At 42.5% G+C, this 144,179-nt stretch overlaps 1 protein-coding gene across 1 annotated transcript; it reads left to right on the forward strand.

Annotated features, from left to right (window-relative positions):
- The first annotated feature begins 4,649 nt into the window (after positions 1 to 4,649).
- On the forward strand, positions 4,650 to 104,272 carry LOC137619535 (small ribosomal subunit protein mS39). Its single transcript, XM_068349623.1, has 14 exons — positions 4,650 to 4,807; positions 6,294 to 6,390; positions 35,987 to 36,184; positions 36,758 to 36,887; positions 38,722 to 38,863; positions 43,008 to 43,104; positions 53,077 to 53,211; positions 55,898 to 56,099; positions 61,677 to 61,804; positions 62,240 to 62,331; positions 74,376 to 74,484; positions 75,097 to 75,330; positions 76,655 to 76,846; positions 103,353 to 104,272. Exons 1-14 carry the CDS (start codon positions 4,746 to 4,748, stop codon positions 103,488 to 103,490), a joined length of 1,956 nt encoding a protein of 651 aa, XP_068205724.1. The 5' UTR covers positions 4,650 to 4,745; the 3' UTR covers positions 103,491 to 104,272.
- Positions 104,273 to 144,179: the final 39,907 nt, after the last annotated feature.

A 144,179-nucleotide genomic window follows, 5' to 3' on the forward strand; every position in this document is an offset into this window, starting at 1 on the left:
CCATTGTGGTCCGTCGACGAGTCGGCAAAGAGGTGGGAAGTTGATATGTCGGTTAAGCTCATCCCACTGCCTTACAAATGCACCGAGGTGTGGGAGCACCAAAGGTCGAAGCTCACGCCTAAGGTAACGGAGTAAAAGAAGGTAGCACGGCCGTAATAAGTCCGTTAATGGCAAAGCCAAAACCGCTGATGCTACTTCAACTCCGGGGTCACCAGTTGTAAGGACAGTGAGACGAGCTATCACCAACATGTGCGAGAATATAATACAAGGTGCGGACGGAAAAGTAGCATGCGCGCAGGCGCCAATCTGGCTTGAACTATCCGCCACAATATGTGTGTTTTTCCACACGTACAAATGCTTGAAATACAAGTCAATAGAAATAGGTAGCGAAATGATAAATACATAAAATTGTAGCTCTGAGGGAGCGGAATAAATATATACAGTGAACCACAGTGTGGCGAAAAGAGAATTTAAATGAAATGGAGAATTCGATGAGAATGCTGGACGACGGAGGGAGCGATGTCCTTACAGATCCTTTCTGGAAGACGGAAGAGCTGGAATCTGGTGTTAAGCATCCTAATTCAAGTTTATTCATGAATTCCTTGTCTCACTGCTCCCTCTGACCGTACCTTTCTTGATCCTGAAAGAGGTTTGCTGAACAAACTTGTTCAGGGAGGAGAAGTCGAATACCAGAGTCCAGGTTATCAGCGTCTTCCTATACTGTACGATAGTTGACTGTAGAAGCTCGGAGACTCTTTAATGAAAGACCGTAATCATGCATTGATGACATAGAGCCTGAATCCGGATGTCCGTACGGATGTTCAGACGCATGAAGATTACAGAAAGACCCGCCATCGCACCTACAGAGGTGGATGGTTCTGTGATATTGCATGTCTTTGTGGCCGAACTGTGAATATTTTGCCCCTGTAGTCCATATTGGTCACTTGGTGGTGTTCGTAAATGATTTGTTCGCGTAAGTCCTCACAGGAGAAAAACTCTTCATTCAACTTGGATCACCTGTTCAAGAGCTGGAGTCCCGTGAACGTTGATCCATACTCCCGCTGGAGTTTGGCAAGAGGTCCTGCGTGATCCAGGTTTAGGATATGCTACAGGCACTAAAGGAGTCCTGCGGGTTTGATGAGTCATGGTTGAAGAAGCGATGAGTATTCCGAACTCATAGGAGAGGTATCGCAGTCCCCTAGAAGTAAACCTGACTCGCAGACGAGAAAGGTGTAATCCCTAAAGACAAATGACTGAAGCTCCGGATTTCCCATTCCATCCGCTGAGCTAAACTCAGGTTGAGGGAGAGTAACAGTAACAGTATTCAAACCAATGGGGCAGGCGTGACTATTAGAATCAATTACAAGGAGATGATCTAATTTTAACATAAGACACTAAGAGAGAGATGCTAAAAGTATTTAACCCTCATTTCTTTCCCGTTGTAATACACCACGTTTCAGTATTTGAAAACATTGTAGGTACTACTACGTACTGTACTGTTTCATATATTTTTAATCTCACCAGCAATGACAATTCGCCTACTCTGTTAAAGTATCCATATTTCATAACTTTATAATTTTCTTCTCATTTTCCCATATTCGGTATATATATATATATATATATATATATATATATATATATATATATATATATAAATATATATATATATATATATATATATATATATATATATATATATATATATATATGTATATATATATTTATATATATATTTCATGTTCCTTCCACCTTAAAGGAATATTTCCTGTTATTTTCTGTTTTTTTTTAATTGTAAAGCTGCTGCCAATTTTTCAGTTATATTTTTTTTTTGCATCTCTACTTTACTCATGTAATCAATTTCTGTGATTTCCTTTCCCCCTTTCCCTATTATATATATATATATATATATATATATATATATATATATATATATATATATATATATATATATATACATATATATATATATATATATATATATATATATATATATATATATATATATATATATATATATATATATTATCAAAAGAAATGCAATTCAAATAATGAAAAATGGTTTAGACACGTGGTCTACAATAATTAGTAATCAAAATGGGGTCGGACACGTGGCCCATGTGACCCAGAGACTGTGCTAGTCTCCAAGCAAGAAATGATAACGGAAAAATATTTACACACAATCCCACCACACTCAGTCCGAATAGTGTAAAAGCCATGTTTCCTATAAAGTTAAAATTAGTCTAAGCTAAAAAAAAAAAAATGGGGGAAAACTAAATGGCTATTGTTGTAGTACCTGCACTCCTTTGAAGATTAGTCCTATGCCCGTGATGGCTGTTGACCTTGTTGCACTTTGTACTCTTTTCTGGCCCACCCCAAGAATCCTTCTTTGTGGTAATATGGTTCCCAGGTTCCACTCCTTCACTGTCTCCAGCCGGCAGCCACAGGACTCCTTGGTAAGTCACGTTTTGGGAGAGGGGGTGAGCCAGAGGTGCACAGATTCACTGACCAGGCAGGTCAGTAGGCCAGGGCGGCTTTAGAACGAATGGGGCCGACACTAAGGTCGAGGAGATCACCTGGCTTCACCTTGCCAAACAAGTGACAGTCATGATGCGCGCGGTAATTCATTGGGGGTGCCATATCGGGACTTCAGGACAGGGCAATATATTGTTGCAAGGAGTGCAGAGGAGGAGGGTTTTGTACTAAATACTTTAGAGAAATCTTGCTGCTCTAAGGGAGTTTATATATACAATAATCCTACTTATTCTGGCTTGCTAAAAATTAATAGTTTAAATGATTAATTAGCAATAGACTGGTGCGATGGGCATACATCTTAAAATTAACAAACCTTAATTGGTATTGAGAAATAAAAGATGTATTAGTTCAGTAGTATTGAAAATTATACCAAAATTCAATCTCAATTCAATTTAATCTCGACCCGCGTACTTTAAGGAAAGAACCAACATACGGCGGGGTTACTAAGGCCCTTTGTTGTGCGTATCTACGCTGTGACGTCACGAGCATGGCGTGTGCCACTATCAACAAGTTTTAGTTTAGAATAGTCCTCCCTATGTTTCGTTAAAAAAAATTGAATGTTGGAGAGGACGTTTAAGGGGCTGCTATAGTATTAGTAGAAGAGAGCTAAAAATACGAATGAAAGAAGAAGAGTGAAGAAAATTCTTCATATATATATATATATATATATATATATATATGTATATATATATATATATATATATATATATATATATATATATATATATATATATATATATATATATATATATATATATATATATATATATATATATATATTCCATCCTCCTTAAATAGATCATCTATGATTTTTTCCCCTCTTCATATAGCTGCTGCATTTCTTTGATCTTTCTTCTCTTTTCGCTGTCTTATTTTCTTCAATAGTTTCTACTATCTTTTCCATAATTCTTTCCTTAATTTATTTTTTTAGTGTCCCTTTTTCCAATTTCTTATTCATTTTTCTTATAGCTTCTTTTTTTCGGTATTTTTGTAGTGAATTACATGGCAATGTAACCTAGGAAAAAAACTACTGCTTCTTTGGGGGACCCCCAGTGGGAACTCGGGGTTTTGGGTGGGGAAAACATACTGGGGAAACGTAATATAATTGTTTTCCTGTAGTAAATAACGTGAATTAAGCGAATTTGATATTCATTTCAATCGGAAACCAACAAATCAACCAATTCGGATAACTTTGAGATGCACGGTGTCACTTCTCTTACGAACGAACGATAACATTAGCAACGTTACCAATAATACAGTGTTACCAACGTTGACGTATGGTACACAGAGTTACCAACGGCACGTTGACATTACTAAAGATAGTAATGATAGATATTTCCATATATTAAATAATTTCTCCATATAAGTTTTACTCAATATATAAAAAGTACAAAAAGGGCACAGAACCTAACAAACCCACCTAACCTAGCCTAGTAGTATGACAGGTCACAAAATAACATTTGATCTACATCGGACGTTGGCAGCACTGGTTACTGTATTTTTTCATGACAATCTTTGTAAAGGCGCCTCCAAAGTTTATCCAGATATACTGTTTTGTATTTTCCTCCGGTTATTATAATTTCAAGAAGGTAATGTATAGAGAAGAAAAGGCTTGTTTTACGTTTATATATCGATTCCCTAGTATGTTTTCCCCATCCAAAACCCCAAGTTCCCACTGGGGTCCCCCATTATTGGAGGATATAGATGTATATATATTTCTGAAACTATTAATTTGCAACGGGAACGAGTGTCATTTTCGAAGAGAGCGTAATTTTTTCTATTAGAAACAGTAGTTTTTTTCCTAGGTTACATTGCCATGTAATTCACTACAATGAAACCAAAACGGTAGAGACTTTCCTCCACAGGTTTATGTTTATTCTTCTTCTTGTGTAATACGTGCTTGAGTTGGCCTGTGGAAATTTAGAACCACCAACTATAGAGGTTGCTCGTAATATTTGAAAGGTTCTAGAAGTTATTAGTAAAAGTATGCAAGCTGTTAAGCTCTCTGTTTAGGATGTAACCAATAATAATGATTTTTTTTCTGCAGATTTCAGCACTTTTCACCTACTATGCTTTATCTAGTAGTATGCCCACAATCACAGTGCTGTGGAGAGAACAACGAGGAACCAGTGTTGTGGAGAGAGCAACGAGGAACTTGGAACCCGGAGCAACGAACGTTGACTTGAACCTCATTTCCCAACAGGACGAAAATAATGGCCTCAAATGTAGTGAAATCGAGCCTTTTTCAAAATATTGTGACAATATGCAGATCACGGTGAGTTATTAGTTGTATAGTTCCTTAATTCTACCATTTATTTTATGCCTTGACACCAATCTCTCTCTTACCGGTTCGTTTGCCTAAAATATCCGAACGCGAAGGAACTCCGAAAGCTGAATTTTTAATTTGATTATTATTAAATACTTTAACTCATATTTGTTCAGATAGTTAGTGGGGTCTTACCCCAACCCAACTGGTTTTAATATAGTTACGGACGGAAAAAGCTTTTCTGGGGTGTATGTATGATAGCGGCCACCTGTATGTAGTATTATGTCTAACTTAGAATACGGAAAAGTGTAAAAGGGGTCGCAGGGGGGGCCTTAATTAAGTAGGTATGGACACGGCTTGTAGGTTAGGTTAGGGGGGGCAAGTTTAAGTTAGTTGATGTCTATTTTTAATCAATGTGTGTGGAACTGGCCGCTGATGTACAAAGGCTCTGAAATAACAATCGATGGGGTTAGCGTGTGCAGCTCAGCATGTACCGGTTGCCAGTACATAGCTTGATGTTTTTCTTTTTCCGCCAATGAAGCGAGCGCACGTCAGAGCAAAAATCGGATATATCTAAAAAAAAAATCCTCGTTCTTATACGGTCTAACGGGTTTTTGGTTTATTTGCTATTGAAATGAAGATCAAATTCAGCAAAAGCACATTATTTACTACAGGTTAAATATTTTTCTGTTCAATGGTCGTGCGTCCGTAACTATAATTTGACCGTCTTGGGTTATAGACAGTAACCAGGGTGACCATATTATGAAATTTTAGATAAGGAATACCCAAATTATAGAATTAGTTAAGCAATACAGGTTGGAGCGCATGAGATGAACTCGGAACTGGACAGCGTGAAATTGGACTTTATCTGTAGCGCGGACTTGATCCACTCTACACTGCACCGGTTCCTACACCCACCCCATCGTTGTATTATTATTCAAATATTGAAAATGCGGGACAAAATGCAACCCAGGGAGGCTTGATGCGGGACATTGGACAAATGTCACAAATACGGGACAATCCTGTCAAATACGGGACGTCTGGTCGCTCTGACATTAAGCTAATGTGAGGCCAGCGTCAGTCAGTTGTATAGCCATACTACCCCTCGTGGGGTGTATGTATGATGATGGCCATGCCCCATAACTCTTATTTTCAACCGTATGTTAAGAATACAGTAGTCTAAGGGAGGTTGCAGCAGGCCGTTAGGCCCCCCTTAGGTAAGTAGGTAAGGATACGGTTTGTAGGTTAGGTTAGGTTAGGCTAACTAGGCGGGGAAGTTTAGGTTAGGTGGTGTTCTGTGCACATGTGAGGTATACTGCATTTTGATTTAAAGTGCAATAATTTTTACTTAATTTTGTAGTACTGTATTCTATAATATGAAGAATTAGTAAGTTTCTTGAGAATCTTGGGTACTGTGATGTTATACAGCATATCATTTACTGTATTGTTGAAAAATGGTATACAGGTATTTAAATTTTTTTTATCCAATTTCCAGGGGCTTCCATCGGAGATTGAGCATGTCAATGCAGCACCATAGTGAAAAAATTGTTATTCCAAATAGAATCCCCAGGTCATCAACAGATATTCTTCAGGTGGGTGCTTTAGTAGATTTCCATGGGAAAAAATGTTCAGATATGTTGTTTGCTCACCAATTTATGGGAGTACCAGTGCGTTCGCTTTCTGATGCTTTACCGTAGCTGTATTTGTTCCGTAACTGGAATACAAACCACGCTTTTGGCGAAAGGTGAAAGGACGAGCTATTAGAATTTAGCGAGGGTTAACTACCCATCCTTATAGTTAGTGGGGATAGTCTGCTACCCCTCTCACTCACACACTGGTGATTGCGCTCACTTTACTTTTGTCCTGGATGGAGTGCGGTTGTCACCAACCTTCATTCTCTCCAATTTTTGGACTGCCATTAATCTGTTTTTCTTTTCTTTTCAGTGTTTGAGTGTTGTTGCTGTGTTTATCGACTGCCATGCGGACTTATACGGGTACTGAAGGTCGCACCTGCGGGAAATTCATGTTTGCTGTGGAAACAGATCCCTACAGCCTTTGGCTTGTCTGCAGAGGACAGCGCTGTGATATTGATAACAATTGTGTTGAATGTCAGGAGTGGTCTTCCTCCCAGTGGGAGAGATATGGGCATAGGCGGAAGAAGAAGTTTAATCTGGACTCATCTCCTTCGAAGGTTGCTTTGAAATGAAGAAACCCAAGGCTTCTTCTTCCGTCTCCTGACCTTCCTCCAAAGCTCCTATTAGTACGGCTTCCTCTGGAGAGTCAACGAATAGTAGCGTAGGCCATTTAGGCTAACTCACGGCCAACCTCAGTCCTCGAGAGACAGTACGACCTCCCCTAGCGGGGTTGTCCTGGCTCTCCATCCCAGTGAGGTTGTCTCTCTTCCTCCTCTTTTACAGCTGTGGCCGTCGTTGGGGTTGCATCAGAGTGCTGAGTTATCGTCGGACGTTGACCCTTTGTCAGTTGTCAACGTTGTGGTGTTGGAGAGTTCCGCATGTTGCTCGTGCGACGGCATCCTCTTCACCATCTTCTGCCACCGAGGTTTTCTCTCCATCCCTTGACGAACATTCTTTAGGGAGAGAGCAAAGTCCAAGGCATGTCTCTCCGACAAGTGTTTCCTTTGTAGTAAAGGGTCTCACATAGAGACTCCTCTTCGGAGGCCGGCTGATCCCATGCTCCTTCATTGTCGCATTGGCGGCAGGTGACCTCGCCGTGTCTAAGAGGTGTCTCTTCGCTTCCACTCCTCCTCAGTCTTCTGCGGAAGAGGTTGTTCAACCTTCGCCTCTGTCTCCGACCGTCTCACCAGACTCTTGCTCAACATTCTCCTACTCAACGGTCTCTCCATCGTTCAGCAGAGCGTGAAGCGCCTACGTGTTCACCTCGTAAATCGCCTGACCATCATCATCATAATCGTGTTCCGTCTGATCATCGGCAACGAGCGTTTTCTGGTGTACCACTGGTACGATTGGTTATTCGTGAATCGTCTTCTCCAACGCTTTCAACGTGTGAATCACCCGACCATCGTCATCGAGCTATGTCTACACCGACGTGTCTAGCTCGTCAGTCGCCTGACCAACGTCAACGTGCGACTTTTCGTGCACCACCTAAACGCGGGGTTACACGTGAATTGCCTCTTCAAACTGACCATGGACATCGAGCGTCTTGTACTCCTCCTAAGCGTTCGTTCGCTATGCAAGAATCACCTGAACGGCTGCGTTCACCTGCCCATCAGCGTTCACCGTCCTGCAACCGTTCCCCTGCACCGCAGCATTCTCCTGCTCGACGTTTGCTGGCCTGCCAGCATTCACCTGCTTCTCAGCGATCGCTGGCTCGTCATCGTTTGCCTGCTGGGCAATGTTCACATGCTTGTCAGCGATCTCCCATAGGGCAGCGTTTTCCCCAATGTATTCACGAGACGCATAGACCTTCTCCGTCTCGAGAGACGCTCGATCATCCATCGAACCAGCGGTCGCTCATTTTTAAGCCATCGTGTCGCTCTCCGGTGGAACGCGTTCGCTCACCTTTCAACTACAGTGGAACCTCTACATACGAATTTAATCCGTTCCAGAACCAACTTCGGATGTAGAAAATGTTCGGTTGTCGAAACGAATTTTCCCATAAGAATACATTGAAATAGGATTAATCCGTGGTTGAGCCCAAAAACCTATGATAACTTCTTAATAAACTACTACACATAATTTTCCCATGAGAATGATGAACACTAAATTAGATAATAGACATGTAAATAAGAAGAATAGACATGTAAATAAGAAGAATTAGCAAAAAATTATAAATAAGAAACGGGTTTTTAGCGTCACTTTACCTTAGAAACTCCAGCGCAGGTGTTGTTAGTCTTGCTACGCAGAGAGGAGACGGACGGGCGGCGAGGAGGTAGAGAGGTTAACTACGATAAACGTACACTACCGTAACTTATTCTAACTTACACTAAGTGAACTTTAACATGACTTTGCTTTTTTTTTTATAATTTATATTTTTTTTTTACATTTTCTTTTATTCTTTTTGATGATTAATTTTAATCACTTTCACTCTCTACACTTAAAATTGATTGAATTTTTTTCTCTTCACTCTTTGCTGTTTTCTTTGAACCACTTCCTTCCTCTTCATCACGAGTTCGCTTCGTAGTTTTTTTAAAGAAGCTATCGATAGAAAGTTGCTTGGTACAGCTTTTCAGAATGTTTCGAAAATAAGTTAGGGAAACATCATCAAACTGCCAGCTACACGACAAACCTGCAATTTCTTTGGATGGTATTTGTCGATGAAGTCGACCACGTCTTGATATTTTCCTAACACCTCTTTTATTTGCGCGGAACTTATTGCAACTTCACTCATACGGACGCCACGCTCATGCTTTTCAATAATTCCTTGCTTTACTTCTAAAGAAAGCATTCCCTTATTCCTTTTCTCACCACTACCACTACCACTTGCGAAACTAAGCCTTTTAGGACCCATGATTTTCGTAAAATACCGTAAAAGGATGAATGTAAAAAATCACGATTAAAACACAATTAATAGCAGAACGCACAGGGCACAACCACATAAAGCCAACGAGAACAGAGGACTGACCAGAGCCACGCTAATTGAGGGTCCCTCCGAGGTTGAAGTGCTGCCTTCTATTGGCGGAAATAAAAAACACATCAGGCGCTATGAGCACCGTCTACGCATACGAGTATTGTTTACTTCGGGTGTCGAAAAAAAAAATTCGGGTGTAGAGTAGGAACGTGTTCGAATTGTACTTCGCGTGTCGAAAAATTCGGATACAACCGGTACGACGAAAATTGCTACTTCGTGTGTCGAAATAAAATTCGGGTGGTGAACCCTCGTTTATCGCGGTAGATAGGTTCCAGTCGCGGCCGCGATAGGTGAAAATCCGCGAAGTAGTGACACCATATTTACCTATTTATTCAACATGTATATTCAGACTTTTAAAACCTTCCCTTGTACGTAGTACTGTTAACAAACTACCCTTTAATGTACAGAACACTTAATGCATGTACTACAGTACCCTAAACTAAAACAGGCACAAATATTAAAGGTGATTTTATATCATGCATTTCCTAAACATGCTAAAAAGCACGATAAAAAATGGCAACCAATGTTTTGTTTACATTTATCTCTGATCATAATGTAGAAACAAACTGGAGGTAGAGCTTTGCTTATTACCCAGACATATTTCCCATACTTTTCCTTTAGAACTACATCACATCTTCATACTTTAGATATATAGATATATATATATATATATATATATATATATATATATATATATATATATATATATATATATATATATATGTATATATATATATATATATATATATATATATATATATATATATATATATATATATATATATATATATATATATATATATATATGTGTGTGTGTGTGTGTGTATATATATATATATTTATATGTATACACATATACATACCTACATATATACATAAATACATGCATACATATATATATATATATATATATATATATATATATATATATATATATATTACTGTATATATATGGGTTATGGAAAAAATCCGCGAAGTGGTGAATCCGCGATGGTCGAACCGCGAAGTAGCGAGGGTTCACTGTAGAGTCAAAAATTTGCTCGAATTTTACTTCGGATGTTGGAAAATTCGGATGTAGATACGTTCGTGTGTAGAGGTTCCACTGTATTTTAACCAGTGACGCGTGAGTTGCCTTCTAAAGCATCATCATCTAATCGTCCTGCTTCTCAGCGATCGCCAGCTCGTCAGCATTTGCCTGCTGGGCAATGTTCACCTGCTTGTCAGTGATCTCCCATGCGGCAGCGTTCTCCCCAACGTATTCACGAGACGCATAGACCTCCGTCTCGAGAGACGTTCGATCAGCCATCGAACCAGCGGTTCCTCGTTTTTAAGCTATCGCGTCGCTCTTTGGTGGAACGCGTTCGCTCACCTGTTCAACTTTCTCAACCAGTGACGCGTGAGTCGCCTTCTAAAGCATCATCATCTAATCATCCTGCTTCTCAGCGATCGCCAGCTCGTCAGCGTTTGCCTGCTGGGCAATGTTCACCTCCTCATCAGCGATCTCCCATGCGGCAGCAGCGTTCTCCCCAACGTATTCACGAGACACAGACCTTCTCCGTCTCGAGAGACATTCGATCATCTATCGAACCAGCGGTCGCTCGTTTTTAAGCCATCGCGTCACTCCGGTGGAACGCGTTCGCTCACCTGTTCAACTTTCTCAACCAGTGACGCGTGAGTCGCCTTCTAAAGCATCATCAAATCGTCCTGCCTCTCGTACAACGGTACAAATTGACCCCACGTTATCGCAATATCGCTCAGCGACGCGGGAACACCCGCCTTTTAACCTTCTAACCATCGATCGTCGCGTCTAGAGCAGGAGTTTTCTTGTCGCTCTCCAACGCGTCAGCAGCCACCTCATCCTCTGGCGAGAGGGGATCGTCAACTACAACTACCGAAAGCGACGGTTGTGGCCTCCAAGAAAGGCAGGGTTACTTACGATCGTTCTCCGTCTCCTCACTCCCCTCCCAGCAAACACGTAACGTTGCAACTGCCGGGGAAGGAGGGAGAGGGCAAATTGCAGGGTTTTAAGTTTCCTAAACTGCCTCCCTTTCGAAGGGAATCGACTCCTACAATCCCGAAGTCGTCAGCGTCTGGTGTGGAGACACCTCCGGAGGATTTTCTACCTCATTTCCTTCAGGGATCTCTCGGAGAGTGCTTCAATGAGTAAGTAGCCGTGGGTCAACACCCTGGTCAGGGCCGTATCTCAAGCCTTCGCCCCGTTGCTTCTGGTACGCCCGTCAGAAGCCCCAGCGGTGCCAGCCAATTCGGAACTTAGGACTACGAATGCTTTTTATCTCCTGAAGAGGAAGAGGGGATTTCCCCATAAGGTCTCTTTAACAAGAGCCAAATTGACTCCGGTCAGGACTCTTAGACCATAATCCTCCTCTGAGGTTCTATTATCGTCTCGGCTCCTTGATGTCTCACCCATTATTGATGGGTTAGTATAAAAAGATTAAAGTATACAGTGAACCCTCGCTACTTCGCGGTTCGACCATCGCGGATTCACCACTTCGCGAATTTTTTCCATAACCCATATATATACAGTAATATATATATATATACAGTATATATATATATATATATATATGTATGCATGTATTTATGTATATATGTAGGTATGTATATGTGTAAATATAAATATATATATCTATATATACACACACACACACATATATATATATATATATATACACACACACACACACACATATATATATATATATATATATATATATATATATATATATATATATATATATATATATATATATATATATATAATATATATATATATATATATATATATATATATATATATATATATATATATATATATATATATATATATATTATATATATATATAAAGTAGGAAGATGTGATGTAGTTCTAAGGGAAAAGTATGGGAAATATGTCTGGGTAATAAGCAAAGCTCTACCTGTTTTAGTTTAGGGTACTGTAGTACATGCATTAAGTGTTCTGTACATTAAAGGGTAGTTTGTTAACAGTACTACGTACAAGGGAAGGTTTTAAAAGTCTGAATATACATGTTGAATAAATAGGTAAATATGGTGTCACTACTTCGCGGATTTTCACCTATCGCGGCCGCGACTGGAACCTATCTACCGCGATAAACGAGGGTTCACTGTATAACACATTTTTTGTATCTTTTTAAGGGGTATACTAAACTCTTCAGATATCAAATTTTTTTATTGACATTCTTATAAAGCCTAATGCTGAACAACTATAACTTCTATATCTGAGTAATGAAGCAACTTTTGAGATGTTTGTTTATGGCATGGACTTGTAAATTTTAAGCGAGTTGGCCTATAATCGTTAATACAAATTTGTTCCCATACTAAGAAACCTTCCGTTATTTATGTGGACATTCTTGCAGCGACAGCTGGAGGTAGCCATTTTACTTAAAATGCAAGGTGGCAAACCTGCCTAACTACTTAGCGGGTAGGTAGGGGGTGGCTGGGGGGTACCCAGCTGCCTTTACTGCATATATACTCTCACAGCTGTGAGATATGTCACTTTTTCTTTTGGCTCATTAGAGATTGGACATGTCAGCTCTCCTCCTGACTGTCATTAGACCTTTTGATTTTTGCTTTCTCTTTTCAGGTTTGCATGTCCTATTTCTGTGATCGCCTTCATCATGCGGCATTCTGAGCTGTCAACATCTCACGCTCTGGAATTGTGGAGGTCCATCTGTCGCCTTCCCATGGTCCTTCCATGCACGGACGAGGTGATGGTTCGTGTTCGCCTCTCCTACGACCCCCTGCTGGCGACGAACCCTCTCTCCATCCTGGGACATCGTCGTCCCTTAATTCTCAACTCCCTGTTTCTCCCTACAGGAACCCTCAGGTTGCAGGTGATGATTTTCCGAGGCCAGGACGGCGTTTACACTAGGGAGGGTGTCGCTCATGAGAACAACATTCTCGTTCGTGAGGGCGACACTCACGTTCACGCCGTTCTCAAACGAGAGCTAGACTCTCTCTTTCACGAGCATCACGATCACGAACCGCGCGTTCGCAATCAAGGTGTAGACATTCCTCATCTAAAGGTAGGTGTACGCGCAGTCCATCAGCGTGTAGCCCCTCAACCTGACCTTCCAAACGACCTTCGAAGGTACCTGATGATGAGCGGAGGATTGTACGATGTGAAGGGAGTCGAAGGACTCTTATGCTGAAACCAAAGAACACCGTGCCAAGGGAAACTAAAGAGACTGAGGCACAGATGCGGTCCACAGTGGCGTGTCCATCCACGGCTTCAGTTTATGACCCTGACCTACCCCAAGCTCTGGATTTGGGTCTGGAGGTAGACAAACCCTTAGACTCAGAGGATGAAAATCTTACAAAGCCGGCCAGTCTGAACTATCACTCCGAACAGGAGAGGAAAGAGTCGGTCTTTAACAGGCTATCTACTCCTGGTTCCATGACCCAGGAAGGGAAGGATATGGTGCTTGACAAGATTTTCGAGACCCAGAAGCCTTCCTGGTCCAGTGCAGCTTTGCCCTGGTCCAAAGGCCTGACAGCTGCCAAGAGGAAAGCTATCTCTCAGATAGCCGGAACTTCCAGTTCCTTGAGGGCAGGTTCCTCCTTTCGGTCTCTACCACTTCCTTTTTTGTTACAAAGGTAGTACAGACGCTCCCCAAGATACGAACATCCGGAGATACGAACACAAATTGACGGAAGTCCAAACATGTTCGTAAACATCTGTAGATTTCATAGCAAGTTTAAATTCACTCTCTCTCTCTCTCTCTCTCTCTCTCTCTCTCTCTCTCTCTCTCTCTCTCTCTCTCTCTCTCTCTCTCCGTATTTTGATTTTTAATGCAGTTAAATCTTCATATTTCTTTGAAAATTATTAAAAAAATTCTTTATATCCTTATTCGATGTTTCAATTATGGGAATAGTAACGGATCGGAAGAAAACCACTTGATTTGCCTCTCGCCTTCCGCCAGAAGAAATATAACGTCATCAGACTTTTGGCATTTTTTTTTATTTCTTAACATATTAGAAATATCTTCAAGATGAATATTACTTCAGCGCCAATATGTTACAGAAAATCAGTTTCCCTACAGTTCTTATTATTAGGTATCATGCGAAATCGTTGTAGCTCTTTCTGTGTGTGTGTGTGTGTGCTCGCTCTGTCAATCGCATACGGGTAGTTAATTCTAAAGCTTCATACAGTATTCAATTTTTCGTTCAATATTAAGCCTTCATATTTTATTAGACATTATTGTGTTTAATTGTGGTTTATTAAAGCACGTTCATATTTTTTTTTTATTTCTTGAGCATTTCAATAATCAACAATTACTTTTGATTTACTTTTGGTTGGGAGATCAGCTGATCTCGAGGTGACGCTGCAGTATTACGATTATGCGCACATATACTGTAGTACGAATAACACTGATTTATATAATTTTCTTGATATTCGAAATCTCTTCATAGTGAATATTACAACAGCGCCAATATATTATAGGGTATCACATTTTCCATACAGTTCGTTGATAGTCCTTATTATTAGTTATAAACGGAATACGCAACCCCCCTCTCTCTCTCTCTCTCTCTCTCTCTCTCTCTCTCTCTCTCTCTCTCTCTCTCTCTCTCTCTCTCTCTCTCTCTCTCTCTCTCTCTCTCTCTCTCTCTCTCTCTCTCTCTCTCTCTCTCTCTCTCTCTCTCTCTCTCTCCGTATTTTGATTTTTAATGCAGTTAAATCTTCATATTTCTTTGAAAATTATTAAAAAAAATTTTATATCCTTATTCGATGTTTCGATTATGGGAATAGTAACGGATCGGAAGAAAATCACTTGATTTGCCTCTCGCCTTCCGCCAGAAGAAATATAACATCAGACTTTTTTTTTCTTAACTTTACGGTAAGTTGTACTAATCTCATAACTAATGATACAGACCACTAAAACACTTGATATCGTTACTCGGTGTTTCGATTATGGGAATGCTGTAATAAGATTACTCGGCAACATAATGAAAGGAAATCATTCAGTTTGTCAGCGCGCTTCCGCCAAATATATGACGTCACAAGATACGTGACGTATACTCTACAAAGAATGATTCCGTCGGTCAAAATTAAAATAAAACAATTCAGTAAACTAACCTTCTGCATTTTATTTAACATTACCAAAACAACCACGAAGCAGTTAAATGCACAGTACTGTTACATACAGTAAATACAGTACGGTACAAGTCAGCTGATTTGATCAGCGTGAAAACACTGAAAAGGTAAACATTACGTACAGTACAGTACATAATGCAAATGGCCGCTTGTTTATGTAAGTTTCTAGCAAAAAAAAAAATGGGTAATGGAACAATAAAATAGCTTTCAGTACATTTATTTAAAAAGGAATTAATGTACAGTACTGTACTAAATGTACAGTACACTATATTTACTACGATTTTACTTTAAGTCGGCTGATTCAGAAATGCAGTGCATATGTATGGCCGATTGTTTGTGCAAGTTTCTATTATGTAGTGTGCAGTACAGGATAATAAAACAACTTACTGTACTGAACTTTACAGTATTATACAGACTACTGTACTGTAATATGATAAAGTAAAATATTTGTAATAACCTATTTTATATGAAATGGGGCGATTTGTTGACCTCTACGGCTGAAAATCGTAGACATCTGAGTCAGGTTACGCCTACCCTAGACCAAAATTTAACACTAATGACTTACGAACAATCCAGCTTACGAACAGACTCTCGGTCCCTATTGTGTTCGTAAGTTGGGGACTGCCTGTATTACGAGATCGAAGGGGAACTGCACTCCACCATGTCCCTCGACCCTTCGATAGAGTCCCTAACGAAGGGAGTTTCCACTCAGACTCTCCTCTCTGACGGCCTCATTATCGGTGCTTGAGATCCTAAACATGGAGAGAGGCGCGAAGTATGCCATGTAGGCTGCTTCATGACTGGATTCATGGTTCACTCCCACGACTTGTCGAAGGAGTCGGCCAGGAAGATGTTGGAGTCCTTCCTACTGTCAGGTACCTGGACTCTTTGAGTTCCTATCGCACCATGTTGTTAACCTGTGGGTGAACACCATACTCAAGAGGAAGGATACTGTCATAGGACGGTTCCATAAGCAGGTGCCGAAAGTGGAGGTCTCTCGGCTGAGAGACTCCATTCTTGAGGGTTCTCTCTTTGTTCCGGAGGAAATTTAGAGGGCTGCTGAGCGATGGAGGAAATCGTCCTACGATTCTCTCCTCCATAGGGTCATGACATCTCGGTCCTATGGTATACCTTCTCAGTCTTCTCGGCCTCAGCAAGCATCTTCCTTTAACAAGTCAACTGTTAGGTCCTCGAGGGACAGAAGGGGTCCAAGTCCGTCAGGGGAAAGAAGGGAGATGGCCGAGGTGGCCACTCCCACTAGGAATGGCATTCCTTAACACTCACCACCTGTGGGGGGATGCCTACATTGCCGCTGGCAGAGGTGGCAGCTTCACTGGGTAGATCCCTGGACGGTCAATGTGATCGCCTTTAGGGTATCGCGTCCCGTTCACTCAATCTCTCCCTACTCTAACTTGGGATCCAGTGTATCTCGGCTTCTATGCGAAGGGATCCGCAAAGGAGCTATGCTGCAGAAAGGTGCTCTCCAAGAGATAATGGACGGGTCTCCAGGCTTTTACATTTGGATTTTTCTGGTGAAAAAGACGACTGGGGGCTGGAGGCCAGTCATCGATCTCTCCCCTCTGAACAAGTTTGTCCAACAGACTCAGTTCAGAATGGAGACAGGAGACACGGTCATTCAAGCGGTACGTCCAAGGAACTTCATGTGCACACTGGATCTGAAGGATGCTTACTTCCTCATCCCAATACATCTGTCTTGAAGGAAGTATTTAAGGTTCATTCAAGAAGGAAAGATATACCAGTTCAAGGTTCTATGCTTTGGTCTAGCGACAGCCCCTCAGGTGTTTACCAGAGTACAGTATTTGCCCTAGTGTCATCTTGGGCTCACAGGAATAGCATCTGTCTTCTCAGATATCAGGTCGACAGGCTGATCCTAGCAGACTCGGAGACGACCCTTCTTCGTCACTGAGACATGCCTCAAGTTTTTTCAGGATCTGGGTTCCTGATAAATCGTGAGAAGTTATCATTTCAACCTTCACAGAGACTGGTATACCTTGGAATGATCATAGACACCGTCCTAGAGAAAGTCTTCCCATCAGTCGAAAGAGTACATAGGCTGAAGGAAGTGGCTGCTCCCTTCCTCAGGAAAGAAGTGGTTCCGGCCTCTCGTTGGTTGAGTCTCTTAGGCTATCTAACCTCTCTCATCCGTCTTGTTCCAAACGGCTGCAGGATAAGATCCCTGCAATGGCAGCTTAAGTCCGTGTGGAACCAATACTCCGACCCACCGGACACCGGAGTTCCCATAATTCGGGATCACGTGACGGATTTGAGTTGGTGGATGGCAGACGAAAACCTTTGGCAAGGTCAGAATCTTCTCGTTCTCCCTCCGCATTTGATGCTCTTCACAGATGCATCAAAAGATGGGTAGGGGGCTCACCTGCTGCACCATACAATCTCCGGCCTTTGGTCAGAATCAGAAAGGTACCAGCACACGAGTCTTCTAGAGATGAGAGCAGCCTACCTAGCTCTTCATCAGTTCCAACAGTTGTTGGCAGGTCACTCTGTGGTGTTGATGAGCGACAACACCACAGTAGTGGCTTACATAAACAAACAAGGCGGTAACTTTTCGCAGCCTCTATGCCATATTGTAGTAAAGATCCTCAGATGGTCAGAAGAACATTCGGTGACTATCAGCTCGTTTCATTCCCGGCAAGAGGAATGTGCTCGCGGACAATCTGAGCAGAGCGACTCTGATAGTAGGCTCTGAATGGTCTTTGAATCGTCAGATAGCCAACAAAGTCCTGACTTTGTGGGGTTCCCTGACTGTAGACCTGTTCGCAACATCTCTGAACAGCAAGCTTCTGCTTTACTGTTCTCCAGTCCCGGACCCTCAGGCACTATGGCAAGATGCATTCCAACAACGGTGGGACAACATCGTGTACGCCTTTCCCCCGTTTTGTCTGATAAGGAGACTGCTTAACAAAATTAGAGCTTCCAAAGATCTATTGTTGACCCTTGTAGCTCTGCTATGGCATTACGCAGAGTGGTTCCCAGACCTCCTGCAACTTCTCGTGGATAGACCGAAAGAACTCCCTCCACGACCAGATTTACTCAAACAGTCACACGCGAACATCTTCCACAAGTCCGTGCAGTCGCTTCGACTTCATGCGTGGAGATTATCCAGCATCTCCTCACTTGGAAGAGCTTTTCACAAGTTGCGGAGGGAATGTCCGGACACTTGCGTCAGTCCTCATCCTTGGTCTACCAGGCCAAGTGGAAGGAATATCTCTCCACTCGATGCCACTATTCCAGTAATAGCGGAGTTTCTTGTATACCTTCTGGAGGATAAGCTCCTTTCAGGATTGGCGGGGAAAGGCTATCGCTCAGCCATGAGCCTTCAAGCTGAAAGGAGTAGACATATCCTCTTCGTTGGAGCTTTCTCTACTCATACAGAGTTATGAGATCCCTTGCCCCTACGAACCATTGAAGACGGCATTCCTGCTTGATTTATCCTCAGCAAAGGTGATGGGGGAAAGTGACGCTCAGCTTTGTCCCTGAGTTTATTGCCAATACTCAAAATCCGGGCGTGCTGGACCTTAGATTCGGGCCCTTTCAGATTTCAAGTCTTCGTTCTGTAACTAACGACCCAGATCAGTTGTTACTTTGCCCAGTGAGGAGTTTGAGATACTATCTTAAACGCACTGCAGCAACACGGTCCAGACTAACATCACTATTTGTTAATTCAGGGAGAGTAAAGAGGAGGATCACAAAGAACACAGTTTCCTCTTGGATTCGCCAAGTCATCGAAAGAGCCTTGGCTCCTGATCCTCCTCAGGCTCGTCGACCTAGAGCTCATAACGTCAGGGGAATCAGTACTTCTCTGGCGTTCAAACGCAACTTTTCTCTGTTGCAGGTCCTCCAAGCTGGTGTTTGGAAAAGATAAACCACATTCACAGCCCATTACCTCAAAGACGTGACCCACAGGAGGCTCGATAACGTTTACTATTGGTACTGTGGTGGCTGTTCAAAAAGGGGTTTAAGATACCTCAGGATCCTTATTGGACAAGTAGAAGGTGGTTGAGGGCATTGGTTACCCAGATTAAGACTGGGATGAATGAGAAGAATGTCTGGCTTTCCTTCCTTCATCTTCTCTTCTCTTGCGGTACAGTGCCATGGGTCCCTCTGCAACGGGATATGTCTTGTTGTTTTTTCCTATTGAAAAAACTGATGTTTCATATGAATAACAACCTCTATATTACTAAATTGCACAGGTTGTGAATAGTCTCTCTTTGTATATTTCAGTGATGTGTCAAAGTTTTCCCCTAGACTACAGTCATATACAGTAGTGTACTAGGTAAAACCGGGTCAATGTTCATGCCAGATCTAGGACTTCCTACCACCTAAGAGGGAGTCATCCACATAGATAACGGAAGGTTTATTAGTATGGGAACAAATGACAAAATCGGACATAATTTGTATTTTTCCCTAACTAATAGAAACCTGGAGTTATTTATATAAATTGGCCTGCCATCACCTGTCTCCCAGAAGTCCTGCTTCCAATAAGAAGTGACGTATCACAGCTTTGAGAGTACAGTATATATATAGGTGGCTGGTTACCCCCCAGCCACCCCCTGCCTATCCGCTAAGCGGTTAAGCAGGGTTGCCACCTTGCATTTAAAGTCTAATGGCTACCTCCAGCTGCCGCTGAAAGAATATCCCCTTGAATAACTCCAGGTTTATATTAGTTAGGTTAAAATACAGATTATCTCCGAATTTGTCATTTTTTTATCGACTATCCCCAGGTCATTAACAGATATTCTTTAGATGGGTACTTTAGGAGATTTCTATGGAAAAAAATATTCAGATATATTATTTGCTCACCAATTTATATGAGTACCAGTGCATTTCCTTTCTGAAGCTTTACTGTGGCTGTATATTGTACAGCATTATTGATGGGTTAGTATAAAAAAGATTAAGGTATAAAACACAATTTTGTATCTTCTTAATGGGTGTATTAAACTCTTCAGATATCAAATTTTTGTATCGACAGTCTTATGAAGTCCAATGCAGAACAACTATACCTTTGTACATCTGAGTAACGAATCAACTTTTGACATGTAAACTTTTAAGCGAGTATATTCCTTAATACAAGTTTTTCTTCTTACTGTAAGTGCCCTCTTCCTTACTCATCTGATCAGCATGCTTGTACAGTACAGTAATAATACCTTTTCTCATTGCCATACTGCATTCTGCTCGCCTTTCCATATGTGGTATTGGAGTATAACTGAAATAAAAGTCTGTTATTTCTAAAACTTGAAAATTATTCAAAACTATTTAACATTAAAGTACTGTATAATGAAATGTATTAACCCTTTTACCCCCAGGCTATTTGGGTTTTTTTTTTTCAAGCACGTTTTGCTATATATATTTAAATATTAAACTTAGCCGGTGAATATATAATAGCTGACGTCTCGGACGGCTCGACAGAAACACAAAAACTCGCGAGCGATCGCCATGAAGGTTGCGGGTGTGCCCACCAGCGCCGACTATCGGCCAGATACCGCATATACATGTAAACAGCTCCAGTTCTTCTCTGTCGGTCTTGTCGACAAGTTGATTCCGCTCGCTGTTGACCTGGAGTTTTCGTCATTTTTGGTGAAGTACTTCTTTTTGGTTGTTTTGAGCTTTCGCAGTGACAGGTGTTTTTCTCTTCAATTAAAACTCTTGAACCCTTTTTTGGATAGTGTTTATTGTTGATGACTTTGGATTTGTTTTGGATTTTCTTTGACTGTTCAATATGGCTGACCCTTCTCCTATCCCTGGACCTAAATTTCGCAAATGTAATGCTAGGGATTGTAACAAACGTCTTCCCAAGGCCTCTCTCGACCCACATACCGTGTGTTCTAATTGCCGGGGTAAAACCTGCCAATTAGGAGATCGGTGTGATGAGTGCGTGGTCTTGTCGGAATTCGACTGGCTAGAGTTTGATAAATATTCTCGTAAGCTTGAGAGAGATAGGGTGAGGAGAAGCTCCTCTAGGTCGTTGGAATTTTCCTCCTCCCATGCCCCTGAACCTAATCCTTCCCCTGTAGTAGTTGTTCCTGAACCCTCTACTAGCACTCATGAACCGTCCATGCGGGATATGTTGCTTGCCATTCAAGCTTTGGGCGAGAGAGTTGAGTCCTTAGCATCGGACCGTAATCAACTCATGTCGGATGTGAATTTATTAAAGTGTCAGAGTGCCAAATCAGAAAATCGTGGGGATAAAGTGATAAGTGCGCAAAGTGTTTTTAGTGTTGCGACCGAGGGTTCGTCTGTTCGTGCTTGTCGTTCCCCTAGTCCGAGACCTCTTTCAGGCTCCCCTGCTCCAGGGAGAAGTAATGTTGTAGGACTTAAGGGGACGAGAGGCTTTAACTAACGTACAAACGTTCCCTCTTTGGTATCGGGCGTGTCTCGTCAAGATCGCCCCTACCATAAGACGAGCGAGGCTGTTTTCTCCTCGTCATCTGAAGGCTTCTCGCAAAAGAAACCTTGGCGCAAGGTTTCTAGACCCTTGAAGCGGAAGTCAGTCCCTTCAGGACAGGTCCAGCGTCCTGGCTGTAGCCATTGGGACAGCTCTGACCCTTTGCAGTCGTCGGAAGACTGTTCGCCGATTAAACGTAAGCGTAACACGGGCTCCGAGAGTCTCAGTAAAGGCAATGTTTTGCCGACACAGACGTTACCATCGTCTCGGCCCGTCCCGACTCCCGTTGATCCTAAATGGGTTGTCCTGCAGGATATGCAGACTAAGCTTGCCTCCCTTATGGAGGAGTATACCGTTGAGCAGGTTCACGATGATCCTCGCCGTTACGCTGATCGAGACTCTGGCCGTCAGCCGCCCAAACGAGCTTTTACTCGTCCTTTTGACGTTATGAAACGTGATGTCGGTAGTTTGTCACGTCAGTCACGTGACTTGGATCCTCACTCGCTGCAGTCCCGTGTTGACTTTCAGCCGCTGCCGCAGCCTCGTGTTGACGTTCAGCCGCTGCCGCAGTCTCGTGTTGACGTTCAGCCGCTGCCGCAGTCTCGTGTTGACGTTCAGGATGTTCGCCTACCAGCTCAGTTGCCTTGTTTTGACGTTGAGCGTCAAGCACCGCAGTCAAGGGTTGTTTTGACTGCTCAGTCTAGGCAGTCAAGGCAGTCTCGATTTGACGTCGAGCGTCCATCAACTCCTGTTGTTGTTGCTGGTCAGTCCTTTCAGCAGCGACATGACGTCGCTTCCTTGACTGCTACTGCTGCTCCTTTGCGTGTGGACTTTGCCTGTCAAGCATTGCCACCGCGGCAGGTCTCTCCTTTTCTTGAGACTCGTCAATTGTCGGACGAGGTTCCTTCAGATGAGGATGTTGCTGATCCTCCGCCTACTGATATTCCTTTGGGTGTTTTATCAGACGGAGAAGAGCCTAAGGCTGCTCAACCCTCTATGGACTTTAAGAAAATCATGATGATTTTTAAGGATCTTTTCCCAGACCATTTTGTAACTTCTGCTCCTCGTTCGCCTCCGTCAGAGTTTGCGCTAGGCCTAGCTACTTCGAAGCCTTCTTTTACTAAGCTAGTGCTCTCTCGCTCTTCTAAGAGGGCTTTACGTTTGCTAGGCGACTGGTTGGTTACCAGGAGGAGTTTGGGGAAAACGGCCTTTGCTTTCCCTCCTTTTAAACTAGCTTCTAGAGCGAGCGTCTGGTATGACACGGGAGAAGTTCTCGGCTTGGGAGTCCCTGCCTCTGCCCAGGGAGACTTCTCAAGCCTCGTAGACTCTCCCCGTCGCCTGGCCATGAGACGCTCTAAAGTTTGTTGGTCCTCCTCGGACCTTGACCATCTCCTTAAAGGGGTTTACAGGGCCTTCGAAGTTTTTAACTTTTTAGATTGGTCTCTCGGAGCATTAAGCAGGAAGATCTCGTCGGCCGACCAGGATGTTTCCGTGCTTATTATGTCTTGCATGGACAAAGCCATCCGTTATGGCTCCAATGAGCTCGCCGCTACCTTTACGGCTGGAGTCCTGAAGAAGAGGGAGACTCTTTGCTTGTTCCTTTCGGCAGGAGTTACTCCCTGTCAAAGGTCGGAGCTTCTCTTTGCCCCCTTATCAGCTGCCTTGTTTCCTCAACAGCTGATCAAGGACATTGCGGCTTCGCTGGTGCAGAAGGATACACACGACCTGATGGCGACTTCTGCTCGCAAGGGTGCTCCTTCATCGTCTTATGTCGTGAGACCCAAGATCGATACCCCAGCGACTAGGTTTATCCCGCCCTTTCGTGGCAGAGCCCCCAGCAGGGGAGGCGCTCGTGCCGACGGTAAAAGAGGCAAGAGGAGAGGTTCCAAGTCCTCCCGTGGCAGAGTCTGACTGCCCACGTCCTCAGACAGCGGTAGGGGCCAGACTGAACAGCTTCTGGCAGGCCTGGGAGAAGAGGGGTGCAGACCAAGAGTCTGTGTTGTTGCTCAAGGAGGGGTACAAAATACCTTTTGTACGCAGACCTCCTCTAGTAACAGTTCCTTTAGACCTCTCTCCCAGGTATCGAGAGGAGTCAAGGAGACAAGCTCTACATCAGCAGGTTTCTCTGTTGCTAGAGAAGGGAGCGGTGGTGAAAGTCTCGGACCTTCAATCACCGGGATTTTACAACCGGAGGTTGGAGGCCAGTGCTGGACGTCAGTGCGCTCAACGTTTTTGTTGTAAAAACAAAATTTACGATGGAGACCACGAAGTCCGTCCTAGCAGCGGTCAGAGAGGGAGACTGGATGGTCTCTCTCGACCTGCAGGATGCGTACTTCCACATTCCTATACACCCAGATTCTCAACCGTATCTGAGGTTTGTTTACAGGAATGTGGTGTACCAGTTCCGAGCACTGTGCTTCGGCCTCAGCCCTGCTCCTCTCGTGTTTACGAGGCTCGTGAGGAATGTGGCAAAATTCCTTCATTTATCGGGAATTCGAGCCTCCCTGTACTTGGACGACTGGCTTCTCAGAGCATCGTCCCGTCATCGCTGTCTGCAGGACCTTCAATGGACGTTGGGTCTGGCAAAGGAGTTGGGACTGTTGGTGAACTTAGAAAAGTCTCAACTGAATCCCTCCCAGACAATTCTCTATTTGGGGATGGAGATTCGCAGTCTAGTTTTTCGGGCTTTTCCGTCTGCCACCAGGATAGAGCAAGCCCTGCTCAAAGTCCGCCTCATGCTGAAAAAAGACCGTTGCTCAGTGAGAAGTTGGATGAGCCTCTTAGGGACTCTGTCATCCCTGGAGCAATTTGTCTCACTAGGGAGACTTCACCTTCGCCCTCTCCAGTTCCATCTAGACTCACACTGGAACAAGAGCAAGACTTTGGAAGCTGTGTCAATCCCGGTCTCCGAGCCAGTAAAAACGTGCCTGAACTGGTGGGACAGCAACATAAGTCTGCGAGAGGGTCTGTCCCTGGCGGTCAAGAACCCAAACCACGTGTTGTTCTCAGACGCGTCGGATTTGGGTTGGGGAGCGACTCTGGACGGTCTGGAATGTTCGGGTCTTTGGACGTCGGATCAGAAGAGCATGCACATCAACTGCAAGGAGCTGTTAGCGGTTCACTTGGCCTTGACGAGTTTCGAGAGCATTCTTCGAAACAAAGTGGTAGAAGTCAATTTGGACAACACCACAGCCTTGGCGTACATCTCCAAGCAAGGAGGCACTCACTCCCACACACTGTTCGTCATCGCAAGGGACCTCCTCATCTGGTCAAAAAATCGAGGCATCTCCCTGTTGACAAGATTCATCCAGGGGGACTTGAACGTCTTGGCGGACTGTCTCAGTCGGAGAGGTCAGGTGATCCCCACAGAATGGACCCTCCACAAGGACGTGTGCAAGAGTCTTTGGGTGACTTGGGGTCAACCCACCATAGACCTCTTTGCCACCTCGTTGACCAAAAGGCTCCCGACCTATTGCTCTCCAGTCCCAGATCCAGAGGCGGCCCACATAGATGCGTTTCTACTGGACTGGTCTTACCTGGACGCGTACGCATTCCCGCCGTTCAAGATCATCAACAAGGTACTGCAGAAGTTCGCCTCTCACGAAGGGACAAGGTTGACATTGGTTGCTCCCCTCTGGCCCGCGTGAGAGTGGTTCACAGAGGTACTTCAATGGCTGGTAGACGTTCCAAGGAGTCTTCCTTTAAGGATGGATCTCTTACGGCAGCCCCACGTAAGGAGTCTTCATCAAAGCCTCCCCGCGCTTCGTCTGACTGCCTTCAGACTATCGAAAGACTCCCAAGAGCTCGAGGTTTTTCGAAGGAGGCAGCCAGAGCGATTGCAAGAGCTAGGAGAGCTTCTACCATCAAGGTCTACCAGTCGAAGTGGGAAGTCTTTAGAGACTGGTGCAAGTCATCATCCATTTCCTCTTCCAGTACCTCTGTAGCCCAAATTGCAGATTTTCTCCTACATCTGAGAAATGTTCGCTCCCTCTCGGCTCCCACTATTAAAGGCTACAGGAGCATGTTGGCTTCTGTGTTCAGACATAGAGGCTTAGATCTGTCCAATAATAAAGATCTCCAAGATCTCCTTAAGTCCTTCGAGACCTCTAAGGAGCGTCGTATGGCAACTCCTGGATGGAACTTAGACGTGGTCCTAAGGTTCCTAATGTCCGACAGGTTTGAGCCATTACATTCAGCCTCCCTGAAGGATCTCACTCTCAAGACGCTTTTCTTAGTGTGCTTGGCTTCGGCTAAAAGGGTCAGTGAGATCCATGCCTTCAGTAAAAACATCGGCTTTTCTACAGATAAAGCCACATGTTCGCTTCAGCTTGGTTTCTTGGCCAAAAATGAACTGCCTTCTCGTCCTTGGCCTAAGTCGTTTGATATACCTTGCCTTTCAGAGAACGTAGGCAACGAGCTTGAAAGAGTACTGTGCCCAGTTAGAGCTCTTAAGTTTTATTTAGCTCGTACCAAATCCTTACGAGGTGGATCTGAGGCCTTGTGGTGCTCAGTTAAGAAGCCCTCATTGCCTATGTCTAAAAATGCGTTATCGTATTTTATTAGATTTTTAATCCGAGAGGCTCATTCTCACTTGAGTGAAAAAGATCGTTGCTTGCTTAAGGTCAAGACGCACGAAGTAAGAGCGATAGCAACTTCCGTGGCCTTTAATCAAAACAGATCTCTACGAAGTATTATGGACGCGACCTTTTGGAGGAGCAAGTCGGTGTTCGCTTCATTTTACTTAAAAGACGTCCAGACTCTTTATGAGGATTGCTACACACTGGGTCCATTCGTTGCAGCGAGTGCAGTAGTGGGTGAGGGTTCTACCACTACATTCCCTTAATTCCAATATCCTTTTAATCTTCTCTTGAAATGTTCTTAATCTTGTTTTGGGTTGAACGGAAGGCTAAGAAGCCTTTCGCTTCCTTTTTGATTTGGCGGGTGGTCAAATGTCGTTTCTTGAGAGCGCCCAGATTAAGGGTTTTGATGAGGTCCTGTTTTATGGGTTGTCGCCCTGGATATAACAGCTCCTGGGAGTCTTTCAGCATCCTGAGAGGATGGCTGGGCTTCGTGAGGATCGTGAGGACAGCGGACTAACAAGGCAGAGTAATCGTCAGAGTCAGCTTCCTTACCAGGTACCTATATTTATTTGGGTTTTGTTATGATATAACTGTCAAAAACTCTAAGCATATACGCCTTTATTGTATTAATACTGGTCTCTACCCACCACCATGGGTGTGAATCAGCTATTATATATTCACCGGCTAAGTTTAATATTTAAAAATGATATTTTGATTATAAAATAAATTTTTGAATATACTTACCCGGTGAATATATAAATTAAAGGCCCTCCCTTCCTCCCCGATAGAGACCCAGCGGAATGAGAAGAACTGGAGCTGTTTACATGTATATGCGGTATCTGGCCGATAGTCGGCGCTGGTGGGCACACCCGCAACCTTCATGGCGATCGCTCGCGAGTTTTTGTGTTTCTGTCGAGCCGTCCGAGACGTCAGCTATTATATATTCACCGGGTAAGTATATTCAAAAATTTATTTTATAATCAAAATATCATATTTTTTAAATTGCTCTAACAGCCTTAATTTCCGTCATAGAGAGGTCAGGTTGGTCTCATTCTCTTGGAAAATGCCTGAAGTTTCTCAAAGAATTATCAAAAATATGCAAAAAAAATGTAAATAGCAGTTTGTTCCGTAACCGAAATACAAACCACGCTATTTACATTGGGTTTACCTTTCGGCGTAGCTGAAATGACGAGCCAATAGTTTTTAATGAGGGTTAACTACCCCCGCGCTAGTTAGCGGGGGTAGGGGAAGGGATAGCTTGCTACCCCTCCCCCCCACACACCGGTGATTTGCTTCACTTCACTTTTGGCTGCGGTGATGAACAGACGTGTCTGTCCATCGTCTTCGTTGACAGCCTTAATCTTTTTCTGCTTTTTCTTTCAGTTTGTGTGTGTGTGTGTTTAGATGTTGACCACCTTTATTGTTCACTATGCGCAAGTGCCCTGGAATTGCCAGCCGCCCTTGTGGTACTTTTATGTCGGCGGTGGACACGGATCCTCACACCCTTTGCCCGCAGTGTCGAGGCCGACGGTGTGATAAAGAGAATACGTGTAGTGAGTGCAGGGAGTGGTCTGCTTCCCAGTGGGAGAGGTTTGGCCGCCGGCGTAAGAAGAAGTCCAAGAGAGACCGTTCTCCTTCCGGGGTTGCCTTAAAGGAGGAAGTTTCTCGGGACTCTTCTTTCGCCGCCCAAACCTCCTCCGAAGCTCCCCCTCGTTCGGCTCCTAAGGAGAGTCTGCCGAGTGGGAGCGCAGGCCCTAGTTCTGTTTCCCGATCTTAGATTGGGAGAGAGGGCGTCGCCTCCCATTGCGGGGCGGTTCCTCCTCCTACTCCGGGGGAGGTTATTGTTGATGAATCTTTGTCTAACGATGATCTTTTTCAGATTTGGGCTTCCCTGGGGCTTAAGGGCCTGCCCTCCAGGGTAGCCCTGATTGACCTTGTCCAGTTAGGGGCCGCTGTTAAGCAGTCGCCGGTGATAGCAGAGGTAGACCCTCTGTCTATTGTTGACGTCGTGGTGACAGAGGCTTCCGACGGGGCGGGTCAATCCTCTGCAGGTGCAGTGGTGGATGTTGGTGCTGTCGGCTCTCCTCCCCCTTCCGTACATCCTTCGAAGGGGGAAGGGAGTCCCGTGGGCTCTTCTGCTGCCCAGCCTCCCTCTAAGGGGAGTGCTATGACTGAGACTCCCCTTCGGAGGACTGATGGTCCTGACGATCTTCCTCGTGGCCGCCTTCGCCGTAAGGCTCACAGTCCGCTGCGTCGCAAGGGCCTCCCGTCTCCTTATAAGGGTGCTAAGAGGCGCCTTTTTTGGATCTTCACCTTCTTCCTCCGAAGGGGACTCTCCTCGCCGTAAACAGCCTGCAGCTCCAGCTTCCTTAGACCTCTCTAAGGATCGGTCTCCTACGCCTTCCAGACCTTCAACTTCTGGGGCAGATGTTCAGCAGCCTGACCTCGTCACCCGACGGGCAACGGTCCCTTCGGGGCAAAGGGATTCTTCCATTGCGCGTCAGGGTTCCCCTGCGCTCCCTTCTGCAGTGTTAGCGCACAGGCGCTCTCCTGCAGTGTTAGCGCGCAGGCTTTCTCCTGCAGTGTTAGCGCTCTCCTGATGATCGCCCCTCTTCTCGCCAGCGCTCTCCTGGGGACATCCTTCAACCTGTTGTTCCTGTTGAGCGCCCAGCGCGCCAGCGTTCCCCTGCTCGCCCTTCTGCAGTGTTAGCGCACAGGCGCTCTCCTGTTCGTCAGCGCTCTTCTGAGGACCATCGCCCCACTGCTCGCCAGTGCTCCCCTGTGGTCTCTGAATATCCTGCAGTTCCGGTTGTGCGCCCCGCGCGCCATCAGTTTCCTGAGCGCCCTCGCGATCCTCAGCTTGTTCCTGCACAACATCGCTCGCGTTCTCCAGCGCGTTTCCAAAACGCACGTACGCCCTCGCGCCCACGCGCCGCCTGTTCGTGAACGTTCGCCTCTGCGCCCCGCACCGACTGTTCCCTCACAGGATTCCACGCGTCGCCCTCTTGCTCGCCAGCGATCACCATCTCGCCAGCGATCAAAGACGCTTCAACATTCGCCTGCTCGTCAGCGTTCTCCTGCGCGTCAGCGATCACCTGAACATCGGCGATCTCCAGACCGCCCGCGTGACCTCTCGCCTGCGCGCAAGCATTCTCCAACACGCCGTCGCCCAGAAGATCTGGAAGGACATGGGTCGCCTTCTGTTAGCTCGCCCTCACGCGGTCGTTCGCCTACGCGATCTACGCGCTATCGCTCGCCTACGCGATCTACGCGCCATCGCTCGCCTACGTGCCAGCGTTCACCAGCGCACCACCGATCGCCTACGTGCCAGCGTTCACCAGCGCACCACCGATCGCCTGCTCGCAATCGCTCTCCCACGCGCTACAGGTCTCCTGAACAACGTCGTCAGCGGTCATCGGAGCGTTTTCGCTCTCCTGCGCGTCAACACGCTCTCTCGCCAACGCGTTCGTTCACCGGCTCGCCCACGCGCTTGTTCGCCTTTACACCCTCGCGCTCACTCGCCTGCGCGACCGCTCGCCTGCTCGCGACCACCGTTCGCGCCGGATTTCGCAGCCCGTGACAGCAGCAGGAACGCGCGCCGCCAGACCGCGCTCAGGATCGCCTCCACCAAAGCGCAGGACTCTTGTGCAGGATAGGGAAGACACTTCAGAGAGGTCAGTGCGACTTTCTTCCCCTTTTCCTTTTCAGGCAGGTCCAGTGGTATCCACTCCGAGGGATCGCCCGATCCCCTTCCTTCCAGCGGGGATTTCGGACTCTGTGTCCGTGGAGCGACAGACTTGGTTTGGTCCTCTGATGCGGGCGTTAGTGAACGCTATGAAGCCAGCACTCGCCGATCAAGGTCACAAGCCAACGACTGCCTCACCTCCGCTGAAGAGAAGGAGAGGAGTGGACTTCATGGTGACTTCCCCCAGGGAGAACTTGGTTCCTAAGAGGTCTGTCGGGAAGGCCCCATCCCCTTCGCAGGCGTTTTCTCCTTCTCCCGTGGACGAGGCTTTTCCATCCTCGGGTGAGTCCAGTGAGGTGATAGTCTCCCCCTCGGCACCAAGGGGGGAGCCTTCTCCTCATGGAGGAGAATCGTCTCGCGCGGAAGGTGCTCTCCGAACCTCTTTGTTGGGATCCTGTATCCCTCCCAGGAGGGAACCCAAGGACTCCAAGACCATCCCGAAATCATTTCAAGGATTCGCCAGGAACCCGCTGCTCCCCGGAAGAACGTCCACGCTTCGCCCCAGGAAGAGATTCCGGGGACGGGAGACTTAGCTGCCAGCCCGCAAGGAGGAGACCAGCAGGAATCTGAACATGCCTTCTGGCAGGTCCTGAGCCTTATGAGGCAACTCAACGGGTTCATGGACCCCGTGATCGGGGCGATCACGGGGTACATGAACCGGTCCTGGACCAGGTGTTCGATGTTCAGAAGGCCCCTAAGACCAGTGCAGCTCTGCCCTGGTCTCGGGGATTGAAGAGGGCCAGAGCCAGGGCCAATGCCCAACTCGCAATTCTTGCCTCCTCCAGTCGTTCCTCTGTCGGGAACAAACTCATCCCTCCTCCTCGTCTCCAGCAGAGGAGGTCTAGTCTCGCTCTTCCTCTCCATCACTCCGTAGAAGAGCTGGCTAAGGGAGTTCCTTTCGAGAAGCTCTCCGCCCGGCAGGTGTCGTTCTCGGCGTCGGAGATCCTGAGCCATGAGAAGGTCGCGAAGTGCGCCATGCAGGCCACTTCGTGGCTGGATATATGGCTAGGAACTCTGGGCATCCTATTGCGCTCTGAGGACTTGTCTAAGGAGACCAATAGGAAGGCCCTGGAGACCTTACTCTTGGGCACCCGCTCTATCGAGTTCCTGGCGCACCAGGTCACCACCCTGTGGGCCAACTCGGTATTGAAGCGGCGCAATGCGGTGACCGAAAGGTTCCACCCGAAGGTCCCCGCCGTGGATGTCTGTAGGCTCAGACATGCTTCCCTCCTTGGGGAGAATCTGTTGGAGCCACAGGATATGGAGCGAACGGCTGAGAGGTGGAGGAAATCTACCCAGGACTCCCTCCTCCATAGGGCCCTTACAGCTCGGCCCTATAAGCCTCCAGCTCCGCAGCAACAGCAGCAGCAGCCTCGTAAGGCACCGAAGCAGGCACCGGCAGCTAAGAAAGTGGTGTCTAAGCCCCAGCCCTTTCCAGCCAAGGTCAAGAGGGGCGGTAAATCCTCCAGGTGAGGCAAGACTCCTAGAGGGAGCGGCCGCGGCTGCAAACACTAGGAGTGGCAATCCCACCGCGTGTCCACCTGTGGGGGGATGCCTTCGACGTTGCGTGCACAGGTGGCAGCAACACGGGGCCGGTGCTTGGACGGTTTCGGTGATCGGCCAAGGCTATCGCGTCCCGTTCATAACATCTCAACCTCCCCTGACAGCGAATCCAGTGTCGTTGAGCTCCTATGCCATGGGATCGGTAAAGTGGCTAGCCCTTCGGGCAGAAGTCGAGACCATGCTCAAGAAGGATGCTCTCCAGGAGGTCGTGGACGGCTCCCCAGGCTTCTTCAGTCGACTCTCTCTTGTAAAGAAGGCGTCTGGAGGCTGGAGACCTGTCATCGACCTCTCGGCTCTGAACGGGTTTGTCAAGCAAACTCGGTTCAGCATGGAGACAGCGGACACAGACTTGCGGTGAGACCTCTAGACTTCATGTGCACACTGGATCTAAAGGACGCGTACTTCCAGATCCCAATCCATCCGTCTTCCAGGAAGTACTTGAGATTCTGCCTAGACGACAAGATCTACCAGTTCAAGGTGCTGTGTTTCGGTCTCTCCACAGCACCTCATGTGTTCACCAGAGTGTTCACCCTGATTTCATCTTGGGCGCACAGGAACGGCATCCGTCTCCTTCGTTATTTGGACGTCTGGCTGATCCTAGCAGACTCGGAGTCGACCCTTCTTCGGCACCGAGACAGCCTTCTAGGTCTTTGCCAGGATCTGGGGATCGTGGTAAACCTCGAGAAGTCCTCTCTGCAGCCGTCCCAACGACTGGTTTATCTAGGCATGCTGATAGACACCAATCTCCACAAAGCCTTTCCATCAGACGACAGGATAGCAAGGCTAAGGAGGGTGGCGGAACCCTTCCTCCTCAGGCGAGAAGAGCTTCCCGCCCAATCGTAGTTGCGTCTCTTAGTCACCTGTCCTCCCTGGCTCGTCTGGTTCCAAACGGCCGCCTCAGGATGAGATCCCTGCAGTGGCGGCTCAAGTCCCGGTGGAATCAAGGATCCGATTCCCCGGACGTTCAGGTCCCGATAGGATCTTTGGAACGGACGGACCTGCGGTGGTGGCTGGTCGACGAGAACCTGCGAAAGGGAGTGAGTCTTCTCGTCCTCACCCCGGAATTGACACTGTTTTCGGACGCGTCAAAAGAAGGGTGGGGGGGCGCACGTTCTGAACCAGGGGACTTCAGGCCTTTGGTCAGAATCAGAAAAGTGCCTGCACATCAACCTGCTAGAGTTGAAGGCCGTCTTTCTGGCTCTTCAACAGTTCCAACGGACCCTGGCGGGTCACTCCGTGGTGGTGATGAGCGACAACACCACGGTAGTGGCTTATATCAACAAGCAGGGAGGCACTTTTTCGCAGCAGCTATCCCATCTTCCAGTAGAGATTCTGAGGTGGACCGAAGTCCACTTGATAACACTATCAGCTCGCTTCATTCCTGGCAAGAGGAATGTGCTCGCCGACAGTCTGAGCAGGGCCTCGCAGATAGTGAGTAGCGAGTGGTCTTTGGATCCTCAGATAGCCAACAAAGTCTTGACTTTGTGGGGTTCCCCGACCGTGGACCTGTTCGCGACAGCGTTGAATTTTAAGCTGCCTCTGTACTGCTCCCCAGTCCCGGACCCCAAGGCTCTCTGGCAAGATGCTTTCCAGCAACGGTGGGACAACATCGACGTGTACGCCTTCCCACCGTTCTGTCTGATGAGAAGGGTGCTCAACAGGACCAGACTATCGGTCAACTGTTCGATGACTCTGGTAGCTCCGCTATGGCATCACGCGGAATGGTTCCTGGACCTTCTGCAGGTCCTGACGGAGCTCCCGAGAGAACTTCCTCCACGACACGAGCTTCTCAGACAACCCCACTCCAACATCCCTCACAAGGCCGTGGCCTCGCTTCGGCTTCACGCCTGGAGACTGTCCAGCGTCTCCTCACGGAGAGAGGCTTTTCGCAACAGGTTGCGGAGAGAATGTCTTGGCACCTGCGAAAGTCCTCTGAGGGAGTCTACCAGGCGAAGTGGAGAGTCTTTTGTGGTTGGTGTCGTGGGAGGGGTATCTCTCCACTCGATGCCACTATTCCAGCAATAGCAGAGTTCCTCGTATATATGCGGGAGGAAATGCGCCTTTCTGTCTCGGCAGTGAAAGGCTATCGCTCAGCCTTAAGCTTGGCTTTCAGGCTGAAAGGCGTGGACATTTCTTCCTCGCTAGAACTCTCTCTACTCATATGTAGCTATGAGCTTACCTGCCCCCAGTCGGAAGTGAGACCTCCTCCTTGGAACGTGGTTCGGGTCCTCAGGGCTCTTAAGAGACCTCCCTTCGAACCATTACGCCAGGCCTCCGATCGCCACCTGTCTTGGAAGACGGCTTTCCTGCTCGCTTTGGCTTCGGCCAAGCGGGTTAGTGAACTTCATGGTCTCTCGTACGACATCGCCCATTCAAGGGGATGGGGGGAGGTAATGTTCAGGTTCGTCCCTGAGTTTGTTGCCAAGACTCAGAATCCTGGGGTGCCGGATCCTCGGTTCGACTCTTTCAGGATCGCGAGTCTCCGTTCTGTAACAAGCGACCCAGACCAGCTGCTACTATGTCCAGTGAGGTGTCTGAAGTACTACTTGAAGAGAACAGCTGCAGTCCATCCTCAAGTGCGAGCATTGTTTGTAAGCACAGGCAGGACGAAGAGGAGGGTCACCAGGAACACCATCTCGGCTTGGATTCGAAGGGTTATCCACCACTCCTTGATTCCAGACCCTCCTCCGTCATGTCGCCCTCGGGCACATGATGTCAGGGATGTTGCTATGTCCCTGGCCTTCGAGAGAAACTTCTCTGTGACACAGGTGCTTCAAGCTGGGGTCTGGAAGCGTCAGACGACCTACACAGCCCACTACCTGCAGGACGTGACCCACAGGAGCCTCGATACGTTTTCTATCGGCCCTGTGGTGGCTGCACAACAGCTGGTCTAACCTCAGGCTCCTTTTGGACAAGTAGCAGGAGGTTGAGGGCTTTGTTAACCGGTTTTAGTCTGCGTGAATGAAAGAGTATGTCTGACCCTTACTTCTTTCTTCATTCTCCCCTCTCTTGGGGAAGCAGCATCCTGGTCTTCGCATAGCTGACCTCGACCTCTGCAGGTAACCCATGCTTCCTTGTGCTCCTAGTATTAAGCTTAATACTGTCGCGTCCCCCATACCCTGACGAGGTGGTATTGGGAACGTCCTTTCCTAGATTCCTATCTAAAGGTCTCAAGGTCAACTTCATAGGACGAGTCACACTTTCCTCCACACACAACTTATGTAGGCCACTCGTTCCTAGCGAAGCAAGGAACTTGTGAGTTACAGGGGCTCCTTCTCTCAAGTGCTACTCACTGAGAGGCGGAGTCCCTGGGCAAAGCCGAAGTCAGTAAGGCTGGGGACTTTCCACCCTTCCTAAGGGGTAAGTCACCCAATGTAAATAGCGTGGTTTGTATTTCGGTTACAGAACAAATGACAAATTCGGAGATAATTTGTATTTTTCCTAACCATACAAACCTTAGCTATTTACACATATTTGCCCGCCAGCCCTGGCCCCCAAGTCAAGTCCTACCTCTAAGTGAAGTGAAGCAAATCACCGGTGTGTGGGGGGGGAGGGGTAGCAAGCTATCCCTTCCCCTACCCCCGCTAACTAGCGCGGGGGTAGTTAACCCTCGTTAAAAACTATTGGCTCGTCATATCAGCTACGCCGAAAGGTAAACCCAATGTAAATACCTAAGGTTTGTATGGTTAGGAAAAATACAAATTATCTCCGAATTTGTCATTTTTTGCAAGGACGTACCGGTACGTCCATGGGGGTAAAGGGATGAGTTTTGTGAAACGTACCAGTACGTCCTTTGGGGGTAAAAGGGTTAACAAAATATAACAAAATTTGACTGACAAACGGCTTTTTGGAATCTATTAAGTAGGCTAAAAAGTATTGCCAGGTCTTTGCTCACACAGCGTCAATAACGCTTACAGTGCTTCCAGAAGGCTAAAATCACTGTCTGGTCTTTGCTCAGGTAGCATATATAATGTTTAAAATGTTTCCAGAAGGCTAAATTACTGACAGTTTTTTGTATTATTATTATTAAAACAAAGTTATTATTAATATTACAATTATTATTACTATTATGAAAATTATTAAGACTTTCTGTATGTGGAATGCATTCAAATAACTTAGTTTTCGCATATTTTTCCAGGCATTGGCAAGCACTGTTAAGACTGACACATCTGGCCCCCATTATAAATATCACGATGATCCGTATCTGACTCCAGCTTCAAATATAGACAAGAGGTCGTACTCACTGTCGAAAGAGTCGGGAAGAAAAGCTGCCAAATGGGTACTGAACACTCACGGCGATCTTTTCCAGCATCAACCAGAGGATCCTGTCATTGAGGTTAGTGACATGAACTTTATATTGTACTTAACAATTATCTCTGTTCAAATGAACACCTCTTTATTTTATTCTCATTACATAAAGATGTTTTGAAATTTTAATATTGTGAAATTTATTAAATAGAATTGGAATTATTTGTAACATTTCATTCCAGCTGTATAAGTATTTTCATATTCTTTTCTTATTACATTACTTTTAACACTAAAGAAATGGTTTTGTTATTAAGATTTTGTATATGGGAGTTATAAATGAGAGATAATACAATAGGCAATATGAGATTTCTGTTAATGAACATGATGAAAAAGTCAAATTACAGATGAACATTGAAGTGTAAAGGAGTGGATGCAAAGTCCAGAAAGCAATTGTATAAATTGTAGCCATGGTCCTTAGAAATTTGCCAAAGAACCTTTAGTATATTGTATTGGTCCCTTGGTTGGGAGTTTTCAAAATGAAATTAGAGGTTTCAGAGTACTTTTGACTAAATGAAAAACAAATAATGTCATGTAAGGATACTTTGAACTTTAATAAGTGAAATTGAGAAGAATTTAGATTAAAATTTCCTTTGATTTGCAGGAATTTTACCCAAAAATAACGTACAACGAAGAAAGCAATGTTAGTGAGGCCACCCTTGAAGATTTGATCCAGAAGTGCTTTGTGAGTGACGCTATTCAAGTATATCAAATATGCGAGTCCAAGGGAGTTGGTAGGTTCACAAATCGTGTTGGTATATTCTAGAATCCTATTAGGGTTAAGCTAATTTTTTATATGGAAAAATAATTACCGATAAATTACCCTTACTCTTAACACTTTAGTAGTTTCATGTAGTCTGAAATTTTATTTTCCTATCACTCGCCCCAGTTTTAATACCGACACCCTTTAGGGGTGAGCGAGCTGGATATATTCCTAGCAATCCATGCAACTTTTTTCTCTGGTATATTTAGCAGTATTTATACCTTTGAAATGGTGCTTTAAGGAGCATTTCACGGAGCGACACAGGTTGAGCCCAGAAATAGATTTTTCCTTCGTCAAAATCCCTTATTTGTTCCGATGTGTATATCAACATTTTGTTCTTTAAACTAGGGATGTCTCTACCAACTCTTTGAACATTTGAACGTTGAATTGTTAAGAGTGTTTGTGTTAACAGGTGGTGTCAACACCTGCCTGTCACATAGCCACTTTCGTGTTTAGCCAGAGCCAGAACAGAAGTGCTGTTGTACTGCTCTCATTACTTGATTTTTTCCCACTTTGTTAGTTATTTGTGCATGCTATCACTTGTAAGCAGAATCGCACTATAAGGTGAGCGTAAAGTGGAGATAATTTTAGTCCATTGAGGATGAAAACCTTCGGAGCCCCACATGCTGTGTACCTATGTAATGATGAGACTGTAAGCTGCCCCCTCCCCCTTTTTGGAGAGCTGTTTTCACTCCTCCTGTCAGGGAGATGGTGAACCTGTATTGTAAATTGTCTTGCTTTGGCGATATTTTCTTTGCTTTGGGAGGGAGCTTTCTGATTTAGACTGAGTGTCGCTTGTACCTGCATGCCTGATGATGAAAATTATTTGATTAGCACACGCAACTGGTACCAACAGTGTCACCTGGGTTTTAAGGTTTAAAGGCTGCTCATGAATGGTAGAGGCAAGGGACAGTGACATTGCCATAGCAAGCAGGACAGTGCTCTAGAGACTGACCATATATACATATGTTCATCGCCCAAGCCCCCTCTCCACCCAAGCTAGGACCAGGGAGGCCAGGCAATGGCTGCTGATGCTCGGCAGGTAGACCAAAAGGCTCCCCCAAACCCCCCATCCTTAGCTCATAAGGATGGGCGGTTGCAGACACTAACGAGTTTGAGCGGGACTTGAACCCCGGTCCAGAGATTGTCAAGCAGGAACGTTTCCAATAGGCCACCACAACCCCATTGTGTAATGATATTTTCCTGTTTCGATATACAGTACGTATTAGTCTTTTGCCAGCCCAGTAATCTTAGAACTTTCTTTGTTTCATTTTAACCATATATAAACTTGGCTGACATTATTATTATTACTAGCTAACCTACTGCCCTGGTTGGAAAAGCAGGATGCTATAAGCCCAAGAGCTCCAACAGGGAAAATTGCCCAGTAAGCTAAGAAGATAAGAAAACAGATCGAACAGGGTGCCTGAGTATACCCTCAAGCAAGAGAACTCTAACCCAAGGCAGTGGAAATGGAAAACCATGGTACATGGGCTATGTCACTACCCAAGACTAAGGAACAGTGGTTTGATTTTGGAGTGTCTTTTTCCTTGAAGAGCTGCTTGTCATAGTCAACGAGTCTCTTCTATCCTTTATATGAAACATGATTATCACTTTAATCTTTTATTTTTGACATTTTATTAGTATTATGAAATCACCCTTGTCAGTCTTTTGAAAATAAAATGGTACATGTAATTGAATGTAAAATATTTCATGTTATTGGTCATTGACTTTACTGAATTCTTGGTCATAACTGAATATTTTAGTATTTCTTTGATGTTTTTCATGTGATGTCCGGAATAATACAGAACTGAGTGAAAAGATCAGACAGGATCTTCTTGAATTCGTGTGTTACTACAATTGCGAAGACACACTAGATAAAGACTGGGTTGAAGAGCGGTGGTATCGTCAAGGTGTAAAGGGGCGTGGGGGCATTAGAAAAACCTGGAAGTAAGTTATAAGTTTGAAATTATTTTTCTCTACATCCTATGAATACTGTATATAAGTGAAAATTTTACTCATTGGGTAAATTAGTTTTATTGTTCTTATTGCAGTGATATATGAATTTGAATAATTTACAGTAACAAACACATTCATTTTTTGTTCTTTATGAAAGATGTATCATTGCAGGATAAGTTTATTCATTTGCCTATACAAATCTTTGGTCCTTTAAGGTAGGTGACGACTTCAGCGTGAGCTGGAATGGTTGTTGACATGTTAACAAGATATGGTAGTTGATTAACAACAGATGGAGTGAGGGGGAAGCTCTTCCCACTCTCCTGTCACAGACAATTCACTTTTGACTTAGGTCACAACCAGTACTGATGTTCTGTTGCTCTGCTCTTTACTGTTGGAGTTTATCCTACTTTGATTTGTTATAAGTTTTTTTTTGTGAGCTTCTGGTGGTTTAAGCTCACGAAAAGGTACATACATACATATACAAAAGGCACTTCCCCCAATTTTGGGGGGTAGCCGACATCAACAAATGAAACAAAACAAAAAAGGGGACCTCTACTCTCTACGTTCCTCCAGCCTAACCAGGGACTCAACCGAGTTCAGCTGGTACTGCTAGGGTGCCACAGCCCAACCTCCCACATTATCCACCACAGATGAAGCTTCATAATGCTGAATTCCCTACTGCTGCTACCTCCGCGGTCATCTAATGCACCGGAGGAAGCAGCAGGAAAGGTAAGACGTGGTAATTGTTTATATTGAATTCTCTCATGTTATGTATCTTTTGTGAAGGGCTGGCAGTATATAGTCTTCCTTCCCCCAGAGTGTCATTCTCACTCTTCCTATTAGAATGATGATTTAGTTCGTTAAGAAGCATGATTCTGCTAAAATCATGGCAGTATACCATCCTCAGAAAGGGGTTAACCGGTTTGGACAAACTTTTGCCTTTACCTGTAGTATCGTAGTATCTGATAGTGAACATCTTTTTGTGCTGATGGGCACACTTTGTGTGGCTAGTGTGGTCTAGTTTGGTGACTTCTGTTTAGAGGAGTCCCAATGCAAGTATCAGTGAGCCTTCATATTGCTTCTCTTGTGATAAAACTGCTGTTTTAGTGGTTTTTGTTCCTGCAAAGAAGCTCTTATAGCTTCCTCCTCTTAAGAGAATACAGTCATTATCGGTCGCCAAAATTACGACTCCTCTGTGGCAGCAAAGAAGTAAAGGGAGTTTTCTCTTTCTTTTCTTTTACCAACCCCTTTCTCCCTCTTATTTTTGTCTGGCATGTTTTCCTTTAGAAGAGAAGAAGTTGAAGAAGCATAGTCATGTGGAAAGGCTTTTTGCTAAAAGTTCCTCAGGACCTATAGCCATCACCCTTATCATTCAGGAGGGAGTGATGGTACTCACTCGTTTATTGGTATCTTCTAGGTTAGTTAAGCAGAGCATGAGTTGGTGTAGCAGTTACTGCTGCTTAAGTGGATGCAGGTGTGCAGGTCTACCTGAACTGAAGACGTGCTTTATGGTCCAGGTGAGAGTGGGACATTGTTCCCACTTCTCGTGATCTTGAAGTGAGGATTGTTTCTTACCCTACAGAACTCACCCACTGACTGGTACCTGTGGGGTGAGTTAGAGATCATGTACTTGGTGTAACAGCCATCACTGTTTCATCAGTTGCAGGTGACCTTAAGTCTAGTAGTGTCCCATTTTGCTAGCTCTTGGGTTGGCCTCAAGAGAAGCACTACGATGGGGCATGTAGAGAAAATGACTCTCCGGCCAGAGCACTTGTCAGCAGATAGTAAACATCCTTGCCTGCTTCTGCTGAAGAAGCTTCTCAGTAACGTTTGAATCCTTCCTCTTATTAGGGGGCTTCATGTTTGAAGGGAGCTTGAGCAGTCTTGTCTACCCTAGTATTTAGGTCCTTATCCTCAGGATACTTACATAACTGGTAAAAGAACTTTCAGGCTTTCTCATCATGTCAAACTTGGTGGGATGGAGGTTCTCTCACCATCATCACACAGACTTTGTTACAAAGACCCAGTACTACTTGGTCTAGAACATCAATACAGGACTTTCATGATCCTATGCCTTTGATGGAAAATGTACCGGAGGTACTTGGTATTGTGTGAGTGCCCGGCAGCGCTACTTGAAGAGATCGTGACATTTCACGCATGATCATTGCAGCCTTACCCATTTGCCCCTGTAGGAACAAGAGGTGTTCAGACACTGTTCATTCTTTATTTGGGATCTAGCTTGCTTGCAGATGTGAATCTTGTCTGTGGAGACTTCTGCCAACTAAAGGAAAAACTCGTAAGCCTGATGTTTACCTGTTTGTGTATTTGAAGCAGAAGGTTGTGTCTGAATATTGCAGACCACCTTTGTCTCTTTATACCTTTTGAACGTTAGCACAGGCCCATGGACACCTTTCCTTGGTTGTGAAGTGGCTGCTCAATAGTTTTGTAAATCTCAGCTCCCTCATGGGTGCACCTGTGTACTATTACAGTTACAGCCAAATTAGGATATGTAATTTTTTCCAAACTTGTGGTAATATCTTCATGAGATGGTTAGCACAAAAAACTTCCTAAAATATTTTAGAAATAAATGAATATAGAGATACTGTATTTGCCATGGAAGTGTTGCTCCCATGAGGATTTTGTTTTTGGGCATGGCAGGAGTGTAAAAAAGTCTGATTGTCTTTTCTTTTTTTATCTGAATTGTGGTTACGACAAAAAATGCTGAAATCTGGTTGATTCCGTTGCTTCATGATTATCTAATTAACTACAATTTTGCAATTCAGCCATTCTTCTAAGACAGCAACTTAGTTCACTGCCCTGTCTTCCATAGTGCAGACTTGATCTCTGCAGGTATTCGTATTTTGAGGTTATTGGACGGTTTTAGAGATGATAGTGGATCTCCTGATCAGGTAAAGAAGTTTCTTCATGTACATAAAGTTCTTCCATAAGTGTGACTCTGTCTTAGTTTTTTGGGAAGACGAATCAAAAGTGATTGATTCCAGATCTTTTACTTCTGCAACTTCTGGTTCTATTTAAGCTAAGGAAGTAGCCAGCCAAAATATGTAACTTTTCTCTTGGTTTGCGACTTTGCGGGTATTATAAGTGAGGTTAGGGGAAGGAGTGGGGTTGCAGGGGGCAAAGCATTCCCCCCCACTAAGTAAGGAAGGAAAACCAGTCCTTATATAGAATTAGGTTAGACAGCTTTCCTTATATTATTCGATAGAGTAATTTTACCCTGGTCTAAGTCGTAAGGGAAACTACTAGCTCTCCTACTTCTTTCTTGTCCTCTTTGGGGGGATGTATCTTTAACCGTTAAATGCTGGTCGGTTGTTTGATGTTGGTAAGGTTATGTGGTGCCGCACCTTTCTTACAGACTACATCAGCCGAGAAGTACACCTTAAACCTCCATCCTTCTGGTAAGGGAGAGGATGGGTCAGTTTCTTACACCAAACATCTCTCTTGCTATACCTGGTTTGATCCTTCCGAAATCAACTCCTTGTTATGGAAATAAATTTGCCTTAATCTTCTGATGGCTTCCTTTTAAGTTAGTACTGGCTGAGGCTCTAACAGCTTCTAAATTCCTATGTGGAGCTATTAGGAGGTTTTCTGAATCAACTTCCTGGCTCCTGTATGGGGCCAGGAAAGATGACATGTTTAGGAAATGAAAAAATCCTTCCAGTTTGGTTCTAGGGGACATCCTCCTACCAGGTAGTGATTACTGTATTCTGTTTTGAAGGATGAAAGGTTTGTTTTTGAAGAAATTTGTAATTTTGCTCGTTATTCAAACCTGAGTGCCGGTACTTTAAGTCACACATCCCGCTTCATCTGCCCCTCTCAATACTTGGCCCATGGTCAAATGTGAATAGTCTCTGATAGGCAGGTGGGTGGGTGGGGCATCTTCTTTGTACCACCTGTCGTAAACCAATTACCTTGTTAATGATTCAACATCTGTTTCAGAATGTAGTGAATTCGTCTATTTTAAAGGACTCGATTCTAGTATTTCTTATGTAATATATGAATTTTAAAAATTTGACTTGTTCATACTCTACCAAGGACATATACTTCCATGTATGGTATTATATGTTGATATTGATATAAGAGTAATGCTGTAATTCATAACAATACTGCATTTCAGAGATAATGGAGTAGCCGAGGAATTGTTCCGATCGATAGAGGATAAAGGTTCCAAAGCTTTCTGTGCTCTTATTCGTGGGATGTCAAGTTACTTTCAGGTAAGTTTAATTCTGTTTGGATGGCCCTCTAATTTTGCTAAAATCTGGTTCTTAATCATTAGAATTTTTTGTCCGAGTCATTTTCTTCAACTGTAGTTTTAAAGCTTGTGACCCTTATTGGAGCTAGGAATTGATAGAGAATAGATTTATGCTTGGCCCGATTAAATTTCAAATTAGGTCAGAGGCTGATTCCTATATGGTATATAATTGATTAGAATTAACTTGAAGAGTATACAGTAGTACATAATAAGTAGTAGGAGATCAGTTGTAAGTATAGTGAATGAAATATTGATGTAAAACCAGAATTAGAATGCTACATTTATGACTATATAATATATGTAAGAAAGATAGATTTTTATGTTTTAATGTTAATTATTGCCCAATTTGCTCTCTATTTTATTGCCTAGTTGCTCATACATGATAAAATACTAATTGTTTATTGAATTATTTTATTCAGCAGATTTTTTTTCATTTTATATTGGGAAAATTCAGTGCGCATTGTATAATTTTTAATCCCAAAAGTTCAACAAAAAGAGGATAGATTTTGTTTTTCTGCATTGGTTAATGATAATTAAGAGTACAGTAGGGTCCCGAATTAAGCGTGTTCGAATTACACGATTCCCCTTTTCCGCGATCGCTATTTTTCAAAAATAAATTTTCTGTATCTGCGAGGCTGTTCAAAGTTCACGAGTCAAGCACTACAAAATGTATCAAATCTATTGTCTTTTTAAGTATATTGGTAGCCCTAAATACGGTGATTTATAATAAATGTTACAAAACAATATTAACATTACATTTTCAATATTAAACTTACCCGATAATCATGTAGCTGTCAACTCCGTTGCCCGACAGAATTCTATGGAGGGATACGCCAGCTATCACAATACTAGAAGGGGGTGTACTTACCAGCGCCACCTGTGGCCAGGTACTCAAGTACTTCTTGTTGACACCTCCTCAATTATTCCTCTGTCGTGCTTCCGGCAAGACGTTCTGGGATACGCTTATGATCTTCGAGTTTGTTCACGGCTAATTGGTGAAGTATTCTCTCAGATTTCGGCTGTCGCATTACTGGAAACCTTCTTATATTAGCTAGATAGCTTTTATATAGTCCTGATTAACGGTTAACGATCTTTTGCTTGATTTTGGAAACCCCTTTGGCTAACTCTTTGGATTCAAGATGTCTGACATTTCGCAAGCCCCCTCCCATAGACGATGTAGGTCTTGCAATAGGCGTATTCCGAAGGCCTCGGTAGATCCTCACACGGCTTGTTCTGACTGTAGGGACAGGCCCTGTCAGTTAGAAAATCGATGTGAGGAATGCGCCGGACTTTCGGAACTGGAATTTGTCCGTCTTTTAAAATATTCATCTAAGTTAGAGAGAGGTAGAGTTAGGAGGAGTTCTTCTCACTCTTCAATGTTTTCCTCACCTCATGATCCCCTACCTTTTCCTACCCCTGTAGTGGCTACCCCCGTACCTACTGTTTGCCCTCCGCCTGATATGTCTGTTGTTTTGCGTGCTATTCAGGCCTTAGGCGATAAAGTAGAGTCAGTGGTAAGTGACCATAAGTCTCTGATGGCCGAAGTTAAGGAACTTAAGGTCAAGAGTGCAGTGGGTGGAGTTAGTGCCAGTGCTGTGACGAGTGCTAGTGTCAGTGCAGTGCCAAGTGCTAGTGTCAGTGCCAGTGTGTTGCGTGAGGATTCTTCTGTGCGAGCCAGTCGTCCTCCCAGTCCGGGACCTCTTGCAAGCTCCCATGCCCAGGGGAGAAGCAATGTCGAAGGGCATAAGGGTTCGGCAGGCCTTGTTAGGCGCACAGAAGTTTCCTCGGTGGTTGCGGGCGTGTCTTCCAAAGACCGTCACTCCCACCCGCAGACGATTGAGCCCGTCTTTTTCTCGTCCGCTGATCATCTGTCAGGGAAGAAACGTTGGTCTCAGGTCTCGAGACCACTTAAATGCAGAGTCCAGTCCGCGAGCGCTCACCCAGGTTGCAGTCATTGAGGAGTAAGGTTCTGCCACAACAGAGCTCGACTGTCGACCCTAAGTGGACTCTACTACAGTCCATGCAAGCACAGCTTTCGGACTTGATGCGTGAGTGTCGGGCTGAGAGTGTTGCTCCTCCGCCTCCGCCTACACTCCCTCCGCCTGCGCTCGCTTCGCCTGCGCTCGCTCCGCCTGCGCTTGCTCCGCCTGATCGCAGTACCACCTGCCAGGCGTACGATGTTGAGCCACGGTCTGAGTTTGCTGTTCCCAGTGGTGTTCAGCCTCCGCCTTCTTTAAGGCAACCTTTGCTATGGGATCAGGAGGATTATACCTCTCTTCCTCCGCCTCCCTTTGCTGCTCCACCAGTGGTGCAACTCTTGGCTGAGGTACAACAACCTCTCCCGTCCATGAGTCAGTCTCCTCAGCTCTCGCTGCAGCGAGTTCAACCATCCACAAGGCAAGCTCCACTACACCTTGGCCTTGTGCCTCAGGAGCCTCAGCTTGCGAGACATTTACCTTGTTCTGCGCAGCCTCAACCTCATTACGCTCCGCTCACACCACAGGAACAGGAACTTGCTACTCCGCTTCCACCAACCGCTCAGCAAGCGCAATCCTTGGGTTCAACCGCTCATGCTAGGAGTCAGCCTCCTCCACCCATGCGCCTTCCTTCTGCTTCGTCTGCTATTCAGCCTTTGCAGTCTGAGCCTCAGGTTTTCCCTCAACAGTCACTTGAAGAGGAAACCACTAATATTGTTCCTTCTCGTTCTGACTCTGCAGTTCAGCATTCTTGTCCGATCGCTTCGCTACACTCTGCTGATGAGGCTTCGGATGATGAGGAGGCACACCTGGATCCCTCATCAGACGTGGATGAATCCAAGCTTTCTCCACAGTCTATTGATTTTCGTAAGGTCTTGGCTCTACTTAGGGAGGTTTACCCAGACCACTTTGTCTCTGCTATTCCCCGCTCTCCGCCATCTGAGTTTTCGCTGGGCGTACAACAAGCTAAGTCCACCTATACTAAGCTAGTCCTAGCTAGGTCCTCTAAGAGGGCATTAAGGATCTTAGGGGAGTGGCTGCAGTCTAAGCAACACCTTGGCAAGACTTCTTTCATGTTCCCTCCAACGAAGCTCACTTCGAAAGCGAGCGTTTGGTATGCCACAGGAGAAGCACCAGGCTTGGGAGTACCTGCCTCTGCCCAGGCTGACTTCTCAAGTCTGGTAGACTCGCCTCGGAGAACTGCAATGAGGCGCTCTAAGGTTTGTTGGACCTTCTCAGACCTGGATCACTTACTGAAAGGAATGTTTAGAGCATTTGAAATGTTCAACTTTCTAGACTGGTGCCTGGGGGCCCTCAGCAAGAAGACCTCTCCTGCGGACAAAGATTCTGCCATGCTTTTAATGTCCTGCATGGATAAGGCCATTAGGGATGGTTCGGGTGAGCTTGCGTCGATGTTTGTATCAGGGGTTTTGAAGAAAAGGGAACAACTGTGTACCTTCCTTTCCGCCAGCATTACACCTTGCCAACGGTCACAACTCCTTTTTGCTCCGCTCTCGAAGTTCCTCTTCCCCGAAGAGCTGGTTAAGGACTTGTCTGCTGCCCTGATACAAAAGGATACACACGATCTTGTAGCCTCATCGGCTCGTAAGTCTAAGGTTGCTACCTCAGTCCCCAAGACTTATCGCTCCCCAGTGGCTGATACCCCTGCTACGAGGTTCATACCGCCCTTTCGTGGTAGAGCCCCCAGCCGAGGAAGCTCCCGTCCAGACTCTCACAGGAGCAAGTCTAGGAAAGGATCCAGGACATCTAAGGGAAAAAACTGACTCTCCGCATCTCCAGACAGCAGTAGGAGCCAGACTCAAGATCTTCTGGCGAGCCTGGGAGAAGAGAGGTGCAGACGCCCAGTCTGTCAGTTGGCTGAGGAACGGTTACAGGATTCCATTCTGCCTCAAACCACCTCTGACCACATCGCCCATCAACCTCTCTCCCAACTACAAAGAAGAGGACAAGAGGCTAGCATTGCACCAGGAGGTGTCGCTACTTGTGCAGAAGAAGGCAGTGGTTATAGTCCGGGACCATCAATCCCCGGGCTTCTACAACCGTCTCTTTCTTGTGGCCAAGAAGACAGGAGGTTGGAGACCGGTGCTGGACGTCAGCGCTCTCAACGAGTATGTCACCAAGCAGACGTTCACGATGGAGACGACGAAGTCGGTCTTAGCAGCGGTCAGACAGGAGGACTGGATGGTCTCGTTGGACTTGAAAGATGCATACTTTCACGTTCCTATTCATCCAGACTCCCAACCTTTCCTGAGATTCGTTTTTGGAAAGGTTGTCTACCAATTCCAAGCCCTGTGTTTTGGCCTAAGCACAGCTCCTATGGTCTTTACTCATCTGATGAGGAATATAGCAAAATTCCTACACTTGTCGAACATCAGAGCCTCCCTCTACTTAGACGACTGGCTGTTGAGAGCCTCCACGAGTCGTCGTTGTCTGGAGAATCTCAATTGGACTTTAGACTTAATCAGAGACCTAGGTCTATTAGTCAACATAGAGAAGTCTCAACTCATTCCCTCCCAATCCATTGTGTACCTGGGAATGGAGATTCGGAGTCAGGATTTTCGGGCTTTTCCATCGGCCCCCAGGATAAGCCAGGCCCTAGAGTGCATCATGAGCATGCTGAAGAGGAGCAGTTGCTCAGTGAGACAGTGGATGAGTCTCACAGGGACCCTCTCATCACTGGCCCTGTTTGTCGAACTAGGGAGACTCCACCTCCGCCCTCTTCAATTCCATCTTGCAGCTCATTGGGACAAGGGTTCGACTCTCGAAGCAGTCTCTATCCCTATCAACCAAGAGATGAAGACCACTCTCCTGTGGTGGAAGCACAACCTCCTTCTCAGGGAGGGTCTATCGTTGGCCATTCAGACCCCCAATCTTCATCTCTTCTCAGATGCATCGGACTCGGGCTGGGGTGCTACCTTGGACGGACGGGAATGCTCGGGAACGTGGAACGAGGAACAAGGATTACTCCACATCAACTGCAAGGAGCTGCTAGCAGTTCATCTAGCCCTGTTGAACTTCAAGTCCCTCCTGCTAGGCAAAGTGGTGGAGGTGAACTCAGACAATACCACAGCCTTGGCTTACATCTCCAAGCAAGGAGGGACCCATTCGAGGAGCCTATACGAGATCGCAAGGGACCTCCTCATTTGGTCAAGAGGTCTAAACCTCACTCTGGTCACGAGGTTCATTCAGGGCGATATGAACGTCTCAGCAGATCGCCTAAGCAGAAGGAATCAGGTCATTCCCACGGAATGGACCCTCCACAAGAGTGTGTGCAACAGACTTTGGACCTTGTGGGGTCAACCTACCATAGATCTGTTTGCCACCTCCATAACCAAGAGACTTCCGCTGTACTGTTCCCCTGTTCCAGACCCTGCAGCAGTTCATGTGGATGCTTTTCTACTGAACTGGTCCCATCTCGACCTGTACGCATTCCCACCGTTCAAGATAATAAACAAAGTTCTGCAGAAATTCGTCTCGCACGAAGGGACACGGCTGACGCTGGTTGCTCCCCTTTGGCCTGCAAGAGAATGGTTCACAGAGGTACTTCAATGGCTAGTCGACTTCCCCAGGACTCTACCTCTAAGAGTGGACTTTCTACGTCAACCTCACGTAGACAGGTTGCACCCAAACCTCCACGCTCTTCGGCTGACTGCCTTCAGACTGTCGAAAGATTCGCTAGAGCTAGAGGCTTTTCGAAGGAGGCAGCCAGTGCGATTGCCAGAGCAAGAAGGGTTTCCACTCGTAGAGTCTACCAGTCTAAGTGGGAGGTCTTCCGAAGCTGGTGTAGAGCCAATTCAATATCCTCTACCAATACCTCTGTGACCCAAATAGCTGACTTCCTTCTACATCTTAGGAATGAGAGATCCCTTTCAGCACCTACGATTAAAGGATATAGGAGTATGTTGGCTTCAGTTCTCCGCCACAGAGGTTTGGACCTGTCTTCCAACAAGGACCTTCAAGACATTCTTAAGTCTTTTGAGACGTCTAAAGAACGCCGTCTTTCCACTCCAGGCTGGAATCTAGACGTAGTCTTAAGGTTCCTTATGTCATCTAGGTTCGAACCTCTCCAGTCAGCTTCCTTCAAGGACCTTACCCTCAAGACTCTTTTTCTCGTCTGCCTTGCAACAGCTAAGAGAGTCAGTGAGGTTCATGCCTTCAGCAAGAACATTGGTTTCACAACCGAATCTGCAACATGTTCTTTTCAGCTTGGATTCCTAGCAAAGAACGAGCTTCCTTCACGTCCTTGGCCTAGATCGTTTGAAATACCTAGCCTCTCTAACATGGTAGGTAACGAACTAGAGAGAGTTCTTTGCCCTGTCAGAGCTCTCAAATATTATCTTAAGAGGTCTAAACCTATTCGAGGACAGTCAGAAGCTTTATGGTGTGCCATCAAGAAACCTTCGAGGCCCATGTCCAAGAATGGACTTTCGTATTATATAAGGCTTCTGATCAGAGAAGCACATTCTCACTTAAAGGAGGAAGACCTTGCATTGCTGAAGGTAAGGACCCACGAAGTAAGAGCCGTAGCTACTTCGATGGCCTTTAATAAAAACCGTTCTCTGCAGAGCATAATGGATGCAACCTATTGGAGGAGCAAGTCAGTGTTTGCATCATTTTATCTGAAAGATGTCCAGTCTCTTTACGAGAACTGCTACACCCTGGGACCATTCGTAGCAGCGAGTGCAGTAGTAGGTGAGGGCTCAGCCACTACATTCCCTTAATCCCATAACCTTTTTTAACCTTTCTCTTGAATACTTTTATTGTTGTTTTTATGGTTGTTACAGTAGGCTAAGAAGCCTTCCGCATCCTGTTGATTTGGCGGGTGGTCTATTCATTCTTGAGAAGCGCCTGGGTTAAAGGTTTGGTAGAGGTCCTTTAGTAGGGGTTGCAACCCCGTGTACTTTGGCACCTTTGGGTTGATTCAGCCTCCAAGAGGAACGCTGCGCTCAGTAAGGAAGACGAACTTTAAAAAAGAGGCAGAGTAACGGTTCTATTCGACTTCCTTACCAGGTACTTATTATTTCATTGTTATTTGAGATAACTGTTATATGAAATATGGGATACTTAGCTATCCTTTAATCATGTACACTGGTTTTCACCCACCTCCCTGGGTGTGAATCAGCTACATGATTATCGGGTAAGTTTAATATTGAAAAATGTTATTTTTATTAGTAAAATAAATTTTTGAATATACTTACCCGATAATCATGATTTAATCGACCCTCCCTTCCTCCCCAGAGAGAACCAGTGGACCGAGGAATAATTGAGGAGGTGTCAACAAGAAGTACTTGAGTACCTGGCCACAGGTGGCGCTGGTAAGTACACCCCCTTCTAGTATTGTGATAGCTGGCGTATCCCTCCATAGAATTCTGTCGGGCAACGGAGTTGACAGCTACATGATTATCGGGTAAGTATATTCAAAAATTTATTTTACTAATAAAAATAACATTTTCATTAACATAATTTCATAATGAATAGCCTATTTAAGGATAAAATTCCACATCAACAATGAAATCAACTGTTAACTGTGCGAGTCCAGCTGACAAAATGTAAACAAAAATGTGGTTACGTTCTCGGCAATCTTTATCTTTCTCCAACCTTACGATAATTGTAATGGTAGCGTTAATGATGATATATTAAAGCACTATTTTTGTTTAGTACAGTATATTTAAAAGCCTTATTTTTCCCTCTGGGCGTTCAAGGTTTTCACGAGTAGACTGGGTTCGTTTATCGGCAGTGAATAGCCTAAACTTCGGTAACGAGTCGTCAATATTTTGTGTTTATCGGCAGCGAATAGCCTAAACTTCGGTAACGAGTCGTCAATATTTTGTCATATTTTAAACAGTATACATTTGATTTGCAAACATTGGTTTTGTAGAGTAGACGGTAAAATAAAATCTAGAGAGAGAGAGAGAGAGAGAGAGAGAGAGAGAGAGAGAGAGAGAGAGAGAGAGAGATTTGATGGCAGAAATCTCTCTCTCTTTCTCTCTCTCTCTCTCTCTCTCTCTCTCTCTCTCTCTCTCTCTCCGTAAGAAATAAAACCATAGTTCACATATGGCAACTTGAGTTTAAGAATGAAATTAACATGAATATTGTTAGTTGTGGCGATCAATTCCTCGCTTCAGGGGGTACACGAAACAAAAACACGACATTCAATTACAACAGCTGATCTCTCTCTCTCTCTCTCTCTCTCTCTCTCTCTCTCTCTCTCTCTCTCTCTCTCTCTCTCGTTATACAATACTTACAAATAGATGAAGAAACCAAAATCGGTTTTCTTGAAGTGTCTATTAAATACAAAACGAAAAAATTTTACCGTGTATACATCCATTTCAATCATAGCTTAAAATACGGTAACCGATTTTGTCCGCAAACCACTATTTTTTAGGAAACACCATTCTATTCCAGAAAATTTTTACTCTTTAAATGTCAATTGCGCTATAATAAAACATGTACTTATGTTGTTAAATTTCGGGTGTGTTTTAAAAATCGAGTATTGCTGACTTCTTTTTGTTTTACTTTTGGCTGTGATCACATCAGCTGATGTCTAGCTTCCGCGCGAATACAATAACAAAGAATTGTTTACACCATTTCTTAACTTATTCAAACCATCTATACAGTTAATATTACATAAACACTAATGTGTTATAACCTATCATATTTATTGTTTAGTACTTTAAAACCATCTCTCTCTCTCTCTCTCTCTCTCTCTCTCTCTCTCTCTCTCTCTCTCTCTCTCTCTCTCTCTCTCTCTCTCTCTCTCTCTCTCTCTCTCACATCGAACGTTATAGCGGTAACCTAATTGTTCGGTGACTAAAAATATGCCTAGTACTTTCTTCTTTTACCTTTTTTGCATATGGATACATAATTGAGGTGGGTACAAGTTGACTTATAACTGAAGTTAGGAAAAGTATTTTGGATATGGAAAGGACAATTATCTTTCGTAACAGTTTAGAATTATCGTAAGTTATCACTCTGTCATTAGCGGCAGTTTGCTATTGTGGATTAAACGCATAAGGAAAAAAAATTTCCAGCTTTGCTACGAATTTAGGAATTTATATGGATACGGTAAGTAAAATATTTGTAATAACATAATGTTTACTAAATGTTTGTAATATCATTAGTTATGACTTAGATCATGTGTGTTTAATGCATTCGTTTGTTTATTATGATCGAAGATGGAGCGTAAACAAATGGAAGGTTTCCGTTTCAGGCGGCATCATAGAGAAAAACATTTCATAAATGGCATTCATTTCATTTATTTGAAAGTTCTAATAAAAAATAATTAGAACATTGGTAAAAACAAATTCAACATATAATCTATACTTGGTAAAATTGCTGTCAATTCAAAAACACAGATGTATAAGTGCGTCTGTTTCTTCGTTGTGATCAGAGATAAACGTAAACAAAACATTGGTTGTCGTTTTCTATTGTGCTTTTTAGCGTGTTTAGGAAACGCATGATATAAAATCGCCTTTATTTTGATAATTCTGGATTTTCAATCATACAACAAGCTAGTCTATAGAGTGATGGTTTTACTATTCACCAGTTGTATTATACAATAGATATGACAAACATTAAAATTTGTCTGTATTTTGGGTTGTGTTATAACGGGAAATATATGGTGTTTACACCTATCCTGGTTGTAATTTTAACCATTTTTCAAGTTATTAGAACTTTGAAGTATATTAAATGTTTTATTTATTTACAAGAACAATTTGATATTATAAAGAAATACAGTATAGTACAAAGAAAGTATTGGAAATGGGTAGTAAACACATTTGAATAGGCAAATTGCTGGTTGCCATGGCCGCAATGGAATTATTTCTGTTAGTTGTGTGTTTCAAAATTCGCGATTTTCCATTTACAAGAGGTCATTAATCGACCAAATTCTCGCATAATTCGGAACCCTACTGTACTCTATTTTTCTATATTCTCAGATTGATAGAGCATGGCAACTTTACCAGGAAGCACAGGACAAAGGGATTCCACTCGACACAGATACCTATAACCACGTTCTTCGGATTGCACCATTTCTGCGGGAAAGTTCAGATTTACGTTGGCAACTGACGAAGGTAAGTTACGTCGCCCTCTTGCTTCCAAGAACTGGTATGCTTTGGATTTTAAAGCTGAGCCAGTTTTGTATGTTTATGCGAGGGAGACTGATTTTAACGTGAATTACTTTTCATATGAAAGATTATTGACAGTGATCAGTAAATTTAGCAGTTTGGTTTTATCATAAACAACAATCCCATTACTGTATTATTAACTAATGAATGTCTGAGTATCATACATACATACATATACCAAGGCACTTCCCCCAATTTTGGGGGTTAGCCGACATCAACAAATGAAACAAAGCAAAAAAGGGGACCTCTACTCTCTATGTTCCTCCAGCCTATCAAGGGACTCAACCGAGTTCAGCAGGTACTGCTAGGGTGCCACAGCCAACCCTCCCACATTATCCACCACAGATGAAGCTGCTACCTCCGCGGTCATCTAAGGCATCGGAGGAAGCAGCAGGGCCTACCGGAACTGCGTTACAATCGCTCGCCATTCATTCCTATTTTTAGCACGCTCTCTTACCTCTCTCACATCTATCCTCCTATCACCCAGAGCTTCCTTCACTCCATCCATCCACCCAAACCTTGGCCATCCTCTTGTACTTCTCCCATCAACTCTTGCATTCATCACCTTCTTTAGCAGACAGCCATTTTCCATTGCCCCCTGTGGCCACGGGGGCAATATAAGAAATTAGAATAGCGCCAACGTTATCCTGCGTGTCGTAAGAGGCGACTAAAAGGGACGGGACGAGGGGGCTGGGAACCCCCTCTCCTGTATCTACATCCTGTGAGACATCAACTGAGTATCATATCTTTATAAATTGTTTTCCTTAACTCTTTTACCCACAAAGGACGTACTGGTACGTTTCACAAAACTCATCCCTTTACCCCCATGGACGTACTGGTACGTCCTTGCAAAAAACTGCTATTTACATTTCTTTTTGCATATTTTTTATAATTTTATGAGAAACTTCAGGCATTTTCCAAAAGAATGAGACCAACCTGACCTCTCTATGACGAAAATTAAGGCTGTTAGAGCAATTTAAAAAATATATATTGCAAAATGTGCTTGGAAAAAAAATATGCCTAGGGGTAAAGGGTTGGAAAGTTCCAAATAGCCTGGGGGTAAAAGGGTCAAGGATTGATCATCACTCATTATGCTTTGAAATTTCCAGGCAACAATCATCATGGAAACTTTTGTACTCTTATTTATTTATGCTTTTGGGTTGTGCTGTAAACTGTATAACTGGGCTTTACAAGTGCACAGCCAGCTTTACGGATATGAATAGAGTAGCATAATCGGTACAGTCATCACATTATAGTAAAGCCTCACAATAGTTTATTGCCATTAGTGTACCTTAGGGGTTAATCTTGCTGTTCCCACTTCATTTATTCCTCCATGCTCGCGAACCTCTATACTGTATAACTTTTACCTCTTATTGCAACTGTAGGGCTTCCCCCAGTTGCATTTTGTAGCTAAGTTCCCTCCCCTGACCCAGTGCTGGGCCATATAACTCAAATTTTATACATACATTACAGTAAAAAACCTGTTACTGAAAGATTATCCTTGTACAATATTTGATTTCATGCTTATGCACTCTTCCTTTAAAGTATCCACACCAGAAGGCTTAATTTTTATTGTCGTAAAAAATTAATGTGCATCCTGTTGGAGAAACCTGTCCCCTTGGGAGAGCATTGTCGTTGTTGGTCGCTCACATCTCAACTTTTCTACTTGAGGGCCTTGGGTAAGGGTTGGAGAATGGAGGTGCCCTGGCCAGATCTGGCTATTTAAGCCCTGGAGCCTGTTCACAATCAGATCTGTGGATCTGAGAACTCTCTCGATTCTAACCCGTCAAATAAGATCTTTTGAGGCAGAGAAGATTTTAGAATAGCTCTCGTCTTTTAGGTTTGGTTTTATCCTCCTGGATATTCAGGTAATGCTATAATATAGCCTACAATCAGCCCTCACCATTATCTGGTTTGATAATTACAAATGTAATTGAAAGCATAAGCTTTGTATTCTCTTTATGGAAAGAGAATATGATAAAGGAGAAAAAGGGAAAAATTAAGATTGAAAATAGATGGTAATTTTAAATAGTTCTAAAAGTCTTGAAATCTTGGGAGCTGTTGGCCATTAAGACAATCCACTAAGAGTATTTTAGTTAACTAATGAGGACCAGTAGTGTTTATACACCAACCTACCCACGTCTGTGATGAAAGAAATTGAAGAACAAATCCTTCATGTCATCTCTCGGGTAATCAGGAGAAAGTTAGAAGAATGTGAGCTGGCGTATCTTTTTCATTTCATTGTCATTTGTTTTTTGTATTACTATTTTTTTAAATAAGTTAGTGGAAGGTTTTCTTTTATTCAGAAAATGAACTACAGCATAATACCAAGACCTGTTTGTAGTATAATTTTGATTTAGGTAGAAGTCAACTGATGTATTGCCTAGTTCAGTTTTCCTTGTATGTACAGTATATACTCTGTGATTTTTTGTAAACTGTATTATGAAAGTGTAAAAGGCAGTATATAGTTGTTATTGGGGCTTGAAAATGTGAATGAAAAATTTATCAGCATTTTAAAATTCAGGTGCTTGTTTTGTAGGTTGCCCAGCTCCTCTGTGCCTGACACTTGATCAATTTAGGTGCGAACTTAGTGAAGTAAAATACAATTATCTTTGGTGTTGGTTTCTTTCAGGATATAATGAAAACTATGGCCGAAAAAGGTGTTACTCCAAATCTTGGTACTCTTAACAGCACTCTGGAGGCATTAGTTCAGTCAGCAGGATGGCGTCATACTCGTGACATATCTCTCCAAGTGTATTCTGAGTTTTGCAGTCTGGGAATCAAACCTTCTCTCGCCACTTACTACTACCTTCTTCTTATCCACTGTAGAGAGCGTAAGTCTTTGTTTGTATTGTTAGTTATATTATTGTAAGAAGGTCCCTAACTTTTATCTATCTATATACCAAGGCACTTCCCCTAATTTTGGGGGGTAGCCCACATAAAAAAAAATGGGGGGGGACTTATCCTGACGAGGGACTCAACCAAGTTCGGCTGGTACTGCTAGGATGCCACAGCCCACCCTCCCCTGTTATTCATCACAGATGAAGCTTCATAAGCTGAATCCCCTACTGCGGCTACCCCCGCGGTCATCCAAGGTGACCGGAGGAAGCAGCAGGGCCTACCGGAACGGCGTCGCAATCGCTCGCCATTCATTCCTATTTTTAATACGTTTCCTAACTTACAAACACAAATCCAAGTGAAATCTTAAATCTCAGATATTGTATCCAAAGTTCATAGTGAAATACAGTACTGTTATTAACCCTTTTACCCCCAAAGACGTACTGGTATGTTTCACAAAACTCATCCCTTTACCCCCATGGACGTACCGGTATGTCCTTGCAAAAAACTGCTATTTACATTTTTTTTTTGCATATTTTTGATAATTTTTTTGAGAAACTTCAGGCATTTTCCAAGAGAATGAGACCAACCTGACCTCTTTGTGACGAAAATTAAGGCTGTTAGAGCAATTTAGAAAATATATACTGCAAAATGTGCTTGAAAAAAAAATAATCCCAGGGGGTTAAGGGTTAGAAAGTTCCAAATAGCCTGGGGGTAAAAGGGTTAAACAATATATGATTTAATTTCATTCTTTTCCATTTTTGTGACTTACTATATTCAAGCTTGCCTCTTGTCACTCTACATCTAGTCTTTTATCTCTTCGTCTTCTTTCATACCTCGGTAAGCAAAACAACATTTGCAATATGGAACGGTACTACAGTATATATTGACTTTTACTGCTGAAAATCGCAGGCACGTGAGTTAGGTGAAGCCTACCCTAGGCCAGAATTTTACCAAAATTTAACAAGATTCAATTTTTAAACAGCTTCTTGGAACCTATTGAGTTTGCAAGTTGAGGACTTTCTGTATCAGGGATATTTTATTTCCCTTGCTGGGCTTATAAATGCAGCATTTGTTGACAGTCCGCTTTCCCAACAATTTACTCCAAATATTTAATCTACTGCCATAATTACTTACAGAAGTATTTCCAGTATTCTTCTTAACCCTTTTACCCTCTGGCTATTTGGAACTTTCCAACCCCTAACCCCCAGGCTTTTTTTTTTTTTTCCAAGCACATTTTGCAATATATATTTTCTAAATTGCTCTAACAGCCTTAATTTTTGTCATAGAGAGGTCAGGTTGGTCTCATTCTTTTGGAAAATGCCTGAAGTTTCTCATTAAATTATCAAAAATATGCAAAAAAAAATGTAAATAGCAGTTTTTTGCAAGGACGTACCAGTACGTCCATGGGTGTAAAGGGATGAGTTTGGTGAAATGTACCAGTACGTCCATTGGGGGTAAAAGGGTTAATAGCATTTTAGTAGGCAATACCTTAATCTTATCCTACATTTTATCTAGCAATTAGTTCAATATGCAGTATATCCAGATAGGCTTTGATTGATAACAACTCAACGTTTTCTTAGGTTAATGTACCTATCTTGCCGTATGCATCTATGTGATACGATATTTTTCATTTTCAATTCATTTTGTGGATCTGGAACCACCATACAGTAAAGCCTCAAAGATCAATATTTTATGAAGATCCAGACAGTTTGTTTTGACAGGCATAGAATGTAATTTAGAGAGAAAAAAGTTGAAATACTGTAGTAAAAACTGATGATAGAAGCCAAACTTCAATAAACAGTTCAGCATGAATTTGCTGTTTACAATAAGAAAATCTTTATTTCAACTATTAACCCTTTTACCCCCAAAGGACGTTCTGGTACGTTTAACAAAACTCATCCCTTTACCCCCATGGACATACCGGTACGTCCTTGCAAAAAACTGCTATTTACATTTTTTTTTTTGCATATTTTTGATAATTTTTTATGAAACTTCAGGCATTTTCCAAAAGAATGAGACCAACCTGACCTCTCTATGACGAAAATTAAGGCTGTTAGAGCAATTTAAAAAAAATGTACAGTGAACCCTCGTTTATCGCGGTAGATAGGTTCCAGACGCGGCCGCGATAGGTGAAAATCCGCGAAGTAGTGACACCATATTTACCTATTTATTCAACATGTATATTCAGACTTTTAAAACCTTCCCTTGTACGTAGTACTGTTAACAAACTACCCTTTAATGTACAGAACACTTAATGCATGTACTACAGTACCCTAAACTAAAACAGGCACAAATATTAAAGGCAATTTTATATCATGCGCTTCCTAAACACGCTAAAAAGCACGATAAAAAATGGCAACCAATGTTTTGTTTACATTTATCTCTGATCATAATGAAGAAACAAACTGGAGGTAGAGCTTTGCTTATTACCCAGACATATTTCCCATAGTATTCCCTTAGAACATCACATCTTCCTACTTTAGATATATATATATATATATATATATATATATATATATATATATATATATGTGTATATATATATATATATATATATATATATATATATATATATATATATATATATATATATATATGTGTGTGTATATATATATATATATATATATATATATATATATATATATATATATATATATATATATATATATACTTATATGTATACACATATACATAAATACATGCATACATACATATATATATATATATATATATATATATATATATAAATATATATATACTTATATGTATACACATACATAAATACATGCATACATATATATATATATATATATATATATATATATATATATATACTGTATATATATATATGTTACTGTATATATATGGGTTATGGAAAAAATCCGCGAAGTGGTGAATCCGCGATGGTCGAACCGCGAAGTAGCGAGGGTTCACTGTACTGCAAAATGTGCTTGAAAAAAAATAACCCCTGGTGGTTAAGGGTTGGAAAGTTCTAAATAGCCTGGGGGTAAAAGGGTTAAGGTTATGGGTTCATGCTTAATATTGTTCTCACATTTTGAATTGGATTTATCATCTTCCGGAATTATTGCGAATGTGCTAGAATCTTTTACTGTTGGGAAATCACTGGTTACTATGACAGTTCATTGGAATTTAGATATGGTTTTACTGTATTTGAAAAGTCAATATTTTGAGCCTTTGGAAGGCTTGTCTTTCAAGGATCTTACTACCAAAACTCTGTATCTGTTGGCTTTGCTTTCGGTTAAATGTATTGGTCAATTACAGGCAATTTCAAAGGATACGGATTTCGCTGTGTACGAAAGGATTTTGTCTCTTGCCAAGGATGATTTCAAAGCTGAGAGTCTTCCAGGTTTTTTCTATATCCTCTCATAAGACAGGAGGGTGGGTTGTGCTTTAAAGAATAGTTTCTTTGTTCTATAATGGCAGTGGGGGTTTATTTAGACAAGGTGGATAGTATTTGGAAGTGTCTTAATTTGTTTTGTGGGATAAGGGTGCCAGGGCGTCTCTCTCCAGGAGTGCTACCTCCGTTCTTATTAACCCTGGATAGGTACGCTCCTCGGACACCCCTTTAAGGGTATACTCGGTCGCACGCGACCCCGACTCCGAAAAAAATTCAGGAAAAATTTAGTTATACATCAATCTGTATTGTTTGACTTGCTAAAAATACTTCAAAGAATGCTAAAAACTACTGAAAATATAAATGATACCCATCTACAAAATAACCATTTATTGGAAATATATTAAGAATTTAAGTATACAAAAAAAAGACGACGTAAATATTCACAAAAAATAGAAATATACATATACACATAAATCCCTTTAGGGACACCTTCTTAGATGGCTAAGCAACAGCGTGTAATTGCTGGAAATGAGTTGGACCCATAGAAGTCAAGATCTGAAATGAGAAAAAAAAAGGGTAACTTTTTTTGGCCAAAAAAATTTGTCCAAATTTCATGAATTTTTTGGGTACCCAAATGAAATAGGAAGAGGCTAATTTTTTTATAGAATAAACTCATATTATCCTAGAACAGAAATACATAATAAAATGTGCACTAAGATGTAATTTACTGTTATATCAGGGGTGAAATCTAAAGGTCATTTTTTGACGGCCTAGTTTCACAATGTAAATTTCTTATGAAAATCATTGTATCTCCTATAAAATATGATATTTATGCATTAAAATATACCAAAATATCACGAATTCTATACAGAACAAGAATATATAGAGATATGCCAACTTACCTTTCGGGTATGTCAACAAAATGGCCGCAGACCGCAACAACTCTTACAGCCCAATCTACCTCTTGAAATGAAGAATGGGGTTGCAAACTCCATATAATCATCAACATCTCTTTTTAACTCCATTAGAAGTGTGTTGATGACATCCATGCCGAGGGAATACTGCCTGCTGGCCATTATTGAAGATAAATTCAAAATAAATAGAAAAAAATGAAATTTGCAAAAAATAAAAAAAATTCAGAAATTAGCATTTGAGGGAAAATGGACCTCATGGCAATATATGGCATCTAAGCTAAAACCAATGTCATGCAAGTGGTAGACACACCATCCATCCACACTTTCCAACTATAAAGAACCAAACAAGTATCAACACTTCGACAATTTATAATTATGTAATAACTTTGCTGTTTGATCACTTACCCCTATAAAGGTATGTCAGGGTCGAGGTCGATCCCTGGGGGGGTAAAAAAACGGGGAAGGAGGGAAGTTAGACGAAAATAAGTCCTAAAGCAGACAATGGCATGTAGACTAGTCACCCCTTGCAGGTCGATCACTTCCATATTCGAGACAGCTGATGATTTATGGGGAAAAAACAGGTTTTGAAAATGCTGTAGGGGTCGCATACGACCCATCATACCTTTCCAGGGTTAAGGCTTTAGTAATGGAACCTCACTTTGAATTAACCCCTGGGGACAGGTGAAGTACTTGAAAGTTCGTATTATATGTAGTGTGTGCAGTAAGCAGAGAAACTCCTGGCTGGTTTTGAGGGTGGGATTTTCCCTCTTCAGATTCATATTCTTATTTATCTACTATTGGGAGCAATACCGATGATACAGATGTCTTCTGTGATTTTACGTCGAGAGGTGTGCCGGCTATTAACTTTCAGAGAATGATGTTTTTGTATTAATGTGTCTTATATGATGTATTCTTATTGAAAGGAGAGTTTCTAGTACAGTATTATGTTCATGGTTTATGCAGTTCTGAAGTGTTATATGAATGATTTATCTAACATACAATGATGAAAGCTTAATAGATTTACTGTACTGTATTTTAAATATGTTTCATAGGTAAGAATGGTTTTTGGGGTTTTAGGGATTTCATCTGAAATCCCTGATATTTTTGCCTAGTGTTGTATGTCGAATATAAATATTGTTATATATTTTTTATTGTATTGTCTTCTTCGGGAATGAGAAGTCGTAAGTAGTAAGTAAGGAATATATTTTCTTACACAAAATCAAGTAAAGTGTGCACATTATTTGGTGGTGGGATATATCCATAAACTTCTCTCTAATGATAGTATAACCCATTTACAGGAGGACCTGTTAGCAACATGCTGATCAGCATCTTGGATCAAATCGAAGGGAAAAAGTTTGAAATTCAAGATATAAAAGACACCTTTTTCTTTGTCACAGCAATGGATGTTTGTTGTAATCACTTGAAGGTAACTCAATATATTTTTTTCACTCATTTTGAAAGAATATTATGTATCAATATCTGTACATAAGAACAACTTAATTTACTTTGGCTGTAATGCTTTCTTGGTAAGTTTTGAGTAGAGGGTTATTTGTTTTTAGAGCAAAGTATGAAATAAATAAAAAACCCAGTAAATTACACTAATGTCTTCTTACGACCTATGTATGATATCAAAATGACCCTTATTGAGTTATATACATGTGCAGGTATTATTATTTTAATGTACTCTGTGTAGGTTCTTCTCCCACGCGAGGTTTCATATTTTATGTAACCGAGTCATGAAATGGGACTGTTTTCAATTTTTTTTTTAATAACACCTTATAATATTACAGATGAAAATTACGTATTCTATTGTGTGGTATTCGTGAAATGTTCATATTCTAAATTGAAAACTTTATTTCAGAATTTTTCGGTTGCTCACCGCGTTAATGAGGTATTGCACACCGGAGACAATTACAATCTTATTGGCGACTCTTACAAGGAATCCATTTATCAGTAAGTTTGTACTTTGTTTCCCCTATTATATATTATTGTTAGAATATGGAAAATGGCTGTCTGCCAGAGAAGGTGATGAATGCAAGAGTTGATGGGAGAAGTACAAGAGGAAGGCCAAGGTTTGGGTGGATGGATGGAGTGAAGAAAGCTCTGGGTGAGAGAGGCAAGAGAGCGTGCTAGGAATAGGAATGAATGGCGAGCGATTGTGACGCAGTTCCGGTAGGCCCTGCTGCTTCCTCCGGTGCCTTAGGTGACCGTGGAGGTAGCAGCAGTAGGGGATTCAGCATTATGAAGCTTCATTTGTGGTGGATAACGGGGGAGGGTGGGCTGTGGCACCCTAGCAGTACCAGCCAAACTCGGTTGAGTCCCTTGTCAGGCTGGGAGGAACGTAGAGAGGAGAGGTCCCCTTTTATTTTTTTTTATTTTTTTTTCATTTGTTGATGTCGGCTACCCCCCAAAATTGGGGGAAGTGCCTTGGTATATGTATGTATGATAGACCTCTCTTATTTTGATTAACCCTACCAGGCCACAGTATCTACGAATCGTGACCTTTTTACATTTAGCAAAGAAACAAAAAGAAATCTTTCTGTACCCCCTCCTTCAAAGATGGCCCATGTTGGAGCTCCAACCCAGGGTAGTAACCCTTGAGTGGCTCTCCCATGGATTCACCATCCCTGTTGGTCTTTACAATGTTTTTTTCATTAGAGTGACATGATGTCAGTAAGATACAGTAATACAGTACAGTGAATTTTCAATATTAAACTTACCCGATAATCATGTAGCCGATAATCATGTAGCTGTCAACTCCGTTGCCCGACAGAATTCTATGGAGGGATACGCCAGCTATCACAATACTAGAAGGGGGTGTACTTACCAGCGCCACCTGTGGCCAGGTACTCAATCATTTGTTGTTGACACCTCCTCAATTATTCCTCTGTCGTGCTTCCGGCTAGACGTTCTGGGATACGCTCATGGTCTTCGAGTTTATTCATGGATATTTGGTGAAGTATTCTCTTAGATTAACGGCTGTCGCATACTGGAATCCTTTTTATATTAGCTAGTTAGCTTTTATATAAACTCTGATTAACGGTTAATGAATTTTTGCTTGTTTTTGGATCACCCTTTGACTTACTCTTTGAAACAAGATGTCTGACGTTTCGCAAGCTCCCTCCCATAGACGATGTAGGTCTTGCAATAGGCGTATTCCGAAGGTCTCGGTAGATCCTCACACCGCTTGTTCTGACTGTAGGGACAGGCCCTGTCTATTAGAAAATCGGTGTGAGGAGTGCGCCGGACTTTCGGAATTGGATTTTGTACGTCTTTTAAAATATTCATCCAAGTTAGAGAGAACTAGAGCTAGGAGAAGTTCTTCTCACTCTTCTATGTTTTCCTCACCTCATGATCCCCTACCTTTTCCTACCCCTGTAGTGGCTACCCCCGAACCTACTGTGTGCCCTCCGCCTGATATGTCAACTGTTTTGCGTGCTATTCAGGCTTTAGGAGATAAAGTAGAATCAGTGGTAAGTGACCATAAGTCTCTGATGGCCGAGGTTAAAGAACTGAAGGTCAAGAGTGCAGTGGGTGGAAATAGTGCCAGTGCTGTGACGAGTGCTAGTGTCTGTGCAGTGCCAAGTGCTAGTGGTGCCAGTGTGGTGCGTGAGGATTTTTCTGTGCGAGCCAGTCGTCCTCCCAGTCCGGGACCTCTTGCAAGCTCCCATGCCCAGGGGAGAAGCAATGTCGAAGGGCTTAAGGGTTCGACAGGCCTTGTTAGGCGCACAGAATTATCCTCGGTGGTTGCGGGCGTGTCTTCCTTAGACCGTCACTCCCACCTGCAGACGATTGAGCCCGTCTTCTCGTCCGCTGATCTTCATGCAGGGAAGAAACGTTGGTCTCAGGTCTCGAGACCGCTTAAACGTAGAGTTCAGTCAGCGAGTGCTCAGCCAGGTTGCAGTCATTGGCTCAGCTCCGACTCGCCTCTGTCATCGGTCGACTGTACTCCGCCCAAGAGGAGTAAGTTTCTGCCTATACAGACCCCGACTGTGACTTTACCTCAGTCTGTTATCGTTTCTGCCGACCCCAAGTGGACCCTGCTTCAGTCCATGCAAGTTCAGCTTTCGGACTTGATGCGTGAGTGTCGGGCTGAGAGTGTTGCACCTCCTGCACTCCCTCCACCTGTTCTCGCTGCACCTGTGCTCGCCCAGCCTGCACCTGCTCCGCCTGTGCTCGCCCAGCCTGCACCTGCTCCGCCTGGTCGCAGCACCATCTGCCAGGCGTACGATGTTGAACCACTTTCGGAGTTTGCTGTTCACAGTGTTGTTCAACCTCAGCCTTCTTTAAGGCAACCCTTGCTTTGGGATCAGGAGAGTTACACTCTTCCTCCTCCTCCCCTTGCTGCTCCACCAGTGGTGCAACTCTCGGTTGGGGTACAACAACCTCTCCCCTCCGTGAGTCTGTCTGCTCAACCAGCGCTGCACCGAGTTCAACCCTCATCTAGGCAAGCTCATCTACACCATGCACTTGCGCCTCAGGAGCCTCAGCTTGCTAGAACTTTACCTTGTTCTGCGCAGCCTCAACCTTCTCATGCTCCACTCATCTCTCAGGAACAGGAACGGACTACTCCGCCTCCGTCCTCCGCTCAGCTGGTGCAACCCTTGGGTGCAACTCTTGCTAGGAGTCAACCTCCTTCACCCTTGCACCTGCCTTCTGCTCCGACTGTTGTTCAGCCTATGCAGTCTGAACCTCAGGTTTTCCCTCAAGTTGAGGAAACCTCTGTTGTTGTTCCTACCCGTTCTGACTCTGCGGTTCAGCATTCTGGTCCTTTTGCTTCGCTACCTTCTGCTGATGAAGTGTCGGATGATGAGGAGGCACATCTTGATCCCTCATCAGACGTGGAGGAGTCTAAGCTTTCTCCATTGTCTGTTGATTTTAGAAAGGTCTTGGCTCTACTCAGGGAGCTTTACCCTGACCACTTCGTCTCTGCTGTTCCCCGCTCTCCTCCATCTGAGTTTTCGCTAGGCGTGCAACAAGCTAAGTCGAGCTATACTAAGCTTGTCCTAGCTAGATCCTCCAAGAGGGCCTTAAGGACCTTAGGGGAGTGGCTTCAGTCTAAACAACACCTGGGCAAGACTTCCTTCATGTTCCCTCCAACGAAGCTCGCATCGAAAGGTTGCGTTTGGTATGCCACAGGGGAAGCACCAGGCTTGGGAGTTCCTGCCTCTGCCCAGGCTGACTTCTCAAGTCTGGTGGACTCGCCTAGGAGGACTGCGATGAGACGCTCGAAGGTTTGTTGGACCTTCTCAGACCTGGATCATCTTCTGAAAGGGTTGTTCAGAGCTTTCGAAATGTTCAACTTTCTCGACTGGTGCCTGGGAGCCCTCAGCAAGAAAACATCTCCTGCGGACAAAGACTCTGCCATGTTAATTATGTCCTGCATGGATAAGGCTATCAGGGATGGATCGGGTGAGCTAGCGTCGTTATTTGTATCAGGGGTGTTGAAGAAAAGGGAACAACTGTGTACCTTCCTCTCAGCCAGCATTACACCGTGCCAGCGGTCACAGCTCCTTTTTGCTCCACTCTCAAAGTTCCTCTTTCCCGAGGAGCTAGTTAAGGACTTGTCGGCTGCCCTGATACAGAAGGACACGCACGATCTTGTAGCTTCATCGGCTCGTAAGTCTAAGGTTACCACCTCTGTCCCCAAGACTTATCGCTCTCCAGTGGCTGATACCCCGGCCACTAGGTTCATACCGCCCTTTCGTGGTAGAGCCCCCAGCCGAGGAAGCTCCCGTCCAGACTCTCACAGGGGCAAGTCTAAGAAAGGACCCAGGACATCTAAGGGAAAGCACTGACTCTCAGATTCTCCAGACAACAGTAGGAGCCAGGCTCAAGATCTTCTGGCAAGCCTGGGAGAAGAGAGGTGCAGACGCACAGTCTGTCAGTTGGCTGAGGTACGGTTACAGGATTCCATTCTGCCTCAAACCGCCTCTGACCACATCGCCCATCAACCTCTCTCCCAACTACAAAGAAGAGGACAAGAGGCTAGCATTGCAACAGGAGGTGTCGCTTCTTGTGCAGAAGAAGGCAGTGGTTATAGTCCGGGACCATCAATCCCCGGGCTTCTACAACCGTCTCTTTCTTGTGGCCAAAAAGACAGGAGGTTGGAGACCGGTGCTGGACGTCAGCTCTCTCAACGAGTATGTCACCAAGCAGACGTTCACAATGGAGACGACCAAGTCGGTCTTAGCAGCGGTCAGACAGGAGGACTGGATGGTCTCGTTGGACTTGAAAGATGCATACTTTCACGTTCCCATTCATCCAGACTCCCAACCTTTCCTGAGATTCGTTTTCGGAAAGGTTGTCTATCAGTTCCAAGCCCTGTGTTTTGGCCTAAGCACAGCTCCTATGGTCTTTACTCATCTGATGAGGAATGTAGCGAAATTCCTGCACTTATCGAACATCAGAGCCTCCCTCTACCTAGACGACTGGCTGTTGAGAGCCTCCACGAGTCGTCGTTGTCTGGAGAACCTCTCTTGGACTTTAGATCTAATCAGAGACCTAGGTCTATTAGTCAATATAGAGAAATCTCAACTCATTCCCTCCCAATCCATTGTGTACCTGGGAATGGAGATTCAGAGTCGGGATTTTCGGGCTTTTCCATCGGCCCCCAGGATAAACCAAGCCCTACAGTGCATCATGAGCATGCTGAAGAGGAGCAATTGCTCAGTGAGACAGTGGATGAGTCTCACAGGGACCCTCTCATCTCTGGCCCTGTTTGTCGAGCTAGGGAGACTCCACCTCCGCCCTCTTCAATTCCATCTTGCAGCTCATTGGGACAAGGGCTCGACTCTAGAAGCAGTCTCTATCCCTATCAACCAAGAGATGAAGACCACTCTCCGGTGGTGGAAGCACAATCTTCTTCTCAAGGAGGGTCTATCATTGGCCATCCAGACCCCCCATCTTCATCTCTTCTCGGATGCATCGGACTCGGGCTGGGGTGCGACCTTGGACGGACGGGAATGCTCAGGAGTATGGAACAAGGAACAAGGATTACTCCACATCAACTGCAAGGAACTGTTAGCAGTCCATCTTGCCCTGTTGAACTTCAAGTCCCTCCTGCTAGGTAAAGTGGTGGAGGTGAATTCAGACAACACCACAGCCTTGGCTTACATCTCCAAGCAAGGAGGGACCCATTCGAGGAGCCTTTACGAGATCGCAAGGGACCTCCTCATTTGGTCAAGAGGTCTAAACCTCACACTGGTCACGAGGTTCATCCAGGGCGATATGAATGTTTCAGCGGATCGCCTCAGCAGAAGGAATCAGGTCATTCCCACGGAATGGACCCTCCACAAGAGTGTGTGCAACAGACTTTGGACGTTGTGGGGTCAACCTACCATAGACCTGTTTGCCACCTCCATCACCAAGAGACTTCCGCTTTATTGTTCCCCTGTTCCAGACCCTGCAGCTGTTCATGTAGATGCTTTTCTTCTGAACTGGTCCCATCTCGACCTGTACGCATTCCCTCCGTTCAAGATTATAAACAAAGTTCTGCAGAAATTCGTCTCGCACGAAGGGACACGGCTGACGCTGGTTGCTCCCCTTTGGCCTGCAAGAGAATGGTACACAGAGGTACGTCAATGGCTAGTCGACTTCCCCAGGACTCTACCTCTAAGAGTGGACCTTCTACGTCAACCACACGTAGACAGGTTGCACCCAAACCTCCACGCTCTTCGACTGACTGCCTTCAGACTGTCGAAAGATTCGCTAGAGCTAGAGGCTTTTCGAAGGAGGCAGCCAGTGCGATTGCCAGAGCTAGAAGAATTTCCACTCGTAGAGTCTACCAGTCTAAGTGGGAGGTCTTCCGAAGCTGGTGTAGAGCCAATTCAATATCCTCTACCAATACCTCTGTGATCCAAATAGCTGACTTCCTTCTTCATCTTAGGAATGAGAGATCCCTTTCAACATCTACGATTAAAGGGTATAGGAGCATGTTGGCCTCAGTCCTCCGCCACAGGGGTTTGGACCTGTCTTCCAACAAGGACCTTCAAGACATTCTCAAGTCTTTTGAGACGTCTAAAGAACGTCGTCTTTCCACTCCAGGCTGGAATCTGGACGTAGTCTTAAGGTTCCTTATGACATCTAGGTTCGAACCTCTCCAGTCAGCTTCCTTCAAGGATCTTACCCTCAAGACTGCTTTTCTCGTTTGCCTTGCAACAGCTAAGAGAACAGTGAGGTTCATGCCTTCAGCAAGAACATTGGTTTCACAACCGAATCAGCTACATGTTCTTTTCAGCTTGGATTCCTAGCAAAGAACGAGCTTCCTTCACGTCCTTGGCCTAGATCGTTCGAAATACCTAGCCTCTCCAACATGGTAGGTAACGAACTAGAGAGAGTTCTTTGCCCTGTCAGAGCTCTCAAATATTATCTGAAGAGGTCTAAACCTATTCGAGGACAGTCAGAAGCCTTATGGTGTGCCATCAAGAAACCCTCGAGACCCATGTCCAAGAATGGGCTTTTGTACTATATAAGGCTTCTGATCAGAGAAGCACATTCTCACTTAAAGGAGGAAGACCTTGCATTGCTGAAGGTAAGGACCCACGAAGTAAGAGCTGTAGCTACTTCGTTGGCCTTTAATAAAAACCGTTCTCTGCAGAGCATTATGGATGCAACCTATTGGAGGAGCAAGTCAGTGTTTGCATCATTTTATCTGAAAGATGTCCAGTCTCTTTACGAGAACTGCTACACCCTGGGACCATTCGTAGCAGCGAGTGCAGTAGTAGGTGAGGGCTCAGCCACTACATTCCCATAATCCCATAACCTTTTTAACCTTTCTCTTGAATACTTTTATTGTTGTTTTTATGGTTGTTACGGTAGGCTAAGAAGCCTTCCGCATCCTTGGATTTGGCGGGTGGTCTATTCATTCTTGAGAAGCGCCTGGGTTAAAGGTTTGGTAGAGGTCCTTTAGTAGGGTTGCAACCCCTTGTACTTTGGCACCTTTGGGTTGATTCAGCCTCCAAGAGGAACGCTGCGCTCAGTAAGGAAGACGAACTTTAAATAAAAGGCAGAGTAACGGTTCTATTCGACTTCCTTACCAGGTACTTATTATTTCATTGTTATTTGAGATAACTGTTATATGAAATTTTGGGATACTTAGCTATCCTTTAATCATGTACACTGGTTTTCACCCACCTCCCTGGGTGTGAATCAGCTACATGATTATCGGGTAAGTTTAATATTGAAAAATGTTATTTTTATTAATAAAATAAATTTTTGAATATACTTACCCGATAATCATGATTTAATCGACCCTCCCTTTCCTCCCCAGAGAGAACCAGTGGACCGAGGAATAATTGAGGAGGTGTCAACAACAAATGATTGAGTACCTGGCCACAGGTGGCGCTGGTAAGTACACCCCCTTCTAGTATTGTGATAGCTGGCGTATCCCTCCATAGAATTCTGTCGGGCAACGGAGTTGACAGCTACATGATTATCGGCTACATGATTATCGGGTAAGTATATTCAAAAATTTATTTTATTAATAAAAATAACATTTTTTCTTATTTGTTTTAATAAGTACCATTCATTTACTGTATTTATTTATTTTGAAAATCTTTAGTGTCGGGGTTATTTAGGGATATTTTGTGCCATTTAGCTGATGATATTACTTTTAATTTTCGACATATTAGTTTATGGACATTGGTGATGTTGATACAGTGTAAGTTCAATGGCAGCCTGGAATGTGTAAGAATAAATTCTATGTTAGAGTTTTCCTTCACATTTTCTCTATTTGTTTGCTGACTTTATCTTCCTCTTACGTTCCTTTAATAGCTGCGTTTATTTATTTAAAGCTCTTGTAGTAACATTTTGATTATGATGGTTTGAAGCAATCCAAGAAATCAAATGCATGCATATCTTGACTTCAGCTAGGTTGTTTGATTTATCTTTAACTGAGGACCACATGCTTTCATTATAACTCGTCAGTTTAACATTTGAAGTAGAACAATGGTTGACCATAATAGAAAAAGGAGGTTCATGCAATTAGATCTGACCATCCTTTACATTCAAATCTCCCTGGATAATTCGTAATACTAGGCAGGCAGTTAATTCTAATAGCCAGGCCTTCTCCATCATGAGGCTCAATACTACACAGTATTCTAGAAGTTTTATTACAGCTGTGACCAAGTTGTGGAATGATCTTCATAATCGGGTAGTTGAATCAGTGGAACTTGAGAAGTTCAAAGTTGCAGCAAATGTTTTTATGTTGAACAGGCTGACATAAGTCTTTTTATAGTTTATATATGAAATATCTGTTTTGACGTTACTGTTTGTAGAATGATTTATTGTTAATTTGTTCCTTTCATTTATTTATTTCCTTATTTCCTTTCCTCACTTGGCTATTTTTCTCTATTGAAGCCCTTGGGCTTATAGCATCTTGCTTTTCCAACTAGGGTTGTAGCTTAGCTAGTAATAATAAGACATACATATACCAAGGCATTTCCCCTAATTTTGGGGGGTAGCCGACATCAAACAAATGAAACGAAAAAAGGGGACCTCTCCTCTCTACGTTCCTCCCAGCCTGACAAGGGACTCACCGAGTTTGGCTGGTACTGCTAGGGTGCCACAGCCCACCGTCCCCCGTTATCCACCACAGATGAAGCTACATAACGCTAAATCCCCTACTGCTGCTACCTCCGCGGTCAACCAAGGCACCGGAGGAAGCAGCAGGGCCTACTGGAACTGCGTCACAATCGCTCGCCATTCATTCCTATTTCTAGCACGCTCTCTTGCCTCTCTCACATCTATCCTCCTATCACCCAGAGCTTCCTTCACTCCATCCATCCACCCAAACCTTGGCCTTCCTCTTGTACTTCTCCCATTAACTCTTGCATTCATCACCTTCTTTAGCAGACAGCCATTTTCCATGCTCTCAACATGGCCGAAACACCTCAACACATTCATGTCCATTCTAGCTGCTAACTCATTTGTTACACCCGTTCTCACCCTCACTACTTCGTTTCTAACCCTATCTACTCGAGATACACCAGCCATACTCCTTAGACACTTCATCTCAAACACATTCAATTTCTGTCTCTCCGTCACTTTCATTCCCCACAACTCCGATCCATACATCACAGTTGGTATAATCACTTTTTCATACATAACTCTCTGTACATTCATGCCCAACCCTCTATTTTTTACTACTCCCTTAACTGCCCCCAACACTGCAACTTCATTCACTCTCTGGCGTACATCTGCTTCCACTCCACCATTTGCTGCAACAACAGACCTCAAGTACTTAAACTTATCCACCTCCTCAAGTAACTCTCTATTCAACATGACATTCAACCTCGCAACACCTTTCCTGCTCGTACATCTCATAACCTTACTCTTACCCACATTAACTCTCAACTTCCTTCTTTCACACACCTTTCCAAATTCTGTCACTAATCGACCAAGCTTCTCTTCTGCGTCCGCAACCAGTACAGTATCATCTGCAAACAACAACTGATTTACCTCCCATTCATGGTCATTCTTGCCTACCAGTTTTAATCCTTGTCCCAGCACTCGAGCATTCACCTCTCTCACCACTCCATCAACATACAAGTTAAACAACCACGGCTACATCACACATCCTTGTCTCAGCCCCACTCTCACCGGAAACCATTCGCTCACTTCATTTCCTATCCTAACACATGCTTTACTACCTTTGTAGAAACTTTTCACTGCTTGTAACAACCTTCCACCAACTCCATATAACCTCATCACATTCCACATTGCTTCCCTATCAACTCTATCATACGCTTTCTCCAGATCCATAAACGCAACATACACCTTACCTTTTGCTAAATATTTCTCGCTTATCTGCCTAACTGTAAAAATCTGATTCATACAACCCCTACCGCTTCTAAAACCACCCTGTACTTCTAAGATTGCATTCTCTGTTTTATCCTTAATCCTATTAATCAGTAACCATACACTTTTTCAACTACACTCTACAAACTAATACCCCTTAAATTACAGCACTCATGCACATTTCCCTTACCCTTATATAGAGGTACATTACATGCACAAGCCCAATCTACTGGTACCATTGACAACACAAAACACATATTAAACAATATCACCAACCATTCAAGTAGTCACATCCCCTTCCTTCAACATCTCAGCTCTCACACCATCCATACCAGATGCTTTTCCTACTCTCGTTTCATCTAGTGCTCTCCTCACTTCCTCTCTTGTAATCTCTTTCTCATTCTCATCTCCCATCACCGGCACCTCAACACTTACAATAGCAATTATATCTGCCTCCCTATTATCCTCAACATTCAGTAAACTTTCAAAATATTCCGCCCACCTTTTCCTTGACTCCTCTCCTTTTAACAACCTTCCATTTCTATCTTTCACTGTCTTTTCAAATTCTTGAACCAGCCTTCCCTTACTCTCTCCACTTCTTTCCAAAACTTCGTCTTATTCTCTTCATATGAATGACCCAATCCCTGACCCCACCTCAGGTCAGCTGCCCTTTTTGCCTCACTTACCTTGCGCTTTACTTCTACATTTTTCTCTCTATATCTTTCATACTTCTCTACACTATTACTCTACAGACATTCTTCAAAAGCCCTCTTTTTCTCTTCTACTTTTACCTTCACTCCTTCATTCCACCATTCTCTGCCCTTCCTCATGCTGCCTCCAACAAACTTCTTGCCACACACATTACTTGCAATCCCAAAAAAATTTTCTTTTACTAACTTCCACTCCTCCTCTAAATTACCAGTTTCTCTTACTTTCACTGTGTCATATGCCATTTTCAACCTTTCTTGGTAAATACTTTTTACCCCCGGTTTTATTAGCTCTTCAACCCTCACTAGCTCCCTTTTACATCCACCTACTCTACTCTATTCCCCCACTCTTTTGCTACAACTAATCTTCCTTCCACCAAAAAATGGTCAGACGTACCGTTAGCCATACCCCTAAACACGTGCACGCCTTTCAATCTTCCAACCATTCTTTTAGTTATCAACACATAATCCATTAACACCCTTTCTACCACTCTTTCATTTGCCACTTTTACCCATGCATATTTGTTTTTATCTTTCTTTTTGAAAAAAACTAGAACTTATCACCATCTCTTGCTCAACACATATCTACCAGTCTCTCACCACTCTCATTTTCACCTGGTACGCCATACTTTGACACCTTCTACCTCTCCAGCGCCCACTGTAGCATTTAAAAGTCACCCATGACAACTACATAATTCCTTCTACCCAGTCCTTCTACACACCTAGTTAATTCATTCCAGAGCTCATTCCGCTCTTCTTCACTTTTCTAACAACCTGGCCCATACGCTCTGACAAAAGCCCAACATTCTCTAACCAACCTAACCCTAAGCCACATTAACCTAGATGATATCTCCTTCCATTCCACTACTTTACCTGTCATCCATTCACTCAGCAATAAAGCCACACCTTCTCTTGTTCTTCTCCTTTCAATCCCAGACACTCTACCAGACTTTTCACCAAACATCACTTCACCTTTCCCTTTTATCTTTGTCTCACCCAAAGCCAAGATATCCATCTTTCTATTCCTAAACATCGTACTACATCCATGCACATTCAAACACCCCAAAACTAGCGTGCGGGGAGCTGTCACTCTCCCCCCAGCTCCACCTCTTTGATGTCTCACAGGATTATAATACAGGAGAGGGGGTTCCCAGCTCCCTCGTCCCGTCCCTTTTAGTTGCCTCTTATGAGACGCAGGGATACGTTGGCGCTATTCTAATTGTTTTTATGCCCCCGCGGCCACAATAATGATAGTAATTTATTTTTCATCCATCACAATGCTGGCTTTTCAAAGTCATGAATTTAAAATTAGCCTCCATCCATTTCAAAATTGTTTAAAAGCATTAATGTCTTTATGTACTCTGTTTACTTATGATATTAAGCCATACTCCTTAAATCCAGGATTTTATAAATTTTCTGATTTCTTAGCGTTGTCAATAGTTTTGTGTTCTTTGACTCTGAAACCAATAAAACTCTTCATTTTCTTTACAGTCGACATTATTTTGCCCTAGCGTGTTCATCATTATCAGCTGAAGAATTTATGGAAATATATCATGAAATGGTTCCTCATATATATACACCCGAACCAAGAATTATGATGGTAAGTATTTGGTGGTGATGTTAGTTGGTTTATTTCATTAATTCCTACTTATACAGTATACAGTATTACTATATCTTCATTTTTGACAAATTTCAACCTAAGTCTTGTTGAATATTGTCAACAGGAGCTGTTATCAGTTGATTTTAACTATGAAAAAACACACCATAGATCTGTTATAAGTGTATCTGGTGTACAGACAATTACAAGACCAGTGAAAATAGTAAAATTATAGTTAGTCGATGTAATTGATGGAGCGTTGACTTAATCTTATACCTATGGTTCTCTTACTCTACACGTTGTTCACAGTTTCTCTAATGTTATTTGCTATAATTATAATCTTGATCATTAACTTTCTCAGAACTGCGTATAATGTTAAACGCACATTAAGCTATGTACAAAGAGTTTTGAGAAGGACCTATAAAATTAAGAGCAAGGTTTCATTTTGGGCATAATATGTATGTAATCTGCTGAATGTTTTTTTTATCTTATTTTGTTATTAGAGCCCTGTGATCTTTCCCCTTGTCTTATTCCAAGATCAGAGATTCTATTGGTCTTTCTTTTACAGCTCATTCTGGGAACAGTACTGATTTTATATCTCTTTTTTTTTTTTAGGAAATAATATCGTCTCTCAAAGTTCATGATGCCTATCAGTACCTGCCACAACTCTGGTCAGATATTATAGTATTTGATCATGCCTCTCAGGAGAAGGTAGTGGCTGAAGCTTTGACCTGTATGTCCTGTTATCAGCCTTCGGATGATAACGCGGAGCTCACCAAACAAATATCAGGAATTGCATGGGATATTTGGACCAGAGTTCAGAATCAAAGAGAGGACAGGCGTAATAAGGTATGTATTTCTTTCCCTTTCACTGTCATGTGAATGGGGATGGTTTTCATAAATGGCAGTCATGCTACTGGCTACTAACCACTTAGATTATGTTTTTGTAAAATTTCAAATACTGATTATATAGTGTCCCAAAATAATGTATACACTTTGACTTTGAATAGCTAATTTGAGCAGAATTAGAACATCAAAAGTTCAAAGTTGGAGCAAATGTTTTTATTTTGACCAGGCTGACATGAGTCTTTTTATAGTTTATATATGACATATCTGTTTTTGATGTTGTTAATAGTTTATATAGGACATATCTGTTTTGACGTTGTTACTGTTTTTAGAATGATTTATTGTTAATTTATTCTCATCATCTATTTATTTCCTTATTTCCTTTCCTCACTGAGATATTTTTCCCTATTGGAGCCCTTGGGCTTATAGCATCTTGCTTTTCCAACTAGGGTTGTAGCTTGGCTAGTAATGATAATAATAATAATTACGGCAACCAGTTTGATCACTTTATGTGAGCTGATCTTTTTTTTTTTAACATTCTCAAATTGCCCCATGTATCCTTACTTTTCCACTGTGAACTCTCAGAATCTTTAAATGTGCATCATTTCTCTCCTGTGAATCTGTTTTCCACGTTAATATCAATAAATTGAACAAGTTGTAACAATCCAAAGAGTGCTTACATTATTTTGGGACATTGTATTAGCTTTAATTGGTATTTACATGTCAAATCTTTGGTTAAAGTCGTAAAAGGTTCCATGATCTTTTTATAGTCTACGGGAATGTGTAATTTTAAATGTGGTATGCCTGAAACAATTTTTTTTTATTTCTATTTTAGGACTTATTCTTTATAGATTAAATTCTGTTTTACCTTCAATTTTTATATGTTCATTTACAATCTAAAAGATAAATTTCAATACAGGGTATGTCAATACTGATGGAATCAGTAAGAGGGAAAGATTTTTTTCAAAGCTAGGTGAAGAAATCCAAATACAATATAAAGGTTACAGAATATTTATTATTTTTTGTATGTATATGCTATAAGTAAGCTTGTATTTATGAAGGCTTCATATTTTTAATTTCTAATTTAAAGGAAAGTCCAAAACAAATGTAGAAATAACCAAAAAATGCTTATTTTTCTTTGTGCACATGCTCTAAATGAACAGATTTTAAACACAAGACTTACCTGGTAGTTATGTATATAGCTTACGTCCCTGACGTAAGCTATATACATAACTACCAGGTAAGTATGTTCAAAAATTTATTTTATAATGAAAATAACATATTTATGAAGTTTTGATGTACTGTATATCATTTTCAAATTTTACAGATCACATGGTCTGGTAAGATGATTAGCGATGTCTTGATCACGTTGGCACAGTGCAACGATTATGAAAAGGCTGTGGAAGTGTTTACAGAAATTTCAAACAATCAGCTTTCTGTTCTTGGGTCAGCATCACCCAAGGCCTTGGAAGCGCTAGGCACAGCGGCATCGGAGAAAGAGGACAGTAATTTCGCTGTTGTAAGTAAAATTGATATGTTCTTTGGTCAATGATTATCTGTACAAACATTCTATAATTTCTCATCATCTAGAAGGACACTCCAAAATCAAACCATTGTTCTCTAGTCTTGGGTAGTGCCATAGCCTCTGTACCATGGTCTTCCACTGTCTAGGGTTAGAGTTCTCTTGCTTGAGGGTACACTTGGGCACACTAGTCTGTCTTATTTCTCTTCCTCTTGTTTTGTTAAAGTTTTTATAGTTTATATAGGAAATATTTATTTTGGTGGTGTTCTTGAAATATTTTATTTTTCGTTGTTTCCTTTTCTCACTGGGCTACTTTTCCCTGTTGGAGCCCTTGGGCTTATAGCATCTTGCTTTTCCAACTAGGGTTGTAGCTTAGCTAGTAATGATGATGATAATAATAATAATAATAATAATATGATAACCTTTCATATTATTTATGAATTGAATATATTTATTAATGAAGGGGTTTGACAGTGCCCAGGAAATTTCTTATTATTTGTGAACTACTGAGTGGGGATACCTTAATGTGGGAAAATGGTTCGAGTATCACCATGATCAGCAAAGCTGTACTAGTCAGGGTCACCTATACTAGGTTGGTTTGGTGTGAGCATTCAGACTTGAAGTCTCCCAACATCGCCAATCTGCACTGGCCAGTGTGGTGATGAAAACTGGCCAAACCTGAGACATGAATAAGGACATATCTGAGGCCTTTGTCCTGCAGTGGACTAGCAATGGCTGCATTTATTGTTAATGTATGCATTAGTATACGTTATCGTAATTTGTAACTTCATGTCGGTAAATGACAGTATGTTAAAAGTATCATGTCAAGAATTTTAACCTAACATGATGCTAAGAGTTATAACCCATGAAATAATCAGAAATACTTTTTTATAAGAATTGTAAACTATTGCTTTACAAGTGACATTCTCACTGCTTGGTAGGTTTGACCAGTTAGCCCAGTCACTCCTCTTCACTATAGGAAAATAACAAATAACGAGAGTGGGAAACTATACCATTGTTATTATTATTAGGTAGGTAGGTAGGTTGGCCATGCTACCAGCCACTCGTTGAGATACTACCGCTAGAGAGTTATGGGGTCCTTTTACTGGCGAGACAATACTACATTGGATCCTTCTCTCTGGTTACGGTTCACTTTCACTTTGCCTATACATACACCGAATACATACATATACCAAAGGCACTTCCCCCAATTTTGGGGGGTAGCCGACATCAACAAGAACAAAACAAAAAAGGGGACCTCTACTCTCTATGTTCCTCCAGCCTAACCAGGGACTCAGCCGAGTTCAGCTGGTACTGCTAGGGTGCCACAGCCCAACCTCCCACATTTCCACCACAGATGAAGCTTCATACTGCTGAGTCCCCTACTGCTGCTACCTCCGCGGTCATCTAAGGCACCGGAGGAAGCAGCAGGGCCTACCGGAACTGCTTCACAATCGCTCGCCATTCATTCCTATTTCTAGCACGCTCTCTTGCCTCTCTCACATCTATCCTCCTATCACCCAGAGCTTTCTTCACACCATCCATCCACCCAAACCTTGGCCTTCCTCTTGTACTTCTCCCATCAACTCTTGCATTCATCACCTTCTTTAGCAGACAGCCATTCTCCATTCTCTCAACATGGCCAAACCACCTCAACACATTCATATCCACTCTAGCCGCTAACTCATTTCTTACACCCGTTCTCACCCTCACCACCTCGTTCCTGACCCTATCTACTCGAGATACACCAGCCATACTCCTCAGACACTTCATCTCAAACACATTCAATTTCTGTCTCTCCATCACTTTCATTCCCCACAACTCCGATCCATACATCACAGTTGGTACAATCACTTTCTCATATAGAACTCTCTTTACATTCATGCCCAACCCTCTATTTTTTACTACTCCTTTAACTGCCCCCAACACTTTGCAACCTTCATTCACTCTCTGACGTACATCTGCTTCCACTCCACCATTTGCTGCAACAACAGACCCCAAGTACTAAAACTGATCCACCTCCTCAAGTAACTCTCCATTCAACATAACATTCAACCTTGCACCACCTTCCCTTCTCGTACATCTCATAACCTTACTCTTACCCACATTAACTCTCAACTTTCTTCTCTCACACACCCTTCCAAATTCTGTCACTAGTCGGTCAAGCTTCTCTTCTGTGTCTGCTACCAGTACAGTATCATCCGCAAACAACAACTGATTTACCTCCCATTCATGATCATTCTTGTCTACCAGTTTTAATCCTCGTCCAAGCACTCGAGCATTCACCTCTCTCACCACTCCATCAACATACAAGTTAAACAACCACGGCGACATCACACATCCCTGTCTCAGCCCCACTCTCACCGGAAACCAATCGCTCACTTCATTTCCTATTCTAACACATGCTTTACTACCTTTGTAGAAACTTTTCACTGCTTGCAACAACCTTCCACCAACTCCATATAACCTCATCACATTCCACATTGCTTCCCTATCAACTCTATCATATGCTTTCTCCAGATCCATAAACGCAACATACACCTCCTTACCTTTTGCTAAATATTTCTCGCATATCTGCCTAACTGTAAAAATCTGATTCATACAACCCCTACCTCTTCTAAAACCTCCCTGTACTTCCCAGATTGCATTCTCTGTTTTATCCCTAATCCTATTAATCAGTACTCTACCATACACTTTTCCAACTACTCTCAACAAACTAATACCTCTTGAATTACAACACTCATGCACATCTCCCTTACCCTTATATAGTGGTACAATACATGCACAGACCCAATCTACTGGTACCATTGACAACACAAAACACACATTAAACAATCTCACCAACCATTCAATTACAGTCACACCCCCTTCCTTCAACATCTCAGCTTTCACACCATCCATACCAGATGCTTTTCCTACTCTCGTTTCATCTAGTGCTCTCCTCACTTCCTCTATTGTAATCTCTCTCTCATTCTCATCTCCCATCACTGGCACCTCAACACCTGGAACAGCAATAATCTCTGCCTCCCTATCATCCTCAACATTCAGCAAACTTTCAAAATATTCCGCCCACCTTTTCCTTGCCTCCTCTCCTTTTAACAACCTTCCATTTCCATCTTTCACTGTCTCTTCAATTCTTGTGCCGGCCTTTCTTACTCTCTTCACTTCTTTCCAAAACTTCTTCTTATTCTCTTCATATGACTGACCCAGTCCCTGACCCCACCTCAGGTCAGCTGCCCTCTTTGCCTCACGTACCTTGCGCTTTACTTCCACCTTTTTCTCTCTATATTTTTCATACTTCTCTATACTATTACTCTGCAGCCATTCTTCAAAAGCCCTCTTTTTCTCTTCCACTTTTACCTTCACTCCTTCATTCCACCATTCACTGCCCTTCCTCATGCTGCCTCCAACAACTTTTTTGCCACATACATCACTTGCAATCCCAACAAAATTTTCTTTTGCTAACTTCCACTCCTCCTCTAAATTACCATACACCGAATAGTCTGGCATATTCTTTACAGATTCTCCTCTGTCTTCATACACCTGACAACACTGATTACCTGTACTCAAATTGTTCAGTGGCTACTTTCCTCTTGTTAAGGGTAGAAGAGAGACTTTAGCTATGGTAAGCAGCTCTTCTAGGAGAAGGACACTCCAATATCAAACCATTGTTCTCTAGTCTTGGATAGTGCCATAGCCTCTGTACCATGGTTCTTGTTTTGTTAAAGTTTTTATAGTTTACATAGGAACTATTTATTTAGATGTGGTTACTGTTCTTAAAATATTTTTTTCAATATTAAACTTACCCGATAATCATGTAGCTGTCAACTCCGTTGCCCGACAGAATTCTATGGAGGGATACGCCAGCTATCACAATACTAGAAGGGGGTGTACTCACCAGCGCCACCTGTGGCCAGGTACTATAGTACTTCTTGTTGACACCTCCTCAATTTTTCCTCTGTCGTGCTTCCGGCAAGACGTTCTGGGATACGCTTATGTTCTTGGAGTATTTTCACGACTTTGGTGAAGTATTTCTCTTTGATTTCAGCTGTCGCTTTACTGGAACCTTCTATATTAGCTTAGTTAGCTTTTGGAATTAATTTGATTAATTATGGTGACGAAGAGAGTATGAACTCTCTTTCACCTTTAAATGGCCGACCCTTCCCTTAGACGGAAGTGTTGGTGTCTAAGAGAGTATAGACTCTCTTTCTTAATTTTGCTTAACAAAAGTTATAGATTTATTTTATATCTCTCCGCCTCTTATAGGCCTCTTCGATTAACTTCCTTTTATTATAAACTTATTAAAATTAATTTTTATATTTGTTTATATTCGACCTTCCTAATAGTAGGCGGTCTTTTCTTGGTACCGAAGTTAATTAACATTGAGCCCGTCATTTCGGTTTTACCTGTTAACATATTATGCTATTTCCGCCACAGAGTTTGAAAGAATTTCTTTGATAGTCTCGTACTGTTTTCAAAGTTGAACTAACGTTTTGTTTTGTCTCTGCAGTTGTTGACGTTCAGAACGTTCAACTTGCGCTCTATCGTTACGATAGAGAAAGAATTTTCACGGTTTCACGTTGCAGTAAGAGTAACCGTGTCTAGCGTTTTGTTCATTCTTTCTTAACTTAATGGTTTTAATCCTAATAAAGGAACTTTTCATTTTGGGAAATATTTCAGTTTTTTCCTTTAACAATAATATGTTTTAACGATATATATGATTGGGCTCTTCTCTCAGGTTCTAAGTCAAGAGAGAGAGAGAGAGAGAGAGATAGAGACGGAGGGAGAAAGAGGAGGATAAACGTTTCATTCAAGCGAGTAACGTTGTTATCGTTTTTGCTCTTCTCCCTAGTCTCTTTAGGGGAAGAAGGTAAACGTTTCTAGAGTGATCTAGTGTTTAGTCTCTTTCCAGCCACTGAATTATTTATCTTTCATTAGATTTTTCTGTTACATTGTAATTCTGTTTTCGCAATTACTAACTTTTGAGAAAGGATAGAATTGCGTGTTTCAGGTACAAACCACTTAAAGTTTCGAGTTCAGTGAAATAAGTGCAAACAGAAAATCAAAGTGATAAGTAATTAGCGCAAAGTGTGTCAGTGTTGTGCGTGAGGGTACTTCTGTGCGCGCCAGTCGTCCTCCCAGTCCGGGACCTCTTGCAAGCTCCCAAGCCCAGGGGAGAAGCAATGTCGAAGGGCATAAGGGTTCAGCAGGCCTTGATCGGCGCACAGAAGTATCCTCGGTGGTTGTGGGCGTGTCTTACCGAGACCGTCACTCCCACCCGCAGACGATTGAGCCCTTATTTTGCTCGTCTGCAGAAGAAATTTAGGGGAGAAAACGCTGGTCTCAGGTCTCAAGACCTCTTAAACGTAAAGTCCAGACCTATGCCAGACGTACGAAGTTAGAGTTCAACAACCCGGATGCAGTCATTGGGTTAGCTCTGACTCTCCTCAGTCATCAGTTGAATGCACTCCGCCTAAGAGGAGTAAGGTTCTGCCGCAACAGATCTCTGCTGTTAAGGCTTTACCTCAGCAGACCTTAGTGTCTGCCGACCCCAAGTTGACTCTACTGCAGTCCATGCAGTCACAACTTTCGGTCTTGATGCGTGAGTGTCGGGCTGAGAAGGTTGCGCCTCCGCCTGCGCTCGCTCCGCCTGCGCTCGCTCCGCCTGCGCTCGCTCCGCCTGCGCTCGCTCCACCTGACCGCAGTACCGCCTGCCAGGCGTACGATGTTGAGCCACGTTATGAGTTTACTGATCCCAGTGGTGTGCAGCTCCCTCCGCCTTCCTTAAGGCAACCTCAGCAATGGGAACAGGAGGCTTATACCTCTCTTCCTCCGCTTCCACTTGCTGTTCCACCAGTGAGGCAACACTCGCTTGAGGTACAACCTCTCCCATCCATGAGTCAGTCTCCTCAGCTCTCGCTGCAGCGAGCTCAACCCTCCTCAAGGCAAGCACCTCAATACCTTAGCCTTGCGCCTCAGGAGCCTCAACTTGCGAGATTTTTACTGCGTTCTGCGCAGCCACTACCTTTTCGCTCTCAGCTCACACCGCAGGAACCTCAACTCGTTCCTCAGCGCAACCCTTGAGTTCAGCCACTCATGCCAGGAGTCAGCCTCCTCCACCCATGCGCCTACCTTCTGCTACTTCCTTTGATCAGCCTTTGCAGACTGAGCCTCAGGTGTTCCCTCAACAGAGTCTTGAAGAGGAAACCACAACTATTGTTGTTCCAGCTCGTTCTGACTCTGCTGTTCAGCATACCTTACCTCCATTTTCAAACCTTATGATAATGGAGGTTATTTGTATTACTTATAAAAATATATTTGTATCCCTTGCAATATATTTTTAACAATATCGCAAAATATGGCAAAAAATATGAATCATGAGTTATGAATGTAAGGTAAATATTATGTTGATATTAAAACCCCATGCAAGCATGCATAAAGCACTCTAGCACTGGTCATGGAATTTCTGAGAAATGTTAAACGCCATGCACACGCTCTGCTTACCTTACAGCATGCTCTACATACAGCATGCTCTGCTTACAGCATGCTCTGCATACTACATGCTCTGCATACAGCATGCTCTGCATTCAGCATGCTCTGCATACAACATGCTCTACATACAGCATGCTCTGCATACAGCATGCTCTGCATACAACATGCTCTGCATACAGCATGCTCTGCATTCAGCATGCTCTGCATACAGCATGCTCTGCATTCAGCATGCTCTGCATACAACATGCTCTACATACAGCATGCTCTGCATACAGCATACTCTGCATACAACATGCTCTGCATACCTTACTGCATGCTTCTCAGTCACACATCTTTGGTTGTTGCCAACTCACTAGACTGTCAAGCAGTTTCATAACGTTGCCTTCTAGTCTGCTGCTTTTGCACCAGTGAACCCTCACTGAGAGAACTTAGCTTTTCTAGGATATGGTCCCTGTAGATGAGAAAGTTCTTTTCTCCCTCCTTCTGATGTTCCCTTGAGGACTCTGTCATTTGGAGGGAGCCTTTAGCTGCATAGCCTCTTATGGACTTTTATTTAAGCATAACATGCTTCCAGGGAAGGTAATGGTTCCACTTCAGTCGCTAATCCCGTCTGTTACCACACCTGCTCCCATAGACCTTGAGCTGTGTTGCAAGACATGCAGTCCAAGCTTAGTCCTTGTTAGAGGATTTTTTGTTTACGGAGTCAATGTGTCACGGGGAAGACGTTCAACAACCAACAGAAGTGACTTGTTGTGACGCAGTGCGGCAACCTCAGCAACCCGATAAGGAGTTGTCTGTACGACCCAGACAGTCTAGACAGATTCGGGTTGTCACTGTACTTCCTCGCTTGCCCATGATTGACAGTTCACAGACTGTGCAGCAGTACCATGATCTTGTGTCCGGCTCCGTCAGACGACTGGCTTTTAAGAGCTCCCACAAGTCGTCGCTGTCTGGAGATTTTCAAATGGACTATGGATCTGACCAAGGAACTGGGCCTCCTGGTCAATTTTGAGGAGTCTCAGCTCGTCCCATCCCAGACCATTGTCTCCTTGGGTATGGATCTTCAGAGTCGAGCTTTTCGGACTTTTCCGTCGGCCCCAAGGATCTTCCAAGCCCTAGAATGCATCCAGAGCATGCTGAGAAGGAACCGATGCTCAGTCAGGTAGTGGATGAGTCTAACAGGGACACTTTCATCGCTGGCCCTGTTCATCGTGTTAGGGAGACTCCACCTCCCCCCCCTTCAGTATCATCTAGTTGCTCACTGGATAAAGGACATGACGCTAGAGACGGTCTCAGTTCCTGTTTCCGAAGAGAGGAGGTCTTCTCTCGCGTGGTGTAAGGACAGCTTTCTTCTCAAGGAAGTCTATTTGGCTGTTCAGAAACACGACCGCCGTCTCCTCTCGGACGCATCAGACACGGGCTGGGGTGCGACTTTGGACGGACAAGAATGCTTGGGAACATGGAATCAGGAGCAAAGGACACTTCACATCAATTGCAAGGAGTTGTTGGCGGTTATTCTGGCCTTGATAAACTTCAAGTCCCTCCAGCTTAACAAAGTGGTGGAGGTGGACTCTGACAACACCACAGCCCTGGCTTACATCTTCAAGCAGGGAGGGACTCTTTCGTGGAAGTTGTTCTAGATCGCAAGGGACCTACTCATCTGGTCTAAAGATCGAAAGCTAACTGGTAACGAGGTTCATTCAGGACGGTATGAATGTCATGGCAGATCACCTCAGACGGAAGGGTCAGGTCATCCCCACAGAGTGGACCCTTCTCAAGAATGTTTGCAGCAGACTTTGGGCCCTTTGGGGTCAGCCAACCATAGATCTGTTCACTACCTCGATAACCTAGAGACTCCTGTTGTATTGTTCTCCGATTCCAGACCCAGCAGCAGTTCACGTGGATGCTTTTCTGCTGGATTGGTTCCATCTCGACCTGTATGCATTCCCGCCGTTCAAGATTGTCAACAGGGTACTTCAGAAGTTCTCCTCTCACAAAGGGACACGGCTGACGTTGGTTGGCTCCGCTCTGGCCCGCGAGAGAATGGTTCTTAGAGGTACTGCAATGGCTGGTCGACATTCCCAGGACTCTTCCTCTAGGAGTGAACCTTCTAAGTCTACCTCACGTAAAGAAGGTACACCCAATCCTCCACGCTCTTCGTCTGACTGCCTTCAGACTTTCGAAAGACTCTCAAGAGCTAGGGGCTTTTCGAAGGAGGCAGCCAGAGCGATTGCCAAAGCAAGGAGAACATCCACTCTCAGAATCTATCAGTCTCAAGGGGAAGTCTTCCGTAGCTGGTACAAGACCAATGCAGTTTCCTCAACCAGTACCACTGTAACCCAGATTGCTGACTTCCTGTTATATCTAAGGAAAGTAAGATCCCTTTCAGCTCCTACGATCAAGGGTTACAGAAGTATGTTGGCAGCGGTTTTCCGCCACAGAGGCTTGGATCTTTCCACCAACAAAGATCTACAGGACCTCCCTAGGTCTTTTGAGACCTCAAAGGAACGTCGGTTGTCCACTCCAGGCTGGAATCTAGACGTGGTCCTAAGGTTCCTTATGTCATCAAGATTTGAACCTCTCCAATCAGCCTCTTTTTAGGACCTCACATTAAAAACTCTTTTCCTCGTGTGCTTGACAACAGCTAAAAGAGTAAGTGAGATCCACGCCTTCAGCAGGATCATTGTTTTCACATCTGAAACGGCTACATGTTCCTTGCAGCTCAGTTTTTGCTAAACGAGCTTCCTTCACGTCCTTGGCCTAAGTCGTTCGAGATCCCAAGCCTGTCCAACTTGGTGGGGAATGATCTGAAGAGAGTACTTTGCCCAGTTAGAGCTCTTAGGTACTATCTAAAAAGGTCTTAACCTTTACAAGGACAATCAGAAGCCTTATAGTGTGCTATCAAGAAACCTTCTTTTCCAAGTTCTAAGAACTCAGTTTCTTACTATTCAGGCTTCTGATTAGAGAAACACATTCTCATCTGAAGGAAGAAGACCTTGCTTTGCTGAAGGTAAGGACACATGAAGTGGGAGCTGTGGCTACTTCAGTGGCCTTCAAACAGAGCCATTCTCTGCAGAGTGTTATGGATGCAACCTATTGGAGAAGCAAGTCAGTGTTCGCATCATTCTATCTCAAAGATGTCCAGTCTCTTTACGAGTACTGCTACACCCTGGGACCATTCGTAGCAACGAATGCAGTAGTAGGCGAGAGCTCAGCCACTACATTCCCATAATCCCATAACCTTTTAACCTTTCTCTTGAATACTTTTTATGGGTTGTACGGTCGGCTAAGAAGCCTTCCACATCCTTGTTGATTTGGCGGGTGGTCAATTCTTTCTTGAGAAGCGCCGAGGTTAAAGGTTGTGATGAGGTCCTTTAGTATGGGTTGCAGCCCTGTATACTTTAGCACCTTTGAGTTGATTCAGCCTCCCAAGAGGAACGCTGCGCTCAGTAAGGAAGACGATCTTATTAAAGGCAGAGTAACGGTTCAAGTCGACTTCCTTACCAGGTACTTATTATTTCATTGTTATTGTGGATAACTGATTATATGAAATACGGGATACTTAGCTATCCTTTAGTCTTGTACACTGGTTTTTCACCCACCCCCCTGGGTGTGAATCAGCTACATGATTATCGGGTAAGTTTAATATTGAAAAATGTTATTTTTATTAGTAAAATAAATTTTTGAATATACTTACCCGATAATCATGATTTAATCGACCCTCCCTTCCTCCCCATAGAGAACCAGTGGACCGAGGAAAAATTGAGGAGGTGTCAACAAGAAGTACTATAGTACCTGGCCACAGGTGGCGCTGGTGAGTACACCCCCTTCTAGTATTGTGATAGCTGGCGTATCCCTCCATAGAATTCTGTCGGGCAACGGAGTTGACAGCTACATGATTATCGGGTAAGTATATTCAAAAATTTATTTTACTAATAAAAATAACATAATTTTTCCTTGTTTCCTTTCCTCACTGGGCTATTTTCCCTGTTGGGATCCCTGGGCTTATAGCATCCTGCTTTTCCAACTAGGGTTGTAGCTTATGAAGTAATAATGATAATAATAATATTATTACTTGCTAAGCTACAACCCTAGTTGGAAAAGCAGGATGGCTTATAGCATCCTGCTTTTCCAACTAGGGTTGTAGTTTAGCAAGTAATAATAATAATAATATTATTATTACTTGCTAAGCTACAACCCTAGTTGGAAAAGCAGGATGCATATTATTATTACTTGCTAAGCTACAACCCTAGTTGGAAAAGCAGGATGCTATAAGCCCAAGTGCTCCAACAGGGAAAATAGCCCAATGACGAAAGGAAATAAGGATAAACTACAAGAAGTTTAAGAACATTAACAACATTAGAATAAATATTTTGTATATAAACTATAAATACTTGAAAATAACAAGAGGAATAGAAACAAAATAGAATAGTGTGCCCGAGTGTACCCTCAAGCAAGAGAATTCTAACCCAAGACAGGGGAAGACCATGGTACAGGGGCTATGGCACTACCCAAGACTAGAGAGCAATGGTTTAATTTTGGTATGAGTAAGATAAGTGAATTATTGATAGATTACCAATAAATTTCTAATCAAGGAATGTGATTCAACCCCATTAAAACAATTTTCTTTGTCGTAACTGTACTTCAAACTCTATCCACACTTTTGTTTCTCGACCATTTTTTTTCCGTTTGAAAACTATTTTAAAGATTATATTATATATGTACTATTTTATCAATGTATAGAAATTACTTTTAACCCTCTTACCCGCAGGCTATTTGGAACTTTCCAACCCTTAACCCCCAGGGGTTATTTTCTTTTCAAGCACATTTTGCAGTATATTATTTTTAAATTGCTCTAACAGCCTTAATTTTCGTCATAGAGAGGTCAGGTTGGTCTCATTCTCTAGGAAAATGCCTGAAGTTTCTCAAAAAATTATAAAAAAATATGCAAAAAAAATGTAAAAGGCAGTTTTTTGCAAGGGGGTAAAGGGATGAGTTTTGTGAAACGTAGCAGTACGTCCTTTGGGGGTGAAAGGGTTAAGGAGAACTTTTTTTTCCACACTGCTGAAATTCCTATTTGATTACTAAGTACAAGTGTTTATTGAAAAGAAAAAGTTGGGAAACTAGAAATTTTAAAATTTTACCGGTAAAGGTTGGTTAAACCAAGCTTCTGGAGAAGAAATAATATGAACATTACGCGAGGGTAAAAATGAGAAATTTTATTATCAAACTTCTGTTTTTTTCCCTTACGTTATTTTATGATTTTAGATAGTTTGGTTTTTATTTTGTTATTTACTACTTTCATTGATCTCTTCCTTTTGTCTTCTCAGAGTCTAACACATGTGACTCTATTTACTTCTGGTAGTTTTTGTTTTGTATTGCTTGGAATATTTATTTCTAGATCCTTTGAATCTATTGCATGTTCATCTCCCAGTCCTTATATTCCCTGTTGGAGCCCTTGGGCTTATAGCATCTTGCTTTTCCAACTAGGGTTGTAGCTTAGCTAGAAATAATAATAATAATAATACAGTGTGAAGAGTCGTCACATATTTACAGTAGCATTTCTTTTGTGACTGAGTTTAAGGTAGTGATGACCAAGGACAGGAATTATCGTTATTATTATTATTATTATTATTATTATTATTGTTATTATTACTATTACTATACTAGCTAAGCTACAACGCTAGTTAGAAAAGCAAGATGCTATCAGCCCAAGGGCTCCAACAGGGAAAAATAGCCCAGTGAGTAAAGGAAATAAGGAAATAGATAAACGATATAAGAAGTAATGAACAATTGAATGAAATATTTTAAAAACATTAACAACATTAAAGCAGATTTTTAAATATTTAACTTAGCCGGTGAATATATAATAGCTTTTTTTCTCTGTCGGCCTTAACGACAAGACGTATCAATACTCGCTGTATAACCTGGAGTTTTCTCAACATATTTGGTGAAGTACTTCCTTTTGGTTTGAGCTTTCGCAGTGCAGGTGTTTTATCTTCAACTTAAATCTTGAACTCGTTTTTGGATAGATTTAATTTTTGATGACTTTGGATTGTTTTTTTGGACTTTCTTTGACTTTTAAATGGCCGACCCTTCCCTTAGTACGGAAGTGTGTTTTAGGCTTTTAGCAATTATCTTATCACGTTATAAATTAATTATAGATTTTCCTCTATATATTTTATATCTCAACCGCCTTTATTAGGCCTCTTCGATTAGCTTTCCATTTATGATAAACATCAAGATAAATTTTAATGATTTGTTTATATGCGACCTTTCCTGAGAGTAGGCGGTCCTAACTTGGAAACCGAAGTTAAACAACGTTGAGCCCTTTCAACGTAAATAACTTTTACAGAACAAATGATTTAAAACTTATTAAATGAATATTTTTTAGTAGATATTTTATGAAAGATTTTCTTTGAATAGTCTTCGTACTGTTTCAAAGATGAACTAACGTTTAGTTTATTTATGCTACGCAGTTTGCGCTCTATCGTTACGATAGAGAGAGAGAGTATCACGGTTTCACTTTGCAGAAAGAGTAAATCGATTCTGACGTTTTGTTCATTCTTCTTTCAAAGCTTAAATGTTTTAAATACTATTTTAAAGGAACTTTTTAATTGAAAAACCTTTCAGTTTTTTTCCTTTGGTCAAATAACCTGTTTATTGACGAAAGGTAAGTGGGCTCTTCTCTTCGGTGCGAAATCAAGAGAGATAGAGACGGAGAGAGAGAGAGGAGAGAGAACGTTCCGATCTTTATTCTCGTCCCAAGCGAGTAACGTTGTTCTCGAGTCAGTTTTTTACTCTCGTCCCTAGTCTCTGTACGGGGAGAAAGGATAAAACGTTTTTAGTTTTTATTCTCGTCCCAAGGCACTGTACGGTGAGAGATTGAAAACGTAGTTTTGAATGAACTAGTGTTTAGTCTCCTTCCCAGCCACTGATCTTTTTATCTTAAAATATGTTTACTGTTTTTTGCTTGTATTAATGTGCTTACATTATACGACTGATTTCGCAATTATTACCTTTTGATGAGGGTAGAATTGCGTGCTTCAGGTAGAAATCAGTTTTATTCATACCTAATGTGAATTGTTAAAAAATTCGATTTCAGTGAAATAAGTGCAAAACAGAAAATCGTAGTGATAAAGTGATAATTGCGCAAAGTGTTATCAGTGTTGCGACCGAGGGTTCGTCTGTTCGTGCCTGTCGTTCGCCTAGTCCGAGACCTCTTGCAAGCTCCCAAGCCCAGGGGAGAAGTAATGTCGTACGACTTATGGGTTCGAGAGGACTTGATCAGCGAACAGACGTTCCCTCTATGGTTTCAGGCTTGTCTCATCAACACCGCCCCTACCATAAGACGAGCGAGACGATTTTCTCCTCGTCATCTGAAGGCTTTTCGCATAAGAAACCGTGGAACAAGGTTTCGAGGCCCTTTAAGCGAAAGTCAGTCCTTTCAGGACAGGTCCAGCGTCCTGGTTTTAACTATTAGGACAGCTCTGACCCTATGCAGTCATCGGAAGACTGCTCGCCGCCTAAACAAAAGCGTAACACAGGCTCCGAGAGTCTTTTTGTAGGCAAGGTTTTGCAGTCACAGACGTTACCCTCGTCTCTTACCGCAACCATTCCCGTTGATCCTAAATGGGTCAGTCACGTTTTGTAGAGCCTCACTCGATGCAGTCCAGTGTTGACTTTCAGCCGCTTGTGGACGTTCAGCCGCTGCCGCATGCTCTTGTTGACGTTCAGGACGTTCGCCAACCAGCGAAGTTGACTTGTTTTGACGTTGAGCGTCAAGCACCGCAGTCAAGAGTTGTTTTGACTGCTCAGTCTAGGCAGTCAAGGCAGTCTCGAGTTGACGTCGAGCGTCCTCCCGCACCTGTTGGTTGTTGCTGGTCAGTCCTTTAAGCAGTTACATGACATAGCGTCCTTGACTGCTACTGTTGCTCCTTTGCGTGTGGACTCTGTTTGTCAAGCATTGCCACCACGGCAGGTCTCTCCCTTGCTTGAGACTCGGCTATTGTCGGACAAGGTTCCTTCAGATGAGGAAGTTGCTGATCCCCCTCCTACTGATATTCCCTTGAGGACTCTGTCAGACGGAGAGGAGCCTAAAGCTGCTCAGCCCTCTATGGACTTTAAATAAATCATGCTGATTTTTAAGGATCTTTGTCCGGATCTTTTTGTAACTGCTGCTCCTCGTTCGCCTAAACGTCAGAGTTTACACTAGGCCTAGCTACTTCGAAGCCGTTGTTTTATAAGCTAGTGCTCTCTCGCTCTTCTAAGAGAGCTTTACGTTTGCTAGGCGACAGGTTTATCACCAGGAGGAGTTTGGGGGAGACAGCCTTTGCTTTCCCTACTTTTAAGCTGGCTTATAGAGCGAGAGTCTGATATGACACGGGAGAAGTTCTCGGCTTGGGAGTTCCTGCCTTTGCCCAGATAGACTTCTCAAACCTCATAGACTCTCCCTGGCGCCTGGCCATGAGACGCTCCAAGATTTTATGGTCGACTTCAGAGCTAGACCATCTCCTGTTAGGAGTTTTTTCGAGCGTTTGAAGTTTTGCTGTACAATTATGTCATGCATAAACAAGGCTTTCAGGGATGGCTCCAATGATCTGACAGCCACGTTCTCTGCAGGAACAAGTCCCTCAGGGATGGCTCCAATGATCTGGCAGCCATGTTCACTGCAGGAGTACGTAAGAGGCAAGTGCGCTCAATGTGTTCATTGTCAAGACAAACTTCACGATGAAGTCTACCAGGCTGTCTTGACAGCATTAATGGAAGGCGACTGGATGGTCTCTCTCGACCTTCAGGAGGCATACTTCCACATTCCTATACACCCGGATTCCCAACCGTTTCTGAGGTTTGTTTACAGGAATGTGGGGTACCAGTTTCGAGCCCTGTGCTTTGGCCTCAGTCCTGCTCCTCTCGTGTTTACGAGGCTCATGAGGAATGTGGCAAAATCCCTCCATCTATCGGGGATCCGAGCCTCCCTGTACTTGGACAACTGGCTTCTCAGAGCATCGTCCAGTCTTCGCTGTCTGCAGGATCTACATTGGACGTTGAGTCTGGCCAGGGAGTTGGGACTTTTGGTCAACCTAAAAGTCCCAACTGATCCCATCCCAGATTATTCTATATTTGGGGATGGAGATTCGCAGTCCAGTTTTTTCGGGCTTTTCCGTCTGCCATCGAATAGAACAAGCCCTGCTCGAAGTCCAACTAATGCTGAAAAGAAAACGTTCGTTCAGCCAGGAGTTGGAACAGTCTCGTAGGGACTCTCTCATCCCTGGAGCAGTTTGTCTCACTAGGGAGACTACACCTTCTGCCTCTCCGGTTCCATCTAGCCTCTCACTGGAACTAGGACAAGACGTTAGAGACGGTATCATTCCCAGTCTCCGAACCAGTAAAGGCATGCCTGAAATGGTGGGACAGCAATATCAGTCTGAGAGAGGGACTATCCCTAGCAGTCAAGAACCCAAACCACGTGTTGTTCTCAGACGCGTCGGATTTGGGTTGGGGTGCGACCCTGGACGGTCGGGAATGCTCGGGTCTGTGGACCTCAAGTCAGAAGAGCATGCACATCAACGGCAAGGAGCTATTAGCAGTCCACTTGGCCTTGATGATATTCGAAAGCTTCTTCGAAACTAAGTGGTAGAGGTCAACTCAGACAACACCACAGCTTTGGCGTACATCTCCAAGCAAGGAGGCACACACTCCTTCACGCTGCTCGAGATCGCAAGGGACCTTCTCTTATGGTCAAGAAATCGAGGCATCTCCCTGTTGACGAGATTCATCCAGGGGGACTTGAACGTCTTGGCAGACTGTCTCAGTCGGAGGGGTCAGGTGATACCCACGGAATGGACCCTCCACAAGGACGTGGGCAAGAGTCTTTGGGCTACTTGGGGTCAACCCACCATAGACCTCTTTGCCTCCTCGTTGACCAAAAGGTTACCAATCTATTGCTCTCCAGTCCTAGATACAGAAGCAATCCACATAGACGCGTTTCTACTGGATTGGTCTCTTCTGGACTTATATGCATTCCCACCATTCAAGATAGTCAACAAGGTACTGCAGAAGTTCGCCTCTCACGAAGGGACAAGGTTGACGTTGGTTGTTACCCTCTGGCCCGCGAGAGAGTGGTTCACCGAGGTACTTCAATGGCTGGTAGACTTTCCAAGAAGTCTTCCTCTAAGGGTAGATCTGTTACGTCAGCCCCACGTAAAGAATGTCCATCAAAGCCTCCCCGCTCTTCGTCTGACTTCCTTCAGACTATCGAAAGACTCTCAAGAGCTCGAGGCTTTTCGAAGGAGGCAGCCAGTGCGATTGCAAGAGCGAGGAGAGCTTCTACCATTAGAGTATACCAGTCGAAGTGGGAAGTCTTTCGAGACTGGTGCAAGTCAGCATCTGTGTCCTCGTCCAGTAACTCTGTAGCCCAAATCGCAGATTTTCTTTTACATCTGAGAAAGGTTCGCTCCCTTTCAGCTCCCACGATTAAGGGCTACAGGAGCATGTTGGCTTCGGTCTTTCGACATAGAGGCTTAGATCTTTCCAACAATAAAGATCTCCAAGATCTCCTTAAGTCTTTCGAGACCTCTAAGGAACGTCGTTTGGCAACTCCTGGATGGAACTTAGACGTGGTCCTAAGGTTCCTCATGTCAGACAGGTTTGAGCCATTACATTCAGCCTCCCTGAAGGATCTCACCCTCAAGACACTTTTCCTAGTGTGCTTGGCTTCGGCTAAAAGGGTCAGTGAACTTCATGCCTTCAGTAAGAACATCGGCTTTTCTACAGAAAAAGCCACTTGTTCACTTCAACTTGGTTTCCTGGCCAAAAATGAACTGCCTTCTCGTCCTTGGCTTAAATCTTTTGATATTCCTTGCTTATCAGAGATCGTAGGCAACGAACTGGAAAGAGTATTATGTCCTGTTAGAGCTCTTAAGTTCTATTTAGCTCGTACTAAGTCATTACAAGGTAAATCTGAGGCATTATGGTGCTCAGTTAAGAAACCATCATTGCCTATGTCAAAGAATGCTTTGTCATATTTTATCAGATTTTTAATACGAGAAGCTCATTCTCACTTGAATGAGAAAGACCGATGTTTGCTTAAGGTTAAGACGCACGAAGTTAGAGCTATAGCAACCTCCATGGCCTTCAAGCAAAATAAATCTCTGCAAAGTATTATGGACGTGACTTTTTGGAGAAGCAAGTCAGTGTTCACGTCATTTTACTTAAAAGATGTCCAGACTCTTTACGAGGACTGCTACACACTGGGTCCATTCGTTGCAGCGAGTACAGTAGTGGGTGAGGGTTCTACCACTACATTACCCTAATTCCAAGATCCTTTTTAATCTGTCTCTTGAAATGTTTTTAATATTGTTTTTTGGGTTGTACGGAAGGCTAAGAAGCCTTTCGCATCCTGGTTGATTTGGCGGGTGGTCAAAGTCATTTCTTGAGAGCGCCCAGATTAGGGGTTTGATGAGGTCCTGTTGTATGGGTTGCAGCCCTTAATACTTCAGCTCCTGGGAATCTTTCAGCATCCTAAGAGGATCGTTGGGCTTCGTGAGGAAGACAGACTAATAAGGCAGACTAATCGTCTAAGTCAACTTCCTTACCAGGTACCTTTATATATTTGGGTTTTGTTATGATATAACTGTCAAAAACTCTAAGCATATACGCTGTAAACTTAATTAACTCTGGTCTCTACCCACCACCATGGGTGTGAATCAGCTATTATATATTCACCGGCTAAGTTAAATATTTAAAAATGATATTTTAATTATAAAATAAATTTTTGAATATACTTACCCGGTGAATATATAAATTAAAGGCCCCCCTTCCTCCCCGATAGAGACCCAGCGGGATGAGAAAAATTGGGTCTGTTTACATGTATATGCGGTATCTGGCCGATAGTTGGCGCTGGTGGGCACACCCGCAACCTTCATAGCGATCGCTCGCGAGTTTTTGTGTGTGTTTTCTGTCGAGCCGCTGGAGCAGCAGCTATTATATATTCACCCGCTAAGTTAAATATTTAAAAATGATATTTTAATTATAAAATAAATTTTTGAATATACTTACCCGGTGAATATATAATAGCTGCTGCTCCAGCGGCTCGACAGAAAACACACACAAAAACTCGCGAGCGATCGCTATGAATGTTGCGGGTGTGCCCACCAGCGCCAACTATCGGCCAGATACCGCATATACACGTGAACAGACCCAATTTTTCTCATCCCGCTGGGTCTCTATCGGGGAGGAAGTGGGGGCCTTTAATTTATATATTCACCAGGTAAGTATATTCAAAAATTTATTTTATAATTAAAATATCATTTTTAAATATTTAACTTAGCCGGTGAATATATGCACCCCATACAACAGGACCTCATCAAACCCCTAATCTGGGCGCTCTCAAGAAATGACTTTGACCACCCGCCAAATCAACCAGGATGCGAAAGGCTTCTTAGCCTTCCGTACAACCCAAAAAACAATATTAAAAACATTTCAAGAGACAGATTAAAAAGGATATTGGAATAAGGGTAATGTAGTGGTAGAACCCTCACCCACTACTGCACTCGCTGCAACGAATGGTCCCAGTGTGTAGCAGTCCTCGTAAAGAGTCTGGACATCTTTTAAGTAAAATGACGCGAACACCGACTTGTTTCTCCAAAAAGTCGCGTCCATAATACTTTGCAGAGATTTATTTTGCTTGAAGGCCACGGAGGTTGCTATAGCTCTAACTTCGTGCGTCTTAACCTTAAGCAAACATCGGTCTTTCTCATTCAAGTGAGAATGAGCTTCTCGTATTAAAAATCTGATAAAATATGACAAAGCATTCTTTGACATAGGCAATGATGGTTTCTTAACTGAGCACCATAATGCCTCAGATTTACCTCGTAATGACTTAGTACGAGCTAAATAGAACTTAAGAGCTCTAACAGGACATAATACTCTTTCTAGTTCGTTGCCTACGATCTCTGATAAGCAAGGAATATCAAAAGATTTAGGCCAAGGACGAGAAGGCAGTTCATTTTTGGCCAGGAAACCAAGTTGAAGTGAACAAGTGGCTTTTTCTGTAGAAAAGCCGATGTTCTTACTGAAGGCATGAAGTTCACTGACCCTTTAAGCCGAAGCCAAGCACACTAGGAAAAGTGTCTTGAGGGTGAGATCCTTCAGGGAGGCTGAATGTAATGGCTCAAACCTGTCTGACATGAGGAACCTTAGGACCACGTCTAAGTTCCATCCAGGAGTTGCCAAACGACGTTCCTTAGAGGTCTCGAAAGACTTAAGGAGATCTTGGAGATCTTTATTGTTGGAAAGATCTAAGCCTCTATGTCGAAAGACCGAAGCCAACATGCTCCTGTAGCCCTTAATCGTGGGAGCTGAAAGGGAGCGAACCTTTCTCAGATGTAAAAGAAAATCTGCGATTTGGGCTACAGAGGTACTGGACGAGGACACAGATGCTGATTGCACCAGTCTCGAAAGACTTCCCACTTCGACTGGTATACTCTAATGGTAGAAGCTCTCCTCGCTCTTGCAATAGCACTGGCTGCCTCCTTCGAAAAGCCTCGAGCTCTTGAGAGCCTTTCGATAGTCTGAAGGAAGTCAGACGAAGAGCGGGGAGGCTTTGATGGACATTCTTTACGTGGGGCTGACGTAACAGATCTACCCTTAGAGGAAGACTTCTTGGAAAGTCTACCAGCCATTGAAGTACCTCGGTGAACCATTCTCTCGCGGGCCAGAGGGTAGCAACCAACGTCAACCTTGTCCCTTCGTGAGAGGCGAACTTCTGCAGTACCTTGTTGACTATCTTGAATGGTGGGAATGAATATAAGTCCAGAAGAGACCAATCCAGTAGAAACGCGTCTATGTGGATTGCTTCTGTATCTAGGACTGGAGAGCAATAGATTGGTAACCTTTTGGTCAACGAGGAGGCAAAGAGGTCTATGGTGGGTTGACCCCAAGTAGCCCAAAGACTCTTGCCCACGTCCTTGTGGAGGGTCCATTCCGTGGGTATCACCTGACCCCTCCGACTGAGACAGTCTGCCAAGACGTTCAAGTCCCCCTGGATGAAACTCGTCAACAGGGAGATGCCTCGATTTCTTGACCATAAGAGAAGGTCCCTTGCGATCTCGAGCAGCGTGAAGGAGTGTGTGCCTCCTTGCTTGGAGATGTACGCCAAAGCTGTGGTGTTGTCTGAGTTGACCTCTACCACTTAGTTTCGAAGAAGCTTTCGAATATCATCAAGGCCAAGTGGACTGCTAATAGCTCCTTGCCGTTGATGTGCATGCTCTTCTGACTTGAGGTCCACAGACCCGAGCATTCCCGACCGTCCAGGGTCGCACCCCAACCCAAATCCGACGCGTCTGAGAACAACACGTGGTTTGGGTTCTTGACTGCTAGGGATAGTCCCTCTCTCAGACTGATATTGCTGTCCCACCATTTAAGGCATGCCTTTACTGGTTCGGAGACTGGGAATGATACCGTCTCTAACGTCTTGTCCTAGTTCCAGTGAGAGGCTAGATGGAACCGGAGAGGCAGAAGGTGTAGTCTCCCTAGTGAGACAAACTGCTCCAGGGATGAGAGAGTCCCTACGAGACTGTTCCAACTCCTGACTGAACAAACGTTCTCTTTTCAGCATTAGTTAGACTTCGAGCAGGGCTTGTTCTATTCGGGTGGCAGACGGAAAAACCCGAAAAAAAAAAAAAAAAAAAAACTGGACTGCGAAACTCCATCCCCAAATATAGAATAATCTGGGATGGGATCAGTTGGGACTTTTAGGTTGACCAAAAGTCCCAACTCCCTGGCCAGACTCAACATCCAATGTAGATCCTGCAGACAGCGAAGACTGGACGATGCTCTGAGAAGCCAGTCGTCCAAGTACAGGGAGGCTCGGATTCCCGATAGATGGAGGGATTTTGCCACATTCCTCATGAGCCTCGTAAACACGAGAGGAGCAGGACTGAGGCCAAAGCACAGGGCTCGAAACTGGTACCCCACATTCCTGTAAACAAACCTCAGAAACGGTTGGGAATCCGGGTGTATAGGAATGTGGAAGTATGCCTCCTGAAGGTCGAGAGAGACCATCCAGTCGCCTTCCATTAATGCTGTCAAGACAGCCTGGTAGACTTCATCGTGAAGTTTGTCTTGACAATGAATACATTGAGCGCACTTGCCTCTTACGTACTCCTGCAGTGAACATGGCTGCCAGATCATTGGAGCCATCCCTGAGGGACTTGTTCCTGCAGAGAACGTGGCTGTCAGATCATTGGAGCCATCCCTGAAAGCCTTGTTTATGCATGACATAATTGTACAGCAAAACTTCAAACGCTCGAAAAAACTCCTAACAGGAGATGGTCTAGCTCTGAAGTCGACCATAAAATCTTGGAGCGTCTCATGGCCAGGCACCAGGGAGAGTCTATGATGTTTGAGAAGTCTATCTGGGCAGAGGCAGGAACTCCCAAGTCGAGAACTTCTCCCGTGTCATATCAGACTCTCGCTCTATAAGCCAGCTTAAAAGTAGGGAAAGCAAAGGCTGTCTCCCCCAAACTCCTCCTGGTGATTAACCAGTCGCCTAGCAAACGTAAAGCTCTCTTAGAAGAGCGAGAGAGCACTAGCTTATAAAACAACGGCTTCGAAGTAGCTAGGCCTAGTGTAAACTCTGACGTTTAGGCGAACGAGGAGCAGCAGTTACAAAAAGATCCGGACAAAGATCCTTAAAAATCAGCATGATTTATTTAAAGTCCATAGAGGGCTGAGCAGCTTTAGGCTCCTCTCCGTCTGACAGAGTCCTCAAGGGAATATCAGTAGGAGGGGGATCAGCAACTTCCTCATCTGAAGGAACCTTGTCCGACAATAGCCGAGTCTCAAGCAAGGGAGAGACCTGCCGTGGTGGCAATGCTTGACAAGCAGAGTCCACACGCAAAGGAGCAACAGTAGCAGTCAAGGACGCTATGTCATGTAACTGCTTAAAGGACTGACCAGTAACAACAACAGGTGCGGGAGGACGTTCGACGTCAACTCGAGACTGCCTTGACTGCTTAGACTGAGCAGTCAAAACAACTCTTGACTGCGGTGCTTGACGCTCAATGTCAAAGCAAGTCAACTTTGCTGGTTGGTGAACGTCCTGAACGTCAACAAGAGCAAGCGGCAGCGGCTGAACGTCCACAAGCGGCTGAGAGTCGACACGGGACTGCATCGAGTGAGGCTCTACAAAACACGATTGACGTGACTTTGTAACGTCAATGTCAACAGGACGAGCAAAGGCTCGTTTGGGCGGCTGACGGCCAAGATCTCGATCAGCTAAGCGGCGAGGATCATCGTGAACCTGCTCAACAGAATAGTCCTCCATAAGAGAGGCAAGCTTATTCTGCATGTCTTGCCGTACAACCCATTTAGGATCAACGGGAATGGTTGCGGTAAGAGACGAGGGTAACGTCTGTGACTGCAAAACCTTGCCTACAAAAAGACTCTCAGAGCCTGTGTTATGCTTTTGTTTAGGCGGCGAGCAGTCTTCCGATGACTGCATAGGGTCAGTGCTGTCCTAATGGTTACAACCAGGACGCTGGACCTGTCCTGAAAGGACTGACTTTCGCTTAAAGGGCCTCGAAACCTTGTTCCACGGTTTCTTATGCGAAAAGCCTTCGGATGACGAGGAGAAAATCGTCTCGCTCGTCTTATGGTAGGGGCGGTGTTGATGAGACACGCCTGAAACCATAGAGGGAACGTCTGTTCGCTGATCAAGTCCTCTCGAACCCATAAGTCGTACGACATTACTTCTCCCCTGGGCTTGGGAGCTTGCAAGAGGTCTCGGACTAGGTGAACGACAGGCACGAACAGACGAACCCTCGGTCGCAACACTGATAACACTTTGCGCAATTATCACTTTATCACTACGATTTTCTGTTTTGCACTTACTTCACTGAAATCGAATTTTACAACAATTCACATTAGGTATGAATAAAACTGATTTCTACCTGAAGCACGCAATTCTACCCTCATCAAAAGGTTATAATTGCGAAATCAGTCGTATAATGTAAGCACATTAATACAAGCAAAAAACAGTAAACATATATTAAGATAAAAAGATCAGTGGCTGGGAAGGAGACTAAACACTAGTTCATTCAAAACTACGTTTTCAATCTCTCACCGTACAGTGCCTTGGGACGAGAATAAAAACTAAAAACGTTTTATCCTTTCTCCCCGTACAGAGACTAGGGACGAGAGTAAAAAACTGACTCGAGAACAACGTTACTCGCTTGGGACGAGAATAAAGATCGGAACGTTCTCTCTTCCTCTCTCTCTCTCCGTCTCTCTCTCTCTCTCTCTCTCTCTCTCTCTCTCTCTCTCTCTCTCTTGATTTCGCACCGAAGAGAAGAGCCCACTTACCTTTCGTCAATAAACAGGTTATTTGACCAAAGGAAAAAACTGAAAGGTTTTTCAATTAACAAGTTCCTTTAAAATAGTATTTAAAACATTTAAGTTTGAAAGAAGAATGAACAAAACGTCAGAATCGATTTACTCTTTCTGCAAAGTGAAACCGTGATTCTCTCTCTCTCTATCGTAACGATAGAGCGCATAAATAAACTAAACGTTAGTTCATCTTTGAAGCAGTACGAAGACTATTCAAAGAAAATCTTTCATAAAATATTTACTAAAAAATATTCATTTAATAAGTTTTAAATCATTTGCTCTGTAAAAGTTATTTACGATTGAAAGGGCTCAACGTTGTTTAACTTCGGTTTCCAAGTTAGGACCGCCTACTCTCGGATTAGAGGAGGAATAGGAAAGGTCGCATATAAACAAATCATTAAAATTTATCTTGATGTTTATTATAAATGGAAATCTAATCGAAGAGGCCTAATAAAGGCGGTTGAGATATAAAATATATAGTTAACAACAACAATTTATAACGTGATAAGATAATTGCTAAAAGCCTAAAACACACTTCCGTACTAAGGGAAGGGTCGGCCATTTAAAAGTCAAAGAAAGTCCAAAAAAACAATCCAAAGTCATCAAAAATTAAATCTATCCAAAAACGAGTTCAAGATTTAAGTTGAAGATAAAACACCTGCACTGCGAAAGCTCAAACCAAAAGGAAGTACTTCACCAAATATGTTGAGAAAACTCCAGGTTATACAGCGAGTATTGATACGTCTTGTCGTTAAGGCCGACAGAGAAAAAAAGCTATTATATATTCACCGGGTAAGTATATTCAAAAATTTATTTTATAATTAAAATATCATATTTCATATATAAACTATAAAAAGACTTATGTCAGCCTGTTCAACATAATATTTGCTGCACGTTTGAACTTTTGAAGTTCTACGGTTTCAATTACCCAATTAGGAAGATCATTCCACACCTTGGTCATGTCTGGAATAAAATTTCTAGAATACGGTGTAGTATTGAACCTCATGATGGAGAAGGCCTGGCTATTAGAATTAACTGCATGAATAGCAGCTTGATTCTTTATGAATCTCCTTAGAGATGAGAAGAGGTACTCCACATGCGGAGTAATCTCTCATGGGGGAGTGTTAAGACCATACCCAAACAATCTCCATGATCACATTCACATATGGCATTTGAGTAATCTCTCTTAGTTTCATTTCTAACCCTGTCCTGCCATTTAACTCCCAATAGTGTAATAAAACAATATTTAATACAACAAGCAAAATGACATTTGCAGTAACCTGATATTTATTTTGTGTGAAACGGGATTATTTGGTGACTTTTGTAGCTGTAAATCGTAGGCATGAAAGTCAGGTTAGGCTTACCCTGGGCCAAAGTGTTACAAAATTCAATTTACAAATAGCTTTTTGGAACCTATTAGGTTTGTAACTTGAGGACCTGCTGTCCCTATGCTAGTAAGCTTTCATGTGAAGTTCTGTACAATATGGTACAGCATGTTATTGTGTCACGTAGAAACCGATGTAAGGTCCGGTAAAACAGTTTAAAGTTAATTTTATTTTTGTATTCAATACCTGAAGCCAAGAAAAGTCAAGTTGAAACTGACGTATGTTGAACTGATATGATAAGGGGTATTACTGTACATAAATAAACTAAATGTAATGACTATTAATCATAAAATTCCCCAAAATACATTGAGCATATATTACAGTTTGCAGAGAACCTCCCAAAAAAAGCTAACCAGAGTATGTTGGTACTTACTATCTTATCATTTGCTAGTTGGTTATCATATAGACAGAAAGTACATGAAATGCAGCAAATATAATCCTAACCCAATTTAAGCCTTTCATATTTGAACCAGTAAAATAGCAGTATTTGCAGGAATTGTCGGCAAACTAGGTGTTCACCCATTATATCAAGTTCTCTCTCCCTCCTGCAACGACAAGAGAGAAAACAACCAGTCAATAATTTAATGCTGATTTCTTGATGACAAGAAAAAACAATTAGGAAAATTAAAACAACAGAATTTCTAAAATTAGGGCTACAAAGGTGAAATAACGTATGTTGATACGGGTGTGGAGAATGAAAGAGTTTCCTTTCATGGACCATTGGTTAAAGTTAAAGTAAAAGTTGCAGGTTTTAGGTCTCCACTCAGATGATCTACATCATTCTGCGCCACCCTGAGGAGTACCCCCCGGTAGAAGGTCTCACGATATCCACGTCCTGGCAGGGGACGCGAACTCGGGACTTCTGAAACAGAAACCCACGATGCTACCAACCTAGCTATCCACTTATTTGTACATATTAGTATCTATTTGAAGCTCTTTCTTTAAACAGAGACTATAGCATCTGTGACAATTTTGTGGTACAGAAAAACAAAAGGCATGAATTAAAGCAACTGGTCCAGTCAGCAAAAATAGATCTATTATAAATTAACTACTTTTACAGGGTGTTTATACTTTGCGTAAGCAGGGGAGCTGTTAAAGGAACAACTTTATAATATAATTTCTCTAACAGGAAAACTCACGAATGTAATACTGTAGTGCCTCAAGGTCAAATGTTTCGTATGTCATTGTTGTACTATGGCAATTTGGAATTGATTCATTGTTTTTAATTATTTCAGAAAGTCGTGATTTATGCTGCTGATGCTGGCCACCAAGAAGCTGCAGATTTAGCCAAACAAATATCATCAAAATTAAATCTCTCGCAGGAACAGAAGGTTAAGATTACGTCTGCATTAGGGGTAGATGTTATTAATTGAGTGGAGGAGCAATGAAATCTTTCTATAGGTCTTTTGAACTCGGCTTAAGTGTCCTGTGTTTGTCAAGACATCATTTTAGAATTCCTTGCAAAGGGATACTGTACTCTAGTTACTTTTTCTACTTCATTGTAATATTTTCAAAATATTGTTCTGCTAAATTGTAATAGATTACTTCTGGAATAGAATGTGGTAATATCGTTTGTTCAGGATAGGAAATTATTTGTATAGAATTATTAAGGTAAGAAATATATTTGGTTTGTATAGGTATTGAAATTAGTAGATTTTGAAAGATATGGAATTTTGTAACCAATTGTAAGAAGGTTGCATACTTTGGATATTGATTGAAAGTGTTCATTGGAGACCACCTTACACATGATTGCTGTACATTGTCCTTTTTTATATCACTTATTCAGCTGCTTTGATATTGTTTAATTGGAATTTTTTGAAATTCATGAGGAATTTGAAATATTCAAGATCAAACATATTTTTTAAAGTTTGTCAAATTAGTATACTCTTTCGTAGTGCATGCTTTCCTTGGCGAGATAAACTTGATTGCCCATTACATTTCAGCAGTAAGCTGCAGTATTTATAGCTTTGTTTTAAACATTTCTTTAAATGCATTTGAAAGTGTTACATAGAAATATATTTTATTGTTTCATTCTGTAATCATAGTTATACAATTTGTTATAATATTTTTGTATTTCTCTGTTCTGAAGTGATGTTATGTAAAACCCTATTGCTTAAGAGGTCATTTGTACATACAATTTGTAAAATAGTTATCCCTTTAATGTATAGTATCATTTGTTAGCCTTATTTATAAAACTGTTTTAACCAAAGCCATTCATGAGGTAATCCTTGAATTATATTAGTTTAAAAGTTACTCAGATTTGAGGGTGCGAGATAGCTCCAAATGTCGTAATTTCTTGGTGCATTATTTGATTTAGAGAATTTTCGTAAAGTATGATTTTCAGTATTACTTCTCTCGCCTTGGATGGCCGCGGAGGTAGCAGCATAGGGGATTCAGCGTTATGAAACTTCATCTGTGGTGGATAACGGGGAAGGGTGGTCTGTGGCACCCTAGCAGTATCAGCCGAACTCGGTTGAGTCCCTTGTTAGACTGGGAGGAACGTGGAGAGGAAAGGTCCACTTTTTTCCATGTGTTTGATGTCGGCTACCCCCCAAAATTGGGGAAGTGCCTTGGTATAAGTATGTATGTATTTACTTCTTTCTATTTTGAGATAGATATATAAAGAAAAAACGGATTTTGAGCGAAGCAAAAAATCTATTTTTGGGTGAGATAGCCATGTCGTCCTGATGGAAGGTTCCTTTAGTAGCTTCCTAAGGGTACAGTATATATGACTACAGTGGATATTCCCAGAGAATTAAACTAAAGGTTTCCAGAATTCTAACTTCTGGCGCGAGTACCCTTAAGGGGTATTCTTGACACGCAACATAGCTATCTGCACCCCACATAGCGTTTACGCTTCGAAGGGGGAATTAGTGGCAAGATATGGGAGGAGCCGTTACAAAGTTCTCCTCCTCCGTTACTGTTATGGGTATTCGGATGACGTCATATGCGTCTGCCATCTTGCTGACGTCATCACCGCCCGCCAACTCCATTCCTTTTGTAGTAGCGTGTTTGACCAGATGTTTTTCCCAATTTCGCTATTTACTGCAGTCATGTCACAATCTTCAGCCTCTTCTGCCTCTGGAAAGTTGAGTATTTAATTCTTATACTCTATAAATTAGCTCTGGTCGTAAAGTAACGTTTTTCTATCGAAATATACAGTGTTTTGTGGCGTAGCTATTGCCTAACCGGAAGCGTCGCTGACGCTGTCGTTCGCATCGCATGCTTAGTGACTCTTAAGACATTAAGTCACTATGGCATTGAAGGTTGTGTATAACATCTTTTTGGCCCTCTGCATTTGTTGGCTTATTTATACTTTATTTCCCTTTAGTTTCGAACTACCCAGCTCTACAGCTTCTTAACTATACCTTGCTCATGTTTTCACTTCTTATCAAGGGGGCTCAGGGGGGCATTGTTTAAGGCGTAATGTACAGCATACATCCACGGATTCAAGTACGGTAGTTGTTTTTATGTATAAATACTGTATAGTGATTGACCATGTTAAATTTTCAGGTCAATTTGGCAAGTCATTGATTTTATTAAAAATATGGAATTTTATTTATTCCTTTTAATTTAACTTTAAGAAGCAGATTTTTTTTACTTTATTTACTATAAATCTCTAAGAATGTAAAAAATTGAATTATTTTTGGAAATTAGAAATAAATGAAACTAAAAAAAATGGGAAATATATACCATAATTTTTTTTATTCTTTCTAATGATGTATTTATATATAATTGGCTGATAAATAACCAACAAATACAGGTCCTTAAAGTAGCAAAGTCAGGATCTCAAAAAAATAAAAGACTATACAGAAAAATTTCTAAGAGTTTAGAAATTCACATGGAGGTCAATTATACTGAAGAGTGTTGGAATATAACTTTACTGAAGAAAGTAATGTATGGTAATTCCTTCGTGAAAGCCATTTTATATCCATGAAACGTACTGCAAGTTTAAACCCTTGCGACCCAAGAACTTGCATTTAAATTACAAGGATCATGAAGTTGAGATATTAGGTATCAAAGTTTTTTAATAAGGATAAAAGCACACAGGCAGGGTACTGTATCTTTAAAAAAATATTACCGTCTGTCGTTAGTAACTTGAAAAAAGAATATTCAGTCTTACCTGAAGGCTATTTTTATATTATTATATATTTAAAATTACACAGGGCTTATGTTGTCTCCATTCACATAAAAAGGGCCACTGCTTATTGCTAGGTTTATGATTGTATTCAGTACGCTCTGTGTTCATAATCTTTGATTTCCTTTTTGTTTTTTTATCTTTATTCTAAGTCATACTTTTGGTGTTACCAAAATCATGCTCTAAAAATGTTACTTGTTCCGTAACCGAAATACAAACCACGCTATTTACAAAGGGTTATTACTTTTAGCGTAGCTGAAATGGCGAGCCATTAGAATTTAACGAGGGTGTATTACCCCCGCGCTAGTTAGCGGGGGGGTAGGGGAGTGGTAGCTAGCTACCCCTCCTCCCCCTCACACACAGGTGAATACTCACTTTCACTTTTGGCTCGGACTGTGACAGACGTCTCTCTGTCTTGGTCCTCGCTTGGCAGCCATTGTCTGTTTTGTCTTTACTTATTCGCTTACTTTTCTTTTACTCAATATATATGTAAACATGTTTTCATGTTTGTATATATATTTGAGTATAGAAATAAGTAAGTTTCCTTTTCAGATGTGTGTGTGTAGTGTACGATATCTACGTGGAGGCCTCGGCAGTTAGGCCACCACGGCCTAATTTTATGGGTTGCGATCGAGTTTGACTTCGGTCTTTCTCTCTCTCTCTCTCTTGAGGTCGTTCACCCTTTTACTATGTTTTACTACGCCCTTGTAGCTTCCTTCCCGTGTGGGTGGGGTTGCTACGCCGTACATTTTGTCTCAATTAGTTTATGAATCTAATTGTAGTTGTTATTTTTTCAGCTTGTAGAACGATTCCTTTCGGGGTTTTCGTTTTTTTTTTTCTTTAGTGTTCATTCATTTTTAAATTACATAATTACATAGTTACATAATTATAATTGTTATAATTCTGTTTTGGTTACAGCTCTCCTTCCGCGAGTGTAAGTGGTTGTGAGGGCACGTGCCTGTTGTGTAATTCTTGTTCCTTTTCCTCGGGATTCCTCTTCGGAGCCTTCCCGGGGGAATGAATGTGTACTAATATTATTTGTTTTATTTTTTTACAGTTACCGATCTAGTTCGTTTCTGTAATATAGCAACGGTGTGAGCTGTCTGGTTGAGTCCTGGGGATTCGGCTGTTGCTGCCTCCCCCCTTGTATTGTCGTCAGGGGCGTGTCTCCTTCTACTGGTAGTACTCCCGTGTCGACGGACAGCTCTCCAGTTCATTTTAGAACAGTCAGGAGGCTTGCCTCCTTGGGCGGATAACTTTCCTTCCGAGGGAAGTTTTTTCCTGTCCAGGCTTGAGCTTTTCCTCTTATGGGGGGTTCTTCTCTTGCCTTTTTTTCGTGCGACTATGCTCTTGGTGCTGAGCGGTCGCACCTGCAGTTTCGCTCAAGGGGCTGGGCAACTGCAGGAGCTCCTCTTCGGAGGATTGCCCCTTTTAGGTCACTGGCTGACCAGTCTCTTCCACGAAGTGTTTCTCTTTCGTTCGCGAGAGAGTACACTCATAGAGACTCCTCTTCGGAGGTTTCTTCTGTTGCTGTTGCTGTTGGCCTCCCTCGCCGTAAGGCCCTCCGTCCGCCTCGTCGTAAGGGCCTCTCATCTCCCTATAAGGGTGCTTGAGGCGCCTTTTTGAATCTCCGTTTGCAGCCTACAACTTCTTTTTCTCGATCTTCCGTCTTGGTGCAGATGGACAGCAGTCTAATCTCGTCTTCCGACGGGCAACGGTCTTCCCGACGGACAACGGTCTTCCCGACGGACAGCGGTCTTCCGACGGACATCAGTCTCCCGGCGGACAACGATCCCTTCGGGGCAAAGGGTTGCCCCCACGGGGGTTCTTCCCTTGCGTGTCAGGGTTTCCCTGCGCGCCCTTCTGTTCGTCAGCGCTCTCCTGTTCGTCAGCGCTTTCAAGATGATCTTCCCTGCGGTTCCTGTTACGTGCCCTGTGCGCCCACGTTCGCCCTCGCGATCTAGAACTTCGGTTCAGGTCGGGGTCAAGGACTCTTCTTTACGCAGGCTTCCACGCGTAGCCTTCTGCTCGTCAGCGATCATCAGCTCGTCAGCGATCATCAGCTCGTCAGCGATCATCAGCTCGCCAGCGATCGTCAGCTCGTCAGCGATCATCAGCTCGCCAGCGATCTCCGGATCGCCCACGTGTGTTACAGCTGGCACGCCAACGTTCTCCAACACTTCTGAAGGAACATGGTTCGCCAGCTACTAGCTCAACTGCGGATGCTGATCGCCATCGCGCGACCCTCAACTGCAGATGCTGATCGCCATCGCGCGACCCTCAACTGCGGATGCTGATCGCCATCGCGCGACCCTCAACTGCGGATGCTGATCGCCATCGCGCGACCCTCAACTGCAGATGCTGATCGCCATCGCGCGACCCTCAACTGCGGATGCTGATCGCCATCGCGTGACCCTCAACTGCGGATGCTGATCGCCATCGCGCGACCCTCAACTGCGGATGCTGATCGCCATCGCGCGACCCTCAACTGCGCGCCATCGCACAACCCTGAACGATTGCCCGCTTACGCATGCTGCTCCTCATCGCACCACCCTGAACGATCGCCCTCCTGCAGATGCTGATCACCATCGCACCCTTTCACGCGATCATTCACCTGCGCATGCTGCTCGCCATCGCACAACCCTGAACGATTGCCCGCTTACGCATGCTGCTCCTCATCGCACAACCCTGAACGATCGCCCTCTTGCGGATGCTGATCACCATCGCACCCTTTCACGCGATCATTCACCTGCGCATGCTGCTTGCCATCGCACAACCCTGAACGATTGCCCGCTTACGCATGCTGCTCCTCATCGCACCACCCTGAACGATCGCCCTCCTGCAGATGCTGATCACCATCGCACCCTTTCACGCGATCATTCACCTACACATGCTGCTCGCCATCGCACAACCCTGCACGATTGCCCGCTTACGCATGCTGCTCCTCATCGCACAACCCTGAACGCTCGCCCTCTTGCGGATGCTGATCACCATCGCACCCTATCACGCGATCATTCACCTACACATGCTGCTCGCCATCGCTTACCGCCAGCGATCTTCTTCACCTACGCGGCAGCACGATCCCTCGCCGTCACGCCCATTCGCCCGCGCGATCGCGCGCCCGCGCGATCGCTCGCCCGCGCGATCGCTCGCCTGCGCGCCCGCGCGATCGCTCGCCTGCGCGCCCGCGCGATCGCTCGCCTGCGCGCCCGCGCGATCGCTCGCCTGCGCGCCCGCGCGACCGCTCGCCTGCGCGCCCGCGCGACCGCTCGCCTGCGCGCCCGCGCGACCACTCGCCTGTGCGCCCGCGCGACCATTCGCCTTTGCGCGACCGTTCGCCCTCGCGCGACCATAGTTCGCGGCGAATTCCACAGCCGGTGGTAGCAGCAGGGACGCCTGCTCCTAGGCGGCACTCGGGATCACCTCCATCCAAGCACAGGTTGGTAGTGCAGGACGAAGACAGGTCAGTACAGCATTCTTCCCACCTTCTTTTCAGGCAGGAACCGTCGTGTCCTCTCCAAAGGATCGCCCGATCCCTTTCACCTTAGCGAGGATTTCGGACTCTGTGTCCTTGGAGCAGCAGACATGGTTTGATCCGCTGGCACGGGCGTTAATGAGGGTTATGAAACCAGCACTCACCGGCCAGGGTAACAAACCAGCGGCTGTCTCTCCTACGCTGAAGAGAAAGAGAGGAGTGGACTTCGTGGTGACTTCCCCCAGGGCGAAGTTGGTTCCCAAGAGGTCGGTCTCGAGGGTCCCCACTCCTGCACGAGTACTCTCTCCTTCTCCCGCCCTGGAAGGATTTTTGGCGGGGGGGCTTTCCGTTGAAGATTTCTCCATCGGACAAGGGGTGACTGCTTACCTCTTCCTCTGGGAGCTTACCAGGTTCTTTCCCTCCTCGGTTACGGCCCGAGGTTTGGTTCAAGGAAGCTACAGGAAGATCAAGGGTACTTTCCTCCTCTCGAGCTCAGGCACCTTGGCCTTTCGTCGTTAAGTATCTACTTGCGGACAAGCTCGATGTTGTACCATCTGGACGCACTGACTGAAGGCTTCCTTCGGGTGTCTCATCTGTGGAGGTCAACGACCTCAGACACCCTTCCATCCTTGAGAAGAGTTTTGTCTTTGCCCAAGGACAGAGACTTAAACATCTGCTGTGCGGAGTAAATCGACTTCCGGTTTCACTCCTCCAAGGCGCTTTCTTCCAGACTCTGCAGGGCTCCAGCTCCCTTTTCTTTCAACCACGTCGGCCTAAGTTATCGGCTACGACAACTGGGACAAGGTGTCCAATTGCAGTTTCCTCCTGTCAGGAACAGATGGCACGGGAGACTTCCCCGGGGGAGGGCATAGTCCTAAAAGGAGTTCACGAACTCTAGGATTGCAGGTTTTTTCGCTGGGAGGATGCTTAAGGTTACTCATCCGAATGACAGCTTCCCGATGCCCATTCCCGCACAATCTCTGTGAGTAGCCAAGGATATCGCGCCTGCCGTCTCTGTCAGCGAATTCAGTGTCTCTGAACCTCTATGCCATAGCATCAGCAGAGTTGCCCGGTTGGGCAGAATGATCCATACCTTAGGCGAAGGTCTTCCTTAGGATCATCGACGGCTTCACCCCCGGCCCCCTCAGTCGATCCTTTCTTGTAAGGAAGGATCTGAGAGGGGATGTCCATAGTCGACCTCTCAGCCCTGATCAAGTTTGTCGAACAAACTTCGGCCAGCGTAGACCAGCAGAATCGATCAGACTGGTAACGAGGCGACAGGACTCCTTTAACCCTGGATCGGAAGGACGGGTACTTTCAGTTTCCATTCCATCCATCTTCCAGGGTGCTCGTCGAATTCAGCCTAAACTGCAAGTATTCCTGCTTATGATGCAGTGTGGCTATCCCGCCGTGGCATAGCAGGTGTGTTTCCCCAGAGAACTCTCCCTGCCTTCCTTTTGGCCGCTCAGGTGCAGACTTTCGCCTCCTCTGCTGTTTGGAGGGCTGGTCAACTCCGGTAGGCTCGGGTTTCGACCTTCTTCAGCGCCGGGAAAAGCTTCCGAATGCTGACCATGAGTGTGGGCTCATGGTATTTTGCTTGGAGCCTTCTCTTCCTCTGCCTCAACATCTGGAGTATCTGGCCATGATATTGAGTCAACCGCCTTACCACGTTGGAAACCCCGCTTCTCGTCCGTCCAGCGAGGTTAAGCAACGTCGGTACTTGGATGGGTGACCACCTGGGGACGCCAGATTCTGTTACCACATCCTCCGAGCCTTCCTTTCGGTTGACTGTGGCAAGACTGAGGAGAGTCGCAGTACCTGTTCTCAGTCAAGCAGAGTTTTCAGCCCTACCTTGGAACGTTTCCTAGTTCTTCTTTCCTCATTGACCCGTTTATAGTCCGAACGGTCGCCTCAGGATAAGTTCCATGTGGGGCGATCCAAGTTCCGGTGGCTTCAGGCAATGTTTAACCGGACTCCCTGGCCCTATGGGACCAGCGGAACTATTAAACCTGCAATGGGTGTTGACCTATGGAGCCTCTTGATGGTAGTGGATATTCTCGTCCTTTCCCCACATTCTTGATGCGGTTCTCGGACTCGTCAAAGGAAAGGGGGGGGGGGGCATGTTCCGGTCCAGGCCTATGGTCAAGACCTGGAGGATACCTCTCCATCATTCAGGCAGGCTTAAGGGCCTTAGTCTGGCCCCTCTTCAGATCCTACCGCTCCTGCCAAGTCGCCCCGTTGCGTGTCGACTTCATGCTAACCAGCAGGGGACGCATTTTCACACCTTCACATCTTGCAGTAGAGATACCGGGATGATTGAGATTCTCTCAATTCCACCATCGGCTCTCTCATTCCAGGCAGGGGAATGTTTCTCTCAGACTATCCGAGCAGAGCCTCATAGAGAGAGTGTACCTAAGGGTCTTTGACCTTGGGTAACCAGCAAGTGCTGGTCTGGGGGACCTGATCGCGACAGCTTGGAACCTCAAGCTTCCGCTAGTTTTCCCCCCAGTCTCAGACCCCGAGACTCTGGCAAGATGCATTCCGGTGATGGTGGGACAACTTCGACGCCTGCGTCTTCCCTCCTTTTTGTCTGCGGACAATGGGTCTCAACAAAACCAGGTTGTCTGTCAACCTTTCAATGGGAGAGCTCCACTGGGACTATGCGCAGAACGGTTTCTGGACCCTCTGCTTCCCCTGACGGAACTCCCGGGAGAGCTTCTCCCACGGCGCAGACTACTCAAGCAACCACACTGCGACATCTCTCCCGAACCGGGGCGTCGCTTCGGCTTCATGCCTGGAGACACTACGCTTCCTCCTCTAGAAGAGACAACCCGCTACAGTCGCGGTACGGAGGTCGCGTCATCTGCGATAGTCATCCACAGGGGTCTCCCAGGCAAAGTGAAGAGTCTAAGGTGGTTGGTGCCGTGGGAGATATACCTCTTCCCGTGAGGCCTCTTCTCCAGCAATAACGGTCTTATTGCCTTTCGGCGGGAGGAAACTCCTTTCCGCTCTTGGCAATGAAGCCTGTCGCTCAGCCTTTCCCTGACCTTCAGGCTTAAAGGAATAACTTTTTCCTGCCCGCTGGATCTATCCTCGCTCATGCGAAGCTACGATCGTCCCTGCCCTAGTCGGAGGAAGACCTCCGACTTGGAGCATGGCTCGGACTTTTAGTCCTTTAAGAGATCTTCTCAAGACCCTTTTACGACAGGCCTCGGATTGTATTCCGCCTTGGGTCTTCTGCTCACTCTGGCCACGGCCAGTGTGTAAGCAATCTTCTTGGTCTCTTACTACTCCCCCCCTTTCTAAGGAAGAGGAGAAGGCAACATTCAGGCTCGCTCCTGAGTTGTTGGCTAGACTCAGAATCTGAGGGTCCCGACCCTTCGGTCCGATTCATTCAAGATTTTGAGTCTCCATTCTGTGTCTGATGTCCCAAGACCTTCTCTTTCTTGCCAGTACAGGAATCGAGAGGTTAGCGCTGGGAACAGCTGCAGTTTGGCCTCAGTTGCAGCCGATTTGGGAACACAAGGAGGACATGGGGGGAGAGTCACCAGTATACCTCTTCAGCCCGGACTCAAGGACATTCATCTCGACCTGTCTTCAGACCCTCCCCCGTCACGTCGCCCTACAGCACGATGTTGGATACATCGCAACGTCCCTCGCCTTCGAGTAATACTACTCTGTGACGCAGGTGCTACAAGCTGGAGTCTGGAAGCGTCTGATGACCTTCGCAGCCCGCTTCCTGCAGGGCGTGACCCACAGGAGTCTCGATACGTTTTCTATCGCTCTGTGGTGGCTACACAACAGCTGGTCTAACCTCAGGCTCCTTTTTGGACAGGTAGCAGAAGGTTGAGGGCATTGTTATCAGGTTTTAGTCTGCATGAACGAAAGAAGTATGTCTGGCCCTTACTTCTTTCTTCATCATCCCCTCTACGGGGAAGCAGCATCCTGGTCTCTGCATAGCTGACCTCGAACCTCTGCAGGTAAACCATGCTTCCTTGTGTTCCGAGTATTGAGTCAATACTGTCGCGTCCCCCATACCCTGACGAGGTGGTATTGGGAACGTCCTAACCCAGAGTTCCTTCTGGAACTCCAGGTCAACTGCCTAGGACGGGTCACACTTCTTCCTTCACACACAAGCTTACGTAGGCCACATGGTTCCTTGCGGTGCAAGGAACTTGTGAGGTGCAGGGACTCCTTTTCTCGAGTGCGACTCACTCGGATTCTGAGTCCCCGGGTAAAGCCAAAGCCAGTATGGCTGGGGACTTTCCACCCTTCCTAAGGGATAAGTCACCCTTTGTAAATAGCGTGGTTTGTATTTCGGTTACGGAACAAATGACAAATTCGAAGATAATTTGTATTTTTCCTAACCATACAAACCTTAGCTATTTACACATATTTGCCCGCCAGCCCTGTCCCCCAAGACAAGTCCTACCTCTAAGTGAAAGTGAGTATTCACCTGTGTGTGAGGGGGAGGAGGGGTAGCTAGCTACCACTCCCCTACCCCCCCGCTAACTAGCGCGGGGGTAATACACCCTCGTTAAATTCTAATGGCTCGCCATTTCAGCTACGCTAAAAGTAATAACCCTTTGTAAATAGCTAAGGTTTGTATGGTTAGGAAAAATACAAATTATCTTCGAATTTGTCATCTTAGCAATGAAGTTCATCCTGTTAAGGCAAAATTCATGATGTTTCCACGCATATACAAACCTTTCTTCCTTTTAAATAGGGAATGGATTCAGCTGAACTGAAATGAACCGTTTGAATTTGTTAAAGAGATAGTTAACAACAGGTGGTGATCATGAGTTAGCCCCAGCTGGTTTTCAGAGATTCTTCACTTTGTCTTCAACCACAATAGGTACAGCTGTATTGTTGGGTTCTATCTAAAGGCAGGCCAGATTATATTTTTATTGTAAGGACAGTGAGACGAGCTATCACCAACAACTAGCAGTTTATTCAAACAGGTGTGAGAATATAATACAAGGTGCGGACAAAAATGTAGCATGTGCACTGGCGCCAATCTGGCTTGAACCAACTGCCACAAAATGTGTGTTTTTTCACATGTACTGTAAGGACAGTGAGACAAGTGTCACCAACATCACCTGATAGTTTATTCAAACATGCGTGGGAATATAATACAGGGTGTGGACGGAAAGGTAGCATGGCGTAGGCGCCAATTCAGCTTGAACTTCCCGCCAAAATATATGTGTTTTCTCACATGAACAAATACACAAATTGCAAGTAAACAGAAACATGTAATGAAATAATACATATGTCGAATTGTAGCTCTGAGGGAGCGGAATATATATATATAGGAAGCTACGGTGTGGCGAAAGGAGAATTTAAACAAATAGACAATTTGTTGAATTTCTGGACGACGGAGGGAGCGGCGTCCTTACAGTACAAATACTTGAAATACAAGTCAATGAAACAATGTAATGAAATGATAAATACATGAAATTATAGCTGAGGGAGCGGAACAAATATATACAATTAGCCGCAGTGTGGCGAAAGGAGAATTTAAATGAAATGGAGAATTCGATGAGAATACTGAACGACGGAGGGAGCCATGTCCTTACATTATCTTTACATACAAAGTGAGTGATTGATTATTGGCCTCTCATCGATTATGGAAGGTAATCAGGATTATCGTAAATGTTGGGGAAGGGTTGGATGCTGCAATTCGGTTTATGGTAAGATCAACTATACAATAGATCCACATTAACATGGTAAACGAATTCCAGAATAAGTTAGAAAAGACCATAAAACTCTCCAGCCAAACCAATTTGCTTTAATCAAAAACAAAAATGGTGTCTACAGATGGTATAAAAAGTCTTTGAGACATCCAAAATTGACAAGTAGCCTTATGGTAATTTTGAGTTCATTACAGAAAAAATATAATTGTCCCACAAACGCTAAAATAAAATCAATTTGTTATTACAACAAATAATATATGTATTGTATTCATTTACGATATATAATATATGATAATGGGACCAGTATTTTTATATTCATAGACTTTAATATCAAAAGAAGATTTGAAATTTCCAAATCAGTTAGCAAACAAAGAGTATACAAATTACTTAAGGATACCATCTTTAGTATAAAAGAAAACGTTACAGCATAGAAAACGATACTGGAATTTTCCATCATAGACTTGCAGATATTTGGTTAGACAATTACTTAAAATTTGAGGGTAATGCACAGCTACACTGTGAAGATACACAATACACACATACACACACACACATATATATATATATATATATATATATATATATATATATATATATATATATATATATATATATATGTATATATATATATATATATATATATATATATATATATATATATATATATATATATATTTACACACACATATATATATATATATATATATATATATATATATATATATATATATATATATACCTATATATATATATATATATTATATATATATATATATATATATATATATATATATATATATATATATATATATATATATATATATATATATATATATATATATATTATAAGCTATGTATAGTCCAGGAAAATTAAATTATTTTGGGAAAAAGTCATGTTTTACAGAACAACAAAGATCTATAGAGCTACCTTCCGTTAGGTGTATGCTCCCTCCCCTTCATTTGGGGGGGGGGGGGGGGGGGGGGTAGGACCACCATTTGAAGGGTACTTCTCCCTATACTTACTATTTTTCTCAAAAAGTGATGCATGTCGTTCATTTCTATCTTCTTATGCTAAATATTAGTTTTTTTTTTTTTTTTTAGTAAATGAGGCCTAAAATAGTAAATGCATTTTCGCCGATATTTAAAAAATTATATTTTATCCTTTTATTTCATTTATTAGCTCTGAAACTACGTATTTCTAGGTTTTTGATATATATAGCCCTATGACATTATAGAGTAAAGATTCAGCTTTCATTTAGTATCTTTGTGTTGAACTAAATATTAAAAGAAGGACGGGAAAGAAACTAACGAAAAAAAAATTGTAAATCATGATAATAAAAATAAATAAAGTTAGATTTGGCTGACCATTGTTGGAACCTTTTTAGAGGAGTTACAGAAATGTTGGAACACTAATGTTTCTCGTCTGTCACTTACTACTCTTCCTTGGCAATAAGGAATGAAAATATGTATTTAACTGTGCAGTGCAATTATTCTGCTTCCCATTAGGCCTACTGAGAAAGTAAGGCTTCATTGATATTCAAATTATTTTTTTACAGTTTAATTAGTGTATTTTCTTGGTGTGAAACTAATCTGTTAGATGTGTATTTTATAGCTTAGGCCTACATTTTTTTTTCAAGATCTAGTAACTTCATGCTTGATAAGTCTATCCTCAGAATAGGTTTAGCAGTAGGCTCACAGATTCACGTATGGTGTGTATTATATTTTATTTAACATGCTTAAAAAAGTGTACAAAGCAGACTTAAACCAAATGACAAATACAAGATTTACAAAATGAATTCTCCTGTTGATATTGTAGTTACTTAACTACACTTTACCTACCCTAATCTTACTCATTCTTACTTTATCTACTCTTATCCTATCTACTTTTACCTTGCCTTACCTTACCTTACCTACTCGTACTTTGTCTACCCATACCTTGCCTACCATCACTTTACCTAACCTTACCTTACCTAACCTCACTTTACTTAATCTTACCCTACCTAACCTCACTTTACCTAGCCTTACCTTACCTAACCTCACTTTACCTAGCCTTACCTCACTTTACCTAGCCTTACCTCACTTTATCTAGCCTTACCTCACTTTACCTAGCCTTACCTCACTTTACCTAGCCTTACCTTACCTCCTCACCTTATCTAACCTCTACCTAACTTTGCCATACCTAACCTCACCTTACTTCACCTAACCTCACTTTACCTTACGTTACCTTGCCTTACCGTACCTTGTCCTACTTTACCTCACCTTGCCTTATCTTCCTTACCGTACCTTACCTTACCTTACATCATATAGAAATGAGGCAAAAACTGCTTGGTGAATAATTGCCTACAAATTTCCTTTAGACAGGACTATATTACCTATGATCTTGAGTAGGTAAAACAAGCGTTGATTAGAATTTAGGCCTCATTTCTAGGAAGTTACAGTAAATTATTGCTAAAACTAAGTGCTTTTGTGGGGCATGTAATTGGCATTCATGTTTATGATTCAAAGTTTGGGAGGTAAAAATATAATAGAGGAAGACCCTTGTCTGGTGCATAAATGTATGCTGGCATAGAGCAGGAGACCAAAAAGTTTTTAATAATTTCACTTTGGGATTTTTAAGTGCTATTAATACTCCTTTGCCCAGGAAAAAAAATGCATTTTTCAATATTAAACTTACCCGATAATCATGTAGCTGTCAACTCCGTTGCCCGACAGAATTCTACGGGAGGGATACGCCAGCTATCACTATACTAGAAGGGGGTGTACTCACCAGCGCCACCTGTGGCCAGGTACTGCAGTACTTCTTGTTGACACCACCTCACTTTTTCCTCTGTCGTGCTTCCGGCAAGACATTTTGGGATACGCTTATGATTTTGGAGTTCTGTTCACGGCTTTTGGTGAAGTATTTCTCTAAGATTTCGGCTGTCGCTTTACTGGAAACTTTTCTAATTAGCTTAGATAGCTTTTATTTAGTTTTGATTTATGGTTAACGATCTTTTTGCTTGATTTGGAATCCCCCTTGACTAACTCTTTGACTCAAGATGTCTGACCTTTCACAAGCCCCACCCCATAGACGATGTAGGTCTTGTAATAGGCGTATTCCGAAGGCCTCGGTAGATCCTCACACCGCTTGTTCTGACTGTAGGGAAAGGCCCTGTCAGTTGGAAGATCGATGTGAGGAATGCGCCGGTCTTTCGGAACTTGAATTTGTTCGATTCCTGAAATATTCAACCAAGTTAGAGAGAGAGAGAGTTAGGAGGAGTTCTTCTCGCTCTTCACTTTTTTCCTCACCTCATGACCCTCAACCTTTTCCTCCCCCTGTAGTGGCTACCCCCGAACCTACTATTTGTACTCAACCTGATATGTCTGTTGTTTTGCGTGCCATTCAGGCTTTAGGTGACAAAGTGGAATCGGTGGTTAGTGACCATAAGTCTCTTATGGCAGAAGTCAAAGAACTTAAGGTCAAAAGTGCAGTGGGAGGTGATAGTGCCAGTGCTGTGACAAGTGCTAGTGTCAGTGCGGTGCCAAGTGCTAGTGTCAGTGTCAGTGTGGTGCGTGAGGGTACTTCTGTGCGTGCCAGTCGTCCTCCCAGTCCGGGACCTCTTGCAAGCTCCCAAGCCCAGGGGAGAAGCAATGTCGAAGGGCAAAAGGGTTCGGCAGGCCTTGATCGGCGCACAGAAGTATCCTCGGTGGTTGCGGGCGTGTCTTACAGAGACCGTCACTCCCACCCGCAGACGATTGAGCCCGTCTTTTACTCGTCTGCAGAAGATATGTCAGGGAGAAAACGCTGGACTCAGGTCTCAAGACCTCTCAAACGCAAAGTCCAGACCTCAAGAGCTCTACAACCTGGTTGCAGTCATTGGATTAGCTCTGACTCTCCGCAGTCATCAGGTGACTGCACTCCTCCTAAGAGGGGTAAGGTGATGCCGCAACAGACCTCATCTTCTGTTAAGGCTTTGCCTCAGCAGACCTTAGCGTCTGTCGACCCCAAGTTGACTTTGCTGCAGTCCATGCAGTCACAGCTTGCGGTCTTAATGCGTGAGTGTCAGGCTGAGAAGGTTACACCTCCTCCTGCGATCGCTCCGCCTAACCGCAGTCCCGTCTGCCAGGCGTACGAAGTTGAGGCTCCTCAGGATTCCTTAATGCGTACTGAGTTGCCAGTTTCCAGCGGTGTGCAGCAACCTCAGCCTTCCTTAAGGCAACCTCAGCAATGGGAGCAGGAAGCTTATGCCTTACTTCCTCCGCTTCCGCTTGCGGTTCCACCAGCGAGGCAACAATCTCTTGAGGTACGACAACCTCTTCCATCCATGAGGCAGCCACCTCAGCACTCGCTGCAGCGACCTCAACCCTCCTCAAGGCGAGAACCTCAACACCTTAGCCTAGCACCTCAGGAACCTCAACTCGCGAGACAAGAACTGCGTTCTGCGCAGCCGCTACCTCAGCTCTCGCAGCTCACACCTCAGGAACCTCAACTCGTTCCTCAGGAACCTGCTACTGCGCATCCGCAACCCTTACAGCAAGCGCAACTCTTGAGACAAGACACTCATGCCAGGAGTCAGCCACCTCAACCCATGCGCCTACCTTCCTCTACTCTTCCTGACCAGCCTTTGCAGCCTGAACCTCAGGTTTTAACTCAGCAACAGAGACTTGAGGATGAATCCACAAGCGTTTATGCACCCGCTTGTTCTGATTCTGCTGTTCAGCATACCACTGTTACATTACCTCTCACTTCGCTACACTCTGGTGATGAGGTTTCTGAGGAGGAAGCTGCGCACCTGGATCCCTCATCAGACGTGGAAGAAACCAGGTCTTCTCCTCTACCCATTGACTTTCGTAAGGTCCTGGCTCTTTTCAGAGAGGTATACCCGGACCATTTTGTTTCTGCTACCCCACGCTCTCCTCCATCTGAGTTTTCGCTGGGCATGCAGCCTGTTAAGTCAACGTATACTAAGCTCGTCTTTGCTAGGTCCTCTAAGAGAGCTTTAAGAATTTTAGGGGAGTGGTTGCAGTCTAAACAGCAACTAGGGAAGACTTCCTTTATGTTCCCACCTACTAAGCTCACTTCTAAAGCGGGCGTATGGTATGCCACAGGAGAGGAACCAGGCTTGGGAGTCCCTGCCTCTGCCCAGGCTGACTTCTCAAGTTTGGTCGACTCTCCTCGTAGAACAGCAATGAGGCGCTCTAAGGTTTGCTGGACCTTCTCCGATTTAGACCACTTCCTAAAGGGTGTATTTCGTGCCTTTGAGATGTTCAATTTTCTAGACTGGTGCCTGGGGGCCCTTAGCAAGAAGACCTCCCCTGCGGACAAGGACTCGGCCATGCTTTTAATGTCCTGCATGGATAAAGCAATTAGGGATGGATCTGGCGAGCTTGCTTCAATGTTTGTGTCAGGAGTTCTTAAGAAAAGGGAGCAGCTTTGCACCTTTCTTTCTTCCAGCATCACACCTTGTCAAAGGTCTCAACTCCTTTTCGCTCCGCTTTCTAAGTTCTTGTTTCCCGAAGAACTTATCAAGGACTTGTCTGCGGCCATGATTCAGAAAGACACTCATGATCTTGTGGCCTCTTCAGCTCGTAAGACTAAGGTTGCTCCCTCAGTTCCCAGGACTTACCGCACCCCAGTGGCTGATACGCCTGCTACGAGGTTTATTCCGCCCTTTCGTGGTAGAGCCCCCAGCCGAGGAAGCTCCCGTCCAGACTCTTCCAGGAGCAAGTCTAGGAAAGGTTCCAAGACTTCTAAAGGCAAACACTGACTCTCCTCCTCTCCAGACAGCAGTAGGAGCCAGACTCAAGATCTTCTGGCAAGCTTGGGAAAAGAGAGGTGCAGACGCCCAGTCTGTCAGGTGGCTGAGGGAGGGTTACAGGATACCATTCTGCCGCAAACCCCCTCTGACCACTTCTCCCATCAACCTCTCTCCCAACTACAAGGAAAAGGACAAGAGGCTAGCGTTGCACCAGGAGGTGTCGCTCCTTTTACAGAAGAAGGCAGTGGTTATAGTCCGGGACCATCAATCCCCGGGCTTCTTCAACCGTCTCTTTCTGGTGGCCAAGAAGACAGGAGGTTGGAGACCGGTGCTGGACGTCAGCGCGCTCAATGCTTATGTCACCAAGCAGACGTTCACTATGGAGACGACGAAGTCGGTCCTAGCAGCGGTCAGGCAGGAGGACTGGATGGTCTCGTTGGATCTGAAAGACGCTTACTTTCACGTTCCTATTCATCCAGACTCCCAACCTTTCCTGAGATTCGTTTTTGGAAAGGTTGTGTACCAATTCCAAGCCCTGTGTTTTGGCATAAGCACAGCTCCTATGGTGTTTACGCATCTGATGAGGAATATTGCAAAATTCCTCCACTTATCGGACATCAGAGCCTCCCTTTACTTAGACGACTGGCTGTTGAGAGCCTCCACGAGTCGTCGCTGTCTGGAGAGTCTCAACTGGACTTTGGACTTGATCAAGGAACTGGGTCTGTTAGTCAACTTAGAAAAGTCCCAGCTCATTCCCTCCCAATCCATTGTTTACTTGGGAATGGAGATTCGGAGTCAGGATTTTCGGGCTTTTCCATCGGCCCCAAGGATAAGCCAAGCCCTAGATTGCATCCTGAGCATGCTGAAGAGGAGCAGTTGCTCGGTGAGACAGTGGATGAGTCTCACAGGGACCCTGTCATCGTTAGCCCTGTTCGTCGAGTTAGGGAGACTCCACCTCCGCCCTCTTCAATTCCATCTAGCAGCTCATTGGGACAAGGATTTGACGCTCGAAGCAGTCTCTATCCCGGTCACCAAAGAGATGAAGACCACTCTCTTGTGGTGGAAGACCAACCTCCTTCTCAAGGAGGGCCTATCGTTAGCGATTCAGACCCCCAATCTTCATCTCTTCTCGGATGCATCAGACTCGGGCTGGGGCGCGACCTTGAACGGACAGGAATGCTCGGGAACGTGGAACAAGGAACAGGTAACGCTCCACATCAACTGCAAGGAGCTCCTGGCAGTTCATTTGGCCCTATTGAACTTCAAGTCCCTCCTGCTAGGCAAGGTGGTGGAGGTGAACTCCGACAACACCACAGCCTTGGCTTACATCTCCAAGCAGGGAGGGACCCATTCGAGGAACCTGTACGAGATCGCAAGGGACCTCCTCATTTGGTCAAGAAGTCTAAACCTCACCCTAGTAACGAGGTTCATTCAGGGCAACATGAACGTCTCAGCAGATCGCCTAAGCAGAAAAGATCAGGTCATCCCCACGGAATGGACCCTTCACAAGAGCGTGTGCAACAGAATTTGGACCTTGTGGGGTCAGCCTACAATAGATCTGTTTGCCACCTCCATGACCAAGAGGCTTCCTTTGTACTGTTCCCCAGTTCCAGACCCAGCAGCAGTTCATGTGGATGCTTTTCTGCTGAATTGGTCCCATCTCGACCTTTACGCATTCCCACCGTTCAAGATCATCAACAGAGTCATTCAAAAGTTCATCTCGCACGAAGGGACACGGCTGACGCTGGTTGCTCCCCTTTGGCCTGCAAGAGAATGGTTCACAGAGGTACTACAATGGCTGGTCGACGTCCCCAGGACTCTCCCTCTAAGAGTGGACCTTCTACGTCAACCTCACGTAGACAAGTTGCACCCAAACCTCCACGCTCTTCGGCTGACTGCCTTCAGACTGTCGAAAGATTCGCTAGAGCTAGAGGCTTTTCGAAGGAGGCAGCCAGTGCGATTGCCAGAGCAAGGAGGGTATCCACTCGCAGAGTCTACCAATCCAAGTGGGAAGTCTTCCGGAACTGGTGTAGAGCCAATGCAGTTTCATCTACCAATACCTCTGTAACCCAAATAGCTGACTTCCTATTACATCTAAGGAATGAGAGATCCCTTTCGGCTCCTACGATTAAAGGGTACAGGAGTATGTTGGCTTCAGTTCTCCGCCACAGAGGTTTGGACCTTTCTTCCAACAAGGACCTTCAAGACATCCTTAAGTCTTTTGAGACTTCTAAAGAACGTCGTTTACCCACTCCAGGCTGGAATCTAGACGTAGTCTTAAGGTTCCTTATGTCGCCTAGGTTCGAACCTCTCCAGTCAGCTTCCTTCAAGGACCTTACCCTCAAGACTCTTTTCCTCGTCTGCCTTGCAACAGCTAAAAGAGTCAGTGAGGTTCATGCCTTCAGCAAGAACATTGGGTTCACATCCGAATCTGCAACATGTTCTTTACAGCTCGGATTTTTAGCTAAGAATGAACTTCCTTCACGTCCTTGGCCTAGATCGTTTGAAATTCCTAGCCTTTCCAACATGGTAGGTAACGAGCTAGAAAAAGTTCTTTGCCCTGTCAGAGCTCTGAAATATTATCTTAATAGGTCAAAACCTATACGAGGACAGTCAGAAGCCTTATGGTGTGCAATCAAGAAACCTTCGATGCCCATGTCCAAAAACGGGGTTTCGTATTATATAAGGCTTCTGATTAGAGAAGCCCATTCTCACATGAAGGAGGAAGACCTTGCTTTGCTGAAGGTAAGGACCCACGAAGTGAGAGCCGTAGCCACTTCGATGGCCTTTAATAAGAACCGTTCTCTGCAGAGCATAATGGATGCAACTTATTGGAGGAGCAAGTCAGTGTTTGCATCATTTTATCTTAAAGATGTCCAGTCTCTTTACGAGAACTGCTACACCCTGGGACCATTCGTAGCAGCGAGTGCAGTAGTAGGTGAGGGCTCAGCCACTACATTCCCTTAATCCCATAACCTTTTTAACCTTTCTCTTGAATGCTTTTATTGTTGTTTTTATGGTTGTTACGGTAGGCTAAGAAGCCTTCCGCATCCTTTTGATTTGGCGGGTGGTCAATTCATTCTTGAGAAGCGCCTGGGTTAGAGGTTGTGTAGAGGTCCTTTAGTAGGGGTTGCAGCCCTATATACTTTAGCACCTTAGAGTTGATTCAGCCTCCTAAGAGGAACGCTGCGCTCAGTAAGGAAGACGAACTTAATAAAGGCAGAGTAACGGTTCAAGTCGACTTCCTTACCAGGTACTTATTATTTCATTGTTATTCTGAAATAACTGATTATATGAAATACGGGATACTTAGCTATCCTTTAGTCATGTACACTGGTTTTCACCCACCCCCCTGGGTGTGAATCAGCTACATGATTATCGGGTAAGTTTAATATTGAAAAATGTTATTTTCATTAGTAAAATAAATTTTTGAATATACTTACCCGATAATCATGATTTAATTGACCCACCCTTCCTCCCCATAGAGAACCAGTGGACCGAGGAAAAAGTGAGGTGGTGTCAACAAGAAGTACTGCAGTACCTGGCCACAGGTGGCGCTGGTGAGTACACCCCCTTCTAGTATAGTGATAGCTGGCGTATCCCTCCCGTAGAATTCTGTCGGGCAACGGAGTTGACAGCTACATGATTATCGGGTAAGTATATTCAAAAATTTATTTTACTAATGAAAATAACATTTTATTAAGCTGGAGTGTGTAATGCATAGTGGAGCACGGATAAAGTGTTTGCCAGTTATGGGTATATGCGCCTCTGTCAATCACTCGGAACTCTTTGCAGATCTTGATGCAGACGCATATACCCAGAATATCAAGAGTTTATGACCAGATATGGAGATAGGATCTCCATTGGGGAGTAAAAAGAGTCATATTGTAACTAATGCCCCCTCCTATATATGTTAATTTTCCATTTAAATGTATCTTCAACATCAATTTTTATACCATATACTTTTTTACATGATTTATTGCTATAGTTATAAAAATATATCAATTCAACAGAACAAGAGGCACGGACAGCTCCACAACTTCATGCTGGAAGCAACTACAATATACCTTCATTTGAAAGAAGAAAGTGGATTCCAATTTTTAGTCCCCATAGCTACAGAAAGACCTCAGTCTTCGACCGCCTAGTCTTTGGTAAGGAACTATTGCAATTTGTTACATGGGTCAATATTTTAATGGTTAATATATGAAACTTTAATTACTAGCAAAACTGGAATTCGCTATAAGAAATGGACGATTGGTGTCTAGTTTGGCATTTTTCTCTATATGTTTAATGGTGGCTGGGGCATAATAACTTACGTATGGGTCGATTAAAATGTGAAGTATTTCTCACTCTAACTTCATTGTTTGTTTATATTTGAAAGACTGATGGCGAGTTATTAGCATGTGCATGTGTTGCTTGTGTTCACTTTTGCAAGCTGTCTTGTGTTTCTGTATGAAGTAATAATTTTCTGGATTTTTCAACCAATTACAAGCTTTCAAAAATTTATGCACAAGTTCCCGGATCTTGTTCTACAACAGTTTTTTTTTTTTTTTCTCCATCCACCCCTTCAGTTTCAACTTCATTGCCATAAAAAAAAGATGTCTCTAAGAGGGAAGTACAATCTAATTCGAAATATAGTGTAATTTAATCTATGTCAGCAATTGATTATGGTGAAAACACCTTCTGTTCAGTGTATAGCTATTGTTGCTCATGTGAAAGTAAAAACTATCCCCGAAATAGTGACGCACGTACCGTTTGCCAGAACATAGCAGTGGGATTACATTTATTTGTGAACAAAGGGACCCACGACAGAGCAAAAACGATTAGAAGGACGTGAAGTGAATCACAGAGAATTGTGATACTTCAATTTTCATTCACTTACATGAACTATATATTTTTCCCACTAGTTATCTTGTGTTTATTTTACATTTCTGACCATTATTATTGTTGCAAATCACTGGTTTTTGTCATTTTCCAACCAAAAATCCTAGATTTCCATTTGTGTCCCCCATAATTGTCTGTATATATATAAGGGGTCCAAAAACTCAGACGGATGGTTTTCCAAATAATCATAGTCAGAAATGCACAAAACGTAAGATAGCAAGCTGGAAAAATATACATGGTTCATGTATTTGGCCAGAAATCAAAGTACAGTATCGTGTATTTGCTGACTATGGTTTCCCCAGGATTTATTTATATCTGCTGCTAGTGCAGGGTTTATTTCTCTAGTTTCTTTGTCCCACCTAACCCCAGGTAAAAGTCTTCCACTGGGATCCTTGGTAATTATTTTGGATTCGTAAAGCATGAGAGAGCAGAATTTACTATCTGGATATGAATTGGCGATTACCGCTGACAACAATAAAATGTAGAGGAGGGTTGGAGAGTGGCAGAAGACTTTTGAGAGTGGTAGCTTGAGGGTAAATTGGGGTAAACTGAGGTTATGGTGAGCAGTAAGAAAGGTAGAGACAAAATAATCATACTTAGAAGTAGAGGCTCGATTATAAAACAGGGGAACGGTTTAGATACTTGAGATCTACTATAAGTCAGGAGGGAAGATGTGAGGCTAAAGTTGAGAATTGGATAAAAGCACCCCGTGGGAAGTGGGAACAGAGATGAGAATGCTGAGGTGGTTTAAGGAATATTGCTGGTTGGAAGATTGTGAAATGATGAAATAAGAAGAATGGCAGTAGTAATAAAGATTACAGAGGTGACAGTGTGTCAAAGAATGTCACGACTGAGATAGTATGGGCACGTGTTAAGGATAGGTGGCTGGAAGGAAGTAAAGAGGGCTTGGGAGGAACCCGTTAGAATGGAAAGATCGAGAGGTAGGCAGAGAATTAGATGGGGAGATAAGGAGATGGATTATGTGAAGAGAAGAGGTTTTGAGGAAGAGGATGCCTTTAATAGAAGACATCAAAGAGGGCGCATCGGGCAACTGTCGCCTTAATGTAGGGATAGCGGCGGAGAAGATAGAGCAGCAGCAAAACAGAGAGTAGACATTAGTTCTGAAGTATTCGTCTTGTTGGTATCTGGATGACTGGCTGTTTCGGGTCGAGTCAGAGGACATCCTTCTCCTTCACTGAGGAAGGCTTCTTTCCTTTTGGCAGGATCTGGGGATCGTGGTAAATCAAAAGAAGTCTGTAATAATGCCCACACGAAGACTTACGCATCTTGTTTTGGATATAAAATCAGAAGGATTTTCCATCCCGGGAAAGAGTATACCAGCTCCGGGAGGTAGGTCTACTCTTTCTTCATCTACCCGACCAGCCAGCTCATCAGTTGCAGAGCTTACTAAATAACCTGTTGTCCCTAGAGTGCCTAGTGGCCTGCGGTTGCCTTCACCTCCAGTCGCTTCAGTGGGGACTGAAGCAGTATTGGTCCCAACACCTGGACCAGCCACTCTAGTTAGGTCTGATAGGGAAGAGTCCGGAAGGGATCTTCAGTGCTGGTTAAACGAGATAAAGCTCTTTAAAGGGATGCCCTCTGTCAACTAGTTCTTGCTCTTCACAGATGCATTCAAGGAAGGGTGGGGAGCTCATCTCCATCAGCATTTGGTGTTGGGGCTCTTGTCCTAAGATGGAGTCTCCAGTAAGAGCACATTAAAGTCCTAGAGCTGAAAGCAGTTTCTGGCTCTTCAGCACTTTTTCCCTCATCCCACAGGTTACTCGTGGGTGGTGAGCGAAAATACCACGATAGTGGCTGACATCAACTAACAAGGAGGAACAGTGTTGCTACAACGGAGCCAGTTGGCAGTAGAGACTCTCGAGTGGGCGGAGCTCAACTCGATTGCCCATACAGCTCACTTTATTCCAGACAGAAGGAACACCGTGGGTGATAAGCTGAGAAGGGAGACAGATAGTTTGTTCCAAATGGTCTTAATATCCGTGGATTGTGACGGAGATCTTAACTTTGTGGGGTTGTCCGACAGTTGATCTTTCACGGCCTCCCTAAATCGCAAACTGCTGGTGTACTGCTCTTTAGTTCCCGATCCAGAGGCAGCATTCTAGGATGCATTCCAGCACCCGTGGGACGGCCACGGCGGATATACTTTTCCATCACTCTACCTGATAAAGGGCGTCCTGATTTGAGTTCAGGCGACTCCCAGCTTTGAGACGACACTCATAGCTCTGAAGTGGCCGCGGGTGGAATGGTATCTAGACCTTCTATTGCTGCAGACAGAAACTCTGAAGGAGTATCCTCCCCTGTTATAAAAGTACCAATCTCATATTATATATGGCTGCTACTATTATTTGAATAATTATTCAAGCTGAACTTTGTCATATTTTTTCACGAACTTTGGTTATTAGCACTGTTCTTCCCTCAGATATTTTTGTTAAAGATGAAGTTGAATATGCCTGTTATTCTAAAGGATAATAATAAAAAAGTGACTTATGTATCAAATTAATTATCAAGAGTCAGGTTACAACTTGAAGGTGAAGAACATTTGGAATAAAGCTATTTTACTTTTCTTTCAGAAGTGTTTGTTTACCTGCACATTTGAAATCCAAAGCCAGTAAAGATAATACTCTCTAGTGGACAACCTAATTCCTCTAATAATATGGAAAGGAGATGGAAACTAAAGGAACGATGATGGCACAAGATTAAATTATTCACATCTTAATCAAAACTCATAGCAGGGATGGAGACTGTAATATTCAATTGACACCAGTTTAAAGATAAGTTAAAATTGTCATCATTTAACTTTTTTTCAGAAGTTTACAGAAGTAGGTGATAAATATCTATGGTATGTAGCTTATGTAGGCTACCGCGTGCAATATTGTGTTGAGCATATACTATATGATAAAGTTAATTATCGTAGAACTTCTCTGGAAAGTTAGATTGTTCTAAAAAAAATTTTTGGTCAAGATGGTCATAGATTTTGTCATTACTATGCATTAATAATTTTATGTCTATACTATCAGGCCATTTTAGGTATACAAATATTTCTCAAAATAAATTATCAAAAAGTCTTATCAATAATGCAATAGCTAATGTAAGATTAGATAATATATTTTCATGGGTCATTGATTTTAAACAAATTGCCTTTGGCCATAGAATGTCTTATTTCCTAAACCTTTGGTATGACATATTTAGAAAAATCAATAACTTTGAAAATAAAAATCATAATAGTAATTATTAGTGATAATTTCCCATACGCCAAAAACTTGTTATTCATAAATTGATTTGACCTGTGACTCCTTATCTGATGTTGGAGGATAGTCCAGACAGTGTGTATTTGATTAATATTACAATTCACCTTCCAGAAAAGAAGTATAACTATTTCTGTCAATAGATCTAGACTTTCAGGTTCAATTGAAAACAGCGCAAACCTATCTATCAATTTATTTTATTGCTGACTTCCTACGTAAATGTTATAAATTTACCCAAGACCGAATTATAGCAAGTTGTATTATATAGAACAGATTTAAACAGAAATGATTTAGTCTCTTGTTAAGTTTCTAAATGTACAAATTTATTTAATCTTTAATGTATGAATTATAAAGGAAATTTACTATGTTCCATACCTCCATCACACATGGATTTTATTCTTGCAGGATGAAAATAATTCAAACCTTTTTGGATAGAGTGGAGTCCTATTTCACGTTGTTTTTATATAAGTGATATCTTGTTAAGAGTGACATTGGAGTTACCATACAAAGTGTTATAAATATGGTTGTAGGATAACTTTTAACTAAGAAATTTGCAATGCTTCTTTTTTTCTAAACTGTAAGAGGAGTAATTCATGAAATATTTTTCAGAATAAAGTTGGTCGCTTGGATAAGATTAACAAATAACTGACGGCAGATATAATGGTGACGTCCATTAATTACAAGAAAACTTCAGCTCTGCTATGCAAGTGGAATTCATGTGACTTCAAGATAAAAAAATACATGCCATGGTTCTAAGTGTGAGGAGAATTAATCAATTTCAAAATTCTTAGGTAGATCTGTTTACAGTGAGGCTCTAAGTACCTTGATATTGCCTAGTTAATCTGTTAAAGTTAACTGTTAGAATTCAACTGCAAACATAATATTTCCATGTAAATCGTAGAATCTGTTGATGTTTGTGCAATTCAGTTTAATTTTTTACATTATACTGATCAAGTCCTAACTATCGTAAACGTTACTGTCAATTTTTTATTCGAAAATTTCAGCGAAGAACAAAGTGTAAAATTAAGTTATACTCCATTAGTAACTTGAAATATCACTGAATAACCATTTCAATAATTTAGATCATCATCTTAATATTTTGCTATCTTGTCATACTAAATTTACTACAAGCCTCGATACTAAATCTCACTCTCACTGATGTATTGTCAATTGAATTGTTTTGTCGTATTTATAGAAGAATAAGGACAGAGGTAATATCTTGTTTTATCAGGGCTATAGAAAATGTTTATATGGTTTTCAGTTGTGGGCCATTTAATTTTGATTTGATTTGACCACAATGCTTGTATGTTTGTCATTCTTCTAAGAAATAGTTGGGATAATATTTTTCTTATGCTACATGAATTTGTACTTGTCGATAATTGATAGCTATAATTTATATGTAGCATTTGAAGTGACACGAACACTTGGATCATAGTACTATTTTGAATCAGAAATCATATTTAGCTAAAACATTTGGTACTAATATTAAATGGCTAGTTTTTTCACCAACAAGCATTGTGGTATCTCTAGGTCTATTTTTTTCTTTTTACGTAAATGACGCAAAAAAATCTACAATCTGATTATATAGTATGGTGTGATTTTAAAACGACTACCACAAGTCCAGATATTTGATCTTGACTTTACTCAATATATTTTTATGACCTAAAGTTCAACTGATGACCAGTTTCTCTATCAGGGGAGGTCTTACTGATTGAAGATCGTACTGAGTAAAGATCTTTTTCATACAAGGATTCCAATTCTTCGCTGTATTTCTGTGATACCGTTCTCTCGGTGGCACCTGTGGATATTGGATTTATGCTTATAGACTGGAAAGTTACTTAAGAATTCCAGGTTTTTTACCTGTGTTTAGCTTATGATATTATAAGGGTTTGTTTCTATTTTTGCTTTCCATTAGGCCTTTCTATTCTGTAAATTTTTGTTGATCTTTAAGCTTTGGGTTTAATTAGAACACATTATATGCACCTTGATAACATGAGACCTATGACGGTAATTTAGTTCCACCTTTTCTGCTATCATTGATTTGAAGCATGTTCATGATGTTGAATGATCTAGAGAGTTGCACATGATATGCATTATTTGGTTAAATTATAACTATCACCTTATCTTAGTTAATTGGCTGGTTTGTAAGTAGTTCAAAATTTTACTAAGATATCAAGTCTGTGGTGTTAGTAACTGATTATACATGAAGGTTCTGTCCAGAACGTTATTCTCTCGGAGAATTTATTGTCAGATACTTTAACAAAAGTCTTCTGAGGTCTGTTTTTATGAATCTTGCTTAAGGCTGATATTTTGTCATTGGTCAGCTGTTGATGGTTTGATAAACTGGAAATGCTAGCGTTTTCAGGAATTAAGAATTTCTACAAAATTCAAAGGTTATCTAGCTTGAAAATTTATTCCTAATCAAGTTCTGAAACAGGATAATTTAGACTTGAAATTTATTTATCTTTACATGATAGGTTTATTTTATTTTCATTTGAAAAATATGGATCTCATTCAGAGATGTAATGATGATTTCACAGCTTAGTTTCCTTTTTATCTCAGGTTTTCTGAAGGCTTCCTGTTTGTCTCTTTTTTTAAAGAACAGTTAAATCAGTTTGCTCCAGTGGTTACTGGACGAAAGTATTGAGATTGAATTTGAATTTAGGATATTTCTAGACATCCGGAGAATTAAATGGTTTGATAAAATCAGTATATCTATCCTTTTCTTCATTGGGACTTTTATTATTAGTTGTAAACATTTCTAAGAAAATTATTTAAATAGTTTTAATCTTCCCAGGCCAATTCAAAATATTTCCTTTCATACTTAAGTTTGCTAAGTTTTACAAGGTTTTTCAAAGTTTCAGGATAATGCTTGCCTTAAGGAAATTTTTAGGCCACTCTAACAGTTTTGAAAGGGTCAGTTTGGTTTTAGGAGTTAAGATTTTTCCTTGGCTTCATATTTTGTGAAAGAATGATACGGCTTGGTTTAAAGTATCTCCTTAGAGTAGATTCTGATATCCTGTGTGTGTGGGTTCTTTGGTCTGTTGAGTCATTTTGGACAGTCCTTGCTCTAAAGAGTTATTTGTGAGCAATCCTTCATTGCTGATTTTTTTTTCAGATAATTCTGTTTTAAAGATATACTTTTGTTCATTTCTGGATATCAAGGGCTTTCGTTAGTATTCAGGCTTTTTTCGGGCATCTTCTGTTTGGAAATATCTTGCAGGCTTTCTGAGCAAAGATCTGGCAGTGATTTTAGCCTTTTGCAAGCGTTATAAACAATTTAGACGCTATCTCAGGAGTTCCCCCTATTCTAAGTATTTTCTCTGTGTAAAGATTAGCTATTGAGTAATGCATTGATTTACTCAGTTTTCGTGGTTATACTCTGTTTCGATTTGCTTAAAACTTCTTTCATAGCACTCGTTGGTCTGTGGAGCTATTTTAGTAACTCTTTAGTCATGGCTTGTGGAGAAATTCAGACTACATGATTTATTTAAGGTTAATCGGGATACTAATTAGTCTGTCTTGGAATCCCTTATCTATGGATTCATACAAGGAGTTTCTTGACGCAATAAGCTCTCTGGGGCACTTATTTGATTAACCAGTTTTGAGCATTCTCTCATTTGCAGAACTTTCGTAGCACACACTGGTTCATTCAGGACACCACTTTGTCTATGGAGTTATTTGGCCCTTACTCCTTTGTCCATTCAGTTATTCATGACCCTTCTTGGTTCTGGAAGTTATACTGGAGAGTTTCGCTTTTAGTGTTATTTAGAACACTTCTATGGGGTCGTTTTGGTAACTCATTTGATGATAAAGTGATCTGCAAGTTATATGGAGCACCATATTTGCTATGCAATCATTTAGGGCAATTCTCTTTGTATGGAGTTATCCCCTACACACCTTTGCCTAAAGAGCTATTTTGTGCACTCATTGGATTGAGTATTTCATGTCAATCATTGTTTTCTTATTTTTATTCCAGTAAGTCCTTTACATTTTTTTCAATCACTCTTGTTTTCAAGACTTCCAGTTTTCTTGTCAATCATTAGTCTCTAGAATGAAGATCTGATTGACAAAATCATTGTAATGGGTTGATTTGAAATTCATACATATTTCTAATAATTTTAATTTTATTTTGGAGGGATATTTAAAAGAGAACTTCTGTATCAATAGAATTCAAGGTATGTTGCTCACATGTAGCGTTTTTCTTCCTCTGCTAGCTGCCAAACAATCACTAACAGGCGAGAGATTTGCCTCATCCCCTTTCTATCTTGAATAAGTAAATATTAAAAAGCATAATATTCTGCAAATTTCCCGTATATTGTTAAGGGAATTCCATGCATAGTAATTACCTTTGCTCTCCTTTCATTAAAAATAATGTATTCCCCCTTCGCAATTCTATGTTTTCTAAGGATGAAAGCAAACTAGAATTTTACTTTTTTTTACATGTTAAAGATAAAGAGTAGTATTTCTCATTCTTTAATGTAGGAATAATTCTTAAATATTTGTCAGATTTCCTCCCAATGCCCATCCTCCCTTTGACCCTTTGTATTGCTTTGCAACAGTTGGCATTCTCTCTCTCTCTCTCTCTCTCTCTCTCTCTCTCTCTCTCTCTCTCTCTCTCTCTCTCTCTCTCTCTCTCTCTCTTCACATTCCTTTTGTGGGAAAATGAGGAGCTGAACATGAGTGAGACCTCATGGATAGGCTAGCTAAGGAAACTTGATAGATTAAATGTTATAAAGGGAGTAATGAAATATAGATTAGTGAAGGTTCATTGAACAAGAAGATTATGAAACAAAGGCTGGGGAGATTGTAGGTCATAGGATTCAAGTTATTGAAAGACTAGGGAGGAAATGAAATATATTCTTTCCATAGGGACACAGTGCCATCAGTGTACCTCCAACGGTCCATTTTAGGGATTGCTTAATGGTCTTTGCAACATTTCTTCTGACCTTCCCTGTACTTGCATGTTTCTTATGACCATATATGCAATTGCACGTTCTTTCTTATCATTTCTGCAATTGCATGTTCCTTTTGACCTTACTTAAACTTGCACGTTCCTTCTAACCCTGCACTTGTGTCCCTTCTCACCCTACCTGTGATTGCGTGTTCCTTCTCGCCCTATCTCAATTGTATGATGTTTCTAATCCTACTTTTACTTTCATGTGCCTTGTGATCCTACCTGCACTTGTACGTTCCGTATGACAATACATTCATTTACACATTCCTTCTGACCTTACCTTCACTTACACATACCTTCCGACCCTGCTGGCACTTACGCATTCCTTCTGACCCTAGCTGCACTTACGTTCCTTCTGGCCCTAACTGCACTTACACGTTTCTTCTGACACTAGCTGCACTTGCACGTTTCTTTTGACCCTACCTTTTGTACGTTCTTTCTGACCCTTCCTACATTTGTAAGTTCCTTCTGACTCTTCCTACCCTTGTACATTCCTTCTGACCCTAGTTGCACTTGCACGTTCCTTCTGACCATAGCTGCAATTGCACGTTCCTTTTGGTCCTACTGGCAAATGCACGTTCCTTTTGGTCCTACTGGCAAATGCACGTTACTTCTTACTATTCCCACACTTGCACATTCCTTCTGACCTTAGCTGCACTTGTATGTAACTTCCGACCTTAGCTGCACGTGTACGTTCCTTCTGACCCTACCTGCACTTGTACATTTCTTCTGACCATACCTACACTTGTACATTTCTTCTGACCATACCTACACTTGTACGTTCTTTTTGGCCCCTACCTACGCACGAACGTTCCTTCTGACCCCACCTGTACTTGGATGTTTCTTCTGACCCTACCAACACTTGCTCATTCCTTCTGACATTACCTAAACTTGCAAGTTTCTTCTGACCCTACCTGCACTTGCCTTGTATCCTTCTAGTTTAACTCCCTAAAAACAAGTTTTCATAATGTTTCGGTGAATAGATATAAATTACGGCAGGTAATAAAGTCAACACCTAAAACTTTGTGGTTTGTTTGTGAATCACTAATTGCAGACATATTGCATGAAATTGAAGAATCTAAACGGTGTGACTATTGACTGATATTAGAAAGGATCTCTCGTTAATTAGGATTTTAAAAGGTGACCAGTAGCCAGCTAATTCCTGATAAACTTCTGCTGTGAATTGCATGATTTTATGAAAATTTTAATTTCTTGGGTCAATAAAACCTTAGTGTAAACAGTTTCGATTTAGATAAATGAAGAGAGAAGAGGGTAGAATCATATGTTTGTCCAGATAAAAGTGATTTTGCAATTATATATGAAATGGATGGGATATAAACAAAATGCATTTAAATGGCCACTTCAATCTAAGCTGCTTAATTTCCAGTCTCTCTCTCCTCTCTCTCTCTCTCTCTCTCTCTCTCTCTCTCTCTCTCTCTCTCTCTCTCTCTCTCTCTCTCTGGGCTATATGAATATACCTTGAAGAATAACATGCTAATTGTTAAAAGTAATGTGAATTATGTAGTTGTCTTTTATATCATCATGATGCTCTACTCCAATTTCAGATCTCCCACTCCCCCTCCTTGATCCTTCCTTATCCCAAAATTTGGAAATGTTATAAAAAAAAACCCAAAGACACTCTCCTCATATGGCTGACGAGTCTCCCAGAGCCCCCCTCCTCTTTGAGCATCAGCCTTTGCCAATTTATTCCTCACCATAAAAATGGGTTAAAGGGTCCATGAGGTAGATCCAGATCTTAACTAGATTAATCACCTGTTCTTTTAGACTGTTATTTTATACCCCATGTACAGAACTGGTTCATTCTTTTACTGGTGTCTTGAGAGCAGTAGCTCAATGTGTTTGCTTGAATATATTGTACTTGTCAAAAGCCGACAACCTGTATTGGTAAACATATTGGATTTTAGTCTGCTTATTGATTTAGCTTTCTCGTTAGTGGAGGTTTTATCCTGACAGCTAAAGTCATGAACAATTATGGCTATATTATGCCATTATTAACTTGCTCAAAAGTCTCAAATATGTAAAGTTTGTATTAGATTATCAGAATTTAGAATTTGACATAAATGATCTTATTTCAATCAAATGATTCAGAATGTTTAAGAAGATTGCAATGTAGGAGGTTATAATGCCATATGTACAGGTTTTGGTACTATTCTCATTTCTAGCAAAGTTTTATACACTTGTGTCAATGACAAAAATATCAAATTGATTATGAACTGTGTAATGTAAGTAGTGGAAATTCTGTCTAATGTAATAGGATTGTGATTCAATGTGCTCCAGATATGTTTATGATGTTTTGAAGTTAATGTGTAATCGATGTTAACTTTTTTTTCCAAATCTCTCATATAACTTCGTTCAAGTATAGTTAAAATGTTTAAGAATAATAATAAGTGTCATTAACGTAAGTGTTTCAAGGAATTTGGTAATAGGGTCATTTTGAAGTCTTGCATTTCAGAGCTTTCTATTATGGCGTGATAACTGGGCTCTCTGAAAAGGTGCACAGCTCGGTTCATAAACTCCATTTTGTCTCTTGTCTCGTCTCGTTTGTGCCCACGACATAAAGGAGGGATGAATAACGCTTTAATCATTCTTAGATATATTGTGTAATAAGTTTTTGAATCAGATGTGTGTTAGTGTTATTTAAAATGGGTAAAAACTGATTTGGTATAAATAGGTTTATAAATCGATGACAAAAAATCTCGTCAGGTTTATGTTTCAAGTTAGAAGTTTCCAGGATTTTTGGCAAAGATTTTTTTTTTAATTTCCTTTCATATTGGACTAGGGTGGCCTATAAATGTTCCATTTCCTTTCTTTTTTGCGTAAATTCATGGCCAGTGTTTTAAAGATGCATTGATTTCTAGGTAGCTTTTTTTTGGTTAATGCAATACTGATGTGCAGAAATATTCATGTCTTTAAACAGTATCCTTCCTTGAGGAAAATTAATCTTGAGAGACTTATTTTACATCATCAAAGTTAGTAATACAGAAGGTACTCGACTTACAAACATTCGAATTACAAACATTTGGAGATGCAAACACATTTCAAACTGAAAATAACAAAGATAAGATAAAGAAATACGGTAATAAAACTATATTCAATACAGTAAGCAAAGCAATATTTGTAATAACCTAGTACCTATTTCATATGAAACCCGACTATTTGTTGACTTAAGTAGCTGGATAACATAGGCATGAAATTCAGGATAGGCCTTTCCTATGCCAAATTAAAAAAAAAAAAAAAAAAAAAATTGGACTCACAAACAATTCAACATACGAACAGCTTCTTGCAACCAATTCAAGTTTGTAAGGTGAGGACCTTCTGAAATTGGATTATCATCTTCCAAAAGGTTGTTAATGCCCTAAACATATATAATGCATAATCCCCTCAACTTCTTGATTTTATTCCTTAACTATCCATATGAGTAAAAATAGAAATTATAAGTTGATTAAATTATTATTACTCCGAGTCGTGGGGCAGATTTATAGATGACATTTTTTTGTTTGTTTGTGCAGCCAATTTAACTTTTGTTCGTTTCTTAGATTGTCTGGCATTTTGACCAGTCTCTTTTAATTAATTAGATAACTGATATTAATTTATCCTATTTGAAACTCCTGTGAAAGTTAACTAGAACTGTAACGATTAAAATAAGTCACACTCAGAACATGGATAGGATTCAAAGTAATGACAAGCCTTACTCATCATTTGTAATGAATAATTATGATAAAAGAAACTAATGAAATGAGAAATTTACAAATTGTCATATCGAAAGAGAGTACAATTTAGAATGTCAAAAGTACAATATGAAAGGTTATATCCTTCGATTTCTCTTAAGATTTAAATCTTGCCTAAAACAAAGTACCCACCACTGACCTTGTAAGAAATTTCAGTATAAGCCCTAGTTGTTCCCACACCATTCGAGGATACCATAAGGCTGGAGTAGTTTGATTATTAAATAAAGAAATATAAGATTAGATTAAAAAGGTTTGATGGAGCTGTAAAGGTAATGAAAATGAATTCTGGACAATTGGATATTGCATAACCAAACTACCTTAGTGTTACCTTCTTGTTTCGCGGTGCAGTGAAATAGGATAACTATCTCTCTCTCTCTCTCTCTCTCTCTCTCTCTCTCTCTCTCTCTCTCTCTCTCTCTCTCTCTCTCTCTCCCTCCCTTAAACCAGACTCCATGTCGAATCATTTATTTTTTAAAGATTCCTTATTGTTAATAATAAATTTTTTTAAAGGAAATATTACGTTTTAAGATAGTTATTAATCTCACATCGGTATAGTAAATTTGCATCCTTATTGTCTAGTTTACCATAATTGTGATGAGAATTTGTAAATACTGAATGTTGGGACTTTGTGCTAAGAAAGTGTTAGAAATTTCACTGTAAGGAATGAGAGAGTGCTGTGCTAATATTGAATGATTGGTGTGAGATTCTTATAGAGCAGTTAGGTCATTCAATAGACCATGTCCCAAGGTGGATAAGGGTAGATTTTTTTTTTTTTTTTTTTTTTTTTTTTTTTTTTTTTTTTTTTTTTTGCGCCAGTGTTTCCTTAAAGGCAGGCAGGCTGAAAGAATTTTAGTTACAGCATTCTCATGTAGATGAATATTAATTAAGATAAGCAGGTTTTTCATGTAGAATAAATTTAATTTAACTTTGTGAAAAGTTGAAAAATATCCCCTACCAAGTACAATACCCAGTTAGTCAGCCCATTAGCAAGCTCCAAACTCGAGTTTCTTGATAAAAAGTCTTTTCTAAGAGTGTAGAATCCTCAGCTTCAGTAAACAGAACATATAAAAAAAATTTGGTATTTCAAGTTTTCAAAATAGCTCGTATTATGATCTTAAAAAATGTATTAGTGTGAATAAATCACTCCAAGCTCTAGTATAAAGCTGAATATCATAGGTTTTCTGAGATAATCGTATATTTAACTTTAAAGTTTAGTTTTTTATGTGAATTGAATAAACAAAAAAATCTTTAAAGAGCAAATTCTTTTCTTCATTTTAGAGTTCTGAAATATTAATTGTTATTTGCTGAACTATCCAAGATAATTTCAGTCTTTATAGTCACCGAGATATAAATGATAGAAGATAATTTATCTTATTGTTCAGAGAAATTTAAGTTTGATGCTTCGCTCTTTATAAGTTCGTATTTTCATAATCATAATTAACTTGTATAGAAGTTATAATTCCTGGTCCTGTGTTTCTCTATTACGAAAACAATTCTAGTTTTTTATTATGAATTAAAATGCGTAATGAATCCATCATTATAAAATGTAGTTATATGGGAGAACTGCTGGGTATAATAGATAAGTATTTAATAATCTAAAGATATATTTTTGCTTTTTTTTCAACTACCTTACCATTGAAAGGTATTTAGTAGCTCAGAGACATTCGTGTTCCGAGTAATACTAAAATTAAATATTCTAAAAAATATCTGTTTATCTTGTGTTTTTTTCAGTAGAGAATATCGTACTCCTTTTAATCAATATCAGTTCATCTTGTGCCAGTTTTCAGTGGAGAATATCGTACTCATTTTAATGAATATCAGTTCATCTTGTGCCAGTTTTTAGTAGAGAATATCGTATTCATTTTAATTAACATCAGTTCATCTTGTGCCAGTTTTCACTGGAGAATATCGTACTCTTTTTAATTAATATCAATTCATTTTGTGCCGGTTTTCAGTGGAGAATATCGTATTCATTTTAATTAATATCAGTTCATCTTGTGCCAGTTTTCAGTAGAGAATGTCTTACTCATTTTAGTTAATATCAATTCCTGTTGTGCCAGTTTTCAGAATATCGTACTCATTTTGATTAATCTCTGTTCATCTTGTGCCGATTTTCACTAGAATATCGTACTTGGTCTTTTGCGTATGAGCTCATTTTCATAACTTTATAAAAGGCATTTTAAACTTCATTCAATGTTTGGTTAATGTAATGTCTGTTAAGGACAAAATCCAGAAAGTATAGAATTATTTCGGTTACTAAAATAGCTTGTTCATTGCTATTTTTACCATAACGAGTACCGATATGTTACACAGGACCTGCGTTGAATACATAATGAATAATGAAGAATCATCTCCTTTGATTATTGGTTGAGGATACCTTAGGAAAAGAATAGTATCCCTTTTACCCCCAAGGTAAGGTTAAATTTCGAGCACATTTTGCTATATATATATATATATATATGTATATATATATATATATATATGTATATATATATATATATATATGCATATATATATATATATATATATATATATATATATATACATATATATATATATACATATATATATATATATATACATACATATATATATATATATATATGTATATGTATATATATATATATATGTATATATATATATATATATATGTATATATATATGTATATATATATGTATATATATATATATATATATGTACAGTATATGTATATGTATATATATATATATATACACATATATATATACACACACACATATATATATATATATATATATGTACAGTATATGTATATGTATATATATATATATATATATGTATTTTTAAATTGCTCTAACAGCCTTAAATTATCTGTATAGAGAGGTAGGTTGGTCTATTCTTTTGGAAAATGCCTGAAGTTTCTCATAAAGTTATCAAAAATATGCAAAAATATGTAAATAACAGTGTTTTGCAAGAACGTACCGGTATGTCCCTTGAGGGTGAAAGGGGTATATGCTCGTGATTGTATAGTAAGGGATTATGAGAAGAGGACAGTATAGTAGGATATCATAAGATGAATTTATTCTAAATGATTACATAATGATAGTATCTAAAGGTCTTATTATGACGAGGAGAGTATACTGTAGTATGGAGTTATAAACTCAAGATGGTTAAATTGAGGATAGCATCAAGTGAGGCTCACCATTTAATTGTATAGGTGTATAAGACACACTAATATTTCTAGGAGAATTGTTTGGTTTGGGGGTATTTAGGCCTATGTATATTATTAGGAGTTATATCTACTTTGAATTGATACTTGGTCTACCTCAAGCTGTCGGCAAATATTCAACTAGAATCATACGTTTCATAAAACTGCTTGCATGTGAAACTAAAACCATTTTTATATGTTTATCATTTAAAGAAATGGTTGTGTTAGCATTATAAAGTGTTTCAGGTTAAACTCTCTTTTAGCATTCCTTATCTAGGGTTTGCATTTGAAAACTTTATTACACAGCTAAGGTGATTCAGGTGTCCACGTGTAAGGCGAATGCGTACTTCGGTCCGATCTGACTGTCTGCTGGGAGGAGTAGCAAGGATGGTCAGGGCAGTAGTCTTGCACGGCTCTTCTCTTTTACCTGACTCAATCGTGTGCATTAAATGGGGCGAGACAGGGAGGCACCTTGGCATTTGTGAATCTTGTCTGCTTTTGAGTGAGCTTCAGGTGTCTGTAGTAATGGATCTTTCTGAAATTACACAAAAGGCTTGGAAATGACTCTTTTGCTTTTAAAATTTTGAATTTTGTTTTCCATTCTAGAAGAATTAATTATTGTTTTCTTGTCTAAGTGTATAAATATAATTGCTGGAATCTGCCTTTTAGTAATGTAAATAATTATATAAATGTCTTACCATTTAACTTCAGGAGAGCTCCTAACCATCCCTGAAGTCTTTGAATTACAATCCAGATATCATTGTTTGTAAAATTATCAATAAAAAGAAAAAAAAAAAGAGGAAAAGGAAAGCATTCAAGGGCCTAGTAACATTGCTTCCTCAGTAGAATACTTTGCATTAAGTTTCTCGTTACTAGGTGGGAAAGGGGTTGGCCTTGGTGGGCTTTCCTTTTTCTTTCTTTTTTTTTATTAATAATTTTATCATTCTATTAGACAAAGCACTACTTACATAATCACACGACCATGAAGTATGTAACCTCAGAAACTGAGCTTCAAACGAATCGTCTGTTAATAAGAGAAAACGGATGATGTCTAGTTAACAAAGAAAACGGAGATTTTGTCATCCATCGTATTATATTGGATGAAGTGGGACTCCCCTAAAAGTCTCTCCTGGTCGAATCGTGAATATGTTGCATCACAAACGTTAAATTTTCTTTGTATCTAAGGCGTTTGAAGCTGTCAGAAAATGAGGTTTCATGAATTCGATAGTTGTGTCATTGACTTTGTATTTCAAATGTATAAAAAACTGATTATAATGAAACCTGTCTCATGTTTGGCATTCAATCTTCTACAATAAAATCTGTTTAAAAATTTCTGAGTTTTCTTTAACAATATTGTGTTAATTGGTAGCTTTTAAGTACCTATATAGGCATAATTTTTTACCTATAATTTTAATTCAATAGCTCCGGGATTGAATAAGAGGCTTTGAGGAATATTAACTAATGGCATTAAAGTTCATTATTATTATGACTTTAGTCAGGTTAAACCTAGTTGACAGATAGCTGGATAAAGAAGTGGACTTTGGTCCTAAATGTAATACCGAGATACAGTTCGACCATCTTGACTTTGTACTTTATATTCATAAAAAACGGGCCATACTGCTCTCATCTCCACAGTAAGGGGGTGAACAAACTCTCTATGTAGGGGATCAGTAACAGTACAAATGACAAGTGACTAGTTAAGGGAGAGGACTATTTCATGAGCCTTTTAGTTCATTTTTTGTTGGGAATAAGGCATTCGCTGGTACTTGAAGGGCTAGGGGGGCCGTTTAGGGAGAATACTCGGTCATATGAGGCTAATTCAGGGAGAAAGCCTCGAATCATTGAGATTTTTATTATTTTCCCCTTTTCTTTTCACGTTTTCTTTCATGTATAACAGGGGAGGCTAAATTAAAATAAGTTATACCTTTCATATGCATTTTATTTCCGTCTTTGCAAGATTTTACAATGTTTAAATATAGTAAACATATATATTAACAGTTTGGTGAATTTCAATATCTTTACATGGTATTTTTCAAAACACGTTAAATATTATTTGAAATATTTTATTGTAAATAATAGTTACTACTTGATAACATCTATTGCATGAGAATAATTGGCATAGACGAAAATACTCCTAATATACAAGAGTTAAGTGTCTTGAAAGATAATATTTATGCCTAAAACGTGATATGCCAGTGCTGATAGTATAACTATATATTGCATAAGTAAAAGTAGATGGCCCAGCATTTTGACGTCTGTAATATGGACATGACTAATTTAATCATATCCTATGTTTATTATATAGAGCTGGAAAGGTTAATTCATAAAAGTACAAGATATTTCAATACCTAATTGGAATACACTTCCTCATTCATACCAGAAATGTAACAACTTAAGTTAAGCAGTTCTGACGTTTAGGGAAGGGAGGGTTTTTTAAATTCCTAATATACCCAATAATGAATAATAAAACCTTAAACATTGCTCATTTTCAAAACTAAAATAGGCAAGACCAGTCTCATATGATTGAGTTACTCTCTGAAAAGCTTCTGCTGAGTAAACTACTCATTTGACATATAAGGGCACGCAAAATTTGATTATTTTTACCATTATAATCAATATTACTAGCAACGTGAGCCTGTGCAAATCTGATTAGACATTTTTTTTTAGGAAATTGCCTTCTGAACAGAGGTGGTTCCGAGAATCAGTCCCTCTAATATAAGATTAGTCTTACCTTTCTATATCAGTTTTGAGAAATGAACACAATCTTAGGCTTTAACATTTTTAAGGGACATTAGGAATCAACAGCCACCTTGCTGAACCACATGATTACTCAAATTAACACGTAGTATGTCTGTTGTGGATGAAGATGTTGATTCTAACTAAATATTCAAATATCCGATACTCATTATCATCAATGATCCCTTTATTCAAATATCCGATACTCATTATCATCAATGATCCCTTTCTAGCTCAC

This window comes from Palaemon carinicauda, chromosome 26 (assembly GCF_036898095.1).
Source record: "Palaemon carinicauda isolate YSFRI2023 chromosome 26, ASM3689809v2, whole genome shotgun sequence".
NCBI lineage: Eukaryota > Metazoa > Arthropoda > Malacostraca > Decapoda > Palaemonidae > Palaemon > Palaemon carinicauda.

Coding starts and splice junctions, on each gene's coding strand:
- LOC137619535 (XM_068349623.1), top strand. CDS start 4,746: ATGGCCTCAAATGTAGTGAAATCGAGCCTTTTTCAAAATATTGTGACA. Junction 4,808..6,293: donor GTGACAATATGCAGATCACG/GTGAGTTATTAG, acceptor TCCAATTTCCAG/GGGCTTCCATCGGAGATTGA. Junction 6,391..35,986: donor CATCAACAGATATTCTTCAG/GTGGGTGCTTTA, acceptor ATATTTTTCCAG/GCATTGGCAAGCACTGTTAA.